Source organism: Heterocephalus glaber, unplaced genomic scaffold, assembly GCF_053883595.1.
Source record: "Heterocephalus glaber isolate CG9 unplaced genomic scaffold, H.glaber_assembly_v1.0 deba00001504, whole genome shotgun sequence".
Classification (NCBI taxonomy): Eukaryota; Metazoa; Chordata; class Mammalia; order Rodentia; family Bathyergidae; genus Heterocephalus; species Heterocephalus glaber.
Genome location: NW_028258324.1, coordinates 41,893,669 through 42,037,847, shown reverse-complemented (window position 1 = coordinate 42,037,847; position 144,179 = coordinate 41,893,669). Strand labels below are relative to the sequence as shown.

The 144,179-nt window shown below is 33.0% G+C and overlaps 1 protein-coding gene across 2 annotated transcripts; it reads left to right on the top strand.

Annotated features, from left to right (window-relative positions):
* The first annotated feature begins 29,105 nt into the window (after positions 1-29,105).
* Si (sucrase-isomaltase) lies at positions 29,106-138,904 on the top strand. 2 transcript variants are annotated; one of them, XM_087186463.1, is made up of 49 exons: positions 29,163-29,275; positions 29,485-29,523; positions 32,061-32,178; positions 33,639-33,748; positions 41,154-41,271; positions 41,562-41,671; positions 43,475-43,626; positions 45,152-45,323; positions 46,558-46,657; positions 47,560-47,672; positions 48,598-48,723; positions 49,441-49,572; positions 49,661-49,780; positions 51,616-51,729; positions 69,728-69,812; positions 70,319-70,436; positions 71,820-71,991; positions 72,566-72,682; positions 74,105-74,259; positions 75,419-75,503; positions 76,230-76,286; positions 77,727-77,851; positions 80,254-80,342; positions 88,307-88,356; positions 89,505-89,675; positions 90,477-90,632; positions 92,715-92,921; positions 95,367-95,521; positions 96,955-97,123; positions 99,230-99,326; positions 99,433-99,545; positions 99,635-99,760; positions 101,202-101,330; positions 101,887-101,997; positions 102,905-102,967; positions 105,734-105,850; positions 117,054-117,141; positions 122,022-122,160; positions 123,571-123,704; positions 124,638-124,672; positions 124,763-124,879; positions 128,966-129,114; positions 130,894-130,978; positions 131,057-131,113; positions 131,706-131,830; positions 133,924-134,012; positions 137,017-137,066; positions 137,311-137,478; positions 138,694-138,904. In XM_087186463.1, the coding sequence occupies exons 2-49, from the start codon at positions 29,521-29,523 to the stop codon at positions 138,760-138,762; spliced, it is 5,460 nt and encodes a 1,819-aa protein (XP_087042589.1). In that variant the 5' UTR covers positions 29,163-29,275; positions 29,485-29,520; the 3' UTR covers positions 138,763-138,904. The 2 variants fall into 2 exon arrangements, with proteins under 2 accessions (XP_004834601.2, XP_087042589.1); XM_004834544.3 differs by lacking the exon at positions 29,485-29,523 and having other exon boundaries at positions 29,106-29,275.
* Positions 138,905-144,179: the final 5,275 nt, after the last annotated feature.

The window sequence follows — 144,179 nt, the reverse complement described above, 5'->3', positions numbered from 1 at the left end:
ATCAGGAAGTATGACTCCTCCAGCTCTGTTCCTCTTGCTCAAGATTACTTCAGCTATTGGGGGCATTCTGTGATTCTATTTAAAATTTAGACATTGTTTTGTTTTTCTAGAAAAATATAATAAAAAATATAAAATACAAACAATTTTTTACAAAAAATTACAACAGAGATTGCACTGAATATAGATATTTTGATGATATCAGTTCTTCTGAACCATGAACATGAGATAGCTTTATATTTGTGTCTTTAATTTCTTTCTTTTTTCAATAATGATGATTGTACTAATGTCAATGTCAGTTTACTATAATTTTCTTCTAGTAGTTCTTCCAGGTGTTAACAATGAGCAAATGTAAGTAGTTTAATGAAAGAAAAAGAAGCCCTAGATCATTCGCTCCCTTCACTAATGTTGCACCACCATGGAACAAGGGATGCTCTCATTATATGAAAAAATGGAGGGAGAGGAGAGGGGGAAAAAAGAAGGTGATTAAAAAAGAATTAAGGTGTGTTATTTACATTTACTAACTTCCCATGAGGAATGAATGTGGTCATTATATACTGCAAACATGTAGTAATAAAAAATGTAAAAAAGTAACACAGTATTGATCATAAATGAGTTACTTTTTATATGTAATAGAAGAGTGTAAAAATTAGATAAGATCAAATAATATATAATCTTGGGATGCAGTGTCTTTTAGTCTTTCATAAAGTATAGCCAGTTTTGATAACTATAATAACCACATATTTTAAATTTAATATTATTGGAAATTTTTAAATAGCAATCTTGAAACCATTCAATGCTAATAATATCTTTTAACTATGATTTTTAAACTTTCTTAAAATTAGATGGTCCATCTTAAAATTAGATAGTTTCCATGGACTAAAAACATTGTAATCAACAACACATTGATGTAGAAGGAACACATATTTAAAATGAGCAAAAAAAAAAAAAAAAAATGAGCAGATAGGTCCTGCTATGTTTAACCTTACTCCATACAAGTTTTCCGAGGAGTTGGACTTGTGACTGAGAAGTCTTAATGTTGTGACTGAGATGACCAAAAGAAAGTGAAAACATGCCACTGTCTTTGAACTTGAGAACCCACTGTACTTGGTTTAGACATTGTCATCCAAGGCAACAGCAGGACTGCAGGAGAAAAGAATGTGGTTATTGAACACAAATGTGACTGGAGAATTGGTGCCAGATGGGTGTGAGGGAGAAGGCAAAGGGAATAAATCAAGAAACATATATTGTCAATTTTTTTCCTTTTGTAGCTGAAAAATTATTCAAAAACAACCCAGAGTCCAGTCCTCACCACCTTTATCACTATTATCCTGAGCTGAACTCCCAGGGTGTCTTCAAGTCTTGTGGTAAATGTCTCTGAGTCAATAAAGCAATACACCACCAGTTATTTACATACAGCTGCCAGAAAATCCTCAAAACAAAAGTATGATCACATGACTTATCTGCTTAAAACACAACAAAGGCTCCCACTGAACTGAAGGAAGAGTCTAGATCCTACAAGTGACCCAAAAGGTGCTGCAAGCTCATCACCTTCGGCCTGATTTTTCCATAGAATTTACATGACTTGTTTTGCTTATGTAGTACTAGCTTCCTCAGGGGGAAACATTGTGTCCCAAGGAGCTAGAACCACACCATTTCTGAATAGCTCAGTTCCATTTCACCTCTAGTACTTCTTAAGACTGATTCAAACCTCAGACTTGCAGCGACCCGGGGGCAAAAGTCCCAATCCTAGCCCCAGCCCTCCCTGCCAGCCTCTGTGTACTTACCCAGTGATCATCTGATCTTGGGGGGCAAAGAAAGAAGCCTTGATAGCTCTGGAAGCAGCTCAGTTCCTGGAGCAGAAAATCAAAGTTCTGATTCCAGGATGCAGGCTAATGGCGGATTCTGGCTCTGTTTGGGCCTTGCCAAAGTTTTCAGCTCTTTTGGGCCAGTGAGCCAGGAGGGATAATCAGGACCAGCAGGAGCAAGCACAGAGCACAGGGCCCAGCTTCTACACTTCCTGTGATGTGAACCACTCCCCTGCTTCTGCTCAGCCTCGGTCCTCTAACCCCAGGTAAAGACCCACTTAGACTCCCTGGATCCTTTACCCAGGGGTATTTCTCTCAGGAGTGCATGTAACTACTCCCTGACTGCCTCTAAAGTGTAGCTGAAATCACACCTTATCAATGACTTCATCTGACCTTGATACTTAATCATATACTTCCATGTCCCATTCTTATTTTTGTTTAAACTTCTGTTCACTCTTACATATTTTGCTTTTCATTCATTTACTTTTTTATGGTCCATAGCCTTTTGCTAGAATGTAAGCTTCTTAACAGCAAGAAAAAAAAAGTCCCTCACTTTACTAGTTTCAGCTTTTAGTGGGTACCAGAGGACTTTGTGTCCTACTTAGTCTGGTTCCTTTCTTCAGGCTTGCTGTCATTATCCAAATTCAAGTGAATGTTGCTCTTTATGTGAATTAACACAATAGTCTTTAGTTTTTGTGTATCCTTTTGCATGCATGTAGAGTTTTTGAAAATGCAAAAATGTGATTACATTGCTATCATGACTGAAACCATTTAATGTTTTCCTATTACTTTTAGTATTAAATAAAGATTAGATAAGAAAGTACATTTATTTTAAAAAAAGAAAGTACATTTAAGAAACAGAAGGATGGACAGGCAGCCCTATAAACACTGATAAGCTGGGAGATTGATAGATTGCCACAGTTTGAGATACTTAAATACAAACTTTATTTCTCACATTTCTGAAGGCTGAGAAATCCATAGATCAAGGTGTTGACAGTGCTTGGTGTCTGATGAGAGGGCACTTCCTAGATTGCAGATACCCTTTTCTCCCTGTATTTTTGCATGACAAAGGGCCAAAGGAGTGGCCCTTTCTCCTGTCTCTTATAAAGGCACTAAGCCTATTCATGAGAATTTGACCCTGATGACCTTACTTCCTCTGAAAGACCTAACCTTCTAGTGACATCACCTAGGAAGTAAAATTTCAATATATGAAACGCAAAGGGACACAAACATTTAGTCTATGACAGAGATTATGGGATTATTCTCATACTAGCCAGACCATTTTATCTATGATCATTGAGAGAAGAGAGAGTTATACCTATGTAGATTCTGGAATTGGAGCAGAAGGCATAATGTTAGTCCTGATCCAGTCTAGACAAATAAATTTCCCCAGCAGGTCAATATATATAAAATCATTTAGACTCATATGCATACTTTGCACCTTTTAATTTTTTTATTAGTATATGTTTGCATTACATAATGATTACATTTATTGTGGAGTTGCTAGATCTTAATTCTTTCTATGCCCCCTTCCACTCTTCAGAAACTAATGAGAAACAATTAAAATATGGAAACTAAAATTGGAGATTAAGTCTTTTGTAAATAGAAATGTAATTTTATAATTTTAATAATATGACTATACATGGAGCTAAAAATCATTAAGATTTAAAACTAATAATTAATAATCTTTACAATAAAAACTATATATAAAATAACAAATGATGTTGTCTAACCAATGGCATCTTCAATATGCAAATTTCTCCAGGATTGTACCTTAGATATGAAGCAGAAGCATTTATATCGGAACATGTGTGTTATTTTTAATTAGTAGCTTTGTCATAATTTTAAATGCATCTCTTGACGGATTCAACTAAAATGATCACTCATTTTTAAAAGCATTTTGTTTTCAAAATGTTGTGAACAAAAGGGGTCATATTAGTAAATTATTTAGCTCATTGAGATGGTATATAAATATTCTGCTAGACTCTTTCAATACTTCTTGGGAACCTCTCCTCCGTTCTAGATGCATTGACACTTTCAGCCCATCAGAGTGCTCTTTAGTGAATGGTATTTTTAGAGAACTGATTTTTATGCAAAACAATAATGACTGCTTTTCTTTGCTGTTTTTAAAGGCCACCAAAGTGAATAAATAAATAGACTATTGTCTTGGCAAATTTTATACACAGATATAATACATTTCAGATATATTTTGTATTCTGAGCCTTTAATTCTTGCCTGTGCTTTGTAAAAGCAATTTTTCCTCCACATGGGGAAAACTTGACCCATACTTATATGTGCTATCTACTTTTTATGACACTGGTTATCATAGGATTTTTGTACCGGACAAAGATCAATTTAAAACAATTTGAGAAAAAGTTTTATGGTGAAGATTATTATTAAGTGGAACAAGTTTTATGTCAAATCTTATCCTCCAAAATATTAAAGTACATACCGTAAAACTTGATAAGCTATTCACTTGAAGAAAGGTGATTATAAAAAGTAACCATACATTATTTTCTCTTTTCTCTTTATCTTAGTTATCTTCATCTCCTTTATCAGCTTCCTTGATATTTGTGGCAATGAAAAAAATCATTGTTTTTGCATATATAGTTCTCTTTTTAAAAAAGTATTAAGTTATTTTATTATAAAACACCATTTATTGATCATTCACTTTTCTAAAAAAATGCAGCCTTGAGAACAAGAGCACTTCTAAGATGCACTAGTCCTTGCAGGACAGAAAGATGACCTGGACTTAAAGCCTAAAAGTGGTTTTCTTTATACCTAATTCTGTACTTCCTTAACACTCTACAGCTGTACATTTGTTACCTCTAACTAGGAAAAGAAACAGGCCAGCACATTCATGTACACTAAGGTCACAACCACTTTAAAGCTATCAATGTTAACGGCTTGTACATTCTTGTTTATAACTCTGAGACATAGTATCAAGTAAGCACTGTCAAATACCCACTCCCAAATATATGTACCGGCCTTATTCTTTGAATAAGGATTAGGATTGACTGTGTTCTTTCATTATAGCTTCTATTTATCCTAGAGCATAAACTCTAAAACCCATGTGCAGTTTCCACGTTCAGGATAAAAGTTCGTTTCCAAACCACTTCAGGTTGCTGTAAGTATTTATATTTCTGTGGTGTCTACTCGGTGTCACGCCCTTGGACAGGCTGGTCAGAGCAGGCTGGTCAGAGCAGGGGCACATGAACAACTTTCTCACTGCCAGATTTGCTCCCTGTTCAATCAGGACAATGTACCATGGTCAAAGCAAAGATCTTGAAATCAGAGGTGACCCTGGCCAGCTGAAGTGGTACTCTTTTTTTAAGGTACCGGGGATCGAACTCAGATCCTTGCCCTTGCACAGCAGGTGGCGAAACCACTGAGCTAAACCCCCGGCCCTTAAAGTGGCACTCTTAAATAATAGGATCCATTTCTTCACAAATAATTAAATTGAGCTTTTAAGAGGTTTCAGGCCTATTCTTAGAAAGGGTCTTGGGACAGAGGGTCTTGGCTTTTAGTCTGTGGAGGGTGCCACTGGGCAGCTTCATCTTTGGGGGGCTGCCAGGAACTCACCAATGGCTTTTTCTATCTGCGGCCTTGAAGATGTGGTTTAGTTTTGGATCCACCACTTAGGATACAGTCCTGTCCACTCTGGCTTTCCACATCCCTGATTGAATCACATTCTGCCTCAGACCAGTTTGCCATGGGTTTTTGTTCAGTGGGATTCCATTCCTTCCAGTCTAGATGCATCCACACCAAACTATCCACTTTCTTCTGCCTCAAGCTTTGGTAAGAAGCTTAGTGTCCCCCTTGGTCAGGCAGTCCTGACAGAAGCTGTCAAACAGGCCTGGCTCGTGAGCTCCTCCAAAATGAGAGCCATGAATTGAAGGTAACTGGACTCCGTGCGGCTTTTTCTCCCAGGCAGCGGAGGAGGAGGAGCAGGTGCTGATATGGTTGGCAGTGGCAGAGGTGGTGGTGGTTCATATGTACTGCTCTTGTTCCCTTAAATCTTTCTGCAATCAGGGAATACATTTGAAACCTGCTTATGTGAATAGATGGAGATATATGCATACATGCATATTCAAATTCATATATATTTCTAAATATAATTATATACATTCATTTTTTATATCTCACAAGTGATTATTCTTTAGTAATTGTGGCACTAAAGGAAAAAAATATATTGCTTCTTTTTGTTTTGGCTGTAGAAAGCCTCTAAAGAGTAGCCAAAAATCCATGCCAGATGGTTCTGAGAAAAGTTGACTTAATGATTCTGGTGTTTGCTCTCAGAGAAATGCTTTTATGGATAGCAAACATAACACTGTCATATGGATCCATTTGTAGGTCTACTCTGGATAAAGCCAGCCAGTCTGACATAAGAGATAGTGACAGACCCTACCTTCATCAGGCTCCGAGTTCTTAAAATACCGAGTTTTACCAAGCTGTTTTATTGTATCAGTTGCTAAGAATCTGGTTCAAATACAGATTCTTGGGCCAGTGCCTTTATGATGTAGATACACTCTTTATGGAGCTGGGTGGAGTGGATTGTTTTTAATAAGCATTCCAGGTGATTCGGGTGTGGCTTCCTTAGTCCCTTTAAGGAAAACACAAATATGCTTGCTGCTACAAACTGGAAGGCTCCTTTCTATGATGCTTATTTGGGTACTAGGAATTTCAGGCATTTGTTAGTATTCATAATCAGTGCAAAATTTTCTCTAGCTATAAACAAAGTGCTTCAATAATTCAGAATTCATAAAAATGAAAAATAGTTAATTTCAATAAGCAAAGCCACTTTATTGATGAGTTACATTAATTGTACATTTAACTTTAATAATTGTTTATAAACAAGTAGATGAGTTGATAATCATAAACAATTATAATGCATTCTTTTGAACTCGAAAATAAGTAACTGGCATCACAAAACTTTTTCAAATTTGCAAATTTACTTTCTCAATGACTAGTAAAATAATATAGCATTGTTTATTTGCTCTTGTTTTTTTTTCTTATTTTGCTTCAAAGATATGAAATCATTTTCAACCTCCTTTAAGCTTCTTATTCTTTTGTTTTAGCAAAGTACATAGGGAAGTAGGAATATTAAATATTATTGCTATGCTAAGTTTAGAAAGGTGATATTGGAAGTGAACCAAAGTAGATTTCTAGTCTTTCCTTAAATATCTTATTTTTAAAATTCCTGATTAGGGTGTCAATCTATGCATGTTGCTATATCTAGAATTGTACAAAAATAGAGGTTTGTAAATCTTTGAACACTTCAAAAGACAGAAGAAATTTTAGCTTTTTAGAAAGCTAAAAAAAAACTACTAAGAGGTCGTGAGGAATCAGAAGCACTATCCTCAAATGCACCTGTCAAAGTAATCAAAACTGATACAATTTTTAAGTAGGCAGATTTAGTTGGTCTTGGGTGGTAATGGAATCTCTGTATTTAACAGGTACATAGGCCTTTTTATGAACAGGTAAGCTTGGTAATCAATGAAGCAATATCAATGATAGATTTGGTTGCTAAGTGTATGTTTATAAAAGCCTCCATAGCTGAATCAGGGAATAATTTATGACTCTACACACCAAATATGGGGGAATCTTAGATTTAATTCCCAATGTACTGATTGACTCTATAAACTTCTTAAATGCAGGTTTATTTAGGGTATAATTTACCTACAAAGAAATGTACCCATTTTAAGTACTGTATACATTTGGGTGAATCTTGTCTCTATATTGCGCTAGCAATTAAAAGCACTGATAGATACTATTTTGAAAAAACACTTATTACACTTAAAAGTTGAAAGTGATTTTCTGTATGATATGGAAGCACTTTTATAGCAGAATGCAATTTTTTAGTAGTGTGACTGTTTTGTTATGTATTTAGATGTATATCTTCCAGTATTAGAGAAGGCTAGGACTTCACAGTTATTTAGAATTCAAGAGATTTTGAATGTGTACTGTGAACATATAGGTAGTGAAGAGTAGATATTTTTATATATATAACCAAATTAAGATCTTTAACTGTCAAACATTTGCAAAATAGGAACACATTACTAATAGCCCTGCAATGTATGATTTTATTTCATTTTATTTACTTAAATAAAATTAGGCATGAAATTGCTTTGGTTCAATAGATAGATATTCATCACTTATTTCATTGTTTAGTAGTTAAGAACATGTTATAACTTAATGATCAAAAATGCCCAGTAGATTTTGAACTTTTCTACAAATGTAAGTTTCTAACATCTGGGTAAAACTTGGAAATAAGGAATATACTTGAGTGAAATATTTTGACCTCAGATCAATGTCTGTTGACCACTCTTGAGGGTTGAATGTTTAACTTCACAGTCTTTTATCAACTTTTACTGAAAGGGAAATAATTACATTTGTGATTCACTACATGCTCACTCTAAGATTTTCCTATTCTATTCTTTATTAATTCTATTGAACTATATTTTTGTATATCAATGAGGCTATCAAAGTTTTGAAAAGCATAAGTATATCTTTCACTGAAATACCTTTTCATAATGGAACATGGTATCTGATTAATGCTGGTGTATGTACAAATTAGACTGATCTTTTGTATAGTAAAAGTCAGACAAAAGTTCACCAGATAAAAGAAACCTACTAGCTCATCATGATGATAATAATAAAAAAAAAAGTCATAATTAAAGAGAGCAATTGAAAGAACAAAATTATTTGGTCAACTTGAGTTTGAACTTGGCAATAGGTGTGTTGCACACTGATATTCTAAGTTCTTAAAACTATATATAAAAAATTAGAACAGAGTTTCTTTATCAAAATGACTGATTTACCAGTATTTTCTAAGTAATCATTTGGAATGATTATGTTTATACATGGCATTAGTAATGGTGTTTACTTAGGAGAAAATAATTACAAAAGTTTTAAAAAATATTCCAAAAACAAACTGGAATTAAAGAATGCATAGAAAGGAACATAGGCTGTTGACCAAAACTAATGTATATTTTCATTATTAAAATTTCAATTCATATTTTGTAATTTATTTCTAATTATCTTAAAGCTTACCTTCAACTTTACTCCACATTCATGAATCAAGTACAAAATAAAATTGTACTTATTTTTGTCTTCCAAATATTTTGCTTAATACTTTTCAATAAGAGAGACTGGACAAATGCATTATAAAAATGAATGATAAGATGTTTCAACTTTCACTGCTTTGAAACTATCAAAGGTTAATAAGAAACTCTAAAGTCAACATACTAAAACTCCCCACAGTATTTAAACTCTTTTAAGTTATATGATGATTACAAAGTTCATGTTAAGAACAATATAAGAAAATATATATGTGTTTATTTCTTTATATTGCCATCAACAAAATTCTGTTTGAAAATGTATACTATGATATTGTGAATAAATTATTTGAATTATTCTGACAAAAGATCTTATCCTTACTGTTGAGGACAGTCTGTATGTTTCTGACCAAATCTTTAACCATTCTGAGCCTTAGTATTTTCATCAATACTGTGAAAAGACAACTAATACTATTATCCTAGTGTTAGAAGTTATAAAAATGTGGCATAGCTGGGTTAAATAAACTTCCAGGAACTCAGAGTTAAAAATTAACAGAGTAAAAACTTAATCTGTGATCCCAAACCCTATGATCTTATTTATACAAACAGTATACTGTAATAAACAGAGGTTCAAATACTCATCAAGAATATATGGTTAATGAATGACAAAGCTGATTGTTAGTAGAAAAATAATTTTGATACTCATTTTACCTTTGTACTCAACAACCTAGCAAAGTTAATGTCTCTTACAGCTCAGCAGTAGTAAGAAACAGAACACCCTAGAGACAATAACAGTAGCTGTGTGTATATATGTCTAGTGTGCAAGCAAATGCACAGTGTATATGCATTGCTTTGTGTGTCCATGAGGCATTAATTTAGAACAACCCTTTCCCACACCATACAAAGTTTACATCATCGATTTCTCATTGTCCCTATATTATTTTTATTTATATATATATTTATTAGTACATTTTAGGTATAAAATACATTTACATTTATCATTGGGTGTTTGTACCAGAACATGATGTATCTTAGTTTTTAATTTTTTCTCCCATTACCTGTGCACCCTTTACCCCCTCCACCCTTTCCTATTTACACAGAGTTTGGTTCCATTTTTTTTTCTTTCTCATAATTTTTCCTTTCCCTTCTTCCCTTTCCCCTTCCCCTCCCACCATTCTTTAACCCTTGGACCTTTTCTTATTTCAAATTATCAATTATTCATTTTAATCATTTTCATCCTTATTTATACTTTCAATTTCTCACACTAGAGAAACTATTCAGTAGTTACACATGTGTGTCCTATTTATTTCACTTAAGTGTATGGCCTCAATATGAATCCATTTAGCTATAAATGTCTCTGGTTTCATTCTTTATGGCTGAGTAGTACTCCATTTTATAGAAAAACCACATCTTCTTTACCCAGTTTCCAGTTGATGTGCACTTAGGCTGTTTCCAAGATTTAGCTATTACAAACTGTCCTGCTATAAACATAGGTGCACATATATCACTATGGTATGATTCTTTTAATTCTTTGGAGAAGATTTCCAGTAGGGGAATAGCTGGGTCAAATGGGACCTGTAGTCCTAGTTCTTTGAGGCATCATCATACTGATTTCCACAGTGGTTGCACCAATCTACATTCCCACCAACAATGGAGAAGGGTTCTTTTCTCTCCACACCCCCACCAGCATTTTCATGGTCCCTATTTTTAGCATTCACTCATTCTTCTGTGAATGCTTTCATTGGAGTTTTTAATCTCCTGGATATCTGTTTGAATCTGATTCATGGTTTCCATTTCTTTCCTATGCTGGGCATTCATGGCTTCCATCATGGTCCTGAGCTCATCTATTCTTTTATCTGCTTCTGTTCTAGAGTCTCTAATCATGTTTTTCATTCTGTTCACCATCTCTGTGGTTATCTGGGAAATTATTTCTGTTTTGAATTTTTCTAGAGCTTCATTCATCTGTCTTGTTACTTCCTGTGCCATCAGTGTAGGGTGCCCAGGTGATTGATTATCAGACTTTTCCACCTCATTTCCCCCAGAATTTGCCTTTGGTGAGCTGGTAGCCTGATTTTGTGTCTTGTTTAGGTATCTTCTCATTTCTATTTTTGTTGTTGGTACTGTTTTTGGTTCAATTCCTGGGTTGATACTTCAATATTGCTTATTGTAAGTATCTTTATTCCTTGTATTTAGAACCTTTATGGAAAGATTGCTTCTCAGAAGTGTCTTCCACATATATCTGGCCTTTAGGTTTTGAGTCTCTAATGACTCTTAGGCCATCACGTTTTCAGTATACCAGGAAGGACAACTGATTTGAACAATTGCAACACCTTAGCCCAAGTGATACAATTACCAACAACAATAGCATCAAGTACAGTTTAGAAAATGACAATTTATAATAGTTATTAATCTATTACTTTTAAACATGTGAATTAAATAAAAATCAAGGACCAGCCCAAAATGTCTGTAATGAAAAATGCTCTTTGATATAGCAACTTTACCCTCCAGGATGGGGACTTAGAAAGAGTTGGGGAGGGAGGGATAGATAGGTATGATAGGGAAAAGTTAGAAGTAAGGCTAGAGGGTGGAGGAAGATCACGCAAACTCTAGGAAGCTGTTGAAGAGAAGAGGAGAATACAGAATGAAAGAACAAACACAAAAACAGGACAACCTAACAGCAGTAGGAAGGCTAGAAACTATTCACTTTTCTTTATAACTAATGACAATTGAGAGAAGGAAAAAGAAAAGAAAAAGTAAGAAAAAAAAGAAATTCGAATTAGGATAGGAACAGGAATAAAAAGGGAGAGAAATGAACAACAAGGTGGGAGAGAGAAAGAGAGAAAGAGAAAGAAAGGAAAAAAAGAAAACAAGACAAAACGAGGGAAAATTTTGAAAAGAGAAAAGAATAGATAAAAACTAGAACAAATATTAAAAATAAGAGAAAAAATTACTTTGGAAATAAAAAATAAAAATAAAGGGCCTCCTTCAGGGTATGTCTCTGCTGTCACTATAGACAGTGTGGGCAGAAATGTGCAGATCTAAGTCAATTAGTCTCAGCAAGCCAGCAACTGTCCCCTGAGGTTCAGGCTGATTTCTGCCTGCAAGGCCCAAGTTGAGATCTCTGACCTCCTGCTGAGATGAACTCTGCAAGGTTCTACTACAGGTTCCAGCTACCCTTCCCCTGAAGATAGTCCAGGTTCTGACGGGAGGTGGTGATCCCTCCAACTTACCAACTACGGTGGTCTAGTGTGCCTTTATTGCAGAGATTTTCTTCACTTTTCCAGTGAGCTTCAGTTTTCATCTAGGAACCTCAGAGAGGGCCTCTTTCTCTTGTTCACTTCTGTCCTATCTTCTGGAGCTCAGATCAATGTCTTTTCTGACCCACTGCCCCTCTGTGGTGTGGATCCAAGTGCTGACTTGGACCAGTGGCCAGAGGTGGGGGTGGGAGGTTGGGGTGTTGGAGGGGTGCATTGGCACCCGAGTGGCTCAGCTCCTCTGCGCCAAAGGGTAGGGCCACTGGATGGCCCTCATACTGCTCAGGACCTGAGCTCTTCTGCGCCAAAGGAGTGGGGCCCAGCCCAATCATATTGAAATGTGCAGGTGTATATTTCAGTACAATCTCTATAAGAAATATTCAAGTAATGAAGTAGTGATTAAGGGGTAACAGTAATGAAAGGGCAAATAGTTTTTACCAGCAAGAGGAAAGGAATACCTAACAATGAAAAAAATCTTAAAAGATACCATAATAATATACCCACAGTTAAGTCATCAGAAAGAATTATACCTGAAATAAATACTACAGTTAGAGTTTTTTGGAATTTTTACAAGCATAACTAAATATAACTATATTAAAATTTCTGAAGGTGAGTGGGAGTTATCAATATACTTAAGCTATACAAACACCCTTGGATGGGCAACGATATTTATCATTTGTACGTATTTTTAATTATCTTTGCTTAAGTCAAAAACTGTAACTTCCTTTTTACAGCTCTAGTCCCCGTGGAAAATGAGAAAGAAAATAAGTCCTGCTTGACAAACGGCCTCTTGGAAACAGTCTCTATTACAGCATGTGCTTTCAGCATGTCACTATCACAATCAAGATAACTTATTATTGTAAGTGAAAATGACTTAATGAACTTTGGGACTTTACCCAGGTAATTCAGATAGTGCTACAAAGCTTATTAATGCCCACTTTGTACGTGAACTTTTTGTTCATTATTTAAAATATATGGTAGAGTAAATTCCAAAGTTGTTCATAATAGATGCAAAGTACATGCCCTTTGGAGATAGAAATCTATGGCTCTTCAATTGACATTGAACTTTGAATTTTGTCTTCTCCACCAGTAACTATAGCACAATAGCTAAGTGCAGTGAAGTTTTACTAAGGTCATCCTTCCATCCTTCCTTCTCCTCCTTTTCCAATTCTTCCTCCTCTTCTCTCTCTGTCTCTGTTTCTCTCTATCTCTCTGTCTCTGTCTCTCTCTATCTCTGTCTCTCTCTCTCTCTGCCTCTATCTCTCTGCCTTTCTCTCTCTCTCAAAAAAAACAAGAAATATGAAAAAATGAGAAATCACAATTCAACATTTTTCATTTAAAGATACAGGGATGTTAAATATAAAATTGAAATGTTTAAATGTTTTATATTAATTTTGTAGATACTTTATGAAAATAATATCCTCAGTTTTATTAATTGGTATGGAAATAATACTTCAAGATTTGAAATGCAAATATAGAGTAAAAAAAACACTATTTTCTCTATCTCACTTAATTTTGAATTCTTTTTCAATAATCTTGCTTTCCAAATTAAAACAAATTTGTTTCGATTAATTTCATAGTATTTTAATGTGCCTTGTTAGTGAGGAATATTACAAAGGCTAAAATAGGCATAATGGCCTAGGGTTCCATACAGATTTTAACTGATTAGAAATTAGATACATAGGGTTAGCTTGTCACTGAGGAGACAAGCAAATAAATGAATCATTTGATTGCCTTGTCAAAGGTGTTATTATGATATAATTTGATTGTGTCTTTTAAACTTGAATTAATTTTGGAATTTTAAGAAAAAAATTCTTATCAATAGAATAGATTTTAAAGTTGTTCAATTTCAGCACATTTCTTGAGTCTTGATTTACAAGGCACTTTAGAAATACAAAGATGGGGTGGGAGGTACAACTGTGAGACAGCGCTTGCTCAAGTTGAAATGCAGCTTGAGAAGCAAACTCATAAATTTCTCTCCATATCCCAAGGTTAATGAAAAAAAGTTCTGTATTCGAGATTTATAAACCTGAATACTTTGGGTGGCAATTATAGGTGAAAAGAATGAAGCAAAGTAGAGGAAAGAGAGATAGAAGGAACATGGCAACAATGTGAAAGAGATCCTTCCTGAAACTTGCGATTCTCCCAATTTACTGAAACCTTGGTACTTAAGTCTAGTGCCTATTATTCCTTAGCCTCTTCCTCATTGTATAGATATGATGCACCTCTGCTTCTGATGATGCAGGAGAGTAAAAACTAAAGCCTTTTAAAACCCCTCATCTCATTGCAGCTTAATTGTTTCCAAATGAGCTTTTAGTGATTATAGTTGCTGAGGTAACTGGAGGCAGTCAATGGAAATGGCTTAACAGACTGTTGTATTTAACTAAATATTAGGTAAAGGATTTGTTCCCTCTGTGGCTTATCAACTTAAAATATTATGAATATAAATTAATACTTGATAAATACTGATCATCATGTAACATTTCCTACTAATTCTAAAGACATTTTGAGAACTTGGAGCCCATCTTGGACTTAATCACATAAACTGAATAATTTTTCAGTGTCCAATATTTTGAAGAAATATTCTAATAGTTTAATTTCCATATTTTTTTTATTTAGGAAGTACGGATCAATACTAAGATCATAATTTTAATTTTTGTATGACTCTTTTACCAAGCACCGGATTTTGGTTCTTACCATTAACAGAAAATTCAGAAATCAAAGGATACTATGCCATCCTAAAGACCTAAATAATGATCTGTTTAAAGTATATTAATTAGCAGTGCTTGACATACAGCTCTGTATAGCTCATGTAGCTGTTGAGAGCAAGGAAAAGGAATATCTACTCTCTTTCATCACGAGGGGCAGTCCTTGTATTCTATGTCTTGATATCTTTCTCTCAATAGGAAATGTTTGAAATCATACAACTATGGTTTTCTTTTAACCTATTTCTTTCATTTTATTAGCACATGTTTGCAGTATGTGCATTTTATAATCATCTTGGGGGAGTGGGTACAAGTACATAATACAAATGACTATTTTTTAATATCACTCCCTCCCTCTCCCTCCTCTTCTCCCCATTTCCCTATTTTCATTCTTACTGATATTATTAATTTTAGCTCATGTTTAGGACATATAATGTTTGTATACATTGAAGATATTAAGTTCCTGTACATGGCATATCTTTATTCTACTTATTTCCCCTTCTCCTTTCCCTTACCTCTCACTTTTAGTCTGTTGGACCCCTTCTCATTTGCAAGAGATACATCCCCCTGTCACCTTCTATCCATCCTTTATTTATCTCTTTGTATTTTGTCTTACTCACATGAGAGATACCATACAGTATTTAAGCTTGTGTGTCTGGTTTATTTCACTCAACATTATATTTTCCAGTTGTATCCATTTTCCTACAAATGTCTCCTTTCCTTCAAATTTGTCCATTATAGTTGAATAGTACTCCATTATGTATAGGTATCAAGTTTTCTTTATCTGATCATCTGTTGATGGGTACACAGGCTGCTTCCAGGATTTAACTATCACAAATTGTGCTGCTATAAACATTGGTGTACATGTATTGCTATAATATTATGTCTTAAGCTTTTTGAGGAAGATACCTAAATGGGGGATAGCAGAATTGTGGAGGATTTGGCCAAGGAATGAATGGTTAAACTTCAGGGCAAAAGCACACAGGCTCTGTGAGAAATGGATGATTAAAAAACAAGAAGTTTAGATTAGTGAAACTTGACCTTTCCCTTTCAAGAAAAACTACCTAGCCTTGAGGCAGCTCCTTAGCCAAACTGTTTTTCTTCTGCTTTTTTCACTAAGACTGATATTTACATAAGAACCAGAAAGTTCTCAGATTCGGGGCTTCTCTGGAGAGTCTTCCTAATGCTGGGCACTCTTGGTGAGACAGCCCCTTGGGTCTCTCTGTGGATGAACTGGGTCTTTTTTTCCTAGTAATCATTCATCCTCTGCATTGCTATGATCACACACTGAGACACTGGGTCATATAGAATTTCTAATTTTAGTTCTTTGAAAAATCTCCATACTAATTTCCATAATGGTTGTTTTAATTTACATTCTCACCAACAATGTAGGAGGGTCCCTTTTTCACCACAGCCTCAGGAGCATTTGTTATTTTTTGATTTCTTAATGATTGTAATGCTTTCTGAAGTGAAATGAATCTCAGCCTTCCTTCAATTTGCATTTTTTAATGGGCAGAGATCTTGAACAGTTTTTAATATATCTGTAGGCCATTTATACTTTTTCCTCTGTGAAGTATCTGTTCATTTCACTTGCTCATTTCTTGACTGGGTCTTTTATTTTAGATGATCTAATTTTTTTTTAGTTCTTTACATATTTCAGATATTTCTGCTCTGTCTAAGGAATAGCTGGCAAAATATTTTCTGATTCTGTAGGTTGTGTCCTCATACCACTAATGGATTCTTTTGCTGTAGAGAAGATTTTTAATTTGATGTAATCCCACTTGTTGATGTTTGCTGTTATTTCTTGAGCAATTGTGGCTCTATTTAGAAAATCCTTTCCTACATCTATGGCTTCTGTGGTTTGACCTATTTTGTCTTCCAATAGATTCAACATTTCTGTTTTAGTGCTTAGATCTTTGATCCATTTTGATTTTAATCTAGTACATGGTGAGGGATATAGGTCCAGTTTCAATCTTCTGCAAACCATTATCTAGTTTTTCAAACGCCACTTGTTGAATACATTCTCTTAAGGTGCAAAAGAGTGTATGGAAAGACCATCAGGGCTCCTTAAGGTTGATATTTTACTACAGTGGTTGCATTAACTAATGGTATTATGCAAGGGACACTCTATACAATTTAACACTAATCAGTGATATCCTTCTCCACATTCTCCAATATTGTATTTTATGTATTTTCACATGTTGATATTTGGAAACCCATCATTTGATTTCAGATTGTAGGGACAGTCAGGAGCCTTAGGTAGGGTTAGATTAGGGAGCCAGGGCCCTTTAAAAAGTAGAAAGGAAATAATCTCTAAATGGCAGCAAACAGCTGAGCTGACAGCCTATGATTTGACACCTACCTGCTTCTGTTAGCTGGCAATGACCTGCCTAAGGTCCCCTTTTAGTTAGTTACTTCTCCACTTGAAATTCTCTATTTGCCCACCAAAACTTGCAGCCTATCAAAAAGTCCAATAGCCAATCAATAGTGACCCTCAGAGGGGATGGAGAAAGGGCCTCTACCTCATAAAACAGACCATAGCCTCAGATTAAGCAGTGTTCCAGCTCTGGTTCCTCCACTTCCCAGAGTGGCTTTTGAACAGCTTCCTCTTGGAAGACCTGTAATAAAATTGCTGTGCCCTGGTCTTCTCATCTGTCTCCCCTTTCTCTTTCTAAGTGACAGTGAGAGACAAGTACAGCTAGGGTGAATCTGGGGATCCCTAGACCCCAGAACCACTAGATGCAACAAGGTTTTATTACTTTTACATATTGTATATGATTCAGTAAGTTTTAATTGTGGTATAAATAACCAGAAATATATTTATATATGCAAAATAGCATTATTATCCCTGCCAGCTGATGTTTCCTTACTTATTATTAAATAAAATTGTTTCCTTTTGCAAGATTCACATTCATTAATTTACCAACAAACCAACATTTATTAAGCATTTATTCAGCTTTTGGAGTGGTATAGAGTTTTTAAAAAGTAATTTTTTTGGAAAAATTATCAGAAACCATATTATCTAGAAGGTTCTTCAAATTACAAATCAGAGTAAGACTGAATTCAAATTATAGTTTTTGTTTTTGGGAGAGAAATTATTCTCAGTCTTAATGAACCATCTGTAAAATGGGAATTATAAATTCTACTTAAAGGATTTGGTAAGGATTAATGATTACCTAGGTAAAACAATTTACACATAATATTCACAGCTAAGTTCTATATGGTTGAAAACATTTGGGAACAAAATAAGCTGTATTTAATATTACATGCATTTTAAAAATTAGTTTTCAAATTATTTTAAAATTGAATTTATTACACAAAAATATCAAAATTGTACACATTGATGCATTTTAAATTCAGTGGACATTCTGAGAAGGGGAAGACTTCTGAGACTGCTAACTCTTCATGGACAAATTGAAACATGAAATATGATAGGGAGATCACAAGAATGATTTCTATAGAAATGGTGGTATTAAAAGATGTTGAAAGGATGCTGAATTTGATTTCAGAGTGGTTGACTTTGAGGAATGAAAGTCCATTCAAGTGAAAATGTACAACAGAATGTTAGGTATGTTGTATTTGGGTGAGAAGATGAAAGTAGAAAAAATGTAGAAAGTTAGGAACATTTTAGGCAAGAAAAAAATAGAAAAGCACATTTAGTAGTTTTCACCACAGTGATGACAATTGAAGGATGAGTTCTTAGAGGTATAGAATTTTGAGAAAGAACTGAGGATCAAAGTAGTTTTAAAAGTCCATAAAACATTTCTCTATTTTTTGCTGATCTATCTTTAGGATCTAGCTCAGTATCCCCTTGACAATTATGAAAAATATGAAGAGTTTACTTTCAGAAAGCAAATGTTATTGCCTCTTAAAATTCTTATCAAAAGGCAAAGACACAAATCTGATTCTATTTTAACCTATGCTTCTACAAAGAAATATTCCATTTATATATTAGCTAGCTACATCTTTTTTTGTGGAAATTTTTCCCAAATATTTCATCTCTTTGGTACAGGAAATCTTAGGGGAATGGAAAAGTACTGTATCTTTATTTTCTAGCAATGTACTTTCTGAAAGACACTAAAGGAGAGATAAACTTTAGACAGAAGAGAATGCATTTCCTTCCAAAGCCTTGAGTTATAACTGAAATGAAACATTAAATTTTGTATAGCCAATTTCTGATAAGAATTATATCTGTTGGAGATAATTTTATCTTCTTATAGATTGCTTGCAATCAGTTATCATTAGGGATACTTCTATTTAGTGGTTGACTTTGAGGACAAGTTGTGTCTCTGATTAGTGGATGTCATGAAGATAAACATAACAAACTGCTTCATTTATGTTACTTTTAGAATGTGTTTAGTTGTGGTACTTGATTCTTCTAAATGATTAAAAGAAGTGAAGCCAGGAATCAACTGTTCTTACTTTTTATTTCAGAAGAAAAAATTAATAGTTCACTTAAAGTAGCTTTAAATACATATAATTTTACCTTATTTTAGAAGTTTCAGTGCAACAACATTTAAAGTGAATTTCATACCTGGGCAATTCTGTCACATATCCCAGATGTATTAGAAACTTCAGCTCTCGTCTATAATTGAATGAAGGGGATATTTTGCCCTGAGCAACTGTCATAGTGCTGCCATACAGGATGGACTCAATATGTGTTCTCTTATCATCTGTAGACCTTGAAACATTATGCATTTTCATACTATAATAAAATGGAAGTTGATGGACATAAAGACTTAAAAATACAGAAGGAAATAATTGCATATGTTGATGTCATTATACCAGGCAAATAAGGAAATTTAATCTTGGGTTATGATGAATTGTATTTTTTGCCTATTGAATGAATTATTCACATAAAGATGAAATTTAAGTATGCATTTGATAATTATTTATATTGGTTTATTTTTAACATTTACATGGGGATAAGAAATGTATTGGTATTGAACAAATTCTTTTTCAATATTTACTATTCTAACCAAAACCAACAAAATAAATAAAGCAGAGAGGTGAAGAAAAACTGAATTTGCTATGTTTACCTCCTAAATCTTCAAGGTGTTTGAATTACATATTTCTCTATTTTCATTACTATATATGCATGTTTCTAGACTCAAAGTTGTGTAAAACAAAGTATTCACATTTTAGTATTTTATTCTCTATGCCTACTTCAGTAGTACCTGATATTGGGAAGTTGCTAAGTAATCACTGAATAAATTTTTAAAAATTGAACAAAAATGTTTTTAATAATTATTTTTCAGAAATAAAGTCCTTTCAGAAAACCTGAGAATTGAAATTATGTTATTATATTTGTGATAAACATATACTTACTTTGTTAAATATATAAAATGTGGCAATTCAATTTTATTTCTCCACTCATTCATTTAATTGAATATTTAATTTAAAAATCCTAATTTAGAGGAAGAAAAGATACAGTTTATGGGGACATATATGTTGTAATTAACATGTCAAATGTTTAACAAGTTGTCTGATAATTTCAAGAAAAGTTGTATATTGACGGAGGATCCAAATTGTTTTTTGTTGTAAAAGTGGTAACATTATGATCTCAGATTTTTACATTTTGTACAGAAGCCAGAATCTCCACATTCTGAAGTCTTAAGCCTGACTCTTTTATTTTAAAGAAATCATGTTTTTGAGGTATCAAAAAGTAGGAATTCTTGACAACTTCTCATGGAAGGAGATGATGCATCATCCCTGCCAAAACTTTTCTTGATGAAATAAGATTTTAGCTTCATGTCAGCAGTCTAGTGCTTATCTAAAATACTGCATGTGGTATTTTCTCTTAGCTGGGTAAGAGGGAAACAAATAATTTAGACATGTGCATTAAGGTGGCATGTAACATGAATTTTTCCTAGATTGCATTTTATTTTAATATAATTGAGTAATATAGTTTAAACTCAAAATTAACCACAAATATTACTATGATTTTATATTGTGCCTATAGATTCTCAGATACCCTGGGGAAACAATTAAAATGATAGCATTGCAACATTTATTTTGTACATTTCTTGTGGAAACATTAGGAAAATTTACTAATGAAATAAATTGTTTTCACTAGCCTATATTTTCATTGAATTAGTCAGTTTCCCTATTTTGTATACAATTCAATAACCTGAAATGACATCTGATTTTGATCATTTCTCTTTTACCTATAAGTCATAAGGTAGGGCAGACAATCACATAAAATCTATTTTTGATCTGTTAATTTGAAATTGTGGTAATTTGAGGTTTTAAATTCTGTTAAAATAAATATAGTTTGGTCTCATCAAAAATAATCATTGAAATATAGTAATAATTTTAAATGCCAAAAAGAGAATTCAGTAATTTGAAGCTATTTCACCCAATTCAAAGTCTTATATACTTCATTAGAGAAATAGGAGTATCCTGCATTAATTTATCCTCCCTAATGTAAAGTTGACATTTCATAGCTTATAAGTATATTAAAATGGCCATAGAAATCCAAAAATGTGAATATGAATAATACAGCCAGACAAAATATTCTTGCTCTATTATGTATTCATTGGCTTGGGAAACTTATGAGTTATATGAGCCTTTGAGTCCATATTTTCTTCTTACAATCATATTTATTGAAACTATTGCTGATATGGATGGATACTAAAGTATGTCTTGGAAGATATTTAATGAAACTTCAAGTGAAGACTTAGGTTACATCATGGATATACTCTCTTAATAGCCTGTTTCAGAACTTTTAAATAATTTATATTTAAATTGATTTCGAACTTATTTGAATATCTTCCAATTAATTAATAAGCACTTCATTAATTAGGTTACAGGTGTGAAGAAATAAAAAACTGTTTCATATATGTTTCATTGAAAACTTACTATCACTGTTAAATCTTTGCAGAATTAGAATTGAAAATTAATTTCATTCAGTCCTATATGCAGAATTCAGTGTAGTTTTTACAAATTACACTGCAGAATATGAAATTGCATGACAAGAATTTTAAAAATTAATTTTTGCGATGATTTCAGGATTCTTAAATTATCTTCCAAAAATGTATAGCTTTAAGTTTCTAGCAAATACTTAGTTAAAAGTATGTACATTTCACAGTGTTAGGGATATCAGGTTAATTTCAGAGAAGCTTCTAGTTATTTATTTATATTTATTTGTACTGTTACCTGTGAAACTTCTATAAGAATATATACATCAAATAGTCAATCCAGAGAACTCATGTCTATTTTGAACTCCTTTCTTAGAAATTTTTATTGACTATTTCCATTGAGTAATGAATATTTTATATTCCCCAAGTGATCTTTCCTGCAGTAAATTTCTTATGATTAAAATATGGAAATTGAGTAAAGAAAAATTTAACAATTTTGAAATTTTAGGACTGTTTTCATTAATGAGATGTATTTTCAGTCATTTTTATAAAATTTATAATAACTGAGAACATTTTTCAGACATTAATTTTTATTTGTTATTATTGCATAGACAAAATACAATTTTTTGCATATCATATATTGGAAATTTACTAGGTCACAATTTATTTTTTTCCTTTTGCTCTAGTGAGAATTAAAGGACAAATTGTGAATGTTAAGTTATTAGGAGTTCTCCAACGACTTGAATTTAAAAGCACCTAACTCCCATTTATTTCAGTCTATTCAAGATGCTCTAATAAAGTATAAAACTCAGAGATTTAAAAAAAAACCCCAAAATGTATTTCTCTTAATTCTGTAAGAGCAATTATCAAGGTGCCAGCAGATTTGGTGTCTGGTGAGGAAATATTTTCGAGTGTACTCACAAAACTAAAGGGGTAAAGACTCTTTTTTTTCATAACATGCCCTGACACTGTTCTGGAGGGACCTATTTCCATACTCTACTCCCCAAAATATTCAGAACAGGTCATCATTAAAGTCCACAGTTCACATTTTAAGAATAAAATTTGAGAAAAAAAGTAAAAACTATAGGAATAGAATATAGGAATAGAATGATACTTCGTTCTCTATTTTAATTTTTAATTAATTGTATTAGTCATTTTAAGATTTGTATTATTTCTTCTTAGTTCTATATGCTTAGGCAGGGTGTATACACATGTACTTTCCAGATCTGTGAAAATACTTGGGAAGCTACATAATGGAAGGCAAAAAGAGGCTATTGCACATAATCCAACAGGCAACCTCTTGATCCATAGTAAACATATTTAAAATGTCATCATCAGAATTCACAATTCAATAGCCAAAATCTTTTCTGAACAAAATACTCTAAGAGATGCAAGTGTTCAATACTGAGGAAGATGATTTCTCTTTTAATAGAAGGAGACAAATTCTCTAGGTGTATAGGTAGCTATGGTCTAAAAGGATATTCAGGAATTGAAGACTTTTCTAATTTGTTATTTTCTAATTTGTTATTTGTTATTTTCTATTTGTGGATACCATTCAAAGCTATCACACGGAAACATACATGCATTTTGTTCACAGGAATATTTAAATAGAAGATATTGGGGGGGGATAAAGTTTCTTCACAAAAATGTAATAAAAAATGGACTGAGATATTTTACATAGTGTACTAACTCCACGTAAGGAATATAACCATCATGTATTGCAAACACATACACAAAAAATGAAAGGGATCAAAAAGTGGGTGGAAGGGGAGGGAGATTGGGGAAAGCGGATGAAGAAAAGGAATTAAAATGTATTATAGTAAGATGTGCTATGTACATGTACCAGTTACTCCCCAGGTATGTAAACTTTATGTACTACCAACATGTACTAATAAAAATAAATAATAAACTAAAGTTAAATACAAAAAAAATGTATTATATACATAGACCAACTCCCCACAAGAACTGTAAACATTACATACTAAAAATATGTATTAATAAATAAAAAAGTAAAACCCCCAAAAATGTATTGTGGAAGTTGTATGCATGAAGTCTGATTATATCCCATTGGCTAGGTATTTTTTTTGGCTAGGATTTTATTACACTGTCAAACAGAGCATCAAGAAAGCTAGAAAAGCTACATAGGTGGCTTTTCTATGTATGTAGATGGGCAGCCACAGACCCTTAAACTTAGGTAATGCTATTATTAAAAGTAAGACAAGAAAGAAAATAAAAGGCGATACTCTTAAGTGAAATAAATAGGACACACATGTATAAATACAGAATAGTTTCTCTAATGTGAGAAACTGAAAGTGTAAATAAGGACTAAAATGTAAAGGACTAAAATGTAAGGACTAAAATAGGTAATGTGAAATGGGAAGAAAAGGGGCAAAGGGGAAGGAAGTGGGAGGGGTAGGGGAAAGGATAGAAGGGAATGGGATTAATATGAGAAAATGGAAAAATAGGAACAAAATCTTTGTAAATAGGGAGGAATGGAGGGGTTGAAGGGAGGGCTGGGCAAGGGTGAGAAATAAGAACCAAGAGAGATTATGTAAAGGTGAAATTTCCAATGATGGATGTCATTATATTGTATACCTAAAATGCACCAATGATTAGAATGAATAATTGATAATGCAAAATAGGAAGAAAAGGTCCAAAGTGGTAGGGGTAGTGGGAGGGGCAGGGGAAAGGAAAGAAGGGAAAGGAAAAATGATGAGAAGTGGAAAAAATGGAAATAAAGTCTTTGTAAATAGGGAAGGGTGGAGGGGGTGAAGGGAAGGCTAGAAATGGGGAAAAAATAAGAACCAAGATGCATTATGTAAAGGTACAATTCTCAATGAGAAACGTAATTGTGTTGTATACCTAAGATGTACCAATAAAATAATTTAACAACGACAAAAAAGAATTAAAAGAATCATACCACAGTGATATATGTGCAAAAAAAATTAGTTCTTAAAACTGTTTGAAAAATTAGTTCAAAAAATCATGTTCAGACTGCAGTAAAGGTTTTAACAACATATTGTTAAATATAATATATTGTTATAATATATTGTTAAAGTAAAAATTGACTTCTGAGTGTGTTGCTGCCTTATTAACAATTATATCCCTTGTTAGGCTTTGTCTTTCCCCATTGCTGCACAAGGATTGTAATACCAGGCAACTGGATTACTGATTGCCCTTGTTAATGGACATTATCCACTTCAGAGTTAGTCTCCCATTCTATAATCTCTCATTATAGTCATACAGCACAATAGCAAATCCTATGACAAATCTTCCAGTCTTTTGCTAGTGGGGTTTGACAAGACAAGGGGGAATTTATCTAAGCATACAACTGACAGTTGAGGCTGTATCTTGCTCCATACCAAATATTGTATGAGGCATTGTAAATTAAGTACTGCAAAGGCAAGAAAGGTTGTTGCCCTTGCTCTTTTAAATGTTCTCAGTTTTACTTGGCTAACAGAAGCCAAAATGCACAGATTTAATATGAGATAAATAGAAAATACATTCTTATGGGGAGAGAAAAGAGGGGAATTAATACTCTTGAGGGGAAAGAGATGGACTTGAATGCTCTCTGAAAGATGAGTGATATCAATTGGGTATTAAAAATGTGGATATAATCTGCATGAAGAAAGGGCAACTCAGCACGCCCTGGAATGCTGGTACTGGCATGGCAGTACCTATAATCCTAGCTCTCTGGGAGTCTTAGGTAGGAGATTTCCAAGTTCAAGCCCAGTTTAGGGAACGTAGCAAGACAAGAGAGAGAGAGAGAGAGAGAGAGAGAGAGAGAGAGAGAGAGAGAGAGAGAGAGAGAGAGAGAGAGAAATGAGTTAGGGGCTAAGTAATGTAACTCAGTATGAAGGCCTTGAGTTTAATTTCCAGTATCAGAAAAAAAGTAATGACAAATCAGCTTTGGATCCAAATAAACATAAATATGACCTTTAAAAAGTGGAAGTAGGAGGGCTGGGGATTTAGCTCAGTAGTTTCGCCTCCTGCTGCGCAAGCGCAAGGAGTTGATCCCCGGTACAAAAAAAAAAAAAAAGTGGAAGAAGTCTAGTAGAACGTATGTCAGGAGCACAGATGGATTATGAAAATTAAGATGAAATGGCAAACACAAATGTATGAAGGTTTAACTATAAGATTCAGTACCATTAGGCCATGTCATTATAACAGACCTTTGGGAATATAACTAGTTGAATTATTTTCTTGGGAACTCTTTTGAACGCTTGTCCCATAGCTTCACATCTCTTCGTCTTACTTATGGTGGGCCTGTAAGTCTATTTTGTTGTCATCTGCTTCTAAATCTCTTTGCTTTCACTTTTTAAAAATATGTCCTCAGTAGTTAGCGTGGACTTTTTTTGTTTGTGTGTCTATATCATTTCTACCTTCGAGAAAAAAACAGCTTAAACAAATTCAGAAACTCTCAAGGCCTCTTTGCACCAGGTATCCACCTTCCATGTGATCATTTTCTTTCTAGATTTTTTTTCAAAATTCCCTGGATGAAATAAGAGCACTTTGGATGACATCTTATATTTTGAAATGTCTCTGGATCATCACTATGAAAATCAGACTTTTGTCTTCTGTTCCGTTCTGGTGGCCAGCAACATTAGAAGCCAGAACATAACTTTCAAAATCTTATAACTTTTAATCTAAAGTACATATTTGATATGTGATTTAATCACCATATGTTAATGCTGAAATGCAAATTTGAAAGTGAAAGTGCATCATAACTTATTAAGAGAATAGTTTATCACTAATCTGTTTTGATTACATGAGGTGTCAATCATCACATATCATTCAACTCCAATCTTAGTGTTTACAGTGTTTTCTGCCTATTTCATAACCTACTTAATTTCGGGCTTATTTTGTGTCATACAATTTAAAATTTTTTATTGCACTTGAATATTAGTACAGTGGTACCTCAGTTCATGAAGATGGCTGTGTCTGTGTTTGTGTGGGGGAGATGGCCACAGTTGTGTTTGTCACTCAATGTGGAGTTTATGAACTGAAGCAAAATTTCTTTGAACTCTTTTGTTTGAGAACCAAATTGTTTGTGAAGAGATGTGTTTGTGAACCAAGGTATTACTGTAATTGACATTTTAAAAATTTATATTTGTTTTTAAAACAATATATTTTAAGTCAAAATGTCTTCTTTCATTATTATTTATTATTTTGATATGTTTAAAATTGAATGGCTTTTTGGATTTGTTGAATTTACCTGCTGAGGAATTTATGAACACATCAACCCTCTATTGTTTGAGATTCATTGATAGAAGCAGAAATAGCAAGGGCAGAACTGGGGACAAAAGAAACTACTCAAGGCAAAGGTAAATTCATATCACCAGACAGTGAGATCAAGATATAAAATAGAAGATACAAAAAATTAAATCACAAAAAGACAAATTGAAAGGACAAAAACTATTACTTAAAATATTTGTATACATTAAAAAATATAAGAAGGCTAAATAAAACGAGCAAAGTTTCAATTTAAAGAAGTAGAAAGTTGAAAAAAGTATTGTTTTCTTGCACCTTTTTTGTTTATTTGTTTTTGTTTTATTGAGACAGGGTCTTGCTTTGGAGTGCAGGCTGGCCTTGAGCTCACTATGTAGCCCAGCCTTGCCTGGAATTTGCAGTGATCTTCTTGCCTCAGTCTCCCAAGTGCTGACATTACAGCTTGTACCACCATACTCAGATGCTTTTACTCTTAAAAGAAGAAAATAAAAGATGGACAAAGTGCAAATTAACTATTTTTTTTTTATCTTATCACAGAACTAACATTGGAGGGAAACAATTAACCTGAAATTTAAGAATCATGCTGCTATATGAAATCAGTGGTTCATTACTTTTCATTTCTGAGGAGTTTGCCATTGTGTGGATGTATCAGGTGTTGATTCACAATTCCATTTTTTTCAAGTTTGGGGAAATTATGAGTAAAGTTGTTACAAAAACTAATATACAAAATTTACAATCAGCTTCTCTATATCTAGTTACTGTGATTTTGATTTAAATTATATTGAGTGTATAATTTGATTGTAAAGAATCTATAGCTTACCAATATTGAGTTTTCTAATCCATGAGAATGATATTTCTTCATTTATTTGGATCTTGGTTGACATATTTCATTCATATTTTTAAGTTTTTAGAATAGATATCCTGCACATATTTTGTAAAATTCATGCACATGTCTCCTTTTAGTGCTGTTTTAAATGATTATGCATTATCCATTTATATCTGTGTTTACAGTTTAGTTTTAATTTCCTACGGCTCATTGCTATTGTGCAGGAACTTGGTTGACTTTTGTGTATTGGTCTCATATCCTGTGACCTTGCTACACTCCTGTTTCTAGGAGATTTTGAAAGATTGAATGGAATTCTTTACATATATAATTATATCATCCATGAGTAGAGAAGAAATTACTCATAAGTTATATTACATTAAACTTAGTTTTCTGTCCATTGAGGCCATTCTTGCATTATTCTCATATATTTTCTTGTAACAGGGAGTTCTTTAGATGTCCCCTGTGGCTAATGGTAATTCAGGCATCTAGTCCTTTATATTTTCTCTTATACTCACATTCAGGTTGCCTCAAAAATGAGTTCCTTTATTTTGCATGACCACAATATTTTACAATATATTTTTTGAAAGCGCAGTGATAGATTGAGTATAGCACTAAACCAGTGACTACTTCAGTGTCAAATTGGATTCTCTTTATGAATACAAAGCTGCAAAAATAATATTTGACTATAATAGCTTATGTAATTCTCTCAATAGCTCTATGGGCAGATAACTTTCTTAATACTTTGTAGACAAAGAGATGTAGGCTTAAATAAATAAACAAATTTACCCACAGTTCCACCAATAGTCCAGCTAGCATTTATACCCAGATCTCTTACATAAAATCTTTTGCTCTCAAGCACTATACGATCTGAAACTACTAATGCAGTCCTTTCTAAAAGTTTTGAATTATGAAGTGGTTATAAAATGATTTTTGATAAATTAGTGATAAACTTAATAAATAGATAAATACAATTTAATTTTATTTTGAATTACTTATCCAGTTATCTCTTTGTTCATCTTTTCTTCTTCTAGGTTTGATCATTCTTTAACCATAGGATTAATAACAGGCCACATGGATAACTTTTATTAACCATTAATTTTTACTGAAATATAATCTTCTGATCATTAGTTTCTACAAATGTTTTACAAGTCCTGTCTTTTAAATACGTTCACAAAATGAACTACAAGTTATTAGAACAATGTCCAAATAATGAAAATACAGTTTTGAAGAAAGGAAAATCACTGAAATAACTTCTTCAATCTTTTAAGATAGTTATTAGTTTCTTGAAATCAAAGACTGAGAAGAGTTATTAATTAACTTATACTCACAGAGAGGAGTATTTATATAAACTACTTTCAGGGTTAAAACTCTTTAACACTTACATATTGAGTACAAGGATATTGAGTATTGATAGGTTAATGAGGGTGCAATAAAACTTTATGAGAAGGCCAATATATACCTGAGCATTTTTTCCTGATAATTACCACCTTCCCACAACCCTGCTGCAAGACAGCAAATAGAACAGGTTACAAAATAAGGTAAGTGCACCCATCCTATTATTTTTTTATTTCATGTTCTAAATGAATGGGTTTTTGCTTGATTCACATTAGCAATATTTGTCTGTCTGCACATGTTTAAAATTGTCCAACAATGTTTTAAATTGCCAAATTTATATATGTAATCCTTTGCACTAAAGTCAGAAAATAATCCCAATTTCTTAGAGATATTAAAGTATTTTCTTTTCCAGGTCTTCATTATAAATTTGTCAAACTTGGGTGAACTCATGGTATGTTTTAATAGCTTTATATAGCAGAAAATATGATTGAAAATAGTTTTGATGAAGTAGAGGGATACCCTAGCCAAATATGATATACTTTATTTAAGAATATATAGGCTGAGCAAAATGCCAGATTTATGACTTTTGGTTTTAGTACAACTTTTAAATATCACTTATCAATCTATAATCTAATAAAATATTCATTTTCATAAAAGATGTCAGTATGCAGTTTCTTCAAGAATTTTTGCTTTAAGTTACTGTAAGATATGATCACTGAAATTACCACCTGTAGAATATAAATAATTTCAACACTTCGTATTCTGAATACTTATATGAGTAACTTAATGTTGGTCTCTTGTTTTCTGGATAAGAAACGATTTGTGTCATAATAATGTGCATTTTGCTGCCTCCTTCTGCAAAATAAATTGTATAATTGTGCTATTGTCTTCTTCATGACAAAAATGTAGGATATTGTTTTAAGTGAGACATATTCATTTAAAGTTACAGTTTTATTTCAGCACAACATTGAATAATTTGCTATATTATTTTACAAACTTTTTATATCCTCTATTGCTTTGATTAAGTTTAGAATACTAAGTGTAGTTTCTTTGAATAATACTGTTGTAATAAACAGTTAAACTTACATATCTGTCACAGGAAATGATATGTTCAAATTGAAAACTTATTTTCAAATATTCATTCATATGGTATATTTAAAAACCAAGCTTGTGCTTATTCAGTATCAGTCTCCAAACTGCTTTCATAATTTTCACTATTAAAAATATAATAATTGGCCAGGGATGTAGCTCAGTGGCACTGTGCCTGCCTGGCAAGCGCAAGGTTCTGAGTTCGATTCCAGGTACAAGAAAATAAAAAGAATATAATAATCTAATAGAGGAAATTGACATAGCATAAATAATTTAATGGATACGCTGTGTGCTATTGCAAAACATAGACATGGTAGATTAATTCTGCCTGCAAGAGCACCAATGTGTTCACAGAAACTAGGACATTTGAACAAGTCATTAATTAGAACTCACACAGAAAAAGAGATGAGCAGGGATTAAAGATTTCAAAAGTACATAGGAAAGGGACACATTACCTAAAAAATGTGTTGCAGTTTTAGGGGTAAGATAAGGATATGAATCTGAAAATATTTTAGAGACAAAATGAAAAGGACTTATTATGATTGAATGCAGTAGAAAAATATAGGAGAGAGAAAAGTTGTTTTTAGGTTCAAACAATTAGGTACAAGAACCAACAGTTATAGGTGGAGAGACCACAATGAGCCATAACAAAGAAAAAATATTTTGTTTTTGTTTTTGTTCTTGCTTTTGAGACAATATCTTACTATGAGGTTCAGGCTGGCCTTGAGCTCATTATGTATTTATTCCACACTAACCTCAAACTCATGGCATTCTTTCTGCCTCAGCCTCATGAGTGATGTGCTGATATTACAGATGTGGACCAACACACCCAGCTTAAAAAAAAAAGAGATTTTAAAATCAGAAATTTATGAAAAAAAATTACCATAGAAATTCTAATTTTGACCTGGATATATCATGGAAAAATCTATGGAGAGTTGAATGCTAGGAAAAAGCATGGGAATACATGGTCAAAATTAAATTAAACAAGATTTCAGATAATGATTGGAAAAAGGATTCATTGCTAACCTACACATAGATATTTTCTATATGTTAGCACAAATATATAATGTTACCTGAAAAGCAATATATGAGCAGGACACTGTACAATACACAAACTCTAATCCCAGCACTTAAGGGGGCTGATGAAGGAGGATTACAATTTGAGCTCAGGCTGGGCAACTTAGAGACTTAGTGAAACTCTTCTTAAAATTAAAATTTAAAAAAAATGGTAAGGATTTAGTTCAATGTGAAAGCTCTGGGTTCAATTCCAAGTATCAAAAAAGAAAATTTTACTGATATGAGTGTCTGGTATATTTTGTTATTTAAGGGAAGAACTTGTCAACCATATAGTTTGAAACATTCTAAATGTAACAACTTTCACATGTATACTGCACTTATACATATGTATATATTCTTTTAGAAAATATTGTCACATTAAAGTGTCGGATGACACAAATGTGAGTTAGAGTAGAAAGAAGTGGATTATTTTACTTTGAAATTTAACTTATTCTCCTTCAGTTTGAAGTTCCTAATTGGTAAAGTGTGGTAAATAAGAAGATCTCCTTCATAGTATTAAACATTTTGAAAATTAAAGAGCATAGTGCAAGTGGAAGGTTGACCTGAAAAATGATTTACAATAGAAGGGCAAGACACATCAGCTTGGAAATATTTTTTCTCTGTGTTTCTATGTGTACTATGTAATGTGCGTCATTAATTTGCTTCTTTGATTCAAGTTGCAAGTATTTTTACATTTTCAATATGTATCAGTTTAGATTTTTAACTGGTAAAACCGCAACTCTGCATCGTTTAACAAAACAAAATAATGTCTCTAATTTTATGATAATGATGTACAGTAGCTGTTTATTGTACAGTTTAAACACAAATTCCTTTCTTTTTTAGATGGCAAAGAAAAAATTTAGTGGACTAGAAATCTTTCTGATTGTCCTCTTCATCATAGTCACAATAATAGCTATTGCCCTCGTTGTTATTTTAGCAACTAAGACACCTGCTGTTGATGGTAAGTAACAGTAAGAACTTTTATATATTATAATGAAGCTAAGAAATTTATTCATAATATTCATGGATTTAAAAATAATCTTTGAGGCACGAAGCAAGTGAAGAAAGATCCAGTCAATGACACAAATGGTCCAACTTTTTGTATCCTTTATGTTCTGGTTGTGTCAATGAAAAGGCATTGCAGTTAAGGAATTCATGTGTTTTTCCCTTAATAGACTTCTATACTTAAATTACTGAGAAAAGAGAAAGTGGCTTAAAGTTGTAGGTGTTAATTCACCTTTGAATCCTTGCTCTGGTCCTTAGAAATTTTGAATGGTGGGTGGGTTAATTTGGCAAATATTCTCTTCATCTTGGTTCAATTTTTTTTTTAAGAGAAAGAGGTGGAAGGAGGATGAGCCAAGACTTGAAGGGTTTAATGACATTTTTCTGAATATTTTATCCTAATTTAGAGTTGCTGTTTACTGCTGTTGACCTAACGCATTCTCTTTCATCATTCTCTCCCTACCAAATAGGAACTAATATTTCACATTTTATTAAAATATAAGTGTAGTTAGTAATCCCTATTGCTGTTATTTTCTTACTTTCCTTCAGTAACTGATCATTCACTATGCTGTGAAACATGCAATATTATGACACACATATGATTGCTAAAATATTTTTCCTTATGTAGAGGTGAATTTATTATTTTCTTTATTGTTCCTGGCTTTCTGATCTTACCAAATTATTCTCTTCAAGGCATTTAAGGTATTTTCTTTCTCCAGTTTCTCTCTTTGCTAGTTCATTGTATTCTTCTCTGTACCCTTTCTTTCTTTCTTTCTTTCTTTTTTTTTTGGTACCGGGGATCAAACTCGGGTCCTTGCACTTGAGTAGCAGGCGACAAAACCATTGAGCTAAATCCCCGGCCCTCTCTGTATCCTTTCTGATTCCAAGTTTTTCCATCTTCTTTTTTCATCTATAAAACACAGATTGTAAATACTCTGTGAATGTACACTATGTTTCTCTTTAAATCCATAATAGAACCTTCTCTGAATGTATTATGTTTTCTTGAAGAAATAGAAAGCAAAGTTCCAGACTGTTATGAAACGTTATGTTGTAATTGTTAGTGCTAAAATTTTTTTTACAAATTTTTACCTTTTAACTATAATTTACTTTTCAGTGAAAATTTAAATTTCATGCAATGAGATAAAAACAGCTACTAAAGAAAAACAAAGAACCAATTAAATAACTGCTTTTACATTATTAAGATAGTTCTTAATTTCTAGAATTTGAAGACTGCAGTGTTTTAAAATACTTGGATCTTTCCCTTTTGAGGGATTAAATTTGTACATTTAAAAAAAATAAGTGTATTTTTATTTTCATTATACATAAATTCAAGTATTCTTTCAATACAATCTACATGATATTTTACAAAACTGAAAAATATTTAATATCATGTTTTATTTAACTTTTTTCCTTCCCCAGAAGTGAGGCCTCCTACATCAACTCCCTCTGGTTCAGGAAAATGTCCCGCTGACATAAATGACCCCGTCAATGAGAGAATAAACTGCATTCCAGACCAATTTCCAACACAGGTCTATAAAAACATTCTTTACAACTTTTATGAATGTATAAATAATGATATTAAGATAATTGCTTGTTATTGAATACTTTTATATTGTTGAAGATCTAGACATAAATTAGGCTGAATATATTTCTTTATTATAGTTTGGCATAAATAGATAATATGTAATTGAAGTTACTGGGCTTGATTTTCTTTACTTCTGTTCAATTCAGATTAATAAGTTAATATTCATCTCTGCTTAACAAGCTATTGTTAATGTTATAAAACTTCATGCAATTCTGACTTTTCCTGTCTATTTTTTATAAAAAAAAACACACAACCTTTTGAAATATAGAACATTTGAGCAAGAATATATATTTTCATTTAGCATGTTTATAATGATCCCATTAAATACAGTCTGAGGAAATTAACTCTCACTTTTCAATTTTTTTTTTTTTTTGACAATCAGGAAAGAAGAAGCACAGTGGAGAAAATTAAGGGTGGCTGACTAGATTAATATGATCTTAAATTGACTTTTTATTCATAAAACTGTGGGAATATAGGTCAATGGATGAGTGTGTGTGTGTGTGTATATATGTATATAATATATATGTAATATATGAATTTATCTTGTGTATCTACATTTTGCAAAATCTATAACATGCATGTCTAAATCCTGCCTCTTCTAATCTCCTCTACCTCATGAAACATAACAAAATGAACTATAAAATTGCTATTAATCATAGCATAACTTTGTTACATCATAGTTAGCACATAATTTTCAAGTTAATTCTCCAAGGAAATTGCAAATAGATACAATGTTCCTTTGGGAAACTTTAGAAATAACAAGTCTTATAGCCTACCCAATGATTTAAAAAAGGTAGATAACAGTATTTACTGACACACTGAGGGAAATCTACATATTGTTTTTAGTCAATATACTTCTCAGGAAATGGTTGAAGGATAATCATTGAAAATAATATGAGTTCCAAGGGTCTCACAAGGAAACAATACCTAATAGTGAATAGTTTAGAATACTCATGCTTACTATTGGTCTTTAATATCAATCTAACCTGTTAGGTTGCTAAAGAATGTTTTCAATGTGAAACAAACTTATACATGAAATAAATTAAGCTTTAGGAAATGTATTTACTTTTTCTATTTCAGGAAACAAAGTGAACTTATTTTAAAATTTAGCCTAGCACATCTCAAATGAATCACTTTTGTTTAGTACTAGGCATCATAACTAGAGCCTTGTGCATATTAGGCAAGCATAATACCAGGAGCTACACACTCAGTTCTCAAATGAATTTAAGTGTTGTCTTTATATTTTAACCAGGAAAATTGGAATTCAATAAAATTTTTTTTATGAGCTTCTGGTATTAAACTAATTCATTCAATTTTAGACTTTCATAGAAACTTGGAGAATTTTTCAAGGCTAAATGAATGTCAGGGTCATTCTCCTACTAGATGAGAAGGAAAGCTAAAATGAAAACTGGCTTGCAAAGTTTCACGTTAGCTCATATTCTGTGAACATAATAGTTGCTATCCATTAAGCAGAACCTTGTAATTTTTCTGTAATTGATTTTATGGAAGTAATATTTTTGTACTATAAAAGTTGATTAAAAATAAATGATGAAATGAAAAAATAAAATTTGCCTGAAATTCAGAAAAAAACCATCTAGAGTAATATTTTCTTTTACTCCTTTAGGAGATGTTGCAAATTTCAAATGATAATTTTATTTAAACTCTCCCACATGTTTTAAAAAAATTGCTGTATAGTTTTATAACTTCACAAATATGTTTTTCATTTATATCTTGGAAAATTCTTTAAAATAGTTTGTGTTAATTTTCCATCATTTCAAATAGTCAGCTAAAAGTGATTTATTATCTTAATTCATACACACTTAAAATTTTTAAGTATAACAATCATACCATTCAAATAAATATTATGTGGTCCAAACACACTGGTTGATATTTAAGTTGTTTTAAAAGGATTATTTTTTAATCATTTCCCTGAGTTTTAAATATAATGATTCTCTTGGCTATATAGATAGATAGATTACTATTGAAAAAATTGAAAATAATTGATTATACTAAACTTTTTGTATATACAACTTATTTTGTTAATTAGAAAAGAAATGCATACATACTGAATTATGGTAAGAAATGGATATATATGGAATACAGATGGAATATGTAATTAGAATAGTAATTTTAAAAACAGTCATTATTCTACCCTAAGTGCATTAGTCAGCTCAGGTCATTATACAAGCATATAGACTGGGTAGCTTCAACAATCACATTGATTTTCTCAAAGTTCTAGAGGTTAGAAGCCAAAATGAAGGTGTTATCAGATTTGGCCTTTACTCTTGGCTTGTAAAGCATTACTTCTTATTGTATCATCCCATAGTATTTTCTTTGCACACTGAGAGGGAGAGAAATTTCTGGTTTCTATTTCTGTTTCCAAAAACACCGCACCTATCGGACTACAGGCCCATTTTATGACCCTATTTAAATTTAACTATTGTCTTAAGAGTCCTACCTCCAAATCTAGTTATACTGGCAGTTAGAGGTTCAATATATGAATTCAAGAGGGTTATAATTCACTTTATACAATTAGCCAAACCAAGATGTTCTGTTCTATATATTAACCTGTAATTTTAGTACTATATATGTATGCAATCATACACAACTATAATGGAGAATATGACATATTGATTGCATTTTTACCTAGTAGAGTTTAAACTGTACCAATTAATATGTACTTTAAGGTGTTTTAATTTTGTGGTTTTTCAAAGGAACTATGAAGTTAGATGGGGAATGAAAAATACTGTTGACAACTCCTAAAATTCTGAAATATAAGAATAATAATATGTCAGTTAATATAGATTAAGAGATTCCTGGAGAGGTGATTGGATCATGACACTATGATGATCAGTGGCAGTGATATGCATATCTAAATGTGCTGTTAAAAAGTGAGGCCCACTTGGAGGTGGGTAACAGGGTACACTCCTCTGGAAGATATAATTATGGCTGGTGCTCTTCTCCTGTGTCTTGCTTACTGGACATGAGGTAAGTAGCATTGCCCTACAATGCACCCACCATAATATTTTTGCCTTTGAGACTCCCAATAATAGATCAAACCCATGAAATTGTAAGCTAAGTTAAACCTCTCCTTCTTTAAGTTGCAGGTGTTAGATATTTTGTTCAGCAATGGGAAAACAGACCAATGTAGACAGTCGGTACATGAGAAGTGGGGTCATGACTGTGACTACACTTGAACATGAGTTTCAGAAGCCATTAAAACTGGTTTCCAGAAAGAGTTTAGAATAGTTTATAGATGCAGGGTAGAGAAGCCCTAGGCTGTTTTAAACAAAGCTTGATAGATGATTCTGATTAGAACTCAGGAGACCAGAACGCTGATAGAAATGCCAATAGTTTTAATTCTTTGGGGAAGATCCCCAGCAGGGGAATAGCTGGGTCAAATGGGACTTCCAGTCCTAGTTCTTTGAGGTATCTCCATAATGATTTCCATGGTGGTTGCACCAGTCTACACTCCCACTAGCAGTGGAGCAGGGTTCCTCTTTCCCCACAGCCCCCACCAGCATTTGCTATTGGTGAATTTCTTGATAGCAGCCATTCTTTCTGGAGTGAGGTGGAATCTCAGTGTTGTTTTCATTTGCATCTTTCAAATGACCAGTGATGTTGAACATTTTTTCATGTATTTATTTGCCATTTTTACTTCTTTGTCTGAGAAATGTCTGTTCATTTCAGATGCTCATTTTTGGATTGGATCTTTAAATTTTGGAGGTCTGATCTTTTTAAGTTCTTTATAGATTCGAGATAGTAGACCTTTGTCTGAGGAAAAGCAGGTGAAGATTTTTTCCCACATTGTGGGTTGTCTCTTCACACTGTTGGTGGTTTCTCTTGCTGTGCAGAAGCTTTTTAATAAGAAGAGATCCCACTTGTTGATTGTTTGTGCGAGTTCACTGGCAACTGAGGTTTTGTTCATAAAATCTTTTCCTATACCAGTGTCTTCATGGAAACAAAGTCTTTGTAAATAAGGAAGGCTGGAGGAGGTGAAGGGAGGGCTAGGAATGGGGACAAAATAAGAACCAAGATGCATCATGTAAAGGTACAAGATCCCAATGAGAAATCTAAATGTGTTGTATACCCAAAATGTACCAATAAAAGAATTTAAATACAAAAAAAAATAAAAAGAAATGCCAATAGTTAAGGCCAAGCCATTAGATTCCAGTTAGGAACAGGGGCTCTATTAGAAATTGGACTAGAGGCCAAATGTGTTACACTCTGGCAACAACAACAAAACAGTTTATATTTTGTCAATATCCTGAGACTTTGAGATAAGCTGAGTTTAATGGCAGTGGACTAATTGATCTGGGGAGGAAATTTCAAGCTGTTGCATATGTACTACTTACTATCTTTTAACCAGGTTCATAGCATGAATTGGAGTATAAAAGCCAAAAGATTTGAAAAAATTTGGGCTCAAAAAGAATCTTGTGGAAACTTGGGGCCAAACAGTGTGTGTTTGTTGAAGAGATTAGTGCCATTAAAAAGACACTAAGTATTTTTAATCTGGCCAGGAGAAAGATGCTTTAAGGGCATTTGGAAATTAGCAAGACTCCACCCATTACAGGGTCAAAGGTGCAAAACTGTAAACTTTTCGTTTGAGAAGAGAGCTTCTAGGCCCTGTTCCATAGAAGGACTACTTCAGGAATTAATTCTTCAGGACTGATTTCAATGTGCTCAGCCATTTGTTCACTCAGAGGAAACTGTAGTTATATTCCAAGGGGGGTTGCCTACTGCTCAAACTGGTGGCAGACTTTAGTATCATCCTTGAGATGCAGGTTTTATAGACATGCAGAATACAAAAGATATGGGATTATAGAGGTTATAGAACTGTGGTGTTAAATAGATTTTAAAAGAAGGCTTTGGAGGCCGGGCACTGTGCCCATGAGATGGAATATGTGAAGCTGTGGGAATGAATCTGAAGATGCAGTGCAGAGCCCAGGGAGTCAGAGATCTCAGAAACAGAACATCTGCCAAAATCAGCAGGAAGCAAGGGGAGCCACCTTAAGAAAGAATCCACATGGGCTGCAACTGCCATGGCCATAGGTGTGGGCAGTACTAGCTGTCTGTAATTCACATATTATAACCCTGTATCTCAACTGCCAGTCCCAGATTTACAGAAATTATTGTTTGCCTTTCTAGATTTTGGTCTTGCTTTGGTCCAATTCTTTTCTATCCTCATATTTCTCCATTTTGGAATGAGAATGTTAACCCTGTGCCGTCTAATCCTGAGAATATGCAACTTTATTTTTATTTTTACAGGGTTTTTTAGTGTAAAGTTTCCCTTGAGTCAGAGGAGTCTTTGAGTTGGATTTTTGAGCAATGCTTGAACTTTTCAGACTTTGAGGAAAAGATTAATTCATAGTCAATTCTATGCACAGTAGTTGTATCATGTTAAGCAGAATTACTACTTGTTATTGTTTTTATTTGGAATTAATGATAGTTTACAGGAGATATGATTGAGTACTAATCCAAGTGTTAGACTTGTGCCAGTTAATCTTAATTGTCAACTTGACTAGATGAAGAGACTCCTGGAGAGGTGATTGAATCATTGGGATGTTATACTCATTTATAGTTGAATGTGTTATTAGAAAGTGGGCCTCAATTGGAGGTGGATCACTAGCAATTTGCCTTAGGAAAGTACTGGCACTCTTTCACTGTGCTCTACTTTGTGGCCATCATGAAATTAGCATGTTCACTCCACCACATCCTTCTGCCATGATGCTTGTCTTGTATCCAGCCAACCATGAACTGAACCTCTGAAATCTTTAGCCAAATTAAACCTGCATGCATTAGGTTGTATGTGTAAGACATTTTGTCTCAGCCACAGGAAAACTGACCAAGACAACAACTAAACTTACATAAATACCAAAATTTCCATACAATAAACTAAAACTAATAACATTTAAAAAGCAATAAAGGAATATACAGTTTAAAACTAATACTTTGGTTTCTATATGCGGTGAATTATATTATGTCTTCCAAAAAAATTCATGTCCACCTGAATTCTCAGAATGAGATTTTATTTGGAAATAGGATTTTTAAAGATATAGTTAGTTAAGGTGAAGTCATACTGGATTATGAAATGGCATAAACCTAATCACTGGTGCTTTTATAAGAGAAGAGGGATATATATGTATCCCTCTTCTCTTATAAAGATATATCTATATCTATATCTAATTGTACCATTTTATTTTGTACTAATATTTTTAATCTACTTCAGAAAGCTGCTGTAAATGATAATTTTTGTATAATAATGTCTTTTCCTTGATGGGAATCTTCATATAGGTAAACTAGTGCTATGATTATCTTTATAAAAGTGACACATACTTTGGGTTCTAATAGGTTTCCAGACTCCAGAATGGTCAGATCCAATTGCACTGGTATTTGTAATGTCTATGTATGTATGCATGTATGTATGGGTGCTGTGTATGTGTATCTAGCCATTTTCATTCAAAGTGAAAATAAGAGAGAGTTTAGATGAAAAACCTAAGATGTGTTATACATATATAATATAACAATTACATACTGTACACATGTACTAATAAAAACATTTTGAAAGATATTTTATTTGACTTAATATGGTACCTTTAACTTATTTTCATGATACACCAAAAAACAATAACTCTACAGATAATAAAATTATGAAAATGTGACACACTGCTAAATTTTAGTATTAAGCAGATTTTCAGTAATGAATTTTAGTGCATAGTATCACCATGTTGCTCAACTTTTACATAGGCATTTATGATTTTCCCTTACACATAACCTTTCTATACAAATAATATAATTTCTGAGAATTAAGCATTTTATTTTGTTTATTGAATGCATTTTCAGTAATCAATTTTGAAATTTGGCATACAGAGTAGTTAGAAGAGATTAAATAGTTAACTGTTAAACTAATAAACAGATGAAATATCGATCTTAAAAACTTTATGTGTAATTTAATACAGGTATAAATTTTGTCTTGATAATGTCACCAGAATCTTGATGTATGCTAAGTAGAAAATAAGCATTTCAAATCTTCTTCATTAACACCTTGACAAGAAACGAAATTATAATTACCCAGAGGGCAGGAACTCTAAAAATATGAGCTTACAATAAATACTATGTATGGAATCATTCATTTGATAAATCAAAACTCAGAGCATAAACATCTGATGTCTTATAATTAATTCAGTTCATCTACTGTTTTTATAATCTTCCCAGTGAAAGGAATAAAAAAATGACATTTTGGCATATTATATATTTGGAGATATAAAACATCTATTCATTGGAAAAAAAGCACCTAGCTCATTTGACAGTAATACTGATCAAACTCTTCCTTTAAAATATTTTGTCAGGCTATGTGTGCACAGAGAGGCTGCTGCTGGAAACCATGGAACAACTCTGTTGTTCCTTGGTGCTTCTTTGTTGATAATCACGGCTATAATGTGGCTGAAAGGAAAACAACAAACACTGGTGAGGAGTGTTTTGTCATGATTCAGTCTAATATATTCTAAGAGAAAAATAAATTTAGAAGTTATCTTTGAAAAAATACCTTCAATAGAATTAAATAAGAAGTTTGTACATCAAAATGTTTAAATTGTTTATACCATACTGAGTATTTAATTTTTTTCATGATAGCATTTTCCAAGTTAAAAAAGTACTCATTATTTTTGATAAACATACTATTGTATGTATAAAGATACTTAACAATTGCATCTTTCTAAATAAGGTAACTCATGTCTGCTTTTTTTTCCTGGTTGAAGGACTTGAAGTCAGTTTGAATAGGGTACCTTCTCCTACACTATTTGGCAATGACATTAACAGCATACTCCTCACAACTGAAAATCAGACACCCAATCGTTTCCGGTTTAAGGTTTGGTTTTTGATATTTCTAAAGAAGATTTAAAAATAAAGCTTATCTTATGAACATACTCTTTGGCCTATCAAAATATTTTCCTTCTTCAGAAATATTTTTAAAGCAAAAGAGTAGTTGCTGTAGTTATTACACTTAAGCCTGTTTGCTCAATACAGTGTAGAAATATTAATAGCTTCTCCCATGATTAGTTTTGAAAAATTTAAATGATAGAGCCCATGTAAAGTATTTAGTAAACTGTTTTAAGGAAGGTAAACATTGAATAAATATTATTATTTTTTGTCCCGACTATGGGCTATAATGGAGTACTTGCTTAAAATTTAATTTGAGAAAAAATATTAATAGTGCCATAGAATGTATTTTATCTTCAGTGCATATTTTACTCTTTGTCATTTTATTGCTTTATTTATTTTTTTATCTTGTGGTACTGGGTATGGAACCCAGGACCTTCACACTGAGTTAAATCCACAGGCCTTTTATTAATTTTTATCTTGAGATAGGATCTTGTGAGTAGCTGAGTTGCCCATGCTGGGCTTGAATTTGGGATTCTTCTGCTCCAGCCTCCCAGAATGCTAGGATTATAGGAGTGCACCACCATGCCTGGCACTTTGTTTGATTTTGAAAAAAAAAAAAATCTCTACTTTTTTTTAGTGTGTATTTTAGTGATATCTTTTCTTTTAAAATCTGGAGATGAAAAGTTATATGTACGCTTTCATTTTACCAACAGTTTCATAGAAATTAAGCGATTTAAAAATTGTATATATTTATTCTTTTTTGCAATGCTGGGGTACTGCTAGGCAAGTCATCAACCTGGAGTTATACCTCCAGTCCTGAAATATTTAAAATAAAATTTAAAATCCCTGGGGCATTGTCTAAGGGGATGATAACTAAAAAGCACTAAGAATAATTATGTTCATAAATATCTACTATTCAATAATCAATATTGGTCATTGCTATCATTAAGTTTTTTTATTAATTATATTGGTACATTTAAGGTATACAATATAATGACATTCATCATTGGAAATTGGCACCTTTACATAATTCATCTTGGTTCTTATTATTTCCCCATTCCCCTGCCCTCTTTTCAACCCCTCCACCTTTCCCTATCTACAAAGACTTTGTTTCCATTTTTTTCATTTTCTCATATTAATTCCATTCCCTTCTTTCCTTTTCCCTACCCCTCAAATTTCCCCTTCCCTTTGGCACCTTTTCTTCCTATTTCACATTATCTATTATGCCTTTTAGTCCTAATTTACACTTTCAGTTTCTCACAGTAGAGAAACTATTCAGTATTTACACATGTGCGTCTTATTTATTTCACTTAAGAGTATCGCCTCAACGTGCATCCATTTAGCTATAAATGTCTCTAGTTTCTCATTCTTTATGGCTGAGTAATACTCCCTTTTATAAAAACACCACATTTTCTTTATCCAGTCTACAATTGATGGGCAGTTGGGTTGTTTCCAAGTTTTAGCTAACACGAATTGTGCTATGAACATGGGTGCACATATATCACTGTAGTATGATTCTTTTAATTCTTTGAGGAAGATACCCAGCAGGGAGTTTTTATCACTTCATAAAAATCTTTACTTGATTTTATTTACAAAACTTTAAAAATTATTTTCATTTCTTAACAATTTAGATGGCTTACGTGTGTGCAACCACTCATTAATGAACAGCTCTTGTATAAATTTATTAAAAGTATTATTTTCTATTTGAATTTGCATTTCATAATTCAAAAATTTAAGATGAAATAATAGATTTGAACTATGCAATGCTAATTTATTTAAATCTTTGCAGATTACTGATCCAAATAACAGAAGATATGAAGTTCCTCATCAATTTGTACAGGAACATACTGGACCCGCAGCTTCTGAAACATTGTATGATGTGCAGGTCACAGAAAATCCTTTCAGCATCAAAGTTATCAGAAAAAGTAACAGCAAAACTTTGTAAGTAGAAATTTTATTTTATAATCACACAGATTTAAACAGCTAGTCCACTTTATTCTATTTTTATAGAATAAGAATATCTTACTATCACGTCATACAGAACAACTTTTTTTCTGATGAGAAAGTTGATGCAAAACTTTTTAAGGATTAGAATGACTAAAGGATCCTATCTTCTGCTCATGAAGGCACTGAAACATGAACAAGGTGAAGATACAAGTTGAGATGAACTAAATGTGAAGGTGGAGAGAATCACTGACATAATTATAGCCTTGGGTATATTTTTATAAATGTAGAGTTGCTACTGTATGTTGCCCTCATTATTTATCACATTGTGCTTCCAATTTTAGTATTAAATGCTCAATATTCAAAAATGTGTTAACTTATACAGTAAAATTAAAACATTTTTATACATATAAATTAAATCTAGGCTAAAAAATTTCATTTAGAATCTATCAGCTGGATGGTGGAAGCAATATATGCAAGGAGTTTAGAAATTTCCTGAAATTTTTTCAAAAAAATGCTCTTGTATTCCTAAGAATGTTAATTAAGCAATAGTCAAAATCAAATCTCAGAAATTATATTCTTTGAAAATAATTCAATACTTTTGGAATTGGCTCTGTGCTATATGGTAAAAATACAACCTTACACATGGATCCAGAAAAGTCAAAATCAGAGGTTAGAATGGTAGTTAGGGTTAGGATCAACACCTGGGGAAGTACTAGTACTGAGTGAATCACAGAGACATTTTGGTTAAATAGTTAGACAGGAGAATAAATTTTCAAAATTTGTTGCACATGAGTAGGTAATAATAATTTCATGTATATTTCAAAATTGCTAAAAGAATAGACTAAATGTTCACACCATACCAAACTATATATGGAGTGATGATTATTTTAATTAGATTGATTTAGTCATTCATAACATGTATCAAATCATCACATCTTTCATATCCTTCATAAAATTATAATTTGCCAAAAAAACATAAAAAATATTAAATGCAAGAAATGGCATTTAAAATTTCATGTAGTAGAGATTTTGTCTGCATAAAATATACAACCATTTTCCTTTTTGGATAAAATGATATGGAAGTCACTGTTAGTATACATGTTAGAGGTGTGAAAGCCAGGATAATGCTATATTATAAAGCTGAGTTCCTAGAGCAAGGCAGGTATTGGAAAACTGGCTCTTGTTTTTTCTGCCAGTTGTGACCTTTGAAAACCTGATTTTATTCTTTCAGTATGTGTTATCTATAAAATGAGTAAATAATTGTAGCTTTGTGATGATGAATAAAGGAGAGAATGCATGTGAAAAAATTATATTTATGATCATAAATAAAATTGTATTGATTAATGAACAAATTTTGATTATGGGATTATGGTATAATTTGTATTTTCCTAAAATGTGACTACAAATAAACATTGACAACTTTGAAATTAAATATTCTGTATGATGATAACATAAAAACATATTTGATGGAATATTTCGTATGTTTCTACATCATTTATTTCTTTATTTCTTGATTCAGATTTGATACCAGCATTGGTCCTTTGGTGTACTCTGATCAATATTTACAGATTTCAACCAGACTTCCCAGTGAATATATGTATGGTATTGGGGAACATGTTCATAAGAGATTTCGCCATGACTTATATTGGAAAACATGGCCCATCTTTACGCGAGATGAGCTTCCTGGTGATGTAAGAAATTCTTTTTCTTGTTATAAATGAAATCACGGTGTTGGATTAAATTGCCTATTTCAAACCATCGTTTAATTGTTACCAGTTAAATTATTTGGTCACCAGTGATACCTAATGCAGAAGCTTATTTACTAGAAGGGTGAGGATTCATAGTTAAATCCTAAATTTAGTTACTAACAGATTTCATGAATGTATGAACAGGTACAACCTATTCATGTATGTTTTCCTTTGGTTCTTACTTTCATAATTTCTTATTCCTTTTACAATGACCTTTATATTTAAAGTCATTAAACTAGAAAAATTCCAAATACCATGCACTTTTATGATACAGTGTATTTCTAGGTTTGGACCTCATCTCATCCGTCTTTGTGTACTTCTTTCTGATCTATATAATCATCTTTTGTAGCTTCAAATTTTTGCAAAGGAGTTGATTTTCTCTCTGAAGCTTGAGATAGTTTATCATTCATAAAATATATCATTGAAAGCTCATCTGAATTTTCACCTTATAGGAACTTCTTTAAACTGTCTTATGAAGGGATCATCTGTGCTTTTTTAACCATTCTTTAGATTTTAGTATGACAATAATCACATATATATATATGCCACTGTTAACTGTTTCAGTCTCAAAAATTTATGTGAGTGTTTTAAGAAGATTCGTTTGGTACAGAATTAATAATAAATTCTTCCCAACTCTTTTGACAGCATTGCTGTCTGTATTAAATAACAGGCTGACAACCTCATGCTTCTTTTCCATACATTCTGTGACAAAATCCTGTATCAAATTAATTAAGAAGTCTTTTTCATTTCACCTTGTCAATGTCTTTGAAAGTAGCCTGCACAAATTCAGCTCCTCCTCAATTCTCAGAAAACCCTTTTAGGATAGTCATTTATGTGTGCTGTGCAACATAAGGTCCAAAGCACGAACATGACATTAGTCAGGATAAATAGTCTATCATGGTCATTTAACTATAATGCAAAAAAGGATAAATACTCTATTACTACAATATAAATTATGTTATGTATTTTATGTTCATGTGAAATTATTAATGAAAATACTCTTTGTGCCACAATATTTGAGATATATATATATATATATATATATACTGATGGAATTAGTATAAAAATGGAAGAAATAAATTATAGAAACAAATGAGTTGGTAAAAGCCATTTTAACATACTCAATCTTTACTCCAAATATACATGAATTTTGAATTTTCATATTTTTGCCTTGTAGAATAATCATAATTTATACGGTCATCAGACATTCTTCATGGGCATTGAGGATACTTCTGGAAAATCATTTGGTGTGTTTTTAATGAATAGCAATGCAATGGGTAAGAATAATTTATCTGATCATGTGGTAAATGAGGTTCAACTTGACATCTCTAAGTGTTCTTATTCTAGTCACAGATATTCGATGCCAGAAGATTTGAAATTAGTGGATGATAAATTTTTGCACATCCATGCTTCTATTTTGGGCAAAGTCTTCTAAGTTGTGACACACAGCTGCTTTCTTTGCCCTTAGAAAAGGGGCACATCTATAAAATGAGTAATCCCTGTTCTCACAGTTGCATTTGTCCAGATGAGTTAGTTACTAGGCTACTACCAATAAAAAAAGGAGAAAGAGCTCTATGTGATAGGAATAAGAGCAATTTGTAGTTTATTATAATTCAAAGTAATATAAGATCTTTTGGTCTTTAAGAATTTTGTGAGTGAAATATCTATTTAATAGGTGAAATAGTGATAATAAAAATTACAAGGATTAATGTTCTAGAAGGAGTAGTATTTTATGTGGTTATCCAGTCAGTTGCATATAAAAGAGTTACACTGAAAGCTTTAATTTTTTTCTTCTTAGAGATTAATTTGTAGCAATTTGGTCTTTCAGAGAATCTTGAAATAATTAATATTTTAGAGATTTTAGATAGAAAATTTTAGAAAGAATCTTGTTTGTTCTGAGAAGTCTAATCTTTACCCTCTGCTATACAATTTCTGGGACAGCTCTTGCCAGCTCTGTCCAAGGAAGTTCTAGGCTATTCTACCATGAGATTTATACATGTCTGCATCCTACTTTTCTCATATTGTTATTCATGCACTCAATGTCTTATTTCCTCTTAATTATTTAAAATAGTGTGAAATAATATGGTTAGCAAAAGCACTTTATATCCATACTGTAATTTTTTTATCACTAAGTACTTTTTTATTATTTACATGTACTTTTCTGATTTTTGTTTTGTAGAGATTTTTATCCAGCCTACTCCAATAGTAACTTACAGAGTTACTGGTGGCATTCTGGACTTCTACATCTTTCTAGGAGATTCACCAGGACAAGTAGTTCAACAGTATCAAGAGGTGTGTTTCAGGCCTATTTTATATAAACTGGTTTCTGTTATATTTTCTTCATCTAATAAGTAAATATATTTAAATGTAACTTTCTTTTATGTATATGGGAAATCTCAGCTAAATATATTTCAAACCTCACATTTAGTGATGCTAGGTATTGAAGTAAGAGCCTTTGTGCTGAGATACATCCCTACCCCTTTTTATTTTTATTTTGAGACAAAGTCTTGCAACATTGTTCAAACAGGACTCAAGTGTGTAATCCTCTTGCCTCAGCCTCCTAAGTGCTGGGATTATAGTTGTACATCAAAAGGCCCAGATAAATTAATAAATGATATATTTTTCCCATATATAAAACAAGCTATATATATTAAAATGTCTACATTTTAAAAATCATTTTTTAATTCAAGACAGCTGAATTCAGAAGTTAGATTTCTTTGTATTATTATATATTAAACCACTGTCTATTGATGACTCACTTTGGGGAAATAAAGCAAAAGGAAGAATCTAATTTTTCACACTGAGAAGAGTCAGTAAAGGTCTAGATTATACATACATTTGATCAAAATAGTGAGGAGGTGACAGTACAATTTTCCTCTTATAATTTCTTTGTTGTTATTCTTTTATTCTCTCACTTAACTTTCCATGACAGACGAAATATAACTTGGCAATTGTTATTTTCTTCTGTGCTGCATTTTCTAATTTTTTAAAAAACAAAATAAAAAATAAGGACAACATAAATTGCTGAGTGTTTCTTAACAAAATTCTAACAATATATACAGGAAAAATTTTAGAATGATAATATTCAAACTTTGTTTATAATTTTTAATTAAATAACCCTAGAGACATGCAAATATAAAATGTCCATCAATATTATTTATTAATGCCAGATGTATTTTTCTTTATTGAAACCAATTAAATATCCATTTACCTCAAGCTCATTGGCTTACCAGCAATGCCAGCATATTGGAGTCTAGGTTTCCAACTGAGTCGCTGGAATTACAAGTCACTAGACATAGTGAGAGAAGTGGTCAGAAGAAACAGGGAGGCTGGCATACCATATGTAAGTAGAATCAAGCATTCATTGGAATATATACCTCAAGTTAAACATTGTCATGTAATAATAAATGTAGCTAATTACCAGGAATATTTAGTATGTGTTTATATGATTAAAATGCTACTTTTTAATGAAGAAGTGTATCTTATCAATGCCCACAGCTATCGAAAGTTACAAATGAATACTTTTGAAGAACTGATCAATGGTTATTTTCCTAGAAGGGAGCATGCTTATCCATGAACAAAATCACATTCAATATTTTAAACAGACCTATTTTAGTATCCAAATATTTTAAAATCACGTAGGTTATTTTCTGTGCAGTAAGTCACTCTGTATTTCTGTCTCCATATATATATATAGACATATATATGTGTCTCTATATATTATGTAATATTCACCAAAAACATGAATTGGCATTTAATGCTTACATATTTAAGAATTAGAAAAACTAGTTTTACAAGTAATTCCATTGTTTCTTTCATGAAATAAAAGGGATATGAGTTAATATATCTTTAAAACATTATTTTTATAATAAAAGTTCATTTGAGTTAAAGATTGAAATTATTATTATTATTATTTTTTGATACCAGGGATTGAACTCGGGACCTTGTGCTTGCAAAGCAGGTGGTGGAACCACTGAGCTAAATCCCTGGCCCAAAAGATTGAAATTATTAAAGAATTCTACTAGTACTCTTTATTGAAACATACTATGCTAATTTTCAGGACACACAAGTGACCGATATTGACTATATGGAAGATAAGAAAGATTTTACTTATGATAAAGTTGCATTTAATGGGCTCCCTGACTTTGTTAAAGATTTGCATGATCATGGACAGAAATATGTCATCATCTTGGTAATGAAATTATATACCTTAAATTTTTTTTATATTTGCACATTTGTAAGTTTGTGGGTTTTATATAGTTTCTCCTTTCTATTGTCAGGATCCTGCAATTGCTATAAGTAAACGTGTCAATGGAGCAGCGTATGAAGCCTATGACAGGGGAAATGCACAACATGTGTGGATAAATGAACCAGATGGAACTACACCACTGATCGGAGAGGTAAATTATGATATTTGTCAAACTTGTATAATTCTTATTTCTTATTCTGTTACATCAAAACTTCTCAAGGTGTATGTGTTTGTGTGTATTTATTTTCATCATCTTTGGATTTGACATTTTGTTTGTTTAGAGAAATTTTTGACAGAGAAAATATTCCAGTAATCTTTCAATTGCACAGAAAGTAAATTGACACCAGATCATTTTAAAAGCTACAAAGTTAAATCTATTAAATTGTGACATATAATTTAGACTCTTAAGAAATTCTAAGAAGTTTATGGAGGGGTTTGATATAAAATAATGGCAAATATAAACACAGTAATCATAAATTGGGTACTGAGTTTTAAGATTTTCATTTAACCTTCACAATAAAATAATTAGTTATTACTGAAATTCTTTGCAGGATTAAAAAAAAGACTGAGTTGTTGAGAAGTGAAAGAAAGGTCACAGAACCAATGAGGGACAGAGTGCAGAGAATGCCTATTCACCAAATGTATGCTTTTAGTCAGAATAAATATTCTTTTGGTGGCAACTTTTTAATACATACCAAAAACCGAAAAATAAATTTAGATACAATCATTTGGTAATATATTTCTGTGTTTTAATCAAAATAAATAAATCAAGAAGAGATAATTACAGTCTAAAATTCATATTTATTGAATCATAATAAGGAAAATTATTCTCTTTTATCATATTCATTAAACTTAAGATTCTGATGAAATACTTTCTACACTATTATGAGCTGTATTAGAGACACACATTATTTGCCATAATACCTAGTAAGATTTCATGGAATATATTTTGTTAAGATCATAATGTTGGCTATGGACAGATAAGACACTTGATATAAATTATTTCAATGTTCATCCAACTTATTTAAAATTAAATTATTCTTCCTCAAAGTTATTAGTGGAAATAGCAAGTAAAGTAATATAAAATAATCTGAAAAGGCATAAATTACACAATTGAAGCATCATATACCTTTTACTATGCAGTGGACTCAGGTGTAAGATTACCTTGGTTTGAATTCCTGCTGTACCAGTTATTAACACTGTGACTTTGAACAAGTTATTTAACTTTTTCTGTGTATTACTTTTCTCAGTTGCAAGGTGGATTTACTTATAGTACCTACCTGAACTATAAAGTGATGATAAAAGTAGTACCTACCTCCTAAATTTCTAATAATTATATGTCGACAATTACAAAATAGTTGGAACAGTGCCCACCATATATTGTATGTCATACTCAAGATTGTTGATAAGAAATCAATATAAAATTGTTTTTCCCTTGAATTTATTTAAAACAAATGTCTTGGAAATGAAATCATGTATTTTCTTTTATTAGACTGGAATACGTAGTTATTGAATGTCATGTTCAAGTATGTTGATAAGAAATCAATATAAAAAGTTTTTTCTAACCTTAAGTGTATTAGAAACAATTTCCCTTGGAAAAAAGTAATATATATTTTTTATCAGACAGGGATATGTAATTATTTTTGTTTGTTTAATAACCTAAAGAGGATGCTAAGAAATAAACTTAGTTGCAATCAAAAGTAATAGCCTACTTGCTTGCTCTTATAATTTTTTGTCTCCTACATGCCTTATGATCATGTTTTTATTTCTTTATTTTAACTGGTATCCCTTAAATACATCTTTTACTAAGCCTCAGATCATTTTAAATATAGATGGTAAGGGAGTCATGTATATAAAAAATGTACAATATACTAGTCCTAATATTAGTATATAATCTTATAATTTTAGCATGCTTTTCAATTAGTTTGAAATTCTATTTTAAATTTTTTATTTCTATGCACATATATGAATGATTTATTCATCTAGGTATGGCCAGGATTAACAGTATTCCCTGATTTCACTAATCCCAGCTGCATAGATTGGTGGGCAAATGAATGCAGTATTTTCCACCAAGAAGTGAACTATGATGGAATTTGGATTGTAAGTACATGTTTTAAACCAGTGTTTTTATTTAACGAGCATAAAATTATTTATCATACAATGTATTTAACATAAACTAAAAGCTCTTATTTTTCTAGAAAGTATAAATATCATGACATATAAATGTCATATTCAAAAGTCAGAAAGTAAAAATTTAATAAAGTGAGATTTTATTTCTCTAGTAATGAACTTAATAGGAAAAAGATCTTCAATTTTGTAACTAAGGTTTTATATTTTATGACTAACAACTTTTCTGAAAAACAGATACTGAGGGATGAGGATAAGCCTATAACAATCATATTTCAAAAATATTTATGAAAGTCTGTAAAACAGTTGTAGCAATATGAATGAGAATAAGCTCCCAGCATTTAGAAACTTTTGTTATTGTAAGCTATGAACTAGAGAAAATGAAAACTGACAGTAGGTTTTATTTTATTGTAAGAAATAATCATGGGATCTATAATTTGGGAAAGTATTTGAACTTCCATTATTATGTTTCTTTTTTGTAAAAATCTTGTTTTATGTCTTGTATTCTGAGTAACTACGTTGAAGATAACAATACATAGTGTACGACTTACTAGTTTCTTATTATTTTGTTTTAAAATTTTGTTTCACTTTTTTATAAAATAAAAAATTTAACAAAAACTAACAAGTTCCTAGATTTGTGGTAAAACTGTTTAAAGAAAATACTTGGGGCTTTTTGAAGTTTCTTTGCATGATTTTATAAAAATATCTGTAGCTATCCATAGCTTGCTGATAGTGAAGGATTTAGGTCTTTCAATTGTGATACTCTAACTCCATTTGAGGACTGAAACCAGCTAAAGACATTGAAGTTCTGTATTTTATAAAAAGATCTGATACACCTAAACACAAAATAAACATGATTTTGTTCAAAATTATTATAACAGCAGACTCCTAACAGGAGATGTAATAGGCGTGCTACCTCCTTTGGCTGCTTAAGTCCGTACTATTTTTATTTTCATGAAATGCTCAATATTCTTTATTCATGTTTTTTTTTTTTTTGCCCTCCCTTCACCCCCTCCACCCTTCCCTATTTACAAGGACTTTATTTCCATTTTTCCATTTCTCATCATTTTTCCTTTCCCTTCTTTCCTTTCCCCTGCCCCTCCCACTACCCCTACCCCTTTGGACCTTTTATTCCTATTTTACATTATCAATTATTCATTCTAATCATTGGTACATTTTAGGTATACAATATAATGAGATTCATCATTGGAAATTTGCACCTTTACATAGTCTCTCTTGGTTCTTATTTTTCACCCTTGCCCAGTCCTCGCTTCAACACCTCCATTCCTCCCTATTTACAAAGATTTTGGTCCTATTTTTCCATTTTCACATATAAATCCCATTCCCTTTTATCCTTTCCCCTAACCCTCCTACATACTTCCCCTTTGCCCCCTTTCTTCCTATTTCACATTACCTGTCATACATTTTAGTCCTTATTTACATTTTCAGTTTCTCACACCAGAGAAACTATTTGGTATTTATACATGTATGTCCTATTTATTTCACATAAGAGCATCACCTCGATGTGCATCCACTTAGCTATAAATGTCTCTAATTCCTCATTTTTTATGGCTGAGTAGTACTCCATTTTATTAAAAAACCACATTTTCTTTATCCAGTCTCCAGTTGATGGGCATTTGGGCTGTTTCCAAGTTTTAGCTATTAGAAACTGTGCTGCTATGAACATGGGTGCACATATATCACTGTGGTATGATTCTTTTAATTCTTTGGGGAAGATCCCCAGCAGTGGAATAGAGGGGTCAAATGGGACTTCCAGTCCTAGTTCTTTGAGGTATCTCCAAACTGATTTCCACAGTGGTTGCACCAGTCTACACTCCCACCACCAGTGGACCAGGGTTCCACTTTCCCCACAGCCCCATCAGCATTTGTTATTGGTTGATTTCATGATAGCAGCCATTCTTTCTGAAGTGAAGTGGAATCTCAGCATTGTTTTCATTTGCATCTCTCGAATGACTAGTGATGTTGAACATTTTTTCATGTATTTATTTGCTATTTCTACTTCCTTGTCTGAGAAATGTCTGTCCATTTCAGATGCCCATTTTCGGATTGGATCTTTAAATTTGGAAGGTCTGATCTTTTTAAGTTCTTTATAGTTTCAAGAGTGTAGACATTCATCTGAGGAAGAGCAGGTGAAGAGTTTTTCCCACATCGTGGGTTGTCTCTTCACATTGCTGGTGGTTTCTCTTGCTGTGCAGAAGCTTTTTAATAAGAAGAGATCCCACTTTTTGATTGTTTGTGCTAGTTCACGGGCAACTGAGGTTTTGTTCATAAAATCTTTTCCTACACCGATGTCAAGGGTTCTTCCTAACCTCTGTTCCAACTGGTTCAGAGTTTCTATTTTAATATTTAGATCTTTAATCCATTTTGATTTTAGTTTAGTGCATGGTGAGAGATATAGGTCTAGTTTGAATCTTTGGCAAGTTGAAGCCCCATTTTTCCAGCACCATTTATTAAAGAGGCTATCTTTCCTCCAGTGAGGGTGTTTGGCTCCTTTGTCAAAGATGAGATGGCTGAGTGTGTCTGGCGTTGTTTCTGCATCTTCTAATCTGTTCCACTGGTCCTCAGGTCTGTTTCTTTGCCAGTACCATGCTGTTTTTATCACAGTAGCTTTGTAGTATAGTTGCAAGTTGGGGATTGTGATACCCCCTGCCATGTCTCTGTTACCTAGAAAAGCTTTTGCTATTCTGGGTCTCTTCTTATTCCAAATGAATTTTTGGATTGTTTTCTCAAGGTCTATGAAGTATGCTGCTGGGATCTCAATTGGAATTGCATTAAATCTATATAGCAGTTTTGGAAGTATGATCATTTTCACTGTATTAATCCTTCTTACCCAGGAACAGGGGATGTCTATCCATTTTCTGATATCATCTTCATTCACTCTTTTCAGAGTGCTATAGTTTTCAGAGAAGAGGTCTTTGATTTCTTTTGTTAGGTTGATTCCTAAGTATTTCAGTTTTTTGGATGCTATTGTGAAGGGAATTATTTGCCCTATTTCTCTCTTAGTGAGTCTGTCATTGGTGTAGAGGAAAGCTATTGATTTTTGTGTGTTGACCTTGTAACCAGCTACCTGACTGAATTTGGTTATTATGTCTAGAAGACTTTTGGTGGAGTTCTTGTGTTCTTCTCTATAGAATATCATGTCATCTGCAAATAATGACAATTTGACTTCTTCATTACCTATCTTTATTCCTTTTATTTCTTTCTCTTGTCTAATTGCCGTGGCTAATGTTTCCAGAACTATATTGAACAAGATTGGTGATATTGGACATCCATTTCTTGTTCCTGATTTTAGTGTGAAGGATTTCAGTTTTTGACCATTTAGCATGGTATTGGCTGTTGGTTTTTCGTAGATGGCTTTTTAGCAGATTGAGGTAGAGATTATCTATTAAAATTTTTGTAGGGTTTTTATCATAAATGCATGTGGATTTTGTCAAATGCTTTTTCTGACTCTATTGAGGTGATCATATGGTTTTTGTCCTTGGCTCTATTGATATAGTGTATTACATTGATTGATTTGCATATATTGAACCATCCCTGCATCCCTGGGATGAATCCCACTTGATCAGGGTGTATGATCTTCTTGATGATCTTCTGCATTCTGTTTGCCATTATCTTATTAAGGATTTTTGCATCTATGTTCATTTGTGAGATGGGCCTATAGTTCTCCTTTTCAGTTGGGTCTTTCTCTGCTTTGGGGATCAAGGTGATGCTTGCTTCCAGGAATGAATTTGGGAGTATTGCTTCCCTTTCAATTTCATTGAAGAGTTTAAACAGTAGTGGCAGCAGTTCCTCTCTAAATGTCTTGTTGGATTCAGCAGTGAAGCCATCAGGGCCTGGGCTTTTCTTAGTTGATAAGTTTTTAATTACATTTTCAATTTCATTGGTTGATATTGGGTTGTTCAGAATTTTTAGGTCTTCTTCGTTCAACTTTGGTAATTCATATGTATCTAGAAATCTGTCCATTTCATCTATGTTGCCCATCTTATTGGCATATAGGTTCTGGAAGTAGGTATTGATGATCCTCTGGATTTCTGCTGGGTCTGCTGTAATTTCACCCTTTTTGTTCCTAATTGAATGGATCTGGGTCTTTTCTTTCCTTTTCCTGACAAGGTTGGCTAAGGACTTGTCAATTTTGTTGATTCTTTCGAAGAACCAACGCTTGGCTTCATTGATTTTTTGTATCATTCTCTTAGTTTCCATTACACTGATTTCTCCTCTGATCTTTATAATTTCCTCCCTTGTATGAGCTCTGGGGTTGTCCTGTTCTTCTTTTTCTAGAAGCTTAAGTTTCAACATGAGGTTGTTTAATTGGGCTCATTCTGTTTTCCCAATATGCATATTCATTGCTATGAATTTCCCTCATAAGAATTTCATTGTGCCTCATAGATTCCAATATGTTGTATTGTCATTGTCATTTAATTAAAGGAACTGTCTGATTTCTTCCTTAATTTCCTCTGTGATCCATTGGTTATTCAGAAGTGTGTCGCTGAATTTCCATGTGTTTATGTAATTTTTCCAGCTTCTTTTGCTATGGATCTCCAATTTCATTGCACTATGGTCTGATAATATACAGAGGATAACTTCAATTCCTTTGCACTTACTTAAACATGTTCTATGTGTGAGTATGTGGTCTATTTTGGAGAATGATCCATGTGCAGCTGAGAAGAATGTGTATTCTGATTTTGTGGGGTGGAAGACTCTGTAAACATCTGTTAAGTTCATTTGTTCAAGAGTTCAATTGAGTTCTAGTATTTCATTACTTATTTTTTGTCTAGTTGATCTATCTATTTGTGATAGTGGGGTGGTGAGGTCTCCCACTACAATTGTATTAGTGCATATATGACTTTTCATATCTGTTAGTATTTGTTTTGTAGTTGGGCACACTAGTGTTTCATGCATAGATATTTATGATTGTCATCTCTTCCCCTTGGATTGTTCCCTTTACAAGGATGTAGTGTCCTTCTTCATCTCTCTTAATCAGTGTTGATTTGAAATCTACTTGATTGGCAAAGAGGATAGCTAGTCCTGCTTTTGTTTGGGTTCCTGTCTCATGGAGTATTGTTTTCCACCCTTTAACTTTCAGTTTATGAGTTTCCTTTGAATTAAGTGTGTTTCTTGTATGCAGCATATTGTTGGATTTTGCTTCTTGACCCATTCTGCCAGTCTATTTCTTTTGATTGGTGAATTGAGACCATTAACATTGATGGTTATAACTGAAATGTATTGACTTGTCATTGCCATGACTTTTTCTTTTTGTTGGGTTCTCCCCCTTTACATTTAATTTCTTGTCATGCCAGATGGGTTCATTCTGCTTTGCTTGCTGGGGTTGTGATCCTCAATGTCTGTTCCTAGGTTATTGTGTCAAATTCTTTGGAGTTCTGGTTTGGTATTCACGAAGTTCCTAAGGTGCTCTTTTTCATGAAAGTATCTCATTTCTCCATCAGTTTTGAAAGATAGTTTTGCAGGATACATCAATCTGGGTTGGAGGCTGTTTTCTTTTAGGGCTTGGAATATATCACTCCAAGCTCTTCTTGCCTTGATGGTTTGTATTGAGAAGTCTGCTGTGATTCTGATGGGCTTTCCTTTGTATGTGATTTGTTTCTTTTCTCTAACTGCTTGTAGAACTTTGTTCTTCTGTTGTGTTTCTGGAATCTTAACAATCATATGCCTATGTGTAGATTTTTTTTTTTTTTTTGATCAAGGCTATTTGGAGTCCTATATGCCTCACTTATCTGTATGTCAAGCTCTTTTCCCCTGCTTGGGAAGTTTTCTGCCATTATTTCTGTGAAGAGATTTTTTATGTCATCTCCACTCTCTCCTGTTTCTTCATTGACTCCAATGAGTCTTATGTTATTCTTCTTTGCATTATCTAGCAGCTGCTGGATTGATTTCTCATGTTCCCTTATAATTTTGAAGCAATTTTTCTTTTCCTGGTCACTAATTGCAATCTTATCTTCTATATCTGAAATTCTATCCTCACATTGGCTCATTCTGCTGTGTAGACTTTCAGTGGAGTTTTTTATGTCCTGGAAATCTATTTGCATCTGTTTTATGGATTCCTTTTGTTTCTTATGTTGTGATTCCATCATGTTCCTGGCTTCCTCTCTAGATTTATTAATCATGTCTTGCACTAGACGCACAATTTCTCCTGTTATCTGAGAAATTGTTTCTGATTTCATTTTTTCCAGATCCCCTTTTGTTGCCAGTTCAGTGGGTCCAGGTGGTTGAGTTATCAGAGTGTTCCATCTCATTTCCCTTTGGGGTTGCTCTAGGTGATCTGAAAGTCTTGTTTTGAGACTTATTTATGTGTTTTCTCATTTCGATTGTGGGGGGAGCTGTTAGTGCCTGCATGGATTACCTCCTCTGAGCTGGGAAAGGTGGGACAGTGGCTGGGAGCAGTGGTAAGGATGGTGACCCAAAAGCCCTTTCCCATGGGCTGGGAGCAGTGGGAGAGATGGTGTCCAGAAAGCCCCTTCCTCTGGTCCAGGAGCAGTGGGATGGCAGCTCAGAAGCCCCTACCTCTGGTCTGGGAGTGGTGGGAGGGATGGCAGTCAAGAAGCCCCTTCCTCTGGGCCAGAAGGTGGCTCAAAATCCCTTTCCTTTGGGCTGTGCTCAGAGGGAGGGATGGTGGCTGGGAAGCCCCTTCCTCTGGACCAGGAGCAGTGGCACATTTGCTCAGAAGCCCCTACCTCTGGGCTGGGAGCAGCGGGACTCTGTACCGTGGTCTTGTAAGACCAAGAGCCTTACCAAATGCCCTGAGGAGCTGACTGCAGTGAAGAACACCTGGGAAGGAACACACTGGACAAGTTGGAAAGTAAAACAGACCTTAGTCTGGCCAGACGGCACTCCCAAAGCAAAGAAGTTTAGAGAGGCGACTAGCCCATAGTCCAAGGCTCTTTTATAGGGGGTTGCAGGGGAACTTAACGGGTGAAATTTACAGAGGAGGAACAAAGGTTAGTGGTCAGCTGACATGTACTGATGGTCAGCAGATGTTTTTAGATTGTTCTATAGATAGCGATGTCTGGAACATCAGTTTTCGAACAAAGATTTGAGTAATTTACTTTGGGACTTTATGGCTGATACAGATCTTATCTAGTGTCCCAGAGCTACCAAGCATCTTTATCTATTTACTCACATTCAATCACAGTTGGGGCTAGGGGAGTTTTATGATTACAGAGTTACGCAGTCCCACATTCCCCACTGATTTTACAACTTAAGTAATCTTAGGTATAAATGTAGGCATCCATTGTATACAACACCATGACCATAGTAAGAATATACACACAACTATAAGGATGAGAAAAAGTTGTTTTAACCATTGTAGGTTGGGCAACCATTTAGTTAGCCATTGGAACAAGTCCCAGCCATCTTCATTATGTACCCTTTGAGCCAAGTCTTCCAATTGTTTTACCTTTTCTTTGATTTTTGGACTATTATCAGTAAGATTGAAACAACACACATTTCTTATTTTCTCACAACCTTGGTGGTGGAAGAGCAACAAATAGTCTATTGCTGCCCTATTATCTAAGATTGCCTGTCTCTGTTCTTGTAACTCTTGGTTAATTAATGCCAAGGCTGATGAGGTAGCATTTAACCCTTTGATGACCTTGCATGCTAATTTTCCTACTGCCTTTTCAGCATGGACTCCTATAGAAGGCAAGGCAACAAAAGATGCTATCATAGTTATTACTTCAGCATCTGTTAACAGACCTACATCATCGCACCCTGGTGCAGAGTAAGGTGACCATCATCTAGTTCTATTAGGCACAATCAAATCAGTTCTATCTGGCAACACTACAGCTAGACGACTCAAGCAGGAACGGGTCTTGGTCAAACTGACCAGAATATAATTGAAGGTTATTCCGTCACAGGTATAAAACCATCCTGTTGGCAGGGAGATATGGCTATTGTTATATACAATTTTCTGTTTTATATGGCAGGGCATCCCTTCTGATAGTTTTATCCTCAGACACTTAGTCATGCACTTTTCATATATAGCACATTCAGTCTTATTTGACATAATTACCTTGGGTGTATATAATTTGATAGCATCCTTAGGTTTATGGCATGTGACATGTCCCCAATTATAACTATCCATGTAAGTAAGATTCTTTTCTGGGATGTCCTTAAATAGGGTATAAGGCCATATTAATTCTAAAGAGGTGCATACTGGAATAAGACAGCTTCCCAGCACATAATGGAAATTTACATCAACATTTAAGCAGAATTCAGACAAATTAAGTGAGTTTGCCAATTGAATGCATACATTTTTTGTGTGATCTAGTCGTCTTGGGGGCAATACTGCCAGTGTCCCAGAGAATATTATCATGAAGGTGAAAGATCTCCAACCCGCTCCAATCTTAGCTTTTGGTCACCTGGTTGGCTGATAACCTTCCATTTGTCCTTTTTGATGTCCTCGGGGTTCCTGCTTTCAGATGGTTGCAATGTATCCAGGCAGAATGTCCAGCCACTTTCACTGCCAAGGGAGTTGACAGGACAACAGGAACCGGTCCCTTCCAACGAGCTTCCAGGGTCTTGGAATCAAACCTGTGAATAAAACCCAAATCTCCTGGTTTATAGGGTAAAGGTTGTAAAGGTTTTTCATTTGGACTAGTCATTTTCTTTTGTAATGTCTCATGTAGCTCTGACTGAAGCTGATGAACTGCTTTTAAGGATTTAAGGAGTTGAAGGTGGGAAAACTTTTCCTTTAATTCTACATCTATTAATGGAATGATTGGGGGAGATCGCCCATAAACAATCTGGAAGGGGGACAAATTGAGGGGAAGCTTGGGAGTGCACCTTGTTCAGAGGAGGGCAAAAGGGAGAAGCTCTACCCAACTTAGTTCAGTCTCCAAGCATAATTTAGTCAGAACCTCCTTTAAAGTTTGATTTGTTTTTTCTACCTGTCCTGAACTTTGAGGCCTATAGGCACAGTGTAGATTCCACTTTATTCCAAGGATATTACTAATTAATTTAGATATCTTAGCCACTGGACCATTGTTGGACCCCAGAGCTAAAGGCAAACCAAAACAGGGAACTATTTCTGTCAGGAGCTTTTTAACTATTACTTCAGCTGTCTCCCTCTTAGTGGGGTATGCTTCTACCCATCCTGAAAATGTATCCACAAAAACTAGCAGGTATTTGTACCCATACATGCCAGGCTTCATTTCAGTAAAGTCCAATTCCCAATGTTCTCCTGGAGTTAATCCTTTGTGTCGGACCCCAGGGGGCCCGGTTACCCAATTTGCATTTACCTTGAGGCAGGTGGGGCATCATCTCACCATGTCCTGGGCCTTTTGGGCTAATCCCCCGCTGATGAAATGAGGTCACAGGGGAGCCATCATCCTTTTCTTGCCGAGGTGTGTGGACTCATGTAGTTCTCGCAGCAATGTATCTGCTACAGTGGCTGGGAGCACCTCCTTTCCATCCTTAGTCATCCACCATCCATGTTTTCCTCAAGTCTAGTGTCTCCTGTTCATTTCCACTACTTCTTTATCTGTGTATTCAGGTTTTTCTGGGAGTACCGGCATGGGAAGCAGAACCATTTGCTTCCTCCCTGATTTTGGGGTGGCTTGTTTTGCTGCCTGGTCAGCAGCATTATTACTAATCATCTCAGGACTAAGCCCCTTCTGGTGCCCGCAGCAATGGATGATGGTGACCTCTTGAGGCAACCAGATTGCTTGTAGCAATGCCAATATCTCAGTCTTATTTTTTATTTCCTTTCCTTCAGAGGTCAACAGTCCTCTATTTTGATAAATCTCCCCATGTACGTGGGTGGTGGCAAAAGCATAATGGCTATCAGTGAATATATTTATCCTTTTTCCTTTTCCCAATTCCAGAGCCTTGGTCAAATCAACCAGTGCTGACTGTCCCTTGAGGTAACCCCTGATCCCATTCCACCTGTTGGTCCTGGTTGACCACCACCACTCCAGCATACCATACACCATCAGGAATGAAACTGCACCCATCAGTATAGAAAGTTATCTCTGCGTGGGGGAGGGCCTGGTCCATCAAGTCCAGACGTCCTCCCCTCAGGTTTTCAAGAGTCTCAAGGCAATCATGGATGGGCATTTGTTCATCAGATTCTGGGAGTAGAGTAGCCGGATTGAGGCTAGTGGTGGTGGCAAACTTAATGTGTGGCTGGTCTAATAGGAGTCCTTGATATTGTAACAGCCTGGCATTAGACAGCCACTTGCTAGGTGAGCTATTTAACAAGAGCTCAATGGCATGGGGAGTAATCAAAGTCAAATCCTGTCCAAAGGTCAATTTGTCAGCCTCTCAGGTTAAAGCAGCTGCTGCTGCTACTGTCCTCAGACAAGTAGGCCACCCTTGGGCCACTGGATCAAGCTTCTTTGAGAGGTATGCCACATACTGCTTCCATGGCCCCAAAAGCTGAGTAATCACTCCCTTAGCTACCCCATTTTTCTCTGCCACATACAGGGTAAAGGGTTTAAGTCTGGCAATGCCAGGGCTGGTGCCAATGCAAGTGCAGTCTTAAGCAATTGAAATTCCTGCTGGCAAGCCTCAGTCCATTCGAGGGGTGTATTTCCTCCCACAGTGGCCTCATGCAGGGGTTTGGCAATCTCAGCAAAGTCAGGAATCCAAATCCTGCAATAGCCAACCACCCCTAGGAACTCTTGAGCTGTTTCTTTGAGCCTGGCTGTGGAATCTGGAGAATTGCAGATACTCTCAATTCTGCCAGCCTCCTCTTTCCCTTTTCAAGAATATAGCCCAAGTAGTTTACCTTGGTCAAGCAGAGCTGAGCTTTCTTCCAAGGCACCCGATATCCCAGGTCTTGGAGGGCTTTCAGGAAGCCCTCGGTGGCTGCAATGCATTCTTTATTGGTTGAAGTCACCACCAGGAGGTCATTGACATACTGAAGAATAGTCGCCTGGGGAAATACTTTTCTTACCTCTTGTAAATCTTTGCTGAGAGCTTCCCTGAACAGAGTGGGGGAGTTTTTGAATCCTTGCAGCAGCCGGGTCCATGTCAGCTGTCTGGTAGTTCTGGGGTCTGGGTCAGTCCATTTGAAGGCAAAGAGGGGCTGGCTCACAGGTGCTAGAGGCAGGCTGAAAAATGCATCTTTAAGGTCTAATACTGAGTACAACACATGACCAGGAGGGATGAGACTCAACAGAGTATAGGGTTTGGTACTGTTGGGTGAAAGGTCACCACCCGGCTGTTTACTTCCCACCAATCCTGTACCAGTCTGAAGTCTGAGGTGCCAGGCTTCCTCACAGGAAGCAGGGGTGTATTCCAGGCTGACTGGCAAGGGATCAGGATGCCAGCTTCCTGGAGTCAGTGGGTGTGCTTGGATATCCCTACCTTGGCCTCCAGCTGAAGGGGGTACTGCTGCACACAGGCAGGGGTGGAAGAGGCCAACAATTGAACCACCACCAGGGCATGGTGTTTGACCAGTCTAGGTGGATTGGTTTCAGCCCATACTCAGGGAAACTTTTTCTGAAGGTAGTCCCATTTTTGTTCAGGAGGTTCTGTGCCCTTCTTTAGCAACTTAAATTCATCTTCAAGGGGAACCGTTACCATAATGGCAGAGGGTGGCTTGAGTTCGAAAGTCCCTCCTTCAGGCTCAAAGGAAATAACAGCCCCCAATTTTCATAGTAAATCTCTTCCCAACAATGGGTATGGGCACTCCTGGATGACTAAGAAGGAATGAGTAACAGTGCCTTTTCCCAGATTTACAGTTCATTTAGTGGTCCAAGGATAAGAGGCTGACTTTTCTGTGGCCCCGGTAATGGAGGACTTCAGGGAAGAAAGGGTTCCAAGGGGGTTCTTCAGGACATAGTGGGCCGCCCCAGTGTCCACAAGGAATTGGACATCTGTTCCCCTTATTTCCAAAATCACCATAGGCTCATTAGGGTCAAGTGGCCATGAGCCTCGGCCCCGTCAATCTTCCTCATCTACCAAGAGAACTCCATCTCCTTCTTTCTTAGTCTCTTTCTCTCTCTTTCTTTTCAACTTTTTACAATCCCTCTTATAATGGCCCTTCTCTTTGCAGTATGCACATTGGTCCTTCTCTAGTGAGGGCCATACCTTATTTTTATCCTTCTTTTTATTTTTTCTTTCTTTTCAGACAAAACTCCTCTCTGTCAAGTCAGCAATGTTCACCTTTCCTATCTTTTTTAGCCATTCTATCCTCAAAAGGATCCCTGTTGTTAAACAACTTCATTACCACACCCATCAACTTTTCCCTGTTTTCTCCCTCAAATCCCTCCATCTGCTGTAATTTCTTTCTAATATCTGGGGCCGACTGAGTAACAAAAGCCAAATTAATCACTGTTGATTTGCAGGGGCAACTGGGTCAATTGGAGTATATGTATGGTATGCTTCCAACAGATGCTCCAGAAAGGCAGAAGGGGATTCCTCAGGTCCTTGAAGGACCTCTCTTACCTTGCTCAAATTGGTAGGCTTTCAAGCGGCTCCCCTCAAGCTGGCTAGGAGATGCTGATGGTAGTTTTGGAGAGCTTCTCTCCCACCAGAGGAATTAGCTTGCCGCAGGGGATGGGTGGACAGAAGTTGCACCTCAATACAGGCCCGCTGGTGTTCATCGAGTGAGCCCTCCATTCCTCCTAACACCAACTTTATGGCTTGCCCTTGGATTCTTCTCTTTCCTTGGAGGTAAAAAGGGCTTGGAGAAGTTGTTGACAAACATCCCAGGTTGGGTCATGGGTATGAAAAACAGATTCTAGGAAGGAGATCAAAGCCTGGGGTTTTTCTGAAAAAGGGGGATTTTGATGTTTCCAATTATACAAATGACTGGTAGAGAAAGGGATATAGACATAATGACCCTGTTCTATTTCCCTAAGAGGCAGAAGAGGAACTGAACTAGTCCCTTCAGTGGGAGCCCCACTGGGACCATAAGCAGCCCCTGTTCATGTGTGGGAGGGGGAGGTTATAGAATCTGGAGATTTTCTTCTTCAGGAAGAGGAGGGTAGAAAGGGTTTCGAGATCTGGGGCCGGTTTTATCAGAGGAGGAGGATGGCTCCACATAGGGTGGAGGTCTTATAAAGGGGTCTAAGGGATCAGGATCTTGTGAGAGCACTGTCTTGGGAGCCTGGGCTTTGACTTCTCGGGGTTCCCTTGGGGCCATAACCAAAATGCGAGAGTTTGTTCGCAAGGAACAATGCTGCAACCAAGCCAGAGGCTCTTGACAAGCCTGAACCCAGATATTTATATATGGAAACTGATCAGGATTGCTAGGGTGCCCGGTGACCCTTCTCCATACCACCCTGCAGAGGCTTGGGTCAAAAGAGCCCTCAGCTGGCCATCCAACTCCAAAGGCCGGCCGTTCCAACTGACACAGGGAGGGAAGTTTTCCGCAAGAAAATTTAACCCCATATTCATCCTCTTGCTCGGGGGGCGGGGGTTAAGCCAATTTAAAATTAGTGAGGAAACAGTCCAATGGGGTAGTCTTGGAGCAGGATCCTCCCATCTCTGTCCTTGATGGTTTGTAAAGAAATTCAAAATTAAACACACAACAGATAGGACACTAACGTATGAATGACAAGATGAACAGGCGCCACAACAAAAGTGAAACTAAATCTTCCCTTGTTCCTTGTCAGAAATCTTGGGGTCAGGGGAGGCTTACCGGCCCATCAGCCACCTCAGTCCTGACAACAAACGGTTGCAACCGGCCAAAAACTTACCTCTGGAGGTTTTCTGAGGTCTGTGCCTGAGAGTCTCCTGCTGTATTCTGCCACAGAGTCACGGCTGAACCAGGGTTCCTTACCCAGGGATTTTGCTGGGGCCTCCAAAATGTAAGACTAAGGGCCTTACCAAATGCTCTGAGGAGCTGACTGCAGTGAAGCACACCCAGAAAGGAACACACTGGACAAGTTGGAAAGTAAAACAGACCTTAGTCTGGCCAGACGGCACTCCCAAAGCAAAGTAGCTTAGAGAGGCAACTAGCCCAGAGTCCAAGGCTCTTTTATAGGGGGTTGCAGGGAAAGTTAACAGGTGAAATTTACAGAAGAGGAACAAAGGTTAGTGGTCAGCTGACACATACTGATGGTCAGCAGATGTTTGTAGATTGTTCTATATATAGCGGTGTCTGGAACATCAGTTTTCGAACAAAGATTTGAGTAATTTACTTTGGGACTTTATGGCTGATACAGATCTTATCTAGCATCCCAGAGCTACCAAGTATCTTTATCTATTTACTCACATTCAATCACAGTTGGGGCTAGGGGAGTTTTATGATTACAAAATTATGCAGTCCCACAGTCTGGTGGTCCAGTGTCCTCTGTGTCTTTGTAGTGTGGAACCAGGTGGCTGTACAGAGGAGAGCATGGGGTGGGGGATGTCCAGTGGATTGTTGCCAGGGTGGGGGCCAATTCGGGGTGTTCCGCGTGACTCAGGACCTCGATAGGGCATGGGCAGACCTACCTGTCTGCCTATTTATGATTTTAATTATTACTTAATCAATAATTTATTTAAATATATCTACTATGAATGCCTGTATATTGGGTATGTTAAGAGGATCCAAGTATGAAAAAATAATGTTTTCTACTTACAAAATCACATTTAGGGGTCAGGGATTTAGCTCAGCGGTTCCACTGCCTGCCTCGTAAGGGTAAGGTCCTGAGTTTGATTCCCGGTACCAAAAAAAAAAAAAAAAGAATTTGGTAAGTAGCATGATTTTCAGAATTCCTATGGTGGACAGAAACAAGACAAAAGGCTTTAGTTTCTTTTCAAACATTTAGTCAATGAGACTTATCCACTATCCATATTTAGCTATAAGAAATAGCTATATTTAGTTATAAGAAGAAATAATTCAAAAATCATCTTCTGATCTTGAGCTTTATTTTCAGCCTAGTGTTTATTTTATTACTTTTAATTTAAAATTTCTGTTGTCTTATTTTTCCCTGGTTATAAAAACTGTTTATTATAATAGAGTTTATGAGAGATTCTTATTGTAGTACAGAAAGAATACTTCATTTCCTATGTCATTGAAGATTGCAAATCATCTCTAAAGAGGAAAGAGAATGAGAAAGTTAACAGTATAAAGACATAGTTTTTCTATTACTAGTCTTAATACAGAAACATCTTAACTTATCCCTATAAATTAAAGTACATGATAAGAAGATCAGTATGACTTCAATGCTGAATAAATATTAGTAAATCAATACATACTTTAAATAAGTTGTGGTTATGTTTGCTCCCAGCTATTGAATAATTTCCAATTCCTGGTGCTAACTTGGTTCTCTTCTCTTTTACTTTCTCTTGATTATTTTTCCTAATGGGGTTACTATTAAATGAAAGATTCTTTTTTATTTAACTGATGAAGTTTTATTTTTATGTCAAATTTTAAAATATTTTTTAATTTATTAGATTTGTAATTTAGTTTCCATATTGATGGTTTTGAATTTTAAGCCTAATCATTAAAATCACTTTGAAAAATTATGCAAGCTTATTTTTATTGAAAATATATTTTCAAAGTATAGAATATACTTGAATTCTTTTTTTTTTTCCATTTTTTGAGATATTTTATTACCTGAGAAATCAGTCTACTGTTCTTGGTATGATTAAGACTGAAGCTGTGATTTCAAATTAAATTGTTAGTCAATATTTTTAAATTTGAGAGACAATTTTCATTGTCTTGATCACAGAGATATATTTTGTGATTGTGTTGTTATTGTTGTTACTATTATTGTTATTAGTCATTTATTTTCTGTTGGAGGATTCTGGGGATCAAATCCAGCATCTTGTACACATGCAGGACAAGCCACTTTATTCTTGAGCTACATATATTCAGTCTTAAAAATTTAACAAGAAGAAGTTTTCAATACAATGTACAATATTCTAGAAGAAATATAATATACAATATTTGGGAACAATTCGTCCAGAAATTGTCCACAAATACATTTATATGTATGAATAAATGGGAGCTTTTTTGGTCATATTACCTGCATATTTCATGTAATTTTTATAAAAATTAAATTATTTTATACAGTTTTAAAATGAAGCTTAAATTTACTTATTTATATATATAAATATATATCTTAAGTGATATATTCACAAAGACAAATAATAGATTACCTCCACATATTCTGTGTGACACTACAATTTATTAATTTTAATCAAATATAGTCAAACCAAATTGATTATAATATTGCAGATAATTTTAAATAATCATTACAATATAGGTCTAGATAGTTTTATATTTTAGAATAACTGTATGATTTTTCCCTCATCCATAGCTATTTAGTATACATTTGAAGGAGACATTTAAATTTATATCACAAGGAGAAATCTATTTTCTGACTTGAGCATCTCATCTTACATCATATGAGGGGTACTTTAGGTTCTGGTTATATCTTTAATGTTGATACTTGCATGGGAATAGTTCAAGAATAATAGGATGAATAGTGATTTTCAGTAACTGGCATTAGAAAAATATAATATTTAGGAAAGTTTCAGGAAACTAAATATTTTTTAGTTGGTACAGTACAACTTTGTGAAAAAGCAGCATCTACCTATAGTTTATGAGATTCATTTTTACTTTCTTGGAAAAATTATTTTATTGCTTTCAATGTCTGTCAGCCTCTTAGAACATTTTCAAATTTGGTGATAAATACTGTTTCCAAGGATATTGGACATATGAAACATAATACACAAAAAGCACACAGGATATATCCAACCATTGCAAAATTAACTTAGATATTGTAAAGTGAAAGGAAATACTGGATAATTGGTGGAAATTGGTTGAGGTCTTAATCCTGTTGCCCAGGACACTCAGCAGTGGCACTTGTGTCTACTGGGCTCACTTCAAAACTTCAGTCCTAATCTTACCCTCTAAGTTTGCCAACAATATCTAGGATTTTATTATTCTGTGTTGCTCCACTATATCCACTGTCTTTGAAAATGAAATACATCTTTCTATTTATAATGTTTTGTTTTTACTAGTGGCATTTCCATTTATAAAATATAGTAATTATCTCTGACAATGAAATGAACAATGGCAGGTAGCTGCCCTTTTTCTCCTTAACAAAGAATAAATTAGTTAAAATTTGGTCGTGATTTACATGGGAGAAGAAAAGAGTAATAGAAATAAAGTTTAGAGGAAAGAAATTAATGGAAAGACAAGGATGTAACTTAAATGTTGCTTCTTTTTTTGAGAGCTTATTTTAGAGACATGAGGAATAAAGCTTAAAAATATATAGAAGTCTTTCAATGTAATTAACAGAGAAGGAAGATGAAATGCATATTTTTTCAGCACATGTATTGTAATATAAAATTCTGAATACAGTCTCCTTTTTAGAATCTCATTTAATTGGTTCTGCTTATATTACTAATAAGTGATGCAACAAAATTGGGACCTATGTTTAAATGACAAGTATTCCACCACCTTTCTCTCCAAAAAGATATTTAGATTAACAGTTCTCACACTGTAATTGAGGAGCTGACCCAGGGTTTCTTGAATATCTTTCAGGAATTCCATGAGGTCACCTTATTTTACTTAGAATATTAATGGCTTTTTCCTTTTTCCCTCTTCACTTTCATTGTCTCATGAGAGTTTAGAAGCTGAGGAGTGAGCAAATACTGCTGCTACCAATATGCCTACTACATCATAGAAATTAGATAAATACCAGCCAAAACAAAGCATGTGGATGATTTAATGTGCTAGTAATTTCTGCAATAACAGACTTGCAGTGAGGCAGATATTTAGAAAGACCATTTATTTAAAACTTAAATGAGTGTGTTTTATCTATTATTAAAATTAGCTGAATGAAATACATTTTGAAGATTTAAAATCTCTCAATTTCATCTCAGAGGCTTATGTTAGCTGGGATATAATTCATGTTTGTTTTTAAATTAGCAGCTTACATGTCTTTCAAGAGTAAAAAAACCTCCTTTTAAACAAGTGGAGAACTTCTGCTTGTGTTACTTACAATTACTTAAAATGTGATGGTTTTCATTTTATATTTTTCAGGATATGAATGAAGTTTCCAGCTTTATTCAAGGTTCAAGGAATGGTTGCAATGATAGTAAATTGAATTATCCACCTTTTTTGCCCGGTAAAATTTTTTGTTATTCAATTATGATTAATTGAGAAAAGTTTTCTTGTTAACTAGTAAATTCTAGCAAGTATTTCTAAACCAAAATTTTGCGTATAATATTTAAATATTGAAATCTGTATTTTTTCCTTTCAAGCAAAATATTTCATGCCTAGAATTATATATAATATATAAATAAACCATTAAAAAGCTTTAAAATGAATTTATGGATGTATCACACGTAATATAGATGGATATATTTTTATATACACATTGAAGGTTGTTTTTCAAGAATGTACTTATTATTAAAGTTAGAAAATATTAGTGTTTACTAATGTAAGTAGAAAGATAATAATTTTTCCAAACTTAACACAAGTGGCATGTAGGGACCTAACTGAAACTCAAGTAATTGTAGTCTTTCATTATTTTTTGAAGTATGGTACAATACTCCACATTATAAAAAATGATACTCATTTTAAAAGGACAAGATATCTGTTAAGAAATAATTCTTATGTATTTTCTTCAAGACATTTTGGACAAACTTATGTATTCCAAAACAATTTGTATGGACGCAGTACAGTCCTGGGGGAAACACTATGATGTCCATAGCCTATATGGATACAGCATGGCTATAGCCACAGAGAAGTAAGTTCTATTTTATTCAGAAATTACTTTTATATTTAGATTGAAAATAGCAAGTGTAAAAAAGATGGGAAAGATAAGAATGTCATGTTAAAATTTTATGGCATTTTTTGGAAGTTGATACTAATATTCATAAGCTTGAAATAGTTATCAAAATTACATTGTATAGGTATTTAGTGAGAAGTTTTGTAATTCATAGGTTTAAATTATTTTTCAAACTTTTGATTCAATTTGCTATAACTGAATATAACTGTGTTCCAATCATGGACTTCCCAGCTGGACTAAGAAAATGATGCTCCTATAACAAGTCTTTGACTATTTTTCAAAAACAGGTGTTGTAATTAAAATGTAGATTCTAATTAGTAGACTGCCAAGTAATGTTTTAATGAATATGTTACTTGTATATAAAGAGGAACATGAAGCAAAATAAAAGTAGGGAATCGTCATATGTTGATTATCTGTTATTTCCCAAGCACTATGTAGCATTCTATAACATAAATGTTAATGAAACTCAGAACTTGTTCTCATTAAAATTTGTAATTTTCTCCTAATTGTACAACTGTGATCAAGTGTTAATATAAATCTATGCTTCTCTGGTCCCAAATTACACATGACAGCAAAAGTTTTGTATATTTCATACTGTTATTTTACTTGACTTTAAACTAGTGCAGTATTCCATAATACATTAATTCAATAATTTTAGGAAAGAAAACAACAACATTCTTTGGTTCATTATGAAAGAGATTAAAATATAAAAATGGCACTGAGAATATATTTTTAAGAAGATAATTTGGATGATATTATATGCTAAATTACATTTTTGTAATTTTTACTACTTATTTTCCATTAATGGAAAATTATCAATACTAAGTTCCAAGAGAGGTAAGCTGAATAATGCTACTAGTTATGGCTGAACTTCCAGAAACTAATGTTGCATAAAAAAAGAGTAAATTTTCCAAATATGTAATTTTTTCCATCATTACTTTCTGGTATTGAAAATATACATTAAAGAATAGTCATTGCATGAAATGATATATATAGAGTTTAAGTTCAGATTATAAATATTATATTTATGAAAGAAGTTAAATGAATTTAAGCCATATATTTCCAATGCAAATGTTAAGCAGATCATGCACTCCTAGCTTGATAAATGATGATTGAAATGAATAAAAATTTCAATAATTTCTAATGGATTTCCTTTCTCTACAATCAGAATATATTTAAGTGACCATCAACAGTTAAGTATAAAATTGATATAAAATTTTGATAAAGTAATTATAAATGTGACTTGGTCCTTGGAATGGTTAAATATGTATTTTAAAATAAGATTTTTAATTAATAACTATTAACTTATTTTTAAAGTTTATATGTTTGATTTTATTTTAGAGCTGTGCAAAAAGTATTTCCCAATAAGAGAAGCTTTATTCTTACCCGGTCAAATTTTGCTGGAACTGGGAGGCATGCTTCACATTGGTTAGGAGACAACACTGCTTCATGGGAACAAATGGAATGGTCTATCACTGGAATGCTGGAGTTTGGTTTGTTTGGAATGCCTTTGGTAAGACAGTTTAATACATTTCTCTCTATATATATTTATAGAAACAACAAATCACACTTTTTTCTTTCTTTTCTTTCTTGCCTTGTTTGTTTGTATGTATGTGTTCTTTATTTATTTGAATGCTGAGTTTCAAGACAAGGCCTCAGACATACTAGGAAGCACTCTACCCTTGAGCCACAGGCCAAACTCTAATATGTAATGTTTAATGTTCTATTGCATTATTATGGCCTGAATATTTTTGAGTGGGTCCAGAACAAGAGAAGGCAACAGGTCCAGGCTGCTGTTCAGTTTCTGCCACGTGGGCCATACAATCCAGCAGATCCAATAGTACTTGAAGAGTCTGTGACAGATAGGGAGGCTAAGAAAATCCACAAAATGACATTAAAGAGAACTAAAATAATGTGGTTAGAGGCAAAGATGGAGTAATAGAGGAAAAAAAAAGAAATTAGGGAACAAAGTATAAGAATAAGAGAAAGCGATTACAAATAATGTAACTAGCTGGTGTATAAAATACAATTCTTTATACAAATTTGAGAATGTTAACTCTATAGATAATCAAATATTTGTTATTTAGGTTGGAGCAGATATCTGTGGATTTGTAGCTGAAACCACAGAAGAGCTTTGCAGAAGATGGATGCAACTTGGAGCATTTTATCCATTTTCTAGAAATCATAATGCTGATGGATATGAGGTAAGTGATCCTTGTTCTCCATGTTTATAAAATCACAACCATATTTCTAATAATGCAATTGAATTTATATCTATAAAATACATTATCTGAAACATTATAGCATGATTTATAAATAATAGTTGGAAGTCCACTTCTCAATGTCTAAATCTGATTTTGAATATAAAAAGACAATATTATATTGATTATAAGAAGGCACAGTAGAACAAAATAAAAGGGAGAAAATTGAACGTTGGTCATTTCTTAATCCACCCAAATGATACATTTGAGCAAGATCTACATAGGCGATCATGATACAAATTATATTATATATTTTCTTTTAGTTCTCCAAAAGGCATCTGACAAAACAGATCTATTATGTTAGAGATTTATTGATAAAATACTTGGAAAGGATAAAAAAACAAGGAACATAGGAAAGCAGTGAGAGACTTCAAAACAAAATACAAGTCCCTACAGGTCCCAATAGCTCAGAAAGAAGGGCAATTTGATAGGGAGATTCATGCATTCATTGCATTTTAGCATGTTTTAACAATGTGTCCGGTCGTGGGAGGAGTTTTGAAGACAGAGTTAACCACTGGAGAGGTCTGCATCTTTCAGAAAAAGCTCTGCATTGTATTCCCACAATTCTCATTCAATGGCTGGTAGCCAAAGAGAAATACGATTTCAGTGTAAGAATAAGGTTAAATCCAGGGAGGCAGTAGCTGATGCCCTCAGTAAGTTTTGTGATCCATCCTTTCACAAACAATCTACATAGTATTTCTCATTGTAGTGCATCTTGGCTGAGGAAATAAGTTTTTCTAGCCACTTAATTGATCTACTGGGCTCAGTATAAATGCTGTAAGCAAGGTTAAATCTGGGGACTTCACAGCCAGCCCTATTCCCTGTGATCTGGGACCAGTCAACTAATGGGTTTTACAGGTAATGGAGAACCACAAGACAGCAAATTCTCAAGTAAGTACATTTTATGTTTTTCCATGAATGTGTTACACATGCCAATCTCCCCCAGCCAAAGTTTGGCACGTGGCTAAGCACAAAGTCAAAGTAGTGGATAGGTATGATCCACATTTAGTAGAAATAAAAAAGTTATGTAGCAAAGGTTGCAAGCACAGGGAATGTGAAAAAGTGGAGCCAATAATTTATTCTATCACAATTAACAGGTGAAATTCTCTATTTTGTTAATTTGTTAGATCTTTTCTGTGTATTGAAATAAGAAATGTTTACTTTAAGTAAATCTTTGTAAGAATACATGCCTAAATGGAAACATAAAAGCTGGAAATACTGCAACACTCATGAAAATAGGGTAATTTTAACTTTATAGAAAAGCACCAATTTATACAATTGAGTTTTAAATTAACTTAAAATGCTTCTATTTTAATTTTCATTCATATTTAGCTTATTATTTTAATGTATCTTTTTATCCCATAGCATCAAGATCCTGCATTTTTTGGACAAGATTCACTTTTGGTTAAGTCATCAAGGCACTATTTAACTATTCGCTATACCTTACTACCTTTTCTGTATACTTTGTTTTATAAAGCTCATACATCTGGAGAAACAGTAGCCAGGCCATTTCTTTTTGAGTGAGTACTACATATAAGAATTATATTTTAAAGTATAATCATACATTTATTTAAAAATATTAATGGAGATAGATCAAAATATTAAGGATATTTATGCTACATAATTTTTACATTTGAATAAGTAATTGAATAAATTATATAATGAATGTACTACATGTAATTAATTTGGTAGAGCAACAAGATTAAGCTAGAAATATGAAAACTGAACAGAAATTACAAGGAAAATGAATATAGCATATCGGGGAAATTAAAACAAAAAGATTACACATAAGATTAATGAGACCGTATCAAGTACATATTGTAAAATCATCTACTTATACATTGAGTGCAGCATAGTTTTAAAAAAGTGAATTGTGCTTTATCTTTGTCTATCATGACCAGAAAGAACAGAACTTTTTTCTAGAAATTACTTAAAGACCCTTTCAAATATATGTCAAAACTGGAGTTTTATAATGAAAAGTTTAAAAGAAATAAAGTAAAATATGAAATATTTCTGCTGCTTTATGAACCTATCTTACTGGAGAAAAATAAATAGAATAATTGTTGCAGATTTCTTCTGGGAAAGCTAATAAATAGCTTGTCTCATATCTTGGCTATAAGAAAAGCCACTTTATTTACCAAGATGTTAGACATTACCCTATGAGAAATTTCCTTGTGGGATTACAGAACAAGAGAATAGAAGAAACAATGGGATAAAATGGGGAGAAGTCAGCTTCATGAGAGTCACCTGCCCAGTTTATTTTGGGTGTTGTCTGCAACATCAAAACCAAAATGTTTATATCACTGATGCCTGTGATTTTTTTCTATGCCAGACATACAAAGTGAATTCAGTTGTAATGTTTAAAACTAAGTAAAGTATTTTCATCTTTAAACACAAAAATAATAATATTGCCTATGGTCGATGCTTTTAATTAAGTACCAGGAGAACTGAAGTTCTACTTTCTTCCTCTTCCTCCTTCCATTCCTTCCTCCTACCCACTTTTCTTCTTGAGGGTCAAATGAGTTATAAAAATACAAGAAGTAGTTATTCAAAATGATGTATTAAAGCAGTAAATTTAAAATGCATAATGATTCTTAGGGAAAACCTGAAAAGGTAAGCCAAGCAAGGAATATAGATGTATTAATTTTGTATGTTATTTCTCATTGTTATTATTCTTAGGTTCTATGAGGATACAAACAGCTGGATTGAGGATACTCAGTTTTTATGGGGCCCTGCACTACTTATTACTCCTGTTTTAAGATGGGTAGGTTTTACAAATTTAATACTTTTTTTTTTTAAAGAAACCTTTGTGTAACCAAATCCATACTGTAATTATAAAGCATTGAGGAAATAGATGTTGCTCAATGAAATGTTCCAAGCTGATAAATAGCTAATTGAATTCTAAAATGGAGAAGATATTTTAAAAATTGCAAAAAATATTAAGTATACTTCAGTCTGCCAAATATATTATATGTAATTTAAGTTAAGGAAATTGTACAATATTAGTATTCTACTGAAAAAGCTTTAAATATTTAATCAAAATTAAATCTTGTAGTAATACCAAGGATCTCTCAGTTAGATAGACAGAAATGGATTTTGCTAAGTTTTAAGTAAAGAGGAACTTGAAAATCCATTGATCATTAAAGAATGTTGAAAAAATAATAAATTATATAGTTCCTATTTTTAAAATGTCCATGTGTCATGAAAGTACATAGAAACCAACATCTTTATAATCACAATGACCATGTGGTTTATAACAATACAAATTCATGGATGCTTATTTATTTGCTTTTGTTTTATATATATTATATATTTTGATATATATATATATATTTGCTTATTATTCACTGGAAATACTGGAGTGTAGCTACACAGAGGAAGGTTTGTTTCTCCTTCTTAATAAGTAGAGACCCTAATAAAATATTTAATAGGGCTTTTTGTTAAGAATTGAAAAATTTTAAAGAATATATATTTTCTTGATTTAATTTAGGGAGCAGAATCAGTGAGTGCATACATCCCTGATGCTACTTGGTATGATTATGAAACAGTAAGTAACTTTAATATATTTATAGGTTACAAGAAACATTGTATTTTCAAACATCTGTTCATGAAAATTTAACTCAAAACATATATCTGTCTTTAGGATTCCTGTACATGTTATACAAAAGAATATTTCTCAGTGGGAGAACTGTGTAAAAGTTGGTGTAAATATACTGTTTGTTGCACATGAGCTTGCCTTTAATATGAAGTTATATTCTTTAGTATAAAATGATACTATTTACTTTTAAATAAAACAAAAGTAGTATTTTAGGAAGGAATGACAACTTATTTTTATAGTTTTCTCTATTTTACATATTTATCTTATTGCCAGAGAAATTGAGTTAAACTTATTTGGTTTTATATTTTATATTCAAATATTTGTGAAAACCTATGATTTTAACTTTGAGAAGGCAAAATAACATTCATACACGATCCATTTTTCCTCAGTTGAATAATACCTCTTGAGAAATATTTAATCAATATTTCAGGTACTGCTTATGTTTGCTATCGCCTTTATTTTTATACAATGTCTTTAAAAAATCTTCTGAAGACATTGTAACTCTGTTTTGCTTGTGTGCACTATCTTTCTTATCTTTACCCTTTTCTATTATTTTATTTCTGCCTATATATGAGGTTAGTAATATAATACTATACTACATGTTATATACATTGTATACTGATTTTTATCTCTTTATCATTACTCTGAGTTTTAGTCTTTCATAAAATATATGATGTGTTGGTTAACTATAGTCACACCACTACATTATAGAAGACTAGAAATTTTAATTTTATGTAATTATATTTTGGTACTTGTTATCCAACCTCTGTCTTTTCCTCATCGTACTGTAGAACAGTATAGAGGTTCCTTGTAAAACTGAAAATAGTGGTAATGTATAATCCCAGTGGACTATTTCTGTGAGTAATCTAAAGGAAATTATGCAAATATATCAAAGAGATACTTGCACTCCTACGTTTATTGCTGCACTAATCACAATAACTATGACATTGCAACAAAATAATGAAATTGGAGGACATTATGTCAAGTGAAATAAGCCAGAGAAAAATAGTGTGTTTCTTTTCATATGCAGAAGCTGAAAATGTAGATGAGAATGTAGGATAGTAATTACTAGAGGCATGCATATTAACTTTAAAACAAAGACTAAAAATGGTGCTAATTAAGATACTGTAAATTATACTAGAAAGGAAAATAATTTCTCTATTGTTGGTTGTTTACATTTTAAAGAAAGCAATTTATCTTTCCTCTGCTCTATACATTAAACTAAAAGATTTACCTGAAATTACTTATTTCATTTCTTAGAAATAGCATAGTATTCATTTTGACACGAATTTCTCAAAATAAAACATGTTTCAATGTATAAATTAAAGTTCTTGTGAATGGCATTTAAAGTCATTGGCTATAACAAAAAAATAATCTTCCAAATATTAGGGTGTGAAAAGGCCATGGAGAAAACAACGGGTTGATATGTATCTTCCAGCAGATAAAATAGGATTACATCTTAGAGGAGGTTACATTATCCCCATTCAGCAACCTAGTGTAACAACAACAGCAAGGTAAAATGAAAAAGTATTAATATAAATCTTAAATTTGTATTAATGGTTCACGTTTTTGTTAAGAATCAGAAATTAAAGTTTAATTTTTCATCCAAAGATTTTTGACATGCAAAGATAATTAACTATGAACATCATGGTTATCAATTAATTCAAATTATATATATATTTATTTACTTATCTATTGATTTTAAATGAATATCATTAAATTAGAGATTTATTTTCTATATCAAATGTTACATTTCCTAAAGAATCTAAAACATCGGAGATGATCTGTAATTTTTCAAAAATATGAAATAGCAGTACTTGTTTTATTATTGAAGAATGAATGTGTTGGGTTTTACATATTTTAATTTTTAAAACATAACTGTCACCTATTTTTTTTTCTCTCAAACTGTTTTACTTTTAAATTGACAGATGAGGTGGATATTTCAATTTAGGTAAAGAGAAAGAGAGAAACTAACTTGTTTATTAAGAATATTTCTCAGACAAAGAAGTAAAAACAGCAAATAAATATATGAAAAAATGTTCACATCACTGGTCATTGGAGAGATGCAGATGAAAAGAACACTGAGATTCCACCTCACCCCACAAAGAATGGCTGCTATCAAGAAATCAACCAATAACAAATGCTGATGGGGATGTGGGGAGAAAGGAACCCTTCTCCATTGTTGGTGGGAGTGCAGACTGGTGCAACCACCGTGGAAATCTGTATGGAGATACCTCAAAGAACTAGGGCTAGAGGTCTCATTTGACCCAGCTATTACCCTACTGGGTATCTTCCCCAAAGAATTAAAAGAATCATACCATAGCGATATATGTGCACCTATGTTTATAGTGGCACAGTTTGTAATAGCTAAGGTTTGGAAACAGCCCAAGTGCCCATCAGCTGGAAACTGGATAAAGGAGATGTGTTTTTTTTTTAATAAAATGGAGTGCTACTCAGCCATAAAGGTTGAGAAACTAGAGTCATTTATAGCTAAATGGATGCATACTGAGGCCATAATCTTAAGTGAAATAAATAGGGCACACGTGTAAATACCGAATTGTTTCTCTAGTGTGAGAAACTGAAAGTGTAAATAAGGATGAAAATGATATGAATAATTGATAATTTGAAATAGGAAAAGGTCCAAGGTGGTAGGGGTGGCGGGAGGGGAAGGGGAAAGGGAAAATAGGAAAGGAAAAATTATGAGAAAGAAAAAAATTGGAAAAGTCTATGTAAATAGGGAAGGATGGGGGAGGTGAAAGAGACATAGGTAATGGGGGAAAAATAAGAACCAAGATACATCATGTACAGGTACAAACACCCAATGATAAATGTAAATGTATTGTATACCTAAAATGTACCAATTAATATATAAATAAAAAATAGAATAAAACTCAGCAATATGTAGAACAAAATAATGAGTTTGAACATTAAGATGTTCTGTTTTGCAGTACTCATTGAGAACATAAAATCATAAAAACTTCTTTTATCTCACCTACCTTCTCATATTTTGCAAATGCCCAAGAGATGATAATTTTATTCCTTATTTTGTTGTACTTTCTTTATAACTTTAAAATATTTGAAATTATATAATTTATTTTTTATATTACATACTTTTTCTTTTGTGTTCAATTAAACCATATGTTCCATGAAAACAGGGAACTGAATTTTCAGATTTATTTTCCAAATTTAAAAAAGTGCCTAGACCATAATAAGCTATCTCTTTTCAGGAAATATTTATTTAGAGAAAAATTAATGAGTAAATGAATAATTGTTCTTATAATTAACTGTTGGCTATGTTCTCAAAAATTGGTCATATTCTGCAAATGTATTTTGCAAGAGAAAAACACTTTGGTAAATGTGTTTTGGAAGGAATATATTTTTTATAGAATAGTGTCTTGGACCTTAGAGCTTCCAGGTTACTATTTTTTGCTTATGTACAAGAAAGGGTAAAATTTTTATCAATCACATGTCTCATTTCTCCTGTTATAATTAGCTTCATTTATAAAATTGCCAGACATTCCTTTAATCACTTTCAAAAATTTTATATACTTTCATTATTTTGCATATAAGATATAGACCTAATACATTGCAATTTAGGATGAAACAGGTTGAAATGCAGATCTACAATTTTTCTTCTTTGAACTGAAATGTTATACAATCTTAATTTTGCAGATGTTATAGGTTTTAAAAACTTAATTCTTACTTATTACAAATATTTTATGTACTGTCTTTTCTAAGTGTATAAATTATTGCAGCATTATCATGAAAACAGTATGATTGATTAATATACATATAAATTCTCAAATATCAATATTGTCATGTTTATGCAAAACTACCAATCTGTGAAATTGAAATGGGCTCATTTAGAATTACACATTTATTTTTAATAATATTTGTACCTAATTTTATTTTGCAGCCGTAAGAATCCCCTGGGTCTTATAATTGCATTAGATGAAGGTAACACAGCGAAAGGAGACCTTTTTTGGGATGATGGAGAAACTACAAGTAAGGCTGAGAATGATTTGCTTTGAAATGTTCATTCTGATGATGTTGTGGTTTGTCTTTTTTTTTATTATTAAATTCTTTTATTGGTACATTGTAGGTATATAACACAATTACATTTCTCATTGGGAATTGTACCTTTATATAATGCATCTTGGTTCTTATTTTTTCAGCATTCCTAGCCCTCCCTTCACCCGCTCCACCATTCCCTATTTACAAAGACTTTATTTCCATTTTTTCCATTTCTCAGCATTTTCCTTTCCCATTTTTCCTTTCCCCTGCCCCCCCCCCCCACTACTCCTACCACTTTGGACCTTTTCTTCCTATTTTACATTATTGATTATTCATTCTAATCATTGGTACATTTTAGGTATACAATATAATGAGATACATCATTGGAAATTTGAACCTTTACATAGTCTCTCTTGGTTCTTATTTTTTCACCCTTGCCCAGCCCTCCCTTCAACCCCTCCATTCTTCCCTATTTACAAAGATTTTGTTCCTATTTTTCCATTTTCTCATATTAATCCCATTCCCCTCTATCCTTTCCCTTAGCCCTCCCACTTTCTTCCCCTTTGCCCCTTTTCTTCCTATTTCACATTGTCTATTATACATTTAGTCCTTATTTACACTTTCAATTTCTCACACCAGAGAAACTATTCAGTATTTATACATGTATGTCCTATTTATTTCACTTAAGAGTATCACCAAAATGTGCATCCACTTAGCTATAAATGTCTCTAATTTCTCATTTTTTATGGCTGAGTAGTACTCCATTTTATTAAAAAACCACATTTTCTTTATCCAGTCTCCAGTTGATGGGCATTTGGGCTGTTTCCAAGTTTTAGCTATTAGAAACTGTGCTGCTATGAACATGGGTGCACATATATCACTGTGGTATGATTCTTTTAATTCTTTGGGGAAGATCCCCAGCAGTGGAATAGAGGGGTCAAATGGGACTTCCAATCCTAGTTCTTTGAGGTATCTCCAAACTGATTTCCACAGTGGTTGCACCAGTCTACACTCCCACCACCAGTGGACCAGGGTTCCACTTTCCCCACAGCCCCATCAGCATTTGTTATTGGTTGATTTCATGATAGCAGCCATTCTTTCTGAAGTGAAGTGGAATCTCAGCATTGTTTTCATTTGCATCTCTCGAATGACTAGTGATGTTGAACATTTTTTCATGTATTTATTTGCTATTTCTACTTCCTTGTCTGAGAAATGTCTGTCCATTTCAGATGCCCATTTTCAGATTGGATCTTTAAATTTGGAAGGTCTGATCTTTTTAAGTTCTTTATAGATTCAAGAGAGTAGACATTCATCTGAGGAAGAGCAGGTGAAGAGTTTTTCCCACATTGTGGGTTGTCTCTTCACATTGCTGGTGGTTTCTCTTGCTGTGCAGAAGCTTTTTAATAAGAAGAGATCCCACTTTTTGATTGTTTGTGCTAGTTCACGGGCAACTGAGGTTTTGTTCGTAAAATCTTTTCCTACACCGATGTCAAGGGTTCTTCCTAACCTCTGTTCCAACTGGTTCAGAGTTTCTATTTTAATATTTAGATCTTTAATCCATTTTGATTTTAGTTTAGTGCATGGTGAGAGATATAGGTCTAGTTTGAATCTTTGGCAAGTTGAAGCCCCATTTTTCCAGCACCATTTATTAAAGAGGCTATCTTTCCTCCAGTGAGGGTGTTTGGCTCCTTTGTCAAAGATGAGATGGCTGAGTGTGTCTGGCATTGTTTCTGCATCTTCTAATCTGTTCCACTGGTCCTCAGGTCTGTTTCTTTGCCAGTACCATGCTGTTTTTATCACAGTAGCTTTGTAGTAGAGTTGCAAGTTGGGGATTGTGATACCCCCTGCCATGTCTCTATTACCTAGAATTGCTTTTGCTATTCTGAGTCTCTTCTTGTTCCAAATGAATTTTTGGATTGTTTTCTCAAGGTCTATGAAGTATGCTGCTGGGATCTCAATTGGAATTGCATTGAATCTATATAGCAGTTTTGGAAGTATGATCATTTTCACTATATTAATCCTTCTTACCCAGGAGAAGAGGATGTCTGTCCATTTTCTGATATCATCTTTATTCTCTCTTTTCAGAGTGCCATAGCTTTCAAAGAGGTCTTTTATTTCTTTTGTTTGGTTGATTCCTAGTTATTTCAGGTTTTTGGATGCTATTGTGAAAGGAATTATTTGCCTTATTTCTCTCTCAGTGAGCCTGTCATTGGTGTAGAGGAAAGCTATTGATTTTTGTGTGTTGACCTTGTAACCAGCTACCTGACTGAATTAGGTTATTATGTCTAGAAGACTTTTGGTGGAGTTCTTGTGTTCTTCTCTTTAGAATATCATGTCATCTGCAAATAATGACAATTTGACTTCTTCATTACCTATCTTTATTCCTTTTATTTCTTTCTCTTGTCTAATTGCCGTGGCTAATGTTTCCAGAACTATATTGAACAAGAGTGGTGATAGTGGATACCCATTTCTTGTTCCTGATTTTAGTGTGAAGGATTTCAGTTTTTGACCATTTAGTATGATATTGGCTGTTGGTTCTTCATAGATGGGTTTTATCAGTTTGAGGTAGAGGCCATCTATTCCAATTTTTTGTAGGGTTTTTATCATAAATGCATGTTGGATTTTTGTCAAATGCTTTTTCTGCATCTATGGAGATAATCATATGGTTTTTGTCCTTGGCTCTATTGATATAGTGTATTACATTGATTGATTTGCATATATTGAACCATCCCTGCATCCCTGGGATGAATTCCACTTGATCAGGGTGTATGTTCTTCTTGATGATCTTCTGCATTCTGTTTGCCATTATCTTATTAAGGATGTTTGCATCTATGTTCATTAGTGAGATTGGCCTATAGTTCTCCTTTTCAGTTGGGTCTTTCTCTGCTTTGGGGATCAAGGTGATGCTTGCTTCCAGGAATGAATTTGGGAGTATTGCTTCCCTTTCAATTTCATTGAAGAGTTTAAACAGTAGTGGCAGCAGTTCCTCTCTAAATGTCTTGTTGAATTCAGCAGTGAAGCCATCAGGACCTGGGCTTTTCTTAGTTGATAAGTTTTTAATTACATTTTCAATTTCATTGGTTGATATTGGGTTGTTCAGAATTTTTAGGTCTTCTTCGTTCAACTTTGGTAATTCATATGTATCTAGGAATCTGTCCATTTCTTCTGTGTTGTCCATCTTATTGGTGTATAGGTTCTGGAAGTAGGTATTGACGATCATCTGGATTTCTGCTGGGTCTGTTATAATTTCACCCTTTTCATTCCTTATTTTTTGTCTAGTTGATCTATCTATTTGTGATAGTCGGGTGTCGAGGTCCCCCACTACAATTGTATTAATGCATATATGACTTTTAATGTCCACTAGCATTTATTTTATATAGTTGGGCACACTAGTGCTTGGTGCATAGATACTTATGATTGTCATCTTCTCCTCTTGGATTGTTCCCTTTACAAGGATGTAGTGCCCTTCTTCATCTCTCTTAATCAGTTTTGGTTTGAAATCTACATGATCTGCAAAGAGGATAGCTAGTCCTGCTTCTTTTTGGGTTCCTGTCACATGGAGTATAGTTTTCCCCCTTTTAACTCTCAGTCTATGAGTTTCCTTTTGAAATAAGTGTGTTTCTTGTATGCAGCATATTGTTGGATTTTGCTTCTTGACCCATTCTGCCAGTCTATTTCTTTTGATTGGTGAATTGAGACCATTAACGTTGATGGTTATAACTGAAAGGTATTGACTTGTCATTGCCATGACTTTTTCTTTTTGTTGGGTTCTCCCCCTTTACATTTAATTTCTTGTCATGCCAGATGGGTTCATTCTGCTTTGCTTCCTGGGGTTGTGATCCTCAATGTCTGTTCCTAGGCTATTGTGTCAAATTCTTTGGAGTTCTGGTTTGGTATTCACAAAGTTCCTAAGGTGCTCTTTGTCATGAAAGTATCTCATTTCTCCATCAATTTTGAAAGATAGTTTTGCAGGATACATCAATCTGGGTTGGAGGCTATTTTCTTTTAGGGCTTGGAATATGTCACTCCAAGCTCTTCTTGCCTTGATGGTTTGTGTTGAGAAGTCTGCTGTGATTCTGTTGAGCTTTCCTTTGTATGTGATTTGTTTTTTTTTTCTAACTGCTTGCAGAACTTTGTTCTTCTGTGGAGTTTCTGGAATTTTAACAATTATATTCCTATGTGTAGATTTTTTTTGATCAAGACTATTTGGAGTCCTATGTACCTCACTTATCTGTATATCAAGCTCTTTTCCCGTGCTTGGGAAGTTTTCTGCCATTATTTCTATGAAGAGATTTTTTTATGTCATCTCCACTCTCTCCTGTTTCTTCATTGACTCCAATCAGTCATATGTTATTCTTCTTTGCATGATCTAGCAGCTGCTGGATTGATTTCTCCTGTTCCCTTATAATTTTGAAGCAATTTTTCTTTTCCTGGTCACTAATTGCAATCTTATCTTCTATATCTGAAATTCTATCCTCACATTGGCTCATTCTGCTGTGTAGACTTTCAGTGGAGTTTTTCATGTCCTGGAAATCTATTTGCATCTGTTTTATGGATTCCTTTTGTTTTCTATGTTGGGATTCCATCATGTTCCTGAGCTCCTCTCTAGATTTATTAATCATGTCTTGCACTAGGGGCACAATTTCTCCTGTTATCTGAGAAATTGTTTCTGATTTCATTTTTTCCAGATCCCCTTTTGTTGCCAGTTCAGTGGGTCCAGGTGGTTGAGTTATCAGAGTGTTCCATTTCATTTTTCTTTGGGGTTGCTATAGGTGATCTAGAAGTCTGGTTTTGAGACTTATTTACGTGTTTTCTCATTTTGACTGGGGCAGGTTGCTGTTAGCTCCTGCACAGATTACCTCCTCTGAGCTGGGAAAGGTGGGACAGGGGCCGGGATTAGTGGTAGGGGTGGTGATCCAAAAGCCCTTTCCTGTGGGCTGTGAGCAGTGGCAGGGATTGTGGCTGGGAAGCCCCTTCCTCTGGACCAGGAGCAGTGGAATGGTGGCTCAGAAGCCCGTACCTCTGGGCCGGGAGTGGTGGGAGGGATGGTGGCCCGGAAGCCCCTTCCTCTGGGCCTGGAACAGCGGGACAGAAGGTGGCCCAAAAGCCCTTTCCTCTGGGCTAGGAGCAGCACGAGGGATGGTGACTGGGAAGCCCCTTCCTCTGGGCTGGGAGCAGCGGGACTCAGTACCATGGTCTGGTTTTCTGGTGTCCTCTGCATCTTTGTAGTGTGGAACCAGTTGGCTGCCTGTCTGCAGCAGGGTGATTCAGTGTCTTCCGCTCAACTCGGGACCTCAGTAGGGTGTGCACAGACCTGCCTGTCTGCAGCGGGCTGATTTGGCATGTTCCGTGTGATCTGGTTTGCCTTTATCATAAAATGCATCAATGATATTGTTCTAGCTTTCTGATTACTTTGTGAAATTTAATATTATTATTTCACTTATATATATATTTAATTTTATATCTTGTTTTGTATTTTTGTATGAAAGTATTTGGTAAGAGTTTATATCTTTTGTGATGTATTAATATTTGTGAATTAAAACAATTAATATGTTTCCAGATGTTCAAATTACATCATGTTTTCAACTATTTCAAATGATTCTACTACTTAAAAATACATGTGTGGGGCCAGAGATTTAGGTCAATTGTGCTGCTGCCTGTCCTGCAAGTGCAAGGTCCTGAGTTCGATCTCCAGTACCAAAAAAAACCCAAAAAACGTGTCATTGAACACAAAAAAGAAAATTAGCATATAAAGCCTTAGTTAATTAATATGCAAATATTTGAAGTAAGTCTATTTCACAATTTATTTCCATTATGCAGAGATGTTGTTTCTTCATCACCAGACCTGAGAATTCAGTACATCAAAAATATAAAACTTAAAATTGAGCCAATTTTGCTAATACATGTCTAATTAAACCATATTAAATTTATAAGATTAAACATAATCATTTATAGTTTTCCTCATAAATTTAAATTCCTTATTCTATTTCTTTTAATATAGGGCCTTTAGGTATATATTTTATATGTGTGTACAAAGATTTATTTTTAGCTTGGATTTTAATTCATTATTTCTCAAATTTATTTAAGAACATCCTTCATCCATTTAAATGTGTATGAAACATGAAATATCAATAACATAACATCAAGTAATAAGAATGTGTATTAGTGTACTCCCTACAGTCTGAGAAAATGGAAGCCCTGAAAAAAATTTTGAATTTTTAGTCTTAGTTATTTATGAAAAATATAGATATTTTAAACTTAAAAATGAGAATCAACAATTCTCTGATGTGATTTTTCACACATAAAGATAATTTTTTAAAATAACATTTATTTAGTATTTTATCAATATATTTAAAATCAAATTTATTCTGTAGTACAGTTTTCTCACTGAAAAAAATTTTTAAATTATTTTTTTATTTTGTGATGCTGTAAATGAACCCAGGGCTGTGCATAGACAAACATTCTACTGCTGAGTTGTATTCCCAGACCATAGAAGTTGTTTCTTGATGCAAGCTATGATTTAGGAAGCATTCAGTCATTTATCATAAATGAACTCTGTTCTCTTTTGTTCCTTATTTTTCCCTTGAGTATAGTCTTTTGTACCACTTTCCTGACTCCCAAATTCCTACCTCCAGAGCAAATCTCTACTATTTTACCTCTTTATTTGCGTGGCTGACAAAAGGAGAAACAACCTGCCAAAACTCAGATATTATGTTCATCTATTTGCTTTACCTGCAGTCTTCCCCTTGTCTCTATCAGTTGTGCTTTTGTAAACACACACACACACACACACACATGCACACACCAACCTCTACTACTCTCCATTTTTCATTTTTTTCTAGTACACCAACCTTTTTGTTCTTTCTTAATCACTATGGGTTCTAAGCAGTAAGCTGTCAATGAGAATATGTTCCAAGCACTTCACTGCATAGAAGTTTGGTAAATGTAGCTTCAGCTGAATGTAAATTATTTGTAGGCATCAATCACTGTTGGTGAAATCAAACCTTAATAAATAGTGTGTAGGTCATGAGTTTAAGATCGCTCATATTCCTCAAATAATATAAATATACTGAAATACAGCCCTATCTCTCTGCTGTAAATATTTATATTGGTAATTTACATAAGTAATTTGTTAAGATTATGACAAAATATAATTTAATCTCTCATTACATATTCTCATTTAATATCTATATTGCTGTTAGTACTAAAATTACTGAAAATACAGAATTTTATGATTAACAAATTTGTAAGAGAAAATGTAAACAAGTAATTTTAATCCTGGTTCTCATTCTCATTTTGTTTCCTAATATTAAATGTTTAAATAAATTAATATAAATAAAACCATTGTTTATACATCCTCTTTATCCTTCAAATTATTTATTGTTAAACTTCAATTTCTTTGATGAAGGCATATTATAAAACTTTATTACATATATGATACAGAAAATATTTTTCTTTTTCTATTTTCTCCCTTAAAGGCTATTTTAATTACAAATTAAAATTTATATTAATCCTAAATAAATCATATCTTTGATTTTTTAAAAATCAAGGTAAAAAAGAAGTGAAATAAAATTGTGGCATGTCATGTCTTCCCAGGAAAAAGTTACTGTTGTATGATTTCCTATGTAGAGAATGAGGGATAAATATAGTTCAAAGTTATAAACTTTAATTTTATATTTATATATATATTTTATTTAAGTTCTGCTTTCTCTGAATTTCCAGAAATATCTTAGCATTCTGAAAATTTATACTGGGAAAATAGATATTCACTATTTCTATTTACAGAGAAATTAAAATATGATTATTTTGTTTGTATGCAGTTTAAAAACAGCATAAAAATTATTAAAATTCTTCATTGATAAATAATACATATTTTGAAAAAAATGAGTTAATTGTGAAAAATAAAATCAGAGAATTTTGTTACATATTGATTTGATAACTTTTTTCCATTTCAGATACCATACAAAATGGAAACTATATATTATATACATTTTCAGTTTCTAATGTAAGTATTTTCTTTAGATACATAGTTAAAATTTATATTGTAATGGATATTTAAAAAAGTTATTCAGTTATGTTGATTATTTTAGGAAGATGTTTACATTTACCTCTAAATTTCAATGAAATTTGATGAAGGATATTTTAAATTGCTTAATTTTAATTTTTAAATCCTGAAAAAACTGTCATGTTAAAATTTTATATTTAAATGTAATAGAGATTTTTACCATAAAATTGCCACCCTGAAAATTTTGGACTTCTCTAGGTACAATGTTTTGAGCAAAATACTCTACAAAATAATTTCAATGTATTTGAAAATGTTTCAATATGTTAGTTACAGTGAGGATTGTGGATTTTGATAAGAAATAAAATTTTACACAAATGTCTAAGTTACTTGTTGCTCAAACACAATACCCAACACCCACAAGTTAAAAGAAAAATGGTTTATTTTAGTTCACAGTTTGTAGAGGTTTCAGTCCATAGTTGAGTGGGGAGGGCAGGGTAGCATAGCAGAGGGGGCAGGCAAAGGGGAAACAGTCCATGGGATGACAGGCAGGGAGCTGCAAGGGGGATATACCTGGACTATGCCCATAGTGATCCACTGCCTCTCACCAGGCTACACCTCCCAGTGTCACAGCCAGCCATAAATCCAGCAGTGGGCTGATCCAGTGTCACATACCCGTAATCCTGTATCTCATATCCTGGATCCAGTCACTTCCAAAAGCCCTACCTATGAGTTCATTCGGCTTTGGGGGGAGATCTAGATATAAAGTACACTATAAGTTAAATAAACAAATAATAGAGACAATCTTCACAGACATTAAATTTCTTTACATATTCTTTTCTTTTTTTTGCCAAAATGGAGTTATTCATCATCATCCTTAGGGCTAAAATAAGGAGAGTTATATGGGATTATATATTTGAGCTGCATTATAAATAACTTAGAATATTTCTGAAAACAAGGATCTATGTTACATATACAAAAAAAGAAGGGTAACTTGAGATCTATGTTACATATGCAAAATAGAAGAGTAACTCATAGAGCTGGTGGGAATGGAGAGGTAGATAATTGAATCTTATCTTTTTTGATGTTCTATTATTATTTTAGGTTACTATCTAACTTAATATAACACTACCTACTCTCTATTTTACCAGAACAATTTAAATATTATATGCACACATTCATCATATCAAGAAGGAACTACGTTAGCATTTGAAACCATAAAAATTCTTGGATTGACAGACACTGTTACTGAAGTTACAATAGCAGAAATTAATCAGCAAATGAATGCTCACAATAATTTCACTTATGATTCTTCCAACCAGGTAAATATAATCTTTTAATATATTTTAGCTGTCATTGTTCAGTTAATATCATATAACTTTCCAGGCACTTGGCTTTTTAAGTTCTTTTTCTTCATGATTTCTTCTTTCTTCTTTTCTTTGCCTCTCTCATTGTCTCTTTCTTTTCCTCTTCTCAGGTTTTTTTCTTTTTTACATAATGATATATTATTTCTCTATCAATTTGTCCCTCATACACTGAAACCTTGGAGACAATTGAGACAGGAATAATTTAATGAATATTTCTTTCCTATAACTGTGGTAGCTTCCATATCAAACAAAGTAATCACATTTTTTTCCTTTCTATGTATTCCTTAAGAGAATAAACATTCATTTTACACCTTATATGTTGCAGGCACTGTGTTAGGGCTTTAAATTTCACATTTCATTTGTTCTGTATGGCAACTACTTTTAATAGGAATAATATTGTCCCCATTTTAAAAAGGAAGAATCTGAAGTTAATACAAAAATATACTATTTCTTCAAAGACTCATGAACATTAAACGGTTGAACTGAGAAATGAACTCATTGTCTAGATTTAGCGATAATGGTTTTCATTCAGCTTCTACAATCTGCCAGAGCTTATCCGTCGTGGGGGTTCTAGATAGTTCAGTGGCATGACATTTTTCTCCTTTCTAGTCTGTTCTTCAAATATTATGTAAAAACACTGACTGGTTTCAAAGAACTGCTCTGGTTACCACATTTTTATATGACGTTAGTTTTAGATTGTCCAAGGGTAAATTAAAAAAAGTCTTTATTTTTTTCTTTTTTCTTTTGTCTTCAAAGATTCTCCTAATTATGGATGTCCACTTTAACCTTGGAAGAAGTTTTACTGTTCGATGGAATGAAGTTTTCTCTGAAAATGAGAAGTTTAATTGTTTTCCAGATGCAGACATCGTAACTCAAGAAAAATGTACACAGCGTGGTTGTTTATGGGAAACGGTAAAAAGAATTTTAATTATGACTCATGATATAGATTCAGTACAAGCATTTCAATGTGAACTTTACATGATATAACTTTAATTCTGTAGCATATAAATTCAGGTTAAGAAACTTGGAATTTGAAATTAGCAACTCTGTTAAGTAATACATATTTATATTAATTAAAGAACAATGAAATAAACATGTTCTGAATGAAAGGAGTATTTTGAGAGGGATTAATAGCAATGTGTCTTTTATTGTAAGACATTTTTAAAAAATTAGACATTCAGCATATTTTTTGTTTGTTTGTTTGTTGGTATTGGGGATTGAACTCGGGTCCTTGCACCTGCAAGGCAGGTGGCAGAACCACTGAGCTAAATCCCCGGCCCTTTTCAGCATATTTTAAAATCACAATTCATAAGTATGATGGGGAAGAATAAAGGAGAAAAGGGGAAGGAAGAATACCAGTAGTATAATATTACCTATTGAATAGAAGAGGTTTCTTTGGGAAGATGTTATTTAATTTGCAAAAAAGAAAGAAAAAAGGGTAGAGTAATATCCCAGAAGGAGGAAACATCAACTTGAAATACATCTGATGTCAGAATGTACTTAACATTTCTTAAATTGCTAGTAATTTCAGAAAAAAATATCTTCATTAAAACTGCCAAGTCTCCTGGTGATTCTGCCAAACCACCCTTGCATTAATTTAATTTCTCACTTGTACCTAAATCTGATGTCAGATCATATGAACTCTTAGGTTCCTAACTAAACTCACATCTGAAATCTTCAGTTCCAAAATCTTCAGAATTATGTTCCATATGGTAACTTCCCTAATGTAAAAATAAAGATATATCTATCTATAGATAGATAGATAGATGATAGATAGATAGATAAAGGCAGGTTTGTACATTTAAATAACTACTCAAAGATATTTTAAATTTAATAAATTCGATAATACTGGGACAATCCAAATACTTAAAAATTTTTCTGTTGAACATTTAGGTTACAGGAGTTTATACTGTTTTTTTTTTTAATTAATGCCCTAGTTTATTTTCATAATAAGAATGATAAATGCGATGATGTATGGAATGATAAAAACTAGTCCTGGACAGAAGAATAGCTTTGAGGGAGTCACATACAAACTGGATATTTTGACAGTCAGTCATATTCCTGCTTCTTTTGGCACCATTTCATGGACTGCAATCATACTACAGTATTTCTATCAGTAAAAACTGTTTTATATTGAGTCTGCCTGACACCTAAAATCTATGCAGATTAAATAAAAGAATTTATTTGTCTCTTACCAAAAAAAAAAATCCTAGGCCTAATATGGTGCTATTTCAACTTCATTAATGCCTGAGGCTCTTCCATATTCATTGCTTGATTTTTATCTTCAAGGTTGTAGCATGCCTTCTTCTATCATGTTTGCATTCCACACAGAACAAGAAAGATGAAAGGGCAAAAGCCATTTGAATTTAATTGGCTTATAACTTGGGGCTTAGAGGGTCTTAGACAACTTCTATAAAAGAGAACAAGAAATGTAGATGAAAACAGTGGGAATGGATTGTGGTAAAGCAATTAGTACCACAGTACCACAGTTTGTCATTTTTACACACCTCAGTTCCTACCTCTTACTTCTCTATGTAAACTGATCAATTCTGATTGTTGACTACATATCTTATTTTCAGTCTTTGCCCTAATGTAATTCACCAGTATAACTAGTCATAAAAGGAGAATTCAAATAATGTCATTGTAAATGAAGAACCAAAGCACACATTTTTTGAGGGTTGTAATGGAGATTTTTTTCTACCTACAAAAATAGACATTATGAAGAGTAAGAAGAAAGACATGATCAAACTTTATGTGTAATATACTTAATTTTTGCAAAGACAACAAAATCTAATTGTGTTTTCTGAGTTGAAAACCTATGACATTTGATCTCTCTACTCTACTGTCCTGTCTTTACAATCAAAATAAAAATTTTTATATAACATTTTAGAATATAATGCCTCAGATTGCAAAATAGGTACGTTTTGCTGTAAATCATACAACAAATGTCGTAACGCTTATATTTTCTGATAATGAAAATGCATTGTGTTTTAGGTCCCTTCTAACTCTGAAGCACCAGAGTGTTACATACCTAGACAATCTGATCCTTATTTAGTTATGTCAACTCAGTATTTGCCAACAGGAATAACAGCTGACCTCCAATTGAACATGGCAAATGCTAGAATAACACTACCTTCTGAACCCATCTCAACTCTTCGCGTGGAGGTGAAATATCATAAAAATGATATGTTACAGTTTAAGGTATGTTTAAAATAAACCACCTAAAAGCTTGATTCATCTCTTGAGATAATTGGGAGATTTTTGAATAGATTAGCTGTTTGTATGTTGAATGCAATATTAACAGTATATAATTGGGTTGAACATTTTGATTCTATAAAAGTGGTTTTATTTTTACACAGTTCATAGGTAGGTGCTCAGATTCCTGGTGTCATATTTCTGGTTCATTTCAGAAATGAAATTTCTCATTTTTGCTAACTTTGTGAATAGGTAAGTATGGAGTGGTGATTTAAAAGAATACATTTTTGTTAAATAAATAAGTATTTTTATGTAGATAAGTCACTTAGAATTGAACAATGTTAATATTTTCATTAAAATAAATAGGACAGGATGATTACCATTTCTATTATTTTTAAAAAGAAGTCAATTTTGTAGAAAATGCAATAAAACATTCAAAAAATAATTTATTTGAATATTTACAGTTAGTAATTTTATGTTTAAGAACTTCCAGGAAATCCACTTAAAAATATTGGAAGTGATAAAGATCAGCAAAATGACATGATATAAAATAATGTCTCCCAAAGATATTTTATTCTGTGCTATGTTTCACTATTTGGAAGTGGAAATGGCAGCATATCTCAGTAAATTTAGATGAAAAAATAATCGAATGATCAAAACACCAACTATCATAAGAATAGGTGGATTATCTATAAGGTAAAACTAACAAAAAGTGTTGACAGATATTTAAAAATGCTAAAAAAATCCTAGACACTAAATATTGTCTGTAATGTTAATTAGATATAGATTAAGTGATGCTCTAAAATTGTCATAAAAAACATAATAGAGAATTCATTGAGACTTCATAAAATAACCACTAATTTGCTCTAGAAAAGTAAATACATAACAATATTTAAAATTTGAAAAGGGGTAGAATAATGCGAATTCATAAAATTAAAATAATATAACTGAAACTAGAATTATCTGACAGATTTTCAAAGGAAATGTCTCAAACTTTTCATAAATATGAATATATGTACATGAACATAATATATATTTGGGTATGTATGTAAAGAATAAAACTTTAGGGCTGTGGATTTAGCTCAGTGGTTTTGCCGCCTGCTGCACAAGTACAAGGACCCGAGTTCGATCCCCGGTACCAAAAAAAAAAAAAAAAAAAAAATCACAAAACTTTAATGAAAACAAAGCAAGCTTCAGAAACTAATAATGAAGAAGTAGATTAATAATTCATATAGAAATTTGCTTGATTCAGATGTTAAAATAAAATTTAGATTGAATTGCATCTGAAAATTAAATCAAACATAAGCCTAAACCAAAGTTTAACTATGAATTTATCTTGTATGTTGCCACTTAAAGGCTATCAAACTACAGATTAGAAGGGATAAGTCATTTCATTGATAAAAATCTATATTTTCTTACATAAAGTTAAATGTGTCTCCACAACAAAAAATAAACAAATAGAGGAAACATATATCTTGCACAGATAATACATTAAGAAAGCAATCACAATTTATACAGCCATGAAAAATCTGAAGGCCTCGTAAGCAGATATTTAAGAAAGGAAAAAACAAAACTGAAAGTAAAACTAGCAAAATATTTATGCTTATCAAAATTCAAATAATAAATGACAAATATAAAGAAAATGGAACATAAATCTTGTATATCATTTAGTAAAGGTCACATTTTCATTAACAAAGAAACACAGTGTCAATTAATTTGAATACATTCTGAGAAATGGGCTGTTGGGCAATTTTGTCCTTGTGTAAACATCACTGACAGAAATCATCACAATTACAAAGCCTTGAAGGGCCTCAGTCTCAAACCACATCAAACACGTGGTCCATCCTTGATCAAAATGTCTGTATGGAGCACGTAATTGTAATTAATACCTTCAGTGGCTTATAGTTTAATACAGATTGTTATTTACACATTTTGGCAAAAAAGTGATTAGAACGATAATGCTGGAGAGCAGTTTGCCAGTATATCAAAGAGCCTAAAATGCAAATATACTAGGACAGTTCTATCACCCCTAGAATGTGCTGAGGAAATAATGACATAAATAAACAAAAATTAGCACTAATATTTATTGTAAGATTATATATATGACAAAAATACTGAAACTATTTTAGTGTCCAACTATGAAAGGACATATACTTTTAGGATATACGTAGAATGGAATATTTAGTCCTAAATATTTTGGTTTGAGTTTTTTCTGTATGGAAAATAAATTTTACAAAATTTTATAAAGGATTAAAACAGACTCATTTTTATACCATTGTGTTTCTGCATATAGAACACTATATAGTTTTATGGGCCAATTTGGTATTATATACACAACAATGCTAAATATCCTTGTTTTGACAACTTTTAAAACATATTTAATTATATTTATATGTTATAATCAATAAAGAAGAACAAACTATGTCTATTTTTACTATTTGTCTGCTGTAGATTTATGACCCCCAAAATAAGAGATATGAAGTTCCAGTTCCATTAAACATTCCAACTACTCCAATAAGTACTTATGAAAACAGGCTTTATGATGTTGAAATCAAGGAGAAACCTTTTGGTATCCAGATTCGTAGGAGAAGCAGTGGAAGAGTTATGTAAGTGAGTAAACTATCTGATATGAAGGGTATTTTAATTTTAGCTGAGAAAGGGAAAAGTAAAATGATTCTCACAGCCTTCACTATACTAGAATAGTATCATGTTAAATGTTTTAGTTGTGTTAAATTAGTTGACAGTTTTAATATTTTATAATTAAACTATTAACATATTCATGCTACTATCATAAAGGACTGGTAGAAGACATCATTTACACTATGTGACCAACTTTATTCATGAATATCAGACTCATTCTTCTAAGTTTCTTGAAAAGCATGATGTGTACTAGTGAATATGAGTAATTGGATGTGTTATGTAAATATTTTTTATAAAATTTTATATTTTAGAAGTGTTTAAATTGTTTATGGACAATGAAATGTCATAAAGGCAATATTTTCTCTTTCAGGTATTGATGAAAAGAAGTTTCATCAATATAGACAAATTGTGAATATATAAATTATAAAGAGACAAATTATATAGAAAATTTCTATATTTTCATAAAATAGCAAATATATTTAACTCAAAAATGATTGTCTTTATTTTAGCCCAACTATAGCATATTAAAATATAGTGAAATTTGAAAAATCCTTCTTTTTAACACTTAACCCTTTTTGGGTATGTAAGGTTCTTTTTTTTTTTTCCTTCATTTTTTGTATTAGTGCACCTTGGTTATACAGATTGATGGATTTTGTTTTGGCAGATTGACACATGTACATAAATACTTATTCCCTCTCATCATCACCCCCAAATTTCAGTTTTGAGGGTGTTATTTCAATGTGTATTCTGTATTTTAATCTTATTCATGCCCCCTCTTACATCCCCTTACACCTGTTCATTTCCTCTCCATGCCTATTTTAATACTTTTCAGCCTTTATAGTCTTCTTGCAGATAACTTGGATAACAATGCTTACTTCTTAGCACATTTCATCATAAACACCAATTATTATAAATATAAAAGAAAAGAAAAAAATGCCAGTAGTAATTGGGAAGAATAAAGAATTAAAATATCATTATGTTCATAGTGCATTATAATATTAAATTATTTTTGTTCCATTTGTATGAATATTTGCAGTGATTATCTTGAGGGAGAGACTAAGAGAATATTGTACAATTATCAGGACGTGTATTACTGAGCCACAAGTAATTGCACATTAATTTTGTTTTTTAAGGAATATATATCTAAATGTGTACTGTCATATTATTCATATTATGTTTTACATGAGTACATGGAACATATTTTACTTAATTTAGATTTTAAAATGTACTGGAATCTATAGTCCATATCCAAATCTATATCCATTTCAGACCTGACTATAATTTGGTAAATGAAAAAAGCTATTTGCATTCAGATATTCAAAGAAACAATTATCATTTCTTTGTGATACTCTTTCATACTTTTACAATAATAGACTTTCTTTTCCTTTTTTTTCTAAAGTTGGGATTCTCATCTGCCTGGATTCACTTTTAATAATCAGTTCATCCAGATATCTACACGTCTACCATCAGAATACATATATGGTTTTGGGGAAGTGGAGCACACAGCATTTAGGCGGGACATGAACTGGCACACTTGGGGGATGTTCACAAGAGACCAGCCCCCTGGGGTAGGTACCATTGTGCGACCACCCGGGAAGTAGCTTAGTCTTTGATGAGCATCCAAGTCACTCAGCTCAAAGTTGAGGATTGAAGAAGGAGCTACAGATATCCAGAGTTTCCATAATGATTTTTGGAAAAAAATAAACAAGTGAAATTACCATAATTTATAGGTGAAAGTAGAAGATAACTCCTTGCTTGACTAAGAAGTCAGGTTGTGATGCAATTTCTTAACTCTTTCAACTGCCTAAAAAGAAGAAATGTTTTCATTATCCCTAAAATCAACTGCCTAGACTTTTCCTTAATTACTATACTTTAAAAATTCTTGTTTTCCTTCTTAGATAATGATTTGATACAAACTTTTCCCTTTATAATTCATAGCTGCATTTGTGTATTTTTATGAGGTTAAAATATCATTTGTATCTCTTTTTTGGTATTACTTGGAATTGAAATTAAGGATTTCACACCGGGTCTCTCTCTCTCTCTCTCTCTCTCTCTCTCTCTCTCTGTGTATGTCTGTCTGTCTCTCCTGCTCTCTCTCTCTCTTTTTTGATAGAGTCTCATTAAGCTGCTAAACTGCTTAGGCTGGAATGGAATTTGTGGTCCTGCCTCAGACACCCTGAATGCTGAGATTACAGGCATGTTCCACAACATGTGGCTCAGCTACATATTTAAAAATGTTTTATGCATTTAGGACATTTTTCTCGAGTTCTGTCTTATTAATTGAACATATTATATGAATATCTAAAGGACTGCTCTACAAATAATATTAATTACAATTATCCACATTTATCATAAAAACAGCAAGAAAACTATCTTTCATTTTCACATAAAATATTTTTCACATATAATATTTAAAAGATTCAGTACAAATCTACAAACATGTATATTATTGGAACCATTTTTATTGTGAATTGCTAGAATTCTTTTATTTCTATCATAATAAACCAAACATCTTTTATTTTTATTGTTGTATTTCAAAAGAAAATTTGATTTTCATTGGCACTGACTTTCTAGAATATTTTATCAAAATTAATTTAAGAGTTTTACAATATTAGTATATGCATTATTTGATTAATATAATTTTCATCTTTCATATATAAATTTATATTCACATGCTAAAATTTACTAAAATTCAAATATGGGAAAATGAATTCAATGTTTTATGAATCTAAAAGTTTATGTTTTTTTTTTTTTTTATCAAACAGGTGGTTTTTATTTATTTATTTTTGGTACGGGGGATCAAACTTGGGACCTTGGTCTTTTTAGGCAGGAAACAGAACCACTGAGCTAAATCCCCAGCTAAAAGTTTATAAATTTTACAAACTTATTTTCTCTTTCATTACTTTCAATTTTTTATTAATTTAATAATTTCCAGCATATTTTATTATGAAAAAGAATTGCTTTCTTTTTTCTTTCTTTCCTGTGTCTGTCTGCTCTTTCTTCCTTCCTTTTTTTCTTGCTTGCTTGCTTGATTACTTGCTTGCTTCTTTTCATTTACTGGGGAGTCAATCCAGGGCCTTTCCACTGAACTACATCCCCAAGTTCCTTTTTCTTTTTAAATTTTGAAAAAAAGTCTTGCTAAGTCACTAAGTGACTAAGTCATTAAGTCACTAAGTGGCCTAGGTAGCGTTTGAACTTGTGTTCTCTGTCTCAGGCTCTCAGAGTTGCTAATTTATAAGTCAAGTAAAGCAGAATCTTAAGAAACCCAACCACTCCAATTTCGATGGAATCCTATGTCAGTTAATGTGGCAGGTTTTTAAAATAATTTTATTAGTATATGTTTGCAGTACATAATGTTTACATGTGGATGTACATGTACATAGCACATTGTAATTCCTTTGGCTGCATATTCACTTCTCTAAAACACTAATGGTCAAATATGTTTATGTTAATTTAAGTATAGTTTGTGTATGCAAAAAAAGAACATTCAGGATGGGATTTAGCTTGGTGGTTCTGCTGCCTGCCTCGCCAATTCAAGGTCCCTAGTTTGATCCCCAGTACCAAAAAAAAAGAACATTCAAATTCTGAAGCTCAATTATATAATGAATTTTAAAATAGTGTTAACTGAATTCATATATTATTCAATGTGTATGATGCTTATTTTTAAATTTCAGTATAAACTTAATTCCTATGGCTTCCACCCCTATTATATGGCTCTGGAAGAAGAAGGCAATGCTCATGGAGTTCTCTTACTCAACAGCAATGCAATGGGTAACAGAATTGTTTGTTCAATTTCTCATATAGAATGTAAATGTGACATTTTAATAAATTAATATATCATACATAGATAAAAATAGAATCTTATTTTGTATTGTAGATGTCACATTCCAGCCAACTCCTGCTCTAACTTACCATACAATTGGAGGAATATTGGATTTTTACATGTTTTTGGGCCCCACTCCCGAAGTTGCAACAATACAGTACCATGAAGTATGATTGCGTATTTATTTTTTAAAATATAAAGTTTTCTTTATATTACAAAGTAATTATCTTAGTTAACATATAATAATTTTTTAAAGGTAATTGGCCATCCAGTCATGCCACCTTATTGGTCTTTAGGATTCCAATTAAGTCGTTACGGATACAGAAATACTTCAGAGATTGAGCAACTCTATAGCGAAATGGTGTCTGCTGGGATCCCTTATGTATGTATAGTAATTTTTAAGACAGTATTAAATATGAACTATATAAAAATGGAATGCTTAAACATGTATATACTTTAGAATTATTTTAAATATTTAATAATAGATGCTTAGTTTTTAGTTACAATTTATGAACAGGATGTATGATTTTGCCTATCTGTATGAGGTTATTAAAGAAAAGATAGTATCTGTTTTTCATCCTTCTGTTCAGTTCTATGATTCTGAGTTGTACTATGCAAATCTTCATGCATGTGCTTTGCTTTTATAAATTTTGTGTTGCATAAATAGGCACATTCTGTGTGTTCTTATGGTAGAGCAAGTCTGCAGTAATCTATGTCATCAATTGATCATATAAATTACAGAGGAGGAATCAGGGGTAAACTGGTGATTTCAGTCCTGGAATTGATAATATTTGTAATGTATTACACAGAATTAGGGGGTTTGCAACATATTTTCTACACTCAAGACTGGGAAGTGACATGTTCCTGAGTACCACAAATACTCAGACTCTGTAATTTTACTTTTTAACAAGATTAGAGAATCCCAGGGTTCCTTCTAGGAACAAACATTGAATATACAAGTCTTAATATATAAGAGCTCATTTGAAGAAAAATAAAAATGATTTGATTCAATGTCTTCATTATAAGACACATTAATTACAGTAGAATCCAATATTGATGACTACATTACTATGGGAAAGTTAATTTACAAATGATGATATAGAAATATGTAAGTGAATTTCAGTATAAAAAGGATGCTTTTTGGTTTTATCAGCCATAATTTTTAACAGAATAATAAATTGAACTAATAATTGACAGAAGATAATTAAAAATCATTTATTTCTGCCCAGATTAAAGATTTTATGATAAAATCCAAAATTTGTTGGTTTAAATATATTTCAAGGGTCTTTAAGATAGACTGTTACTCCAAAAATGGCATTGAGAGATAATATAAATCTTATACTATTTCCTGGATTTGTTTCAAATATTTTCAAATATTAGAACTGTTTAAAATTATCTTGCTTTATAATTCTTAGAAATACAGCAATATTTATTTCCATATGTATATCATATGAAATTCTAGCTTTCAATTTCATTTTATAGCATTATGAATTGTTTTCCCTCCATATATTCTTATTTCCCTTAACAAAGGAAAACAATTACTTAACAAAATAATTTATTATGATTGTTATAACAACAATTTAGTTACAAAACTAAATTACTAAGTGAATTCTTGAAAAAATAGAATAATATACAGTTATTCTTGGTACCCATTTGGGCATTCCACTTTTATTTCTCAAACACTTCAGTACTTAATTAATTCTCTTTAGGATCAAGGGAAGAGGAATTGAAGCTTGCATCTTGCTGTTACTTTCATAAGTAGGATAGAATATGATATACTTACTCTTGGGTATTTTTTACCCATTGCCACTTGTGTATTTCAGGATGTCCAATACACAGACATTGATTACATGGAAAGGCAACTAGACTTCACAATTGGTGAAAGATTTCTTGAGCTTCCTAAGTTTGTTGACAAAATAAGAGAGGAAGGAATGAAATACATTATTATTCTGGTGAGTATTTATTTTTATCTAGCCATTGTTGCTTTAATTCACCTAGTATGAGGGTAGAAAAAGTGTTTCAAAAGAGGAAGTATATAGCTTTGTATTCTACTCCCAAATCTAAAACATTCTTCCTATAAAACTTCATTTTATTTGCATAGGTTTGAACTGAGGTTTACTTTAGAGATATAAGTCTATAGCTGGAAGTAAAAGTCAAGATGCTTTCTAGTTACCTTCATGTTAACAATTCAGTGGAAAGAATATTTTATCAGTGTCTTATAGGGAGCAAGCTAGATTACCAGAAGTCTCACCAGAGAAATAAAGAACTAAACAAAAAAAAATTCTAACAAGCTTGTTTGAAATTATAGATAACACATTTTAAAAGTTGTTAGAACTTTCTTCTAAGGAATGTAGGGGACAGTCTAGCTGTAGCAATGATGTTTGTGCGAGTGACAGCACAAACTTATGATAATGTAATAATGAAAAATTATAGTGATTTAAAATGGCTACTCAAGGACTTGTACTTTTATTTCATATGCATTTTATTTATCTTTTATTTTAATTTTAGGATCCAGCAATTTCAGGAAATGAAACACAACCTTACCCTGCATTTACGAGAGGACAGGAGAAAGATGTCTTTGTGAAATGGCCTAACACCAGTGACATTTGTTGGGCAAAGGTATTACATTAACATCTTGCAGTAGAATAATTGTGAAAATGGTAGTTCATTAACAGTTTATATGGAATTAAAATATTAAAAGAATATTCAGAAGGAAAGACAAATAATTATGCAATAATTTAATACATAAGAAAACAATATGTACTTTTCCAATTCAATATAATTCAGTATAACAGATAAAGAATTCCTACAAGTCATAAAACCACATGCAGTTTATTCTAGCTTGAAGCTGTATTTTAATTTTTGGTACTTTTTCTATTTTATTATCAAAACTATTATTTGATGCTGCAAGAGTCATTCAAGTCTTTGTGTATCTCTTAATAAAAGCAACAATATTTATAAGAGTTATATTACTAACATGGATAATGAATACCATTCATTATCTGAGTGGAGTCAAGAAAAACATTGCTAGAAAGTAAAGCAGCAGAGAGGCGGTGAAAGGTAGATTTAGCTCTGTAAAAATGAATGGGTTTATAACCTTTAGCAAGACCTTACTCAATCAAATTTTCCAGTCTTTTCAGTTAAAAATGTTTATTATTTTTAGGTTTTAATCCTGGAGTAATTCTAGAAATATTTCTCATATATCACATTAAATTAAATTCAGTATATAATTTCATGTCATTTCTTAATTGAATCTCTTGATTACATGTATTGTTTCCAAAATCACTACCCATTACAAAAGCTGACAATACTTTTTCATGTTTGCCATGTTAAAGAACAGACTAATATGGAAAACAGGTATAGTGTACAAGTTATACATATATAAGAAAGCAAACAAAAAAACCCTGAAATGATTACAAACCTTGCCATCTTGACAATATGTCTCTAATAATATATTTCTCAGAATTTTTATCACAATGATATACTAAATTTAATTTGAATTTTTAAAATTCATTTTGTATTATAGGTTTGGCCAGACTTGCCCAATGTAACGATAGATGAGACTCTCACTGAAGATGAAGCTGTTGATGTAAGCTTTCTATTGATTAACTGTATAATTAACAGAAATCCAGAACTTGGACTTGGTAAACACTACTCAAAATTCAACTTGAATATTTTTCTTTAAAAACATATATTTTTAAATTCTCTTTATTACATCATATTAGATGATAGTAATTTTTCCTATTACAAAAAATGTCAGTCAGTTGATTAAGAAATTTGTTTTAATTCAGGAAATTGTTCTTTTAAATAAAAACTATTTCAGAGTGATACATTTAACATGATATCTATCTTCAATTAATTTTTATGTGAAGAATGAATTACAAATTCTACATATAATGTTATATAGCTACTCTCCAGAACTTCTTCATCATGTGTAATTGAAACTTTATGGCTTTTGATTAGCAATTCTCTATTTTCCTGTACCAGTAACCTTGGGCCACCAACTTTCCACTCTCTGCTTCTGTGAATTTGAAAATTTTAGATACCTAATGAAAGGATTCATGCAGTCTTTGACACTGGCTTATTTCAGTCAGAATAGTATCTTCAAAGTTTATTAGTGAAAGCGAAATGAATTAAGAAGATATTTCATGTAAGCGATAATAAGGAAAAAGATATGATAATAGCTCAGTGAAGATAGATTTTAAATCAAAAACTGTTGCAGGACAGGATTTTACTATATAATGATAAGAAAGTCAATTCATCACATAGATAGAACCATTATAAGCATAAGTATATACAATATTAAAGCACTGAAATATAGAAAGCAAACACTGATAGAATTGAGAGAAATAGCAATGCAGTAAGAGTTATTCATTCTGCAGTACTTATCAGTAATGACTAGGAAAAAAAGATAAAATTAACAAAGGAATGGTAGACTTATATAACACTAAACAAAATGGAATTAACAACCATGTAGAACATTCTACCTAAGAGCAGGAGAATGTAGTTTTCTCATGTGACATTCTCCAGATGAGATCACATTTTATGTAACAAGAAGTCTTAGTAAGTTTAAGATGATTGAAATCATAACAAGTACCTTTTCCAGCCATAGTGAAATGAATCTTGGAATCAACAGCAAAAGAAAAACTGAAACATTAACAAATGTGTAGAAATTAGCACATTTTTGAACAATGAGGATGTCAAAAAGGAGTAAAAGAATTAGAAGATATCTTGAGACAAAAAAATGGAAAGCTATCAAAATTTACAGAATGCAGCAAAAGCAGTTGAGGGACATTTATGACAATAAATACCTACACGGACAAAAAAAAAAAAAAAAAAAGATCTCAAATGACTTAATTTTATGCCTCAAGGAATTAAGAAAATAAAAAAAAATATATAGCCCCAAATTAACATAAGGAAGGAAGTAAAGATTTAAGCAGAAAGGAATAAAATAAAAAAAATATGAAATCAAGACAAAAAAATCAACAAAACCAAAACTGGTAATCCTTGTAAGTCAATCAAATTATAATCACTAAATCATACATATTCATGTAAATGTAAAAAATTAAGGAAGCTTAAAATATACCATAAGGATTTCTAAATCGGAACCAAAAGACTAAATGTATTTATGATACTGTTGAGGAAAATTTTCATAGTTTTGTCTTAATTTCAGATCTAGTGACTCCTCTTCCATAGTAGTAGTAACACCAGAGAAGCAAGTCCTGGCTTCTTATATAGATATTGGGAAAAAGCTTCAATTTATGCAAGGTTGTTTTAATTGCAGCATGTATGAAGACATATAACTGTACCTGATAAATTTTCTGGGTACAGTGATTTGTGTTAAAGATACAAGAGCAATCATCTAAAGGAATGTGATAAATGTGACAAATGAGTGAATTATAGAACACACAAAAGTGCAATTTAAAAAAGATCTAGTGTCATCTTGCTTGTTAATTACATGTGATCTGGAAAAAAATCTTAGCACAAAAATATTCATCAAATATAGCACTATTAAGCTTCCTGTTCTCGGGAGTAAAATTTAATTACTGGACAAAATGACAAAATTAAGTCTAAAATATTCATGATATTTTTTGAATGCCTATATTCCCCACTCTTTGCATTTTTTCTATACACATTTCCTTCCCATATCCTCATTATGAAGACTCTAACAATTTCTACAAATTTTCAAGATGTTCCAAGGAAGCATTCCTATTATGATGTGTGTTTCAGGCATTCCTAATTGGTATGGCTACACAAGGGCAGTATTGCTAACACAGTTACCTTGATCTTGGAACTTATATATGTGAAATGGCAAGTAGGGAATTTCATTGATATGAAATGGAATAAAATCTCTTTTGTATTGAAATAGGAATTGGAAAGGTTGTATGTAGAAAAGAAGTGAAAACAGTTGATTGGGGTAGTTGGGCAATATTTGGCTTGTGGTGGCCAGAAAGGTGTGTAAACACAATTTTTAATTAGAGAAATTATCTAAACTACAGATCCTTTCATTTTCCTCCATGCTTCGCAAAGGTAAACATGTATTATAGGGCACTACAAGCACAAGACAATCATTGCAAATATATTTCAGAATGTTTTGAAATGTTTCTTTATTTCCTACCTATGACTGCAAGGATATTATCTTCTTTCCATATATGTCCTTCTTTCCTTTTAACTTGCAGAGCTTGCTGTGGTGACAATAGGAAAATTTATTTCTATATATGCAGTTAAGACTGAGGTCAGGTTACCTTTATTTTCTCTCATGCATGACTGCCGAATCTGACGTAAATTTATGATTCAGATATATATGGTATCTTTTACAGCTTTCTATACATGAATCTGAATTTTGATTTTACAGGCTTCAAGAGCTCATGTAGCCTTTCCAGATTTCTTCAAGAATTCCACAGCAGAGTGGTGGGGAAGGGAAATTCTAGATTTCTACAATGAAAAGATGAAATTTGATGGGTTGTGGATTGTAAGTAAGCTTTGAACATTTTATTGTTTAAGCTATTTCGTGATAATGCAAAATTTTTACTTGATTCGAATTAAGTCCATGCAACTTTTTTGTTGAAAATTAACTACTCATTGTTCCTTTATAGAACTTTCTTATGCAAACACATGTTAAAATAAAGTTTTAGCAATTTAATAAATGCATATGGATATTATTTGACATTTTAGCCTTTATCAATGTAAAGTCAGACTGAGGCACAATTGAGACCACTGAGGCAGGCAAAGTTCAAGCAACTATTGAAGAGTTTATTGCCATCTGGGTGCAGATGGGCCAAAGGCAAAAAGGCTGTTGGGTGGGCCAGGGATTTAGCTCAGTGGTTCTGCTGCCTGCTTCACAAGAGCAAGGATCTGAGTTTGATCCCCGGTACCAAAAAAACAAAAAGGCATTTGGCCCTGAGAGGAGGTTGTACATGGTTGTTATAGGGGAATTTATGTAGGGAATGGGGCATTGGTCAAGAGGGAGGAACATTTTTAGAGTCCTATGTGTGATGGGCCTGGTGCTGGCTGATAAACAGGGTGGTGATAGGAGCAGCAAGTCTCTTGTGGTTTCTCATGAAATCGGACTCCTTGAAGGTGTGAATGAGCGAGGGGGTTGCTGGCTTCTTGTTCTTGCTGTTCTTGCGGGTGGTGGTTCTGCTGGGGTTTTTCTCTCTTGGTTGTGTAGAGGGTCCCACTCGGGGGACCTGTCAATCAAGGGACCAAAAGAACTTCTTTTCTTTGGTAGTAATAAATACTCGTAAGTATTTATTTTATTTTTATTCAAAAGAGGAATAAATCTCACACAATTAATGGTCAGCTTTTTGTGTAAGAAATAATCTCATAAATGTAGTGACATTGTGTTTTGATTTCCTTATTTTGGATGAAGTTTTAAAACATTGTTGCAAAGATTTTTCAAAATACAATTTTTAGAAAACATATAATAATATTTAAGAGGAGATAGTTGAGACAAAAGATTACCATAATTTAAGTGTTACGATCACAATATATGATGAATATTTAAATTTAAACAATCTTGATGCAGTAAAAGACACATTGTGATTAAGTCCCCTCAAAATACTGCCCCTCACTTTGGACACTTTTATCCCATCATTCTTGCCACTTTCTGAAGCAGTTCTGAAAGTTTTTAATGTCTTTAATTGTACTGCTATGGTGCCCTCAATATCCTGAATTGATTCAAAACATTTACCCGTCATGATCATTTTGACTTTGGGGAAGAACCAGAAGTTGAAAGGTGTCAGAACAAGTGAATAAATTGAATGAAGACACATTGTAATGTTTTTGTGTGACAGAAATTACTGTACTAGAAGTCATGTGTGATATGCAGCATTGTCATGATGGAGGATGACACCATTTGTCCATTTCTTAGTCTGCTTCCCATACACATCATTTCTTAAATAATAAGCCCTCATACTATTCAGAGTACACTGTAGTGCTCCTAAGTACAGCCAGCTCACACTATTCTCACAAGATCAAAACAAAAATCAACATCATATTAATGTTGGAGCATTACTGATTCATTTTTTAAAAATGAGAACTGGGTGATTTTCATCCAGAGCTCTGAATCCTGGTCTCAAGATCATAACTATAAACCCAAATTTCTTGAAAAGCTGAAATCGGAAGTGTCATGATCGCACAACTCCAATAAAATGGATTGTTTGTGATCTAAGATTTACACCGTGCTTTAAAACATACCTTCTTTCTTTTATTTTTATTTTATTTTTTCTTAAATTCTTTTATTGGTACATTTTAGGTATACAACACATTTGCATTTCTCATTGGGAACTCGTACTTTTACATGATGCATCTTGATTGTTATTTTTCCCCCATTCCTAGCCCTACCTTTACCCCCTCCACCCTTCCCTATTTACAAAGACTTATTTTCCATTTTTCCCATTTCTCAGGATTTTTCCTTTCCCCTGCCCCTCCCACTACCCCTACCCCTTTGGACCTTTTCTTCCTATTTTACATTATCAATTATTCATTCTAATCATTGGTACATTTTAGGTATACAATATAATGAGATTCATCATTGGAAATTTGCACTTTTACATAATTTCTCTTGGTTCTTATTTTTCACCCTTGCCCAGCCCTCCCTTCAACCCCTCCATCCCTCCTTATTTACAAATATTTTGTTCCTATTTTTCCACTTTCTCATATTAATTCCATTCCCTTCTTTCCTTTCCCCTGCCCCTCCCAGTTCCTTTCCCTTTGCCCCTTTTCTTCCTATTTCACATTACCTATAGTACGTTTTAGTCCTTATTTAGACTTTCAGTTTCTCACACCAGAGAAACTATTCGGTATTTATACATGTGTGTCCTATTTATTTCACTTAAGAGTATCACCTCAATGTGCATCCATTTAGCTATAAATGTCTCTAATTTCTCATTTTTTATGGCTGAGTAGTACTCCATTTTATTAAAAAAACACATTTTCTTGATCCAATCTCTAGTTGATGGGCATTTGGGTTGTTTCCAAGTTTTAACTATCACAAAGTGTGCTGCTATGAACATGAGTGCACATATATCACTGAGGTATGATTCTTTTTTTTTCTTAATTAAACAATTTATCATTTAACAGATTTACTAAACTTATACCAACAATTCTCTTCCTTCCCATTACAAAGAAAATATCAATGTTGTTTTCCATTTTAGAAAGGACCCCATCACTTAAATGATTTAGCCTTCTTTCATGGCAAAGTTCTCTGCCACTTGACAGTCTTGGAACCTGTTGGGGCTATTATTCTTGGTAGACAATGAAAGAAGGCTCTACTAAAACAAAGAAATACATTTCTTAGCTATCAAATACATCATTTTGAATGTGACATTCTCTTCTGGACAGCCCATTTGTAGAAGAAAAATTTTCTAGTTAGTGACAAATTGGCAGCGACCAAGTATTTTTATTCTGAAAGTAGACCAAGGAAAGCTCTTTCTTAAATATTTTCTAGACAATGATGACTTTAAAGAACAGTTATGTAAACCAGTATTTTAAGGAGAGTTTACTGTTGTTGCTAGTAGAGTAATTGCTAATTCAGAATGCCCCAATAATAATTATTAATTCAGAATGTCTTGATTCTGAGGATTAACAATTGTTAGAGATTATAAAAGATTATATCTAATAGAGAAACTGTAATCTTTCGGTTATTTTACAAAGCCTGAACTTGTTGATATTTCAGGTAAGGGTCTCCTCAAAGAATTAGCTAGGCCTAATGTATCTGTCAGTCAAATTATCCTGAGATTTTGTATTTGTAACTATTATGCCGTCTGATATAGAAGGAGAAAAATTTTGTTTCCCTACTTCCAGCTTCCATTTTCCTGATCTACCCTGTCATTTATGAAATACAATAGACAACCATAAAATAGGCAGATAATTTATTTGAGAAAAAGAAACAAGAGGAAGAGGAGACCCTTGCCTGAAACATCAATAAGTTGAGGCTTTGTAAAATATACAAAGATTACAATGTTTCTATTAGATATAGCCTTTTATAATCTTTAACACTTGATTCTTTTAATTCTTTGGGGAAGATCCCCAGCAGTGGAATAGCAGGATCAAACGGGACTTCCAGTCCTAGTTCTTTGAGGTATATCCATACTGATTTCCACAATGCTTGCACCAGTCTACACTCCCACCAGCAGGGGAGCAGGGTTCCTCTTTCCACACAGGCCCGCCAGCATTGGTTATTGGTTGATTTCATGATAGCAGCCATTCTTTCTGGAGTGAGGTGGAATCTCAGCGTTGTTTTCACTTGCATCTCTCGAATGACCACTGATGTTGAACATTTTTTCATGTATTTATTTGCTTTTTCTACTTCTACGTCTGAAAAATGTCTGTTCATTTCAGATGCCCATTTTTGGATTGGGTCTTTAAATTTCGGAGGTCTGATCTTTTTAAGTTCTTTATAGATTCAAGATAGTAGACCTTTCTCTGAGGAAAAGCAGGTGAAGATTTTTTTCCCACATTGTGTGTTGTCTCTTCACACTGCTGGTGGTTTCTCTTGCTGTGCAGAAGCCTTTTAATAAGAAGAGATCCCACTTGTTGATTGTTTATGCTAGTTCATGGGCAACTGAAGTTTGGTTCATAAAATCTTTTCCTACACCAATGTCTTCAAGAGTTCTACCTAACCTCTGTTCCAACTGGTTCAGCATTTCTATTTCAATATTTAGATCTTAATCCATTTTCATTTTAGTTTGGTGGATGGTGAGAGTTATAGGTCTAGTTTTAATCTTTGGCAAGTTGAAAGTCAATTTTTCCAGCACAATTTATTAAAGAGGCTATCTTTCCTCCAGTGAGGGTGTTTGGCTCCTTCATCAAAGTTGAGATGGATGAGTCTGTCTAGCATTGTTTCTACATCTTCTAATCTGTTCCACTGGTCCTGAGGTCTGTTTCTTTGCCAATAGCATGCTGTTTTTATCACAGTAGCTTTGTAGTATGATTGCAAGTTGAGGATTGTGATACCCCCTGCCATGTCTCTGTTACCTGGAATTGCTTTTGCTATTCTGGGTCTCTTCTTGTTCCAAATGAATTTTTGGATTGTTTTCTCAAGGTCCATGAAGTATGTTGCTGGGATCTCAATTGGAATTGCATTGAATCTATATAGCAGCTTTGGAAGCATGGCCATTTTCACTATATTAATCCTTCTTACCCAGGAGCAGGGGATGTCTGTCCATTTTCTAATATCATTTTCAATCTCTTTTTTCAGAGTGCTATAGTTTTCAGAGAAGAGGTCTTTGATTTCATTAGTTTGATTCTAAGTATTTCAGTTTTTTGGATGCTATTGTGAAAGGAATTATTTGCCCTATTTCTTTCTCAGTGAGTCTGTCATTTGTGTAGTGGAAAGCTATTGATTTTTGTGTGTTGACTTTGTAACCAGCTACTTGACTGAATTTGGTTATTAAGTCTAGAAGAATTTTGCTGGAGTTCTTGGGATCTTCTCTATAGAGTATCATGTCATCTGCAAATAATGACAATTTGACTTCTTCATTTCCTCTGTTTATTCCTTTTATTTCTTTCTCTTGTCTAATTGCTGTGGCTAATGTTTCCAGAACTACATTGAACAAGATTGGTGATAGTGGACATCCTTGTCATGTTCCTGATTTTAGTGTGAAGGATTCAGTTTTTGACCATTTAGTATGATATTGGCTGTTGGTTTTTCATAGATGGCTTTTATCAGTTTGAGGTAGAGACCAACTATTCCAATTTTTTGTAGGGTTTTTATCATATATGCATGTTGGATTTTGTCAAATGCTTTTTCTGGGCCTATGGAGATAATCATATGGTTTTTGTCCTTGGTTCTATTGATATAATGTATTACATTGATTGATTTGCATATGTTGAACCATCCCTGCATCCCTGGGATGAATCCCACTTGATCAGGGTGTATGATCTTCTTGATGATCTTCTGCATTCTGTTTGTCAGTATCTTATTAAGGATTTTTGCATCTATGTTCATTAGTGAGATTGGCCTATAGTTCTCCTTTTCAGTTGGGTCTTTCTCTGCTTTGAGGATCAAGGTGATGCTTGCTTCCAGGAATGAATTTGGGAGTATTGCTTCCCTTTCAATTTCACTGAAGAGTTTAAACAGTAATGGCAGCAGTTCCTCTCTAAATGTCTTGTAGAATTCAGCAGTGAAGACATCAGGTCCCGGGCTTTTCTTAGTTGATATGTTTTTTATTACGTTTTCAAATTTCTTGATTGATATTGCATTGTTTAGAATTTTTTGGTCTTTGTTCACCTTTGATAATTCATATGTATCTCGGAATCTGTCCATTTCTTCTGTGTTTTCCATCTTATTGGCTTATAGGTTCTGGAAGTAGGTATTGATGATCCTCTGGATTTCTGCTGGGTCTGTTGAAATTTCACCCTTTTCATTCCTAATTGTATGGATTTGGGCTTTTTCTTTCCTTTTCCTGATAAGGTTGGCTAAGGGTTTGTCAATTTTGTTGATTCTTTTGAAGAACCAACTCTTGGCTTCATTGATTTTGTATCATTCTCTTAGTCTCCACTGCACTGATTTCTCCTTTGCTCTTTATAATTTTCTCCCTTCTATGAGCTTTGGGTTTGTCCTGCTTTTCTTTTTCTAGAAGCTTGAGGTTCATCATCAGGTTGTTTAATTGGGCTCATTCTGTTTTCCTAATATGCATATTCACTGCTATGAATTTCCCTTATAAGACTGCTTTCATTGTGTCCCATAGATTCTGATATGTTGTATTGTCATTTTCATTTAATTAAAGGAACTGTCTGATTTCTTCTTTAATTTCCTCTGTGACCCATTGGTTATTCAGAAGTGTGTTGTTCAATTTCCAAGTGTTTATGAAATTTTTCCAGTTTCTTTTGCTATGGATCTCCAATTTCATCACACTATGGTCTGATAATGTACAGGGAAAACTTCAATTCCTTTGCAATTACTTAACATGTTCTATGTGTGAGTATGTGGTCTATTTTTGAGAATGACCCATGTGCAGCTGAGAAGAATGTGTATTCTGATTTTGTGGGGTGGAAGACTCTGTAAACATCTGTTAAGTTCATTTGTTGATGAGTTCAATTGAGTTCTAGTATTTCATTACCTATTTTTTTTCTAGTTGATCTATTTGTGACAGTGAGGGGTTGAGGTCCCCCACTACAATTGTATTAGTTCATATATGACTTTTCATGTCCATTAGTATTTGTTTTATGTAGTTTGGCAGAGTAGTGTTTGGTGCATAGATATTTATGATTGTCATCTCTTCCTCTTGCATTCTTCCCTTTACAAGGATGTAGTGTCCTTCTTCATCTGTCTTAATCAGTGTTGGTTTGAAATCTACTTGATCTGCCAAGAGGATAGCTAATACTTTTTTTCGGGTTCCCATTGCATGGAGTATTGTTTTCCACCCTTTAACTTTCAGTCTATGATTTTCCTTTTGAATTAAATGTTTTTCTTGTATGCAGCATATTTTTGGATTTTGCTTCTTGATGCATTCTGCCAGTCTATTTCTTTTGATTGTTGAATTGAGATCATTAACATTGATGGTTATAACTGAAATGTGTTGACTTATCATTGCCATGACTTTTTCTTTTTGTTGGGTTCTCCCCATTTACATTTAATTTTTTGTCATGCCTGATGGCTTCATTCTACTTTGCTTCCTTGGGTTGTGATCCTCAATGTCTGTTCCTAGGATATTGTGTATGATTTTTGGGAGTGCCGGTTTGGTTTTCACAAAGTTCCTAAGGTGCTCTTTGTCATGAAAGTATCTTATTTCTCCATCCATTTTGAAAGATAGTTTTGCAGGATATATCAATCTGCGTTGGAGGCTTTTTTCTTTAAGGCTTGGAATATGTCACTCCAAGTTCTTCTTGCCTTGGTGGTTTGTGTTGAGAAGTCTGCTCTGATTCTGATGGGCTTTCCTTTCTATATGGCTTGTTTCTTTTCTCTAACTGCTTGTAGAACTTTCTTCTTCTGTGGAGTTTCTGGAATCTTAACAATTATATGCCTATGTGTAGATTTTTTTTGATCATGGCTATTTGGAGTCCTATATGCCTCACTTATCTATATGTCAAGTTCTTTTCCTGTGGTTTGGAAGTTTTGTGCTATTACTTCTGTGAAGATTTTTTTTATGTCATCTGTACTCTCTCCTGTTTCTTCTTTGACTCCAATCAGTCTTATGTTATTCTTCTTTGCATTGTCTAAAGCAGCTGCTGGATTGATTTCTCATGTTCCCTTATAATTTTGAAACAATTTTTCTTTTCCTGGTCATTAATTGCAATCTTATCTTCTATATCTGAAATTCTGTCCTCACATTGGCTCATTCTGCTGTGTAGACTTTCAATGGAGTTTTTCATGTCCTGGAATTCTATTTGCATCTGTTTTATGGATTCCATTTGTTTCCCATGTTGGGATTCCATCATGTTCCTCAACTCCTCTCTAGATTTATTAATCATGTCTCACACTAGGAACACAATCTCTCCTCTTATCTGAGAAATTATTTCTGATTTCATTTTTTCCACATCCCCTTTTGTTGGCCGTTCAGTGGGTGAGGTGATTGAGTATCAGAGTGTTCCATTTTATTTTCCCTCGCAGTTGCTGTAGGTGATCCTGAAAGGTGATTTTGAGACTTATTTACATGTCTTCTCATTTCAATTGGGTTGAGGGTGTTCTGTTGGCCCCCTGGTGGCTCACCTCCTCTGAGCTGGGAGAGGCGGGACAGGGGCCCAGAGCTGTGGGAGGGACAGTGACCCAAAAGCCCTTTTCTCTGGGCTGGGAGTGGTGGGAGGGATGGTGGCCAAGAAGCCCCTTCCTCTGGGCTGGTAGCAGAGGGCTGGATGCTGGTTGGGAAGCCCCTTCCTCTGTGCTGGGTGCAGCAGGCTGGATCAAAACATACCTTCTTTCAATCATAGCTCCCAAATGACTAACACATCAAGCAGGTTGAAACTTTTCATACCTGTTTCTAAAATTTGATGCACACTTCTCATAGTAAAGATCCCTGCCTTTCTGTTGGATGACTCCAGTAGTAGTTGTTATGGTTTGTGTCTAGATGTTCCCCCATAGCAGCATGTGGTCATAGGTGGACTTTTTAGAAGTGGCTGGATCTAGAGTTTGTGATGCTGGGATTAAGGGTGTGTTATTACCAAATTAGTCCTCTGCTTGGTTTGGCACCCACCCTAAGATGGGGACCTTAGATAAAATCTAAAAGGGGCAGAAACAAGCTATTGTTGCTTGTCACTTTCTTGTTTTACTACCTTTAGCCCACCATGAACTGTTTCTCTTCTGCAATGCCCCTCCCAGCCCCAGCTGGAGCCAGCTGATTATGGACTGAAACTTCTATAAACTATGAGCAAAGTAAACCTTTCCTCATTTAACTTTCAGTTTGGGGCATTTTACCTCAGCAAAGAGAAAAAGTAAGTAAAACAGAATTTGATAATGACAATCATTCTGAGTTCAGGAGCCTTTGAAATAGTGGGTAGTTGAAAAAGTTTGGAGATGATGGTTGTAAAAGTTGCCCTGACACACCTGAGGCTGTGCTTGATGGGAGATTCTGGTCAGAGCCCACAAGACAAGAATGATGATAGAAATGGTGCTGGTAAAGACCAGGCTCAGGAGATTTGAGCCAGGAAGAAGGATTGCATTGGCTTAACTCTCGAACATGCATTGTATGGCTTGGTAGAAAGTGTGTCCGCATTTTGCTTATGTTCAGAAATTTTGCCTAAAACTGAGATTAAGGGTGGTGGACTGAATCTGGAAGAGGAAATTTCAAGATAATTTAATGTTGAGACCATGGCATGGCTACTATTGGGGCTTTTAGCCAGATCTATCCTGAGAATTGAGAGCAAAAATTCAGCAGAATGATTTAAAATGTAAAAAAGGATGCTCCAGTAAAATTGAGGACTACAAAGGTAGAGCAGAGGAAAACTTGGTTGTCAAAAAGGAACAGGAAAATAGAAAAAATGACATGAGGAACATCCCAAGAACCAGCACCCTGAAGAATATAACAAGGACTCCACCCTTTGTAGCCTCGAAATTGCAAAAGTGGAAGACTTTGCTTTGGGAAGAGAGCCCAGAGCCCTGTGTTTCAGAATGGCAGTGGAAGTTGTTTCTTGGGATTGGGTTCAGAGTGTTCAGCAATTCAGGCACTCAACCCCTATAGCCAGGAGAGAAGGAGCCTGGCTACTGCTCCAGCTGTCAGTAGACCTTGATGTCTTCCATATGGTGCTGGTTTTAGACACATGCAGAATGCAAGAGTTGTGGGGTCAGAAGCCTTTGATTCCGATTTCAGAAGAAAGCTGGGAGGCCAAGCAGGGTGCCCCAGAGAGGCCAGTGTGGGTAGCTGTGAATGTGAAGGTTAAGGTGCAGTGGAGACCACAGAATTTTGGAGAAGTCAGAAAAGTAGGTCATCAGAGGAAAACTGCAAGAAGAAAGCAAAGCCGGCCTAAGAGAGAAGCCCTGGGTGCTATAACCACCAGAAGTGCCATAGGGGTGGTGCCACCCAAGCCCTTTGGAGGTTATACCTTACCTCAGATTGCTAGGTATGCTGGACATGGAACTATGGGATTTAATGTTTGCCCTGCTGGATTTTGGTCTTGCTTTGTTCTCATTCTTTTCTGTCTCCCAAATTGTACTTTTTGGAATGGACATGTCTATCTTATGCTGAATGTTGGAAGTGTCTAACTTCTTTTCATTTGTATAGGGGGGTCACAGGTAAGAGTTTGCCTTAAATCTCAGAGGAAACTTGGATTAGACTTTTCAGCAATGCTGAGACTGTTAGGACTTTGGGAACTCTTAGAGATGGACTAAATGCCTTTTGCATAAAGGGATGTGCATGAGTTTGGAGGCCAGGGGCAGAATGTTATGGCTTGTGTCCAGATGTCCCCCCAAAACTTTATGCAGTCCAGTCATAGATGGCACTTTTTCAGAGATGCCTGGATCCAGGTTATGTGATACTGGGATTGAGGGTATGTGATTACTAAAGTAGTCCACTGATTGCTTTCAAATAGTTCTGGGTATGAGTGCTACCTACTTCAAGGGCAGGTAGCCTAGATAGAATATAAATGGATAGAAAGAACCTGCTATTGCTGCTTGTTGGTTGTTACTTGCTTGCTTTGCTACCTGTTGCTTGCCATGGACCATTTCTCCTCTGTGAAGCCCATCTTGCATGCTACCCTAACCTTGGAGCGAACCAACTATGAACTGAAACTTCTACAAAGTGCGAGCTGCAAAAACCTTTCCTCCTTTAACTTTGGGTGTCAAGTATTTTGTTTCAGCAACCAGATAAGTAATTAAGACAGTAACATTCACTGTGTTTTACTAACATATCTTATATGCCTTGGAAATATAAAAATTAATTCATTTTTATGGTACAACACAGTTAAAAATAATATTTACAGTGAGTTTTTTTTTTAACCTTTTGCTACCAGGGATCAAACTCAGGTCCTTCCACTTACAAGGCACGAAATGGAACCACTGAGCTAAATCTATGGCCCTCAAAATAATATTAAAAAAAAATTTTACTTCTCAAAAGGAGGAATAAGTTGTAAAGATTGAGTCATTTTAAAGTTTTAATTTTTTTTAAAAAAACTAAGTAACATTTTTAAAACAAAGTAAATAATATTTTTAAAGCCATTTTAATTTATTTGCTGTCTGAATTAGTTTTTTTTCAGAATATATGTTCTATATTTTCTAAAATTTTTTTTTCCTCTCTTAGGATATGAATGAACCATCAAGTTTTGTAAATGGAACAACTACTAATCAGTGCAGAAATAAAGAGCTCAACTATCCACCTTATTTTCCAGGTATAATTATATTATTATTAATATTTATTAATCAGTTTATATAGACTTTCAAATGAGGGGAGTGGGATTCACATTCTTCATTTTTACTATACACTTTCATACTGGGCCACACACTGACCTATTAGTAACATTATTTAACATTACTTAGAAGGAAAAATATCAAATATTTTCTATTCATATGAAGATAATTCTAACTTTGTTTAAAATTTTCATTTTGATTTTCCCCAAAATCTTTCAAAATAAAAAAAAATAAGTAAAAATGTTTTAAGAAGGATTTTTTATATTTAAAAAATTTATTTAAACTATTTTTACTACTACATACTTGTCATACATATGATCACACTTATCATTGGAAATTTGTACCTGTACATAATATATCTTAATTAGTTTTGTCCCATTTCCTTCTCCACACTTCAAGCTCTCCATTTACAAAAGCTTTGTTTTTATTTTTTCTTCCAATCTCTTTTTTTCATTTTCCTTTCCTTCCCTTCCTCCTCCCCCATCCTTGTTCCCCTTCTCACCTGAACAATTTCTTTCTACCTCTTGATATTTATCACCCATTTTTCTCCTTAACTGTGCCTTTGGTTTCTCACACGAGAGAAACAATCCAATATTTAAAGATACATATGTCTGATTTATTTCATTTAAAAGTATAGTGTCAAGGTGCATCCATTTACTTATAAATATCTCAACTTTATCCTCCTTTATGGAAGGGTAGTACTCCACTGTATAAATAAACCACATTTTCCTTATCCATTCAACAGTCTATGGGGATGGGCATATGGGCTGTTTCCCAGATTAACTGTTACAAATTGTGCTGCTGTAAACATGGGTGTGCATATATCTCTGTGGTATGTTGCTTTTAACTCTTTTAGGAAGATACCAAAAGGGAGAATACTGGATCACATGGAATCTTTAGTTCTAGTTTTTTGAGAAATTTCCATAGTGGTTTCACCAATTTATTGTCTCATCAACAGTGGAGATGGGTTCTTTTCCCCACAGCTTAACCAGAATCTCTTATTGGTTGATTTCTTGATGTTAGCCATTCTTTCTGGAGTGAGATGGAATTTCAATGCTGTTTTAATTTGCATTTCTCAAATTACCAGTGATGTTGAACATTTTTTCATGTATTTATTTGCTGTTTGTACTTCTTAATTTGAGAAGCGTCTATTCATTTCAGATGCTCATTTTTGGATTGGGACTTTAAATTTGGGGGGTTGATTTTTTTTTTTAGTTCTACAGTTGGTAAACATTTTTTTATCATTCTATGGGTTGTCTCTTCACTCTGTTGGTGATTTCTTTTGCTGTCTGTAAGCTTTTTAACATGATGAGATCCCAGTTGTTTTTTCATTGTAGTATGCCCTGTGCAATTGGCATATACTTCGTAAAGCCTTTGCCTACACCTATGTCCTCCAGCAGATTAAGTGTTTCTGTTTTAATATTTAGATCTTTGATCCAATTTTATTTTAGTTTAGTGCTGATGAGAGATATGGGTCTAGATGTAATCTTCAGCATGTGGATGCCAGTTTTCACAGCAACATTTACTAAAAAGGCAGAAAACAAATAAACAAAAATAAAAATAGAAAATGAGAAAACATAGAAGCAAGGTACAATTTAAAACATCCAATTCACCAAATGCAAGCCCAGAGGGCTTTAAAGTGGAAGAAATCAAGAGCCTCTCACCTGAATTTCATGAAGTGGTATCAGCAGAAGTAACCAAACAAATAACCAGATGAAAACAAATCAGAAATAGTCACACAGGTAGCTAAAGAGATGATGACCACAATGAAGGAAATGATCAGTGAATCTAGAGTAGATATAGATTAAAATATAAAGGTGCTTAGTGAAAGTATGAATGTTCAACATAGGAAAGAACTAGATGCCATAAAATCAACACAAACAAATATCCAGGGGATTAAAAATTATATTGAAAGCATTTGCAGCAGAATCAACCAATGTGAAGGCAATATGGGATATGGCAGACAGGGCTGTGTTTGGTGATCATCAAATGAAAGACTCCTTAAAACTAGAAACCAACCATGAAAAATCAATCCAGCAGCTTCTAGGTAATCCAAAGAAGAATGCAAGATTAATTGGAATCAATGGAAAATCAGAAGACGACACAGAAGACATAAAATGTTTTTACAGAAGTAAGAACAGAAAATGTCCCAAACTTTCCCAATGGAAAAATAATTTGACATACAGGTAAGTGATCCATATGGAACCCCATTGAGCAGTAATCAGAAGAAAAGAAACACACCAAGACACATAATAGTTAAGAAACAAATCACCTATAAAGGAAAACACATCAGAATCACAGCAGACTTCTCAACATAAACCATTAAGGAAAGCTTGGAATAAAGACTTTCAATCCCTAAAAGAAAACAACCTCCAAAGAAGATTGTTGTACCCGCAAACTTATCTTTCAAGATTGATGGATAAGATATATCCATAATAAAGAACATGTGAAGAAATTCATGGCCAACATACCAGCGCTACAAAAATTCTGAAGGATATTCTAGAAAGAGATATTCTACAAAGTGGATTTTAAGCCAAGATTGATCAGAAGACTGATCAGAAGAGACAGCAAAGGGCACTACATACTTGTTAAGGGAACAATCCAAAAGGAAAAGATAACAATCATATATATGTGTTTGTGTGTGTATACATATATGTACATATATATGTTTATACATATACATATATATATACATATATGTGTATATGTATAAAATACCAGTACACCCAACTATATAAAACAAACACTAATTGATATGAAAAATCAGATAAACATTAATATAGTTATCATGGGAGTCCTCAATACCCCACAGTCACAAACAGACAAATCACCTAGACAAGAAATCAACAAAAAATAGCAGAGCTGAACCAAACCTTTGAACAAATGGACTTAGTAGCTATCTACAGAGTGTTCCACTCAACAACAACAGAATACACAGTCTTCTCAGCAGCACATGGGACTTTGTCCAAAATAGACCACATACTAGCTCATAGAATATGCTTAAGTAAATGCAAAGGAATTGAAACTATCCAATTCATTCCAATAATTAGATCATAGTGCAATGAAATTGAAAATCAATCATAAAAGAAACCACAAAAATGCATGAATATATGGAAATTAAATAACATGCTGCTAAACAACCAGTGGGTCACAGATCAAATCAAAGAAAAATAGATAGTTTGTTCAATTGAATTATAATGCCAGTAGAGCATATCAGAATTTATGGGATTCAATGAATGCAATCTTATGAGGGAAACTTATAGTTGTGAATTCTCACATCAGGAAAACAGAGCAAACTCAAATAAATAACCTAATTTTCAGCCTCAATCATCTAGAAAAAGAAGAGCAAGTAAAATCCAAAGTGCATACAAGGAAGGAAATTATAAAGATCAGAGCAGAAATTAATGCAATTGAGTCTGAGAAAACAATACAAAGAGTCAGTGAGTTGAAGAGTTGGTTCTTTGAAAGATTAAATAAAATAGACAAACTCTTAGCCAACCTCATCAAAAAAGGAAATAAAAGAAACAAATTCATGCAATCAGAAAGGAAAAGGGTGAAATCAATGGATCTTGTAGAAATCCAAAAATCATCAATACATATTTTGAGAATCTGTACTTTAAAAAGATGGAAAATTCAGAAATGAATAGATTCCTAGATACATATGAATTACTAAAGCTGAATCAAAAAAATATAAAAATTCTAAATAATCCAATGTTAATAAATAAAATTGAAGAAATAATTTAAAAATTAACAACAAAGTCCAGGCCCTGATGGATTCACTGCTGAATTCTACAAGAACTTTAAAGAACTAATGCCACAACTCCTCAAACTCTAATGAAATTAAAAGGGAAACAATACTCCCAAACTCATTCCTGGAAGTAAGCATTACTCTGATACCAAAACCAGAGGAGTACTCAACCAAAAAGGAGAACTACAGGCAACTCTTAATGAACATAGGCACAAAAATCTTTTGTAAGATACTAGCAAACAGATTGTAGCAAATCATTAAGAAGATTATTTATCATGACCAAGTAGGAGTCATCCCAGTGATGCAAAGATGATTCAACATATGCAAGTCAATAAACATACTACTCCATATTAACAGAGCCAAGAACAAAAAACACATGATTATCTCAATAAATATTTATTTTTAACTAGGGATATGTGGAAGATTTTATCATTTCTTTGCTTATCCATGACCTAGATTAGTAACATAAAAAGTGACAGCAAAGATCTGAAAAAAGCAACTTATATGAAGAAAAAGTAGATCAAAAGATAATGCATTGGCATTTGTGTGGATCTTTATTTCAGAGATTCATGTTATAAAATAGAAATTTTTATAAAAGTCTACATTCAATATTTCCATCTAAATGTGTCAAAAATTTTAGATATTTACTAATTTTTAGGTTTTTCATTCATGCAATACACTTAGACTTGCATATAAGTTTGCTTATTTATAATAAGAGAAAGGGTACAAATGGTTAAAAATTAATAATTATTAAATGTGATTAATTTCTTTGTCAAAAGAATATGTCAGTTGGTACAATGTTCTACTTTGATTGAAACAATAAGTTCTGATACTTTTGCACAATAGAGTGAATATAATCAATGATAATATCTTAAAATACTTAGAAGAAATGGAAAAATCTTAAAATGAAGGATATGCTAATTAACCTGAGTTGATTACTGCTTATTACATATATAAATCAAACAAAGCATCACATTGTACCTTATAAATATGTCTAAATATTGTGTCCATCAAAAAGATGCATTGTCAAAAATTAAAAAGATAGTTATGAGGTACACATTTCAATGCAAGACACTTTATAATATATTATTTCTTCTAAAAAATTTTCTCCAGAACTTACAAAAAGAACTGAAGGATTACATTTCAGAACTATGTGCATGGAAACTGAGCAGATTCTTAGTGATGGATCATCAGTTTTACATTACGATGTTCATAATCTGTATGGATGGTCACAAGCAAAACCTACTTATGAGTAAGTAATGTTTCTAATTATGCTCTCACTTGTTTTTGTCTCTCAGATCTTAACTTTAATCCTACCTATTTAAGTGTCTTTGTAGCCCTTTCTTTCCGAATTGTACTGTATAATTCACCATTCCCTATACTTTCCTTAGACTAAGTGTGTTTCTATGCACCTATCATTTGGGTTGTTATTGTTTTTAATTTTCATCTTATTTCAAAAAGAATTCAAGAACATTTTTACTTTGTTCCCAACATTCCTAGTACAGTACCGAGCAAATGGTAGGTTCTCAAGAAATAAAAGTGAATAAAAGGTATAAATAACATCATTTGATTTCACTGATCAAGATATGAAAGCTTGGCTAAGTCTGTTATTTAAATATATTATTGGAAAACTAGGGTATCTCTGATTGACATTGAACAACTCAAATTTTAAATTCATACTAATCTTCACTTTAAACAGACTCCTTTGCAAGACCAATAGTAATGGAACAAGCTATTCTCTTAAGTGTCAAGTATTTATTAGCTCTATTCAATAAAATGTCCTGTTGTGATACAAACGTTCTATATTCTGCCTATCCAATATGATACCCATGGATCATACATGGCTGTTGAGCAATGTGGCTAGGAATTTTAAAGTTTATTTAATTTTAAATAATAATTGAATATAAAATAAGTGGTTAGTGGTCACTTTATTAGAGTACAGTTCTCTAGATCACTGGGTTTTGAATGTACAAATAAAATTTCTCACTTAATACTATATGCTCACTTTAGTTCTAGCATCTAAATGTTCAACAACAAACAAATGAATTAATTAAAAAATTCTCACTTCACTGATAACCATAGACTTGTTCACCAGACCCCAAAATAGAGACCCTAAATCATTTTAAGAATGAACAATTTGATTTTCAACAGTGCCTTTTTATTTGGACAAACAATAATTTCATTTATTTTTTATTGTTGGCATATATTTGTGACTCATACAAATTTCATTCATCTTGGGATATATATGATATATATGTATATAATACATATATAATCTTAATCATTCTTCTGTGTCCCTGCCCCTCCCCAGAACTCCTTCCTATCCCCCTAAAAATCAATTTTCCTATTTCTTACTATGTCTCTCTCATATAAGAGAAATCATGCAATATTTATTCTTCTATGTCTGATGTATTTCATTTACCATTATGGGCTCAGGATCCCTCAATTTTACTATGAATGATTCAAATGTATCCTTTATTAGCCTTGCTGGAACATAATATTGGGGAACAACTACTCTCAATGAACATCACTTTCCTAAAACAATAGATATTTTAGAAAAACAAAAACATTAATAATTTATTGATTATCCCCTTGGCAAAAATTATGTACTTGAAAAAAATACCTCATGTAAAAATTCAAAATATGACTTCATCTACATTAGTGCAGTACAAAAGACAACTGGCAAAAGAGGAATTGTGATTTCTCGTTCCACATATCCTACTGCTGGACGTTGGTCGGGACACTGGCTTGGAGACAACTATGCAAATTGGGAAAATTTGGACAAATCAATCATTGGTATGTGAGAATAATCATTTGTATTATTTTTGTGTTTTCTGTTAAGCTTTCACATTTTCTGATGCTAATTCATAAACTTTATAAATCCTGTGAATCTTACTTTTGACATAATATTTTATAACAGAGCATCATGAAAAGTAACTAACATAGGAAGCAGGATCAGAAATAGTGTGTAGAATCTAATAACTGATTATTTTAAGAAAACAATTTAATCTTCTTTGGCCTAAGTTTCCTAATTGAAAAAGACAGGAGATGGGAAAGATAATCACTAAAGTGAATAAAGAAGTAGGTAGAAATGCTAGATTGTAGGGAAAAAGAATCACTGATTAGAAGCTAAAGAATGAAACATTTCCAAATAAATTTCAATTTACTAATAATATAAATGGTAAACAAGATATAATTTTAAAGTGGAAAAAGATAATTTTCCATTTGGTGTCTATTCTTAAAAATTCTTCATGAATGATTGAATCAAAGAAACCAATATTTAGAAATATTCTTTTTAAAAAAGAGCTGGGCAATTTCATGCATTCTATTTTATTGAACTGATTATTTCCTAGAGGATTTATTTAAGAACTATAATTCAATTCATTTAAATATTAATAGCTATGGTTAAATAATTACAGAAATGGCCTCTTTAAAAAATGAAACTAGTATAACTGCTATCATTTCATTCTACTATAATGTGTTCAAAATAGGTGTGTGCTCTAAATATGTGATATTTTGAATATCATAGAATCTCTTGGCTTATTTTTTATAAACAGCATATATACTATGAAGTGAAATGTATAAGAAGTGATACCTCGATATATATTAATGATCTGAAAGCTGTTTTATTGAACTATAGTTTATATTAGCAAATTTTCACTAATAGAAGTAAAAAAATGAAAATTTATGAAAAAATAGTTTTGTAATACCTTTCCCCAATTGTTTTAGGTATGATGGAATTTAGTCTCTTTGGAATATCATATGTAAGTAGATCTATTTCTTTTCTCTTATAAGTTACAAATATTAAGAAACACACTATGAAAACTTAATTGAATATAATAATAATCTTTTAGACTGGAGCAGACATCTGTGGTTTCTTCAACAATTCGGAGTATCATCTCTGTGCCCGCTGGACACAACTTGGTGCATTTTATCCATTTGCAAGAAATCACAACATTGCCTTCACTCGAGTATGTAATAACCGAATTCACTTCTGATGCTTCCCCCTAAATAATCTTAGAAGTTTTTTAATATAATGTACCCTCCCTACCTGATTTCCAGATGAATGTTTTAAATCACTTCATATTTATGAAGGATATCTTAGTCATCATTTTGAGAATCTTCTAACTTAAAAAATGTTACATTGTATTTTGATTCACATGGCTTGGTTAGCTGGCATACTTTAATATAGTAGTTTTATATAGTATTGGGGCAGTCAGGAAAGAAATTATCTGCCTTTGAAACTTCTTTCAAACTGGAACAGAATAATAAAGAAATTAGTTTCAAGCTAAATAATTGGAAGCAATGGTCATTTACAATGAATAAAATTGGTAGAGTTTTCAAGCAAATATACAAACCATGACTTGAGAAATTGAGAAACAATAAAAGAAAAAAAGAATTTAAGAGAACTAGTTTCTCTGTGTCACAAAGCATTTGGCAGACACTTTTGAATGATATGGAAAATTTTACTAAAATTTGTGGAAACTTATGGACAGTTAGAAGAATTATATTACTAAGTGCTAAATTTTTGACGCTGGCCTTGAGTGAAAGAATGCAGAATAAAGATACATTAAAAAAATACATGTGATGAGAGGGTTAAAGACAGCAAATATTTGAAGGCCAGAATCTAGCCATAGTTTCTAAAAGATAGACTCACAAAGTACTTTCAAAACTTTGCACCACCCATGGCAAAATTTAGTTAGAATAAAACAAAGGATTTATTTTGGAAAGCACCAAAGTATAAGGACACATACAAGAAGAACTTGAAACTTAGGCAATAAAGACATAAGTTGGTGAAACAGGAATATTTTAATAGAAAATTAGTGTCAATACAATTTTTAAAACTATAATATCAAGAGAGTAAGAAATGAATCAATGCAAACCTGAAGAAATTAATTCATTTTACTTGAAAGTCTATTATCAAATATTTATGAAGTCTTTGTGATAATGATTCATGTATTGTATGGAAACTTAGAGTGAAAGAATTATATATACTACACACGCACACATATGTATGATGCTATTAAATGTGTTTGAGAGGAAATAGAGTAGTAGATAGAGAATCTTATGGAGGGTCAGTTTTTCAAAAGGTGCTCAAGGAGATCTTGGTTGAGAGACATTTAAGGAGAGATTTGAGTGCAAGGGAATACAAATATATACAAACTATCAAAATAAATATACAGAGGAGGAGATTTTCAGATTGCAGAAATATTTGAAATTCCTTGAAATGATTATGTCCTTGGAGCTTTTAAAGATAGACAAAATGAAGAAGGAAAGACTGAGAAGTTTTGCAGATAAAATTATACACAAGAGAAAGCTCAATTTGTTTAAATATGAGTTATATAATTAAATTTAGGAATTTATTTTTCAGAATTAAATGCTTTTATATTAACATAACAAAACCTGAAATAATTTTAATGATGTTGATAAATAGCAAATGTGATATTTGCTTCTTTTTTTTACTTGACTTTGAAAGTAATAGCAATAGAATTATACATAGCTTGACAGTTGGACTATTTCTTCAAGATTTTTAAAAAAGCTTTCTGTATTCTACCACTACATATACCAGTGATGATACTCGACCATCATTCAAACTTTCTTATTCACCAAATCTAGAATAGTTGTGATCTTCATAAATATGATACAACTCTTAAATGTTCTCTTAGTATAAATAAAATATATTGAAAACATTTTCCCTTGGAGTTACGTGGTAGCCTTATGTCCATAGTATAAATTAAAATATAAAATATTACTCACTTTCCCAACTATAATTGACTAACATAGTCACTATCATTTTTGTAGGGTTTTAATCTTCTAATATCAATTATAATCTTTGGACTGGAGTGTGTATTCCAGAGCAAACCACAACTTTTTTTTTTTGTATTAAATTCTTTTATTGGTACATTGTAGGTATACAACACAATTACATTTCTCATTGGGAATTGTACCTTTATATAATGCATCTTGGTTCTTATTTTTTCCCTATTCCTAGCCCTCCCTTCACGCCCTCCACCCTTCCCTATTTACAAAGACTTTATTTCCATTTTTTCCATTTCTCAGCATTTTTTCCTTTCCCTTCTTTCCTTTCCCCTGTCCCTCCCACTACTTCTACCCCTTTGGACCTTTTCTTCCTATTTAACATTATTGATTATTCATTCTAATAATTGGTACATTTTAGGTATACAATATAATGAGATTCATCATTGGAAATTTGCACCTTTACATAGTCTCTCTGGGTTCTTATTTTTCACCCTTGCCTAGCCCTCCTTTCAACCCCTCCATTCCTCCCTATTTACAAAGATTTTGTTCCTATGTTTCCATTTTCTCATATTAATCCCATTCCCTTCTATCCTTTCCCCTAGCCCTCCCACTTCCTTGCCCTTTGCCCCTTTTCTTGAGGACCAGTGGAACAGATTAGAAGATGCAGAAACAATGCCAGACACACTCAGCCATCTCATCTTCTACAAAGGAGCCAAACACCCTCACTGAAGGAAAGATAGCCTCTTTAATAAATGGTGCTGGAAAAACGGGGCTTCAACTTGCCAAAGATTAAAACTAGACCTATATCTCTCCCCATGCACTAAACTAAAATCAAAATGGATTAAAGATCTAAATATTAAAATAGAAACTCTGAACCAGTTGGAACAGAGGTTAGGTAGAACCCTTGAAGACATTGGTGTAGGAAAAGATTTTATGAACAAAACCTCATTTTCCCGTGAACTAACACAAACAATCAACAAATGGGATCTCTTCTTATTAAAAAGCTTCTGCACAGCAAGAGAAACCACCAGCAGTGTGAAGAGACAACCCACAATGTGGGAAAAAATCTTCACCTGCTCTTCCTCAGACAAAGGTCTACTCTCTTGAATCTGTAAAGAACTTAAAAAGATCAGACCTCCCAAATCTAAAGACCCAATCCGAAAATGGGCACCTGAAATGAACAGACATTTCTCAGACAAAGAAGTAGAAATAGCAAAGAAATACATGAAAAAATGTTCAACATCACTAGTCATTTGAGAGATGCAAATGAAAACAATGTTGAGATTCCACTTCACTTCAGAAAGAATGGCTGCTATCATGAAATCAACCAATAACAAATGCTGGAGGGGGCTGTGGGGAAAGAGGAACCCTTCTCCACTGCTGGTGGGAGTGTAGACTGGTGCAACCACTGTGGAAATCAGTATGGAGATACCTCAAAGAACTAGGACTGGAAGTCTCATTTGACCCAGCTATTCCCCTGCTGGGTATCTTCCCCAAAGAATTAAAAGAATCATACCATAGTGATATATGTGCACCCATGTTCATAGCGGCACAGTTTGTGATAGCTAAAACTTGGAAACAGCCCAAATGCCCATCAACTGGAGACTGGATAAAAAAATGTGTTTTTTTAATAAAATGAAGTACTACTCAGCCATAAAAAATGAGAAGTTAGAGAAATTTATAGCTAAGTGGATGCACATTGAGGCAATACTCTTAAGTGAAATAAACAGGACACACATGTGTAAATACCGAATAGTTTCTCTGGTGTGAGAAACTGAAAGTGTAAATAGGAACAACTTATTTTTTTTTCATTTAACATTGTGCACTATCATGTCACCCTGTTTACTATTGACCTTTTAGTACTAAAATCTCCACTTCTCAAGAGGACACAAAACCTGTAGGATTAACGTGATGAGGTCTTTATGTGTCTCATTAGTTTAACCTGTTTTTATGTAGCATATCTTATCGTATCTCCCATAAACTTCTTAACTCAACACTGACCATCACCTTAGTTTACAATGGATTTTGTTATATATTGAAATATGGAGCACTCTTTGTATATGTTCACCTAAGCTAAATCAAGCCATATGCATCATTTGTAGATTTTTAATTAAAATATTAATACATTTTTGTGCCTTCTGACTTCATCATATATGATAGAAACATAAGATTTTTTGTGAAGAAAAACATAATACAGGACAGTGGATTAATATTATTTTCTACTTTTTATTCTCTGGATAAATATTTGCATATTATGATTTAAAAAGAGACAATTTATTTCATTTTGCTTTGTTTAGAGACAAGATCCTGCTTCCTGGAATCAAACTTTTGCTGAAATGACAAAGAAAATTATGGAGATTAGATACACTTTATTACCCTATTTCTATACACAAATGCATGAAATTCATGCTCATGGTGGTACTGTTATCCGACCTCTTTTGCATGAGTAAGTTGCAGTATGTTTTTTCTTACTACAAATAAATAATTTTCATTTAATTTAATCAATAACTTCTTATATTGCGATATGTTCATTGGTATTTTAATATGCACTTTGGGTGAAAAAAGTGCTTACATAAATGTTACTACTAATAGATAAACTGATATAAATGTTAACAAATAAAATCCATTTTTTACTTACTTGAAAGTAAAAACTTTTAAAGATAACTATTATATATCAGGTATTATTCTAAACACTTTATATACATAGTTATGTTGAAAGTTTAACAAATTTCTTGAGAAAATTAATATTCTATTTTGCAATTTAATTGATATTTTAATGCCTTTAAATAAATCCAGCAAATACAGATGCCTCACTGAAGGAGACGAGCTGACCTTTCCTGGAGATATGCTTACTAGGACAAGCTGAACAGTTTAAACTTTCTCTTTAGAAATTTCTTCTGCAAAAAACTTCTTAAATCTCAAAGTGATATGAAAAAATCTTGAAAATTCTATTCCATAGAGCATTATTGCAAATATATTTTGCTTTTTCTATTTTTAAGGCTAATGTAGATTCTCGGTTGAATTTAGTTGAATACAACAATGAAACTTACAATGACGACAACAATAAAAATCATTTAAATAATCAAAAACACTTTCCTTCTTACATAACCTGTATACAAGAATAATTAAATGAAGTGATTTCTCAGATTTCATTATTGATAAGCCAATAAAATAAGCAACTGTTTACTCAAATTGAAGCAATGGTACCCAAATAAAATTACCAAAATATTAGACTGATCAATATCTTCTATTTTAATAATGTAATAAAATATCTAGTTTAAAAAACTCTTCTTTGATTCAAAACATATTCCAGTTGCCGTATCCATTTATCTACTATAATCCAGTCTGTATTTCTGATAACATTTTGCTGATTTCCTTACTCTTTCATGTACGGATTAATCTCCATTTTTCTTATCCTTATTAACTTTCCAGAATTATTGAACTGTCACTTTGGACCAAGTCACCAAGGAGAAACATTATTAATAACTACACAGATTCTTGTCCTATAGAATTCCTGTGCCTTTACATTCATGAGAAATTCATGGAGGAGTAATGCTAGCAGTCCAATTTAGCACTGACTGATCGCAGATTTACATAAAATAAAACTGAAATCATACAGTAAACAATTTTTTTAATTCATTCATTTTAATGGAAAAGAAATATAAGCATTTAATACTGGTTATTCTCAAACTATGTAGAGATTTTGCTTTTTACGGCCATTTGTCTCAAATTCAGAAATTGCTCAGTATATGTGAGAACATTTAACTGTGGACTTATACACCAGTACCAAAGAGCTCTAATTTAACTAGGATGAGTGATTCTTTTTAAAGTTTCCAATGCAACATCTTTATAGCTCAAATTCTACACTTCTCTTCCATGAGATTTACCAATTTTGCTTCTTAGTAGTTGTTTTTTTTAAATCACATTCTAGGCAAAGTTCACATATGTATCTACCTCTGTGAATGCATTTTTGAGGTGATTCAGTTGGTGTTATATCCTACTACCCTCTTCAACATTGTGTCAGTCTTAGCTTAGATTTACTCATATTATATTGCTCCACATTGAATTCTAGGTATTAAAATTTTATTAACATTTTTCGTATTTGGTTGTTATTTGAATCCAGAAAAGTCCATACCTTAAAATGTTATTTGAATAAACATTTTTTAGTGCTGAGGAGGGAAAAAGTTCTTTGATTTAATTTATTATTTGTATTTATTTTGTCCAGGTTTTTTAATGATAAGACAACCTGGGATATATTCAAGCAATTCTTGTGGGGTCCAGCCTTTATGGTTACTCCTGTATTAGAACCTGTAAGTCTTGCAACTTATTTTGTTCTAAAATAACATGTGAGTTTATATGTTTTTAATGATTATATCTTTAAATTCCAGTATGTGGAAACTGTCCGTGGCTACGTCCCTAACGCTCGGTGGTTTGACTATCATACAGTAAGTACTTAAAGAATTTTGGGAAATTGGCTCAAGAGAAATAGGTAAGAGTTGGGTTGGCCATTGCTGTGATCAATGATGTATATTTATTTCCCATTTAAAAATAGTAAAATATTTCTTTCTAGTTATAGCTAAATCAAATGAACAAAAAGTTAATTCATTTTCCTATAGTTTATTTGTCATCACTGATTTATTTTAGTAAATAAACAAGGAAAGTGTACATTATATTCAAAAAAGTTACTGCCCTTTATTGGCTTAGAAAAATGATTGCTAAAAGTAATTCAGTCCTTCCAAGAATAATGCACAAGAACAGCTTTTGTGACCTTTCAGAATCCACACAACTTCTGCATACGAGCTCCACAAAAACAAATAGCTGTAAATTACTTTGCAGAACTATTATAAGGACTTTTATTTCACTAGAATTTAAAGGTATGTTTTGGGCAACATGAATTCTTCAATAAATATTTGTGTTTATGTTGTCTCAAGTTGACAAATGTAGTGTCTGATCTAAAAATGTGTCCCTTCAAGTGTTTATGTTGCCATGGATCCCATCTCTTGCTCTTCTTGTTCTTTCCATCCTTCTCCCTTCTAGCACCAAGATATAGGTGTCAGGGAACAATTTCATGATTTTCATGCTCCATATGATACAATAAACCTGCATATCCGTGGGGGTTATATCCTACCATGTCAAGAGCCTAATCGAACCACATTTTACAGGTAAGTTAATTGTTTTCAGGACTCTGATTAAATTTGGCTATAAATTCTACTAGAAATGTCAGTAATTACACAGGACCTGAAATTCTTACCTGACTCCTAAGCTAGCCTGTCACAGTGTCATGGATGCTGACTGAGTCAGAGATGAAGAACTCTGTTATTAATTCTTTAGCCTAAGAAGAAATAGAAACTTACATTAACTTCAGTTTTCCTTGTTTCTCACATTCCAGTGGGGTGATGGCAAGTGGCCCACACAAATGCTGCCCATGTAGCTGGCTTATGTCTCAGCTGAGCAACCCTTAGTTTAAAGGAATTGGATATTTTATAATGGGCTATAAGCAAGCCTATCTATCATTTGCTTGGAAGAGAGACACTGTCTCTGTTTTGGTGGACGATAAATAATACAGTTGAAAAAATCTTACCCTTTCTAATGCTCCTTACTTTTCTAAAACCTTAAAAAGATAATTCAGGGCCAGGGATTTAGCTCAGTGATTCCGCTGCCTGCCTTGCAAGCACAAGGACCTGAGTTCGATCCCCAATACCAAAAAAAAAAAAAAGGTAATTCAGATGAAGAGCCATCAGTAACTCTTTATGTACTTGGAATACACACAGATGCAAAAGGCACGTGAAAAATTGTCCCTCAGTGAGAATTCTTCTTTTAACATAAGAAGGCTTCTCAGTCCAAAATAAAAGTTAAAACTTAATATCATTTGTATATAATATGCCGAAGTATTTGCAAAGGTTTTTGAATGGATGCTCTGTCTAGGTCATTTTTTTTTTTTAACTTTAACATGTGGAATATGGGGTTTAATGATCACATTCTAGAAGATTCAGTCCATTTCTCTTCTTTTTATGCTTAACTATTTTCTTGGTTGCCAACATCTGGCAGCCTGTTTGGCATGGATAGAGTCTTCTCATCTACTGTAATTTCCAGTTTTATTTTTATGCTGACATCAATTAAAAAGGAGAAAAATAATTGCACCTAATAAGTGACAGCCCCCAAACCCCAAAATTTGTGCCTTAAAGAATCCTTACTTTTGTTATAAAAGAGATCTTTCTGAATTCCTCTCTTTTTTCCTATGCATGCGAGTGGGGTGCAGCAGATGGGGCATAAAATGCAGGTGTACACACAGGGTAGAATGCAGGTCAGGAGAATCTTCTTAATCTCTTATTTTAATACATGATGGGAAATTGTAGACAAATCAAATTTTTTATATTTCTAAGTTGTTATTGTTTTTTACCCTGTGACTATTAACTGATAAATATTGGATTAACTCATATATAATATATACTGATGTATGAAATGATACTGATATGTATAGCATATACTGATATATATACACTGATATATATATATATTATATATATTACAGAGAAGATAAGAACTTTAAAATTCTGGATATCTAGAAATTTTCTTGGTAGTACATCCATCAATATTTAAGACTGGAAAAGGTAGAATTCTAGCTAAAAATAATTTGAGAAACCTTTCCTTACCACAACGAAGTTGTCAAACCAAGTTGCTTCCTACAAGTTACTATAGAATGAATATGGGGGGAGTATTTGTTTCACAAAAAGGACTACACAGGCATCAGCTTGGAAATATTGTTTGTTATGTAAATAGGAGTTAAAATTTGCTGGCAAGACATCCTTTTTTAGTAATTTCCAATGATAATTTAGTGGTTTGTATGTGGAAATATGAGGAAGAGTTGAGTCATAAATGATTAAAATGTTATTAAAGTTGTAATGCTTAATAGTCAAGGACTGGCTTCCCAGGGAGAATAATATCAATTAAATTAATATGGTTTTAATTACCATAAGGCCACTTTTGTTAGTTACACTAGGTAAACTCATAAAATTAAAAGAAATGAATGACAGCTTCCACTAAATATGATGGATTTCATGATATGAATTGTATAATTAATAACATCATTCCTTATTTTACAAAAGAAAGAATTCTTAATTTTCATTGTCCAAATTAATTTACATTCTACTTAAATGCTATTCTTATTTGTGTTCATTTGGATACTAATATAAATCTCATAGCACTTAAAATGTGATATTCTACAAAGATACATAAAAATTTGTATTTGTTATAGTCGAACAAATTTTATGAAGCTCATTGTTGCTGCAGATGATAATGAGATGGCGCAAGGATCTCTGTTTTGGGATGATGGAGACACTATAAGTAAGTGTTTTCTTTAGAAGATAAAGATAATTGATGACACACATATTCTTACACATTACTTTTATATTAATATTTTACATATTATTGTATTTAAGAAGTTGAGTGCAAAGCTATTTAAAGCTTATTATAGAATTAATGTTGAATTGAACCAACTTAGACAATGTCCCAAATATTTAAAGTATACCCTCATATCTTACTTATATTTAGTCCCTGAGTTAAAAATGTCTGAAGAGCTAAGACATTTGCTGAACACGGATTGCCTATTGTAGAAGCTAACACTGCTATTCACATAACAGACCCTTGGTTCCTAATAGGTCAACTGCATTCCTTGTTCCCAAACAGATGCACAAGCTTCCTAAGGAGACAGGCCACAAAACAAACCAGTTTGTTTAGCTCTGCAATTTGTGATTATTGTTCTTGTTTGCTTGTATGTTTGCTTATGTTTTTAATAATCAGTATTTTTTTAAAATGTGAAGGCATCTTTAAATTTAGATCTACATCCATAACTGTTCCGTAAGACCAGATGGAACAGCTAACCTTCTAGTCTAAGTGTTCTGCTCTCTTTTGGCACCAGAAACACCATGGGGCCCATCTGAATTCTACTGGTTTCAGAAGAAAACCAAAATTCTGCCTTTGAGCAAAGTGTCATTAGGAGTATAAAAAAGAAAAAATGAGAGACTTCTATTAATAGTGCCAATTGTACCACATGGGAAAATCTAAAGATTTTCTCGAGACAAACCATAGTCACAAGAATTAATTGAACTTCTCATGTGGTAGTTTTCTGCAATGTAAATAAACTATTCACAGATGATGAATTTTCACTAATAGCAAATACTTGCATGTATCTTCATTGGAGTTAATAATCTGCAACCATGAGAAGTAAGACAAATCAACAAATATATTAGAAAGTTGATATAAGTTAGAATATGTACTATTGTGCAAGCATAAGATTAGGTGGGAAACTTTTTTCCTAACACTTTCTGATTTCAAAGGTGAAGGACTCACTACTGTTAAAATCATCTGTCTTTAGAAATCTGACCTTTGTTAACATATTAAATGAAGTTCTACAAAGTTTGCATCGTTTCTTTTATATCGTATCCTGTAGTACTATGTGTACTTTTAATTTGACCACAATTTCTCTATAAAGCTGTGTTATGCATAATATGCATCCTTGTTTGGATTATTTAAATCTCCTTAATTAACATATTGAGTTTATTCAAACAGCAAGAGAGATAATGCTTCTCTTAAAATTATTTCTCCAGTGTCTCCTATAAAAATATGTGATGAAATAACTTGGTATGGCCTTCACCTTATTCAAGTTTCATGACTGACTTTTCTTATCACTGGAAATTAATAATATAATTCAGATATTGATCCCATCATACAAGTACAAAATCTTTCCTAAACAATTATACCTGCTTGTTTTGTTATCATAACAATCTCAGTATATTTAATATAGTTGGGTATAAAGATTTCACATAAATCCCTAAAATTTCTTGACTAAATGCCAGCACTATTATAGAAGAAATACTTAGGCTCTGATTTAGTAGATGAGAATTTCCAAAGTTTTCACTCACAGAAAACACATCAATCTAGTTGATCCATGCCCCGTATATGTTCCCTCCCTCCCTGCCTCCTTCCCTCCCTCCCTCCCTTCTTTCTTTCTTGGTACTGGGAATTGAACTCAGAGCCTTCATTCTCAGCTGTATATCCAGCCATTATCTTTTTACTGGGGGGGGGTGGATATTGCTAAGTCACTAAATTGTTTAGTTTGGGCTCAGGACTTGAAATTCTCCTGACTCAACCTCTCAAAGTTTTGGAATTTGAGTTGTGCATCACCAGACCTGGATAGTGTTATTTCTTTTAAACAAAGATATCAAATTTTGTGATACATCATAATTTTGCAGATATATTCTTCTTCACAAAGAAAATCAATGGCAGATAGATTAAAAATTAAACTTATTATAAAATCTGTATACATTAAACAACTTTTGGCATTTCTAGCTACATAAAGTTATAGCTTAGTAACATGTTAATTCTCCTACTTATCCCAGTGAAACAGACACATATGTGCACTTGACTAATATGAGATTATTACCTTCCTCTCACTCAACTAAACTGGTCATACTGTCCTGGTACCTGTTATCATTATTATTATTATTATTATTTTTTTTTTTTTTTGGTATGGGGATCAAACTCGGGACCTTGTGCTTGTGAGGCAGGCACTGGAACCACTGAGCTAAATCCCCAGCCCTCGTTATCATTATTTTTTACATCTAATTCTATGCTTAAAAATTATTAAAAACTTATGCTAAAGTTGTTTGTTTAAATGTTAAAATTTAAATACTTAAGGTATATTAATTGTACCTTATAGTACATATTAAATTAACCATGCATATATTAGCATATACAGAGAAGAGTATGGAAGAATAGCATACGAAAACATAAACTGCAAATTATTTTTAGTGAATTAAAAATACAGTGTTACCATGTGTAAGTGACAGGGGCATTAAAACACATCACTTTTTTCATGTTATTCCATTATTCACGTCATTCATGTATTTGACTGTACTTTTATTTTTCTATCTTCTCAGTGGTTGTTTTTTTACATAAGTACAGTCTTAGAACCCAAGAAAAATTGGACTTGATTCTAGACCTTCAGAATGATTAGTTGCTTCACTTTTGAAAATTTGCTGAACTGTTTTGGGATTGACTTAATTCTTCTGGACAACAGGAATAGTAGCAAAATATCCTAGAATAGTTGTTGTCAAATACTTAGAATTTGACAAATAAGAAGTATTTAATAAGTATTAGGAGTAAGATTTGTGTGTCAATAATAGCCTTTAGATAAAGACATAGATATAAGCTATATTTTGTCAATTAGATTTTAATTAGAAATGCATGAATAGAATTTGGTAACTTTTTTTAACTAGAAAGAAAGTTAAATATATTAATATTTATTATTCTTTAAAAATAAAAATATATCTTTTTTTTTTGTCTACAGATACCTATGAAAGAGACATATATTTGTTGGTACAATTTAATTTAAACAAGGTATTTAAGATCATTTATATGCCATTCTGTTAAAAATCTGTAACTGTATTACATGTTTACTATATGAAATACTTCATTAAAATATATAAATACATTATTTACTATACTATGAAATACATTTTGTTTAATGGAGATATTTATATATACCTTTATTATATATGTATATAAAACCATAGATATATGGTTTCAATCAATTAGCTGTTTTGTTGATGAAGGAGTTATTTCTTTTCATTTACCTTTGTAGACAACTCTGAGAAGCACTGTATTGAAAAGTGGCTACAAAAATAAAACAGAAACGAGGCTTGGATATGTTGATGTGTGGGGGATAGGTGCAACTAATATCAAGGTGGTTAATTTAATATATAATGAAAATAAAGTGACAACAAATTTCATCCATATTGCAGCTCAGAAAGTAAGTGAAATAAATAAATTATTTTAAACATGTAGCTATTTAAAATGTCTGTGTGAACTTTTTATACTTCTCAGGTCTAAATAAACTTAATTATGAGTCAACTATAATTTTATCTCATACTGTATATGGGAAATAATTGTCATTAAATGACCATGGTTATTTCCATATTGTTTTCATCAGTAATTTGTAAATCAATCTTTTTTGATTGTCTCAAAATAAGAAAAGCAACATTAAATTGCATTAAACTTCTGAAGCACTATTATGATAAAGTGCCTCAAATGTTTTTTTTTCAAAAAAATGTATATTTGAACATTGCTTATGTCTTAGTTACAATATATTTGAGCATTTTTTCAAAATTAATACAACTATAAGTACTAATGAATGCAAATGTATTTGAGAAATGATACACTAAAGAGTTATAACTCTTGTATTAGAGTTATCCTGTTCCCAGTAATTAGCTTTTTATTAGGACAAGTAATTTTAAGATGGATTTTTTAGTTTTCCAAGATTATTAGTCACTTTCAAAGTGAATTTTGTTGGCTACCCATTTTCCAATCAGATAAAAAAAGATTGGCTTGCTTTATGTATTTTCCTGATTTCTATTACTATAATGGTAAAGCTCATTACTTTTACCATAAAATTAAGTGATTAATATAAACTGAATAATGTCATACATGATATTTTAATACATCAGTGTTATTTTTAGGCTCATTTTAACAAATAAGTGGCAAAAAACAGACTATGGCAAAATTTATTCCACTGCTTCTACACATATCCACACAAAGATTTAAGTATTAAGAAGAAATTATTGAAACTGTGTCATTATCCTAATGGTTTAAAAAAGTATTCATTTTCTGGTAGTGAAGTTATAAATAGCTCCAAGTTTAGAAGTACTGGAAAGCCTAATATAATAGATACTAAGATACATAATTGGTTAATAGTCTTGGATTTTCATGTCATTTGACAACTATTTTATCTTTCTATAATTCATTTTCCTCATCAGTAAAATAATAGGTTGGGTGGAATGATTTTTAAAAGCGTAACCTGCTCTGGAATTAAATAATAATACATAATAAAAATTTATCAAAATTAAAAAAGAGATATGAGGTATATCCTGTATATTTAGAGAAAAAGTTAAATGGAAATCATCTTTATTAAAACAACAAAATGTGGTTATTATTAAAAAATTTATTATAAATTTTACTTTCTTTTTAGATATTAGAAATCGATCTGAGAGATAATGATGTGACTCTAGATGAACCAATAGAAATAAGCTGGTCTTGAAGAGAACCCTCAGTTCGAGTTCTCAAGGGGAAATTAATACTGCATTTAAGTTTCTCAGCACTTATTGTTTTCCCTCTTCACTGCTTTCCTATATTCTATAAAATATAATTTTCACAATACTTGTCTACAGATTATAGCACAATGTATATCAATAATACCAAATTTATTAATGTAAGCCAGATTCAGTATTTCTAAACATATATAATGATATTTGAATAGTTGTACTTACTGTAGTTTTAAAAAGCAGCTAAACCTGCAAACTTGGTACTAAATATTTATATGTATCACTACGATATAAATAAAATAGGTGATTTTTAAATTAAATGAAATGTGTAATTATAAATTGTTTGCAATATGTTATAGATTTAATTTTTGTAACAGCTCACAAGGTTTAATTATTTTTTATTATGTATATTTAATTTGAAAACAGAAAATAAAATGTAAAATTGTTTATATTTAAATGTTCATTTTGTCATCATTTTCCTAAAAGAAATCTTAGTTTGGGTTCCTAAAACAAATTACCATAACCTGGTGACTTAATTTATTTTTCACATTCTTTTCTTTTAATTTTTAAAATTGTTTTATTTTTCACAATTCTTGAAGCTAAAAAGTCTAAAATCATGCAGGTATGCAGACTGTCTTCTTTGTTCTCATATGGCAATGAGCGAGCGCAGAAGCCAGTGACTGAAAGAGTTGGCATGTTATCTCATAGCCTTTTAAGGGCATCGATTTTACATGAAAGCTCTACTTCATGATGTAATTTACATCCCAAAGGCTCCATCTCCAAATAACATCACATTTGCGATTGAGGTTTCAGCAGATGCATTTTCGGAGGACACAAACATCAGTCAGTAGCAGAGATATATTTTTTTCCTAATTTTACTTCATATATAGGAGAAAAGAAACTAATATACATTCTTAATTGAATAAATAATCCTAGCTCATTTACTCAGATTTTAACACTAAATACTTTTTAGTGGTATTTTTTAACATTTAAGTTACTTCAAATTTCTTTAGTCAGATTTTTCAGAATGCAGCACCATAGCAGGTCCACAGACACCGGCCTTGGAGCTGCATCTGGTTGAATTCTCCTCATTTGTCCTTGCAACCAATAAAGGCTGCTAGAGCTGGAAAACATTTTTTTTTTCTTTAGTCAACTAATTATCTATGGCTTGATGTAATGTTTTTCTAATTAGAACTTAGAACATTTTTATAATTGACTATTTAAGACATTCATAATTCAGAACACAAGGACAAGCTTAAACAATATGAATGATCATAAAGACAATAATACTAAATTCACTTACTTCTAAGAAATTCTACAGGGATTTAGGGGAATTGTCAAAGTGCTAGCGAGAAAGCCATAGTCCCTGCATATGGGGATTCTAAAAGAGCTGAGCCATTTTTAGAAGATAACCATTTAACATTCAGTGAAAATAGGTTTGCATATTCTCTTTTACCCTGCATTCCAGATGCTTTCACAAAGGCACAAAAAGTGTTATGCATATTAACTGGTTATCAAGAAAGGATATAATTCATCATTGACTTCTATCAGCTTGCAGTGGGCCTGGCTCTAACAGTTAAGCCATAATATTTTCAAGGTTAACATATCAGTTGTCACAGGACACCAATATCGGACACAGTCCCCTTATAACCTCAAGGGAATAGGGAGAAACAAGACCACTCTGTAAACAAACTGTAGTAATACCAAACACTTGCTCTCTTTGCCAATAACAATTATCTGACATTCTGTGGATAACAAATTTCAGTTTTAGCCTATTTCATGCCTGCCACCTCCTTGAAGAAATCTTGTAACAACTTGTAAAATTGCTCTGAATTATGAAAGCATGCACTCCACAGCTAACCATGCTTCCTTCCCTCAATTCACATGGCACAGCCTCAGTTTCTTCAGCTCCTCCAGACTTTCACTTAGGCTTTCCATAGTCTCCGTGAAATTATTTTTCCTTACAATAGCTAAACTCATTTGTTTCACTGTGAGTGTATTTATGCTAAAGATGTCAACATAGTGCTAACAGAAAAGTGGAAATAAGGAAATGTCTTTTAAGGATGATACTCCTTATGAGGCCCAAGGCATTTTGTAATAAGAAATTTTGTTTCTCATAATTAAATTAGTTAAAACATGTCAATTTCAAATAGAAGACTAGTGCAATGTGAGCTCTGATATTGCAATTTTATTTAGTTTTAAATTTCATATTTCACGGGCGGGGATTTAGCTCAGTGATTCCGCCACCTGTCTCGCAAGTGCTAGGTCCTGAGTTCTACCCCGGTACCAAAAAAAAAAATTCATATTTCATGCATAACTAGTGTAAAGGATTTCAGTTATTTACTTTAAGAGCTGAAGATAAATTACTTATACTTCAGTCGCTGCTTATATAAAAGTGAGATTCCTGAATTTATACCTCCTTTACAACATGAGGAGATATGTTTCTCTGTTCTGTGCCACACCTATTTTACTTTGCGATCTCTCTAGTGGACATTCTAACTTTTATTTGTCTAGGAAAGGAAGAATGGATTTAACTTTGAGGACATATCATGAATCTTCCTTCTATATTAGTTTCTTAATTGCTATACAACACATTATCTTAAACTTAGCACTTTAAATGTGTTTCACAGATTCCCATGGTCAGGACACTGAGCATAGTGTAATTGAATCTTGCACCGAGGCTATCATGAGCCTGCAATGAATCATCAGTTAGGCTATGTTGTCATCTGGACAATGGAATGTATTTCTAAGCCAACCCAGGTTGTTTGCAGAATTCATTTTCTTGCAGCTGTAATACAGAGGACTTTACTTTTTGCTGTTTGACAATTTGATGCTTCTTTCTGCTCCTAGATACTGCCTTGACTCCTTGAGCCTTTCTACAGTCCTTGCCATATGTGGTTCCTTCTCATAGCCACTTCCTTATTCAGATAGCAGGAGAATCTCTAGAGTGAGAGTGGAGGGAGGATAAAGTCACTAGGGTGTAACATAACCAAGGAAGTTGCATCACTTCAACCATATCATAGTCACCAGAGCAAATTTGAGATATTGTCCACACTCAGGAAATTACGTGAAGGCATGAATAGCAGCAGCTGAAGATCCTGGGAGCCATCTTAAATTCAATTTGCCACACCCCTGAACTTACCTTTGTGCCAAGCCATAGTTTAGTCTCTAGCAAATTCTTCCTCTTTTCCCCTCTTGTATCATAGATATATGGAAGACACATTAAAAGATTTCTAAAATCTGAGAATACATGATATAATGAGTAGCTGCAAAATCAGATTTGTTATGCAATCCATAATGCACCAATTACCAGATGTATGTTCATAAGTTATACATTTTCTTTGTGTTAATTGCTTTTCAAATATTATCTTAATTTTTTATTTAATCTTTTTTTTTGGTTTTTTTGGTACCTGGGATCAAACTCGGGCCCTTGCGCTTGTGCAGCAGGTGGCAAGGCTAAATCCCCAGCCCTTTTTATTTAATCTTTACTAGGTATGTAATAGTATCTACTTTAGAACAGTAAGAAATATTGCTTTACCACATAATATTTTGGTTTGATACTCTTACAGATAATTGCACGAATTTCAGTGGCAGAACAGGAAGTGTATCCTTTAATAGGATGGTTATTATTATATGAAAATATTTCTGGAACATTCCATTTCCCAGTTTTTATTTACTTTAAATGCTATGTAAAAAATAATATACAAAAATCAGTACTATTTTCCTGTGTACTGATGGATTTCTGTATTTAATTAATGACATATGTCATAATATTTAGCTGATTGGAGGAATGTTCTTAAACTTAAAATGTCAAATACAGGAAACATTTATATTTTACCTATTTAACATCAGGTTTCTTGCCTTTTTGTTCAAATTTCAAAAATGTAAGACAATTTATATTTGTGTCATTTTACATATTATTATTTTATCTATGTATATTAATTTTTTGCAGCAAGATTTGTATTTGTAAACTTATTTTTCAACTGATATATAAAATGCACATACTAATGGAGTACCATGTAATGTTTCAATTCGTGTATACATTGCATGTTTATATCATGTTAAACATATGTCTCCTCAAACATTTATTACTCTGTTAAATATTTTCCCTTCTAGTTAACCCTTCATTAGAACTTCTGCTTCTGCTATTAATTAGTGTCCAATGTTTAAAGTTTCCCAATTTCTCCATCTTTATGGTGCCCAACTGCTGTTAACCACCACTATATTTTCATCTTCTAAGAGATAAATGTTTTTAGAATGCACTTGAGTGAGATTATGTGACATTTGTCTTCCTGTGCTTGACTTATTTCACTTAACATAACTGTCTCAAGTTTCATTCTTGTTGCTATAAATGACAGAATTTCATCCATTTATGTAGCTGAATAACATTTTATTGTATCTAAGTACCATATTTTCTGCATTCATAAGTTGATAGCCACTAATTTGCTTCAATTTCTTGGCTATTGCGAATAGTGCTGTAATAAACATAGAAGTACACATCTCTTCCACATACTGCTTCTATTTCCTTTGGAGATATACCCGGTTTCATATTACTGGGTCATATAGTAGTTCTATTTTTGATTATTTTGAGAAATCTTCATACTATTTTCCACAATGAATATATTAATCTATATTCTTAATAACATTGTGCAATGTCACTTTTATTTTCCATGTCCTCCCCAGCACATGCTAACATTTGTTCTTTTGATACCAGCTGTTTCTTGTGATTTTGATGTATGTATCTTTGTTGGTTAGTGATATAGACCATTTTTCATGTACTTGTTATAGCTGGCTGTAAGGTTGGGAAGTGAAGCCTAGTAGATCACTGTGGGTGTGGCCTAGAAGGGTATATAAATATATATCCCTAATTGTCCCTTGACAGCTGTGTTTCCTGCCTGCCTTGTGGTGAGCTGTTTCTCCTCTACCATGCTGCTCTCCTTGGAGCCAGCTGACAATGGGCTGAAACTATAAACTGTGAGCCAAAAAAACCCTCTTTCCTCTTTTAACTTGTAGGTTTGGGGTATTTTGTCCCAGCAATGAGAAAGTAATGAAAACATTCATGAATTTGTCTTGTCTATAAGTAAGCAAGAGCTAAATATAAAATCTATAATATATGAAGCAAGTCTTCTGATTTTAATATATGTCTACCTGCATCTTGAGAAGAGATGTTAATATAGATCCCTTTTCCTTGCTATCCCCATCTAAGTCAAACATGAAATTTGACCCTATGTTTTGAGCTTGATAAAGGTACCCAATAAAAATCATCTTAAAATGGCTGGTGTTATATTTTAGAGGCATTCAAAAGGTTTATTTTTATCTTATATTATCTCTATGATTTATATAACGTTTGGATAATTGTATTTTCTAAATAAAAGAAAATTACAACAAAAAAATAATTTTAATCACTCCAAAA

Coding starts and splice junctions, on each gene's coding strand:
- Si (XM_087186463.1), top strand. Junction 99,546..99,634: donor CAACAATACAGTACCATGAA/GTATGATTGCGT, acceptor AATTTTTTAAAG/GTAATTGGCCATCCAGTCAT. Junction 131,831..133,923: donor AATCGAACCACATTTTACAG/GTAAGTTAATTG, acceptor TATTTGTTATAG/TCGAACAAATTTTATGAAGC.